The sequence below is a fragment of the Mustela erminea genome, chromosome 2 (assembly GCF_009829155.1).
Source record: "Mustela erminea isolate mMusErm1 chromosome 2, mMusErm1.Pri, whole genome shotgun sequence".
Lineage (NCBI taxonomy): Eukaryota > Metazoa > Chordata > Mammalia > Carnivora > Mustelidae > Mustela > Mustela erminea.
The window spans coordinates 140,382,692-140,526,870 of NC_045615.1; the positions used below are offsets into that span (position 1 = coordinate 140,382,692).

The window sequence follows — 144,179 nt, forward strand, 5'->3', positions numbered from 1 at the left end:
CAACCAATGCTATTGACCTCCTCTTTGGGCATTCCGTTTAGTCTCATGAGGCAACTTTTCTTGGCAACTCGCCAGGCGCCATCTTTTAATGGCGGAGGCCGCCCTGGCCAGGGGCCTGCCTCCGACACTCATCAGCCCAGAAGAAGGTGAAACACCTGGGACTCAGACTGCCTCCTCGAGCAGGTCACGGGAAGGCAATTCCACACCGGCCTCCGGCAAGGTGATTTCTAGTGCCCACGTCTTGGCTCTTCCTGGGTCTAACCCAGGTGGCAGAATGCTCGGTGGTGGGCCTGGAAACCAGACCCCCCCTCCCCAGAGAGGGACTTGAACCTTCGGAACCCCACACTGAAGACGGGGAGGGTGTAACACCAGCAGGACTTAGCTTCATGAGGAAGCTGCCAAGACGACAAGCTGAGGGTTGCAAAGCCAAGCAAAAGGTCAGGAAACTGGAAAATCAGGACAGGACCACGGAGAATTCTGAGGGCAGAGGTCAATCACAAGTCAGGGATGGAAGCCAAGAAGTCTAGCCCGAGGCGGAGGAGTCGACTGTTCCGGAAAGCTGCGGTCCAAGCCAGGCTGAAGAAGGCAGTCCGGCCTCACCAGTGAGGACAAAGGACTCAGGGTCCATGTTGTGAGCCGGGGTGGGGAGCAGCGGGGAGGCCCAGCCCCCCTTTCACTTGCTTGCACAGACCCAACTGAGCCAGCGCCCTGCGTGGTGGGGAAGCTCTGACTGACCTGAATTCGGGAAGACCTCAGGGGTCAGGGGGAGCACATGCTGTCTCCGAACAGACATTTCCAGGCCCAGTGATAAGCAGGAAGTGTTTTCATAAACGAGCAAACCAGCTGCATTTGGGGAGAATGCTTCTGGCTGACAGGAGACAAAACTAGGTGCAGTTGAATTCTGGCAAATTGTCACGGGGGTGGGGCGTGCTCTGGCCGTGGAAGGATGGGCTTCTAGGGTCTCCCGTCCTTCGGGGAGGGTGAACCCCACTCTCACATCAGGCCACGCTCCTTCACAGTTGCTCGGCGCATGCTCTAGGCTCTGACCCACCCCCTCTAACCCCATCAACTCCCTGAACACCGCCCTTTCAATTTGCTCTCAGGTCCTTCCCGGCAAGGAAGCTGACAAACAAATTCATAAGATACAAATGACTAAAATAACAATGTTTCCTTTCCCGGAGGCTGTCGCCTTTTTCTAGGCAAACTAGCCGACGATGAATTTAGAACATGAGGGGAAGACGGTGCGATGGGAACCAGGCTGATGAAATCTCAGCCTGAAGGACAGACAGCCAACCTGCGTTCTTCACCGGTTCTGTACTCATGAGTTTGTCCACCTGCTAAAATTCACTGGTGACCCCAAAACCAGGAATTTTGTGGTCACTCCCGGATGCACCGGGTGGAGAAAATCTTGAACCACTCAGCAAACACGTTCCTTTCAGCTGAGGTTGACTGACCCTCTCTGCCTTCCTGTTTCAGCTCTCAGACTGAAAACACCTGTCCTCGTCCTGGTCTCCGTAGTTCCCTGTTTCGTGGGCTTCCTGTTGGTGATTTCACTGTTGAATGGCCCCAAACGTGGTGTCAATGACGTGCTGCCTCGTGGCCCTACGTGCAAGTAGGCTGCCATGTGCTTTAGGGAGAAAACACGTGTGTTAGAGAAGCTTCCTTCAGGCATGAGTCTGGCGCTGTTGGCCATGGGTCCAAGGTGAGGGAATCAACACTGTGCTGAGTAAGGTGTCCTTAAATAGAAACACACCTGCTGCAAGGTTGTGTATTGATGGACGGATGAAGAAGTTGGGACCAGAAGCTTGGAGGAAGCTAACCCTGCATTTCCCCAGGAGCGACAGTAATTGCTAAGCATCGCTTGCGGTGATTTTATAAGGCATAACTACCCGGAATTAGAATGGGCTGCCCTTAGTACCGGGTCTCCCTCCAAACACTTCCTCACCTTAACACTATGTCTGGGAACTGCCCACAGAGGCCTCCTGCATGATTCTTGCAAAGACTTACAATGAAAGTGTGCGCAAACATTTTTCTAGATCTTTACACTTCCTAACCTTTGTATGGACATGGCCAAAAATTCTCATTGACAAGCCTTGAATTTGATAGCCCCTTTAGGGATATGATGTTCCAGAAACTAAGAGAAAAAAAAAAAGCAGATCTGTAGTAATTCTACCTGAAATTTTCTTCAACTGTCCTAAAGCTTAAGGGGATTTCTTCCCCCTGCACAGATACCTGATGAATATAAAACTCTGAAATGGGGCTCCTAAATAATGAATTATTTCACTAAAAAGCATTCATGCTGAGCTTCTCCATGGAGTCCTAAGCAGCAAGTTTGGTCTGGGGCAGAGCTGGGTGAACTGAGGGTTCACAGGGGAGTCCTTCCTCTGACTCTAGCAGATGGGAAAGGGTTTGGTTCAGCCGCCAACAGAGGGAAATGTTGCTTTGGCCCTTCCTTAGTCTGTGCTGTCTCTATCTACCCTTCCAGAATCTTCCTGACTAGAACTGGAACCTGATAACACCGGCGAGAATACATGCAGACTGCTGTTAACCCAGACGTCTGGCGAAGGTTCTCCATCCTTAGTGCTTACAGCCTAAGGCGGGGATCCTGTGTTTAATTTTAAGCAGTGATAGTAGGTAATTCACTTTCCAAGATCGTTTAAGTGTATTGTGAGGATTGGAGGAGCTCCAATGTTGGCAAAAGGTTTGCTTTCCTGGAGGGAAAGGCATTTCAGGGTGACACGGAGTCTCTTCTCACTCTATTTCTCTGTAAAGTTGTGGTGAATGTCTTGTCTTTGCATTTAAATTCATGAAATAAAAAAGGAGACTTCTTATCATCGTTCACTGCTCTTAAATGCCCCGTATTCTCAACACCACATCCTGGACACACAATTTCTCAGAGAAAAGCACTGGAAGGCCTCTCAGTGCAGCTTCCCCCGAGGCAGACGCCCTCTGGGCCTGGCTTCCCTCAGGCCTCCCTCGAGGGCCTCCTCCTCGCCGGGCCTCAGCCACTCCCGGCTGAGCAGCCTGTGTGGCTGAGTCCAGGGAGGAATTTGTAACTGGAGGCCCCGGGGGTCAGACGCCTTCCAGTTTTCTACTTAGTGACACGCTTTCTCACACAAAGGTCAAGAGTTGGGGCCTCAGCAAAGCATCCTTCGAGATGAGCTGCTAGGAATGTTTTCTTAACAAGAGTCCTTTTCTTTTCCCTGGAGACCCTGAGGGTTTGAACCTCAGACCTTTCAATCCCTCGACAGAAGCCGTAAACCACAAGTGCGCTGCTCGTTGAAAGAACGCGCCACTGACCGGCCCCCCGGCCTTCCCCTCCCTGACCACTTGGGCAGCCTGCCCGCACGGGTGGGGGAGGAGAGGGGACAGCTTCCTCGGCCACCAGGGAGCCCTCAGGACCTAGTAGCTCAGGCTCCTGTTCTCAGACCTCTGCCCACACGACGGCGCCCCACTCTCTGTTCGGGGACGGCCTGCTTGTGTGACGCGGCCTCGACCTCCCAGGGGCCTTTCTGAGGAGTGTCATGTGGCCGTTGCTGTGACACAAAGAGCCCAGCAGCCGCTCCTCGGGGAGGCAGCAGCGCCCGCACAGCCACGAAGGGCCTGGTCCACCAGGAGCGAGGCCACGCTCGGGCTCCCTCCCAAAGCCAGCAGGCGCAGGCTGAAGAGAAGTGACCGCCACGCACATTTCAGTCCTTCTTTCTTTTCTTTTTTAAATTGATTTGCAGCAATGTTTAGCAGATGTTAAAAAATCTGTGTGGGGAGGAGAAGGGTTGGGCTTTCTTCATTGTGGAAAGAGAGAAAAGCCCACAGAAAGGATAAGGGGCTAAGTGCAGGGGAGGGTGAGGGCAGGTGGTGCTCGGTTGAGCAGGTGAGGGCGGTTCCTGTCCTGCGGGGGGCTGCTCAGTGCCGAGGAGCCCCGGTCATGGAGGGATGACAAGGGTGGGGTGGCCAAGGGGCAGTGCAGGTCCTGACTGCAGGTCGCGGGGTCTGCTGGCTACGTCTGGAGCAGCACTGGGGCCTTTCCCCCACACCTCCCCTCTGCGTGCTCTGCTCCCAACATGGCTTTCATCCTCTCTGCTCCCGCACTTCCGAGGACAAGCTGGACGTCCTGTGACCGAGGGTGCTCTGGATGGTCACAGGGCTCCGAAGGTGCAGCTGGGTTCTAGAGAACAGGGCAGGGGGCCATGCACTGGGGTCCCAGGCGTGAGGAAGGGACTCCTGTTCTCTCCTGGGTTCTGCTCAGTCCCCAAACCTAATGTTCTCCCCTCATAGTCTCCATGTTTGGCTGTAGAATTTCTCTTCTCTCAAAAGGCGAATGTCCTCAGGGTGCGATGGCGCTTTCAAAATTGTGACCATGGAGACCCCATTGTCCCAACATCAAATCAGAATATTTTACAAAGCCCTTTCCTTCTCTTCTTTCTTCATTCAGTGAATTTTTTTCTAGAAATCTTTTCCATCATCAAAGCAAGTAATACACGTTGTAAAAAAAATTTTTTTTAAATAAAACTATAAAAGGGAATCTACCCCAACCTACCCACACATCATCCCCTCCTTACCTTGCAAGAAATATAACCACCATCCACAAAGTGTGGTGCGTCCTTCCCAGGTGTTTCTTTGTGTGTGTGTGTGTGTGTGTGTGTGTGTGCGCGCGCGCACACACACACACACACACATTTTAACAAAAACATATTCCAGTTTTTTCAATTTCTTTTTCACTTGAATTAGAATCGCTTTCCAAGAAGACATTTTTCTCAGTCTATGAGTATTACATGAAAAATCTTCAAAAGTTACATTTCACTTACTACACATTTAACAGATGACCTTTGCTTTTGCTATTGCCCTTGGTCTTTGTTAAGCAGAACAAAATTACAGAAAGTCAGGGATTTTTCTAGAGCAGCGCCTTCTATCAGCACTTTCGGCCATGATGGAAATGTCTGTGCTGTCCAACATGGCAACCACTCCAGTGGCTAGTGAGCTCTTGACATGTGACTAGTGCTACTGAGGAAATAAAAGTGTATTTAATTTTAATCAATTTAGATGCTAATTTAAATAGCTACTTGCGGCTAGTGGTTCCTGTATTGGACAGCACATTTCTAGAAGTTTTTGGATGATTCCATCATCTACTCCTAGAGGAGTTATAGAAAGAAACTTTGAAGCCAGACTTCCTCGATTTGAACCACGATTCCTTCCAGTCACCACTGGTGTGACCTTGGAAAGTCATTCAAGCCCTCTCGGCCTCAGTCTGCTCATCTGTATAACAAGGATAATAGTAGAAATACTTCCTTGTGTTGTTAAGAGGATTCTGTGAGTTAATACTTGTAAAGCAGTCGAACACATATGCGTGCAATAACTATCGGATATATAATTCCTTCCTAAGAATAGGAATGGAAGGGGAAAACACTGGGGGAGGAAAGGAGGCTAGAGAGAAGTACTTTCAAATGAATAAAAGGGTGCTTTTGTCTGTCAGGAATGGTGGGTCAGCCGTGCAGCAAATTTCAACAGGTTCTCCATCGCAGAGACCCTACCTTGACCACAGACTCTCAGACACAGGGCAGGGAACACAAAGTACCATCTGGGAACCAGCAGAACTCCTTCGGCCACCTGAGGAATTCCTCCCTTCCCCAGAGGGCGCCTCCCAGTGGAATCGGTTCACAACCAGGGCCCGTCCTGCCCCATTCCCCCATTCCCATTCCCCCAAGCCCCACAAGACAAAGCCTGCCCAGCAGCCACCCTCTGTTCCCAGCCGCTGGGCAGTCCCCACAAGGCAAATTCCAGTAAAGGGCAGCACAAGTAGAATCTAATTTTGTCCAAGAAGTAGGATCCTTCTCCCATGGGACAGAGTCTGTACACGTGGAATAAATTAACACGTATTGTTCTCCCGGGCTGTGTCCCAGGTGCTTACTACTGATTGATTCAGCCGTTGGCCCTCCCTCTGACGTGAACACACAACCCGCATCCAGGATGTCTGGGATGTGTCTCTCTGGCTATCACCACCCCCTGAAACACACCACCGTGGGTGGCAGATCAGCAAGGCCGGTCTGCCTCTCTCATCCCTACCCTGTGAGTGAGCCGTGAATGAATGCAAAAATGAATGAATGGGGGCACCTGGGTGGCTCAGTGGGTTAAAGCCTCTGCCTTCGGCTCAGGTCATGATCTTGGGGTCCTGGGATCGAGCCCCGCATCGGGAGCCTGCTTCCTCCTCTCTCTCTGCCTGCCTCTCTGCCTACTGTGATCTCTGTCTGTCTTTAAATAAAAAAGATTTTAGATAAAAAGATTTTAAATAAAAATCTTTTTAAAAAAATGAATGAATGAATGATGACGGAGCAAGACCCAGAAAACCCATGTCCTAAAATATACATTCTCTGAACATCAACTTTCTGCATTATTTTTTTTTCTTTTAAAGATTTTATTTATTTATTTATTTATTTGACAGACAGAGATCACAAGCAGGCAAGAAAGGTAGGCAGAGAGAGAGGAGGAAGCAGGCTCCCCGCTGAGCAGAGAGCCCGAAGAGGGGCTCGATCCCCGGACTCTGAGATCATGATCCAAGCCGAAGACAACGGCTTAACCCACTGAGCCACCCAGGCGCCCCAACTTTCTGCATTATTAATAGAATTTTCACTCTATCTCTGGTCAGCACAGATTGTCAAGAACGTCAAGAAACACTCCCTCATCTCAGGAAAAGGTACCCCTGCCACACGAGCTATCAGAAAGCCCGGGTTTGAGTTCCAGCTCTGCCCTCTGGGCTAGAGTCTCAACTTCCTTATTCTGTCAGACGTGGTCGGGGAGACACCTCCAGGACGCCTCAAAGCTCACACATGGGACACCGCCTGGGCTCCCCACGGTGAGCCGATCCTACCCATCCAGTTGCAATTTTCTGTGCCTGAAGGCCCCTGGGGAGCCTTTTTCGAGAGCAGTAGGACAGCTCTGCCTCTCACTGCCGCTTCTGAAAGGACCGGTTATCCCAGCGGTGCGACAGAAAGGTCCCTAGTGGTCATCTTCTTGAGGACCCAAGCCCGCACCTCCAGGCACTGGTACAGCTCCGATCACCTATGTTGGCTTCTGAGGCGGGATTTCCATCCACAGACCCTCATTCACAGGCTTTCTGGAAGCCTTCCCTCCCGGAGCAATGAAGCAGGCTGCCTCTTTTTCCACCCAGCGTCCCAGAGGGAAATGACATTCACCAAGAATTTGGACAAACTTTTTTAGAAGAAGAAACAGTGCGAAAACTGCAGAGGTCCTCGTTCCTTAAAGCGTCCGAGAAGCAAACTGCAGGAAGTGGTGGATCCGGGATATAACGAACATCATTCGCCTGCCTTATTATCTCATTTTTCAGCGGAGCTGACAGGACAGCTGCCTGTTATTACAGGGGCACACCAGGAAATGTTTAGCTGCCAAAGAGAAAACGAGTGAGGGATTAGCAGCGCCGTTCCTGCCACACAAACAGAATTCTTGCACCTGGCCGTCACGCAGCTAGATTTCTCCTCTTCGTGGGGTAGGTTCTTTAAATCCCACTTACCAAGAAACAAAAACAACCCGAAAAGGTGCCTTAATGTCATCGTAATTATGATAAGCATTAGTCACCATTTAGCAGTTTTTAGCCTAGATTAAATTAATTGGTGGCGGTTTTCATTTAATCATACTCATCTTTGATTTGGCTTCCGTCGTGTTGTAAATTTGCTGTTTTACGCTGCAAGTCAAAGCGTTCTGAAAAATGGAAGATCGATCATGGTTTAGTCCCCCCAGAAGGCCAGGGATCGTGAATGATGTTGTGTAACAAGAGCGATCTCTTTGCAAGGTGCAGATCATCTACAGGCTACAGGCATGACATTTCAAAGAAAGTCAGTAACTGGCTTCCCAGCTTCCCTTTCCAATGCCTGGGCGTGGGTGGGTGGGGGGCGGGGAGCGGTAGAGGAGCCAGCTCCTTGAGCCCTAGCACCGGAGAGATCCCGAGTCTGAAGAGGCTGCCGAAGGAGGGCGGGAGGCCCTAAATAGCCTCCTTGTTCCCACCAGGAGTGAACTCTCACTTCCTCATGCCACGCCCCGGGGAGGAATCTAGCAGGAGGAAAAAGTGAGTCTTAGATCCCATGAAACCTATCCTTGTGGGGGAATCTTGGAATGAATAGAAAAGCAAATGCGTCCTGGAGGCTTGTGGCTTGGAGGATTAGGGAAGAGACCTGGGAGTGTTAACTCTTGGTGCCTCTGCTGGCATTTCCTAGGGGCTCTCTGTGCCAACCCTTGATATAAACAAAAGTGTGCCCAACACGGACCCTGCTCCTCGCAGTCTGAGAGCACCCACTCTGCCTGGAGGCCTCGGGCATGTTTAGGTCCTCCTGAGGGACCAGGAGGTAGATAGAGACAACCATCAAAAGAACACACCAGGGGTGCCTGGGTGGCTCAGTGGGTTGAGCCTCTGCCTTCAACTCCAGTCGTGATCTCAGAGTTCTGAGATCCAGTCTCGCATTGGGCTCTCTGCTCAGCGGGGAGCCTGCTTTCTCTCTCTGCCTACCTCTCTGCCTACTTGTGATCTGTCAAATAAATTAATTAAAATCTTAAAAAAAAAAAAAAAGAAGAACATACAAGAGGGGGGCGCCTGGGTGGCTCAGTCGGTTAAGTGTCTGGCTTTGGCTCTGGGATCGAGTCTCACATCCCTCCTCAGCAGGAAGCCTGCTTCTCCTTCTCCTGCTCCCCCCGCTTGTGTTCCCTCTCTCACCATCTCTTTCTCCCTGTCAGATAAATAAAGTCTTAAAAATAAATAAATAAAAATTAAACAAAACCAAGGTAAAAGAATACCACTCATTATGGACTGAATGTTTGGTCTCCCCCCAACCTTGCCCCCAAATTCATAGACTGAAATGCCTATCTCCAATGTGATGTGTGGGGTTTTTTAAAGATTTTATTTATTTATTTGACAGAGAGAGATCACAAGTAGGTAGAGAGGCAGGCAGAGAGAAAGGGGGAAGCAGGCTCCCTGCCTAGCAGACAGCCCAATGCAGGGCTCCATCCCAGGACCCTGGAATTATGACCTGAGCCGAAAGCAGATGCTTTAACCCACTGAGCCACCCAGGCGCCCCTAGTGTGATGGTTTTATGAGGCGGAAGGAGGGGCCTTTGGGAGGTGATCAGGTCAGGAGAACCTTAGGGAAGAAAACACCCTCCACCCCCAAGGCCAAGCGCTCCCTCCCCATTTTTGCCATGCAAGGACGGGCCGACAGCCATCCATGCACCAAGAAGAAAGCCTTCACCAGGCTCTGAGTCCACCAGAATCTGGTGGAGGCTCAGTCTGGAGACTTCCCAGCCTCCAGAACTGCAAGAAAGAAACGTCTGTTGTTAAAACCGCCCGGTCTCTGGTGTTTCTTCTACGGCAGCTCTAATGGATTAAGCCGCCACTCTTTAAAGCCAGAAAGAAGAGACAGCAAAGAAGATCGATACTCCAGAAGCCGGTGGAGAGTCCATTTTTCAGGAAGGAATTAAAACAGTGCCACCTGCCAGACAGGCCTCACGTTCCTGGAGTGGACAATGTCAAGGCTGCATCCAACCTGGAGAGGAGCGGAGCCCGAGAACCTGCGGACTACAGAGAGCCTTTGTAGAGACTGGGGTAGGAAAGAGAGACCCACGCGGTGATGCAGGATGAAGGGAGGACTTTTGTCTCACCCTGAACCTGCGTATGAGCGAGAGGCAGGGCGGCAGGGAAGGGCGAGAGGAAAAAGAGGGTGGTAATGGGGAGCACAGGAGCGGCTGCTGGCTGGGCACTGGTACGAACACCACCACCACCACCACCATCCCCGACCCCGGGCTCTGGGAAGGGCCTCTGAAGGGCTCGAGGCCTGGTTTCATGCTTGCCACTGCTTGCGCTCTTCTGTCCACTGGAGGGCGCCCCTGTGTCCCTCCGCCCCCATCACCTCCAAACCAGAATCCACATCCTTCAAGGCTCCCTTATGTGCCCCTTTCTCCGAGGTCCCCGGATGCCTCCGGCCGCCAGTGATGTCTCCCTTCACGGCAACCTTGGCATTTCATCTGTTCTTTTCTCGTGGCTCAACCCGCTCACCCTGTATTGCTGCTGTTGGGAATCAGGATGTCCCCGCTATTGGCTACTTGGCTCTTTGAAAGGCAGAGTCATACGCTGAGTCACATTCGAGCTTCCCTCCTCTGTTCACGTAGCCAGAACAGTGTGCTGCCCTCAGTGATACTCTTTAAAAGATCGGATGCCTAACCTGAAGCTCTATTTACTCTCCTGCCGGCTTCAACTACTTCTGATCCACTTCTGGTCATCATCAATTTCTCTTTTCTAAAAATAGAAGATGATTTCCATTTTAGCTTGAACTCCTAAATAAAATGTATTGGAAAAATAAATGTGCTGTGATCAAAGTATTTGAATGATCTTTGCCACCCAGGGCAAGTTATGCAACCTCTAGGAAATGGTTCCTCAGTCAGTGAAGTGAGAACAGTAAAACCTCCTTTTAGTGCTGTTTCAATCATTAAATGAGACAATGCATATAAATACTTCATACACCATCTTGCATACAGTAACTGCTTAATAATAGATATTATTATTATTATTATTATTAGCCAACTACATAATCTGAGGCCTATTGTGGCTACATTCTATGATTCTTTCTCCCCCCGTGCAGATAATCAAAAGTAAACCATACCTATAAAACATGCCCACATTTAATAATGCTCTATCACCATGAAGTTAGGGTTAATCCTATACTTAAAATTTAAAGTAGGAAAAAAAAAAAAAAGCCAGAACTTTGAAACAAACTGAGAAAACAACTCTTCCATATTTCTCTCGGTAAACACTTCGAATGTAATTAGGGCCATATTATAGCTTATTCATTTGTTCGCTTACACAGTTTGCAAGCACTCTGAATGTGCAGATTGCTCTGGAAGGAGCCACAAGGGGAAATAAAACATAAACTTGGCTCTGAGGTGTTCTGGGGTGGGGGGAAAAGAAATAAGAACACAGCAAATACAGTATTCTGCCGCTTGAAAAGGTCCTGGAGGAGGCACTAGGACAGGGTCAGAAAGGAGGGCAGAGGGGATATAGCGATAACATTAAATAAAGACCTATTGTTACATAAAGTTACATAACTAAGTAACAAAGATTCTGCATCACCCATTTAGAACCGGAAGCTGAAGCCGCTGAAGCCGGAGAAGCTTGCCTTTGACCATTCTGTATTGAGGAAAAATACCTTGTTCCTCCGAGCTGCCTCCTCTCCTTTGCTTGAATTCTTCACAAAGGTGGGAAAAGGTGCAGGCTTGTCCACAGAAGCACCCAATGGGCTTGGGGAGACCCGTTTCAAGGGAACCCCATTGTTAGGGCAGCTCGATTCATGGAGCCCTCAGGGGTAAAGTCATTTCTATAGGAAAGGTTGATGCTATTTTTAATTTCCTTTTTTTCCCCCCAAGTCCTCAGAAGAGCCCACAGAGGAAAACAGTTTTCTAAACCATTTGCAATTTGGAATATATCCTTGAGCTCTGGGTGTTTTGAGAGGGCAAGTAAGCAAATTGTGTGACTCTAATTAATGTGCAAACCAGCAGAAGCCATGGAAGACTTTGGCTCATTGGGTGGCTTTCCTCTTCTGCCTGTCATGGGTTTCTGGGCGTGAAGCAGAAGGGGATTTGGGGAAATGCTTGGTGGTGCCAGGGACTGTGAAGGAACTGCCCTTGAGGCCACTTGTGTGGTCAGTTAGCCAGTTACCTACAGATGGCATGTGGAAGTATTTCCCCAGGGAACCAGAAGGTTCTACCTTTGAAAGTCTTGGTGCAAGAGGAGTGTTCCACACTGTCCAAAAAACAAACACAATAACAAACAAAAAACAAAACACACCCACAAAAAAATGCCCTTGGCTTTAAAAATGTCTAAATTCACCATGTCCTGGTGACAGTTTTGAATTATGTCAACATGAGCTTTTGTTGTTCTTAATAGCTTTAGAGCATAATGAAGACTATTTGCAGATACCTTGAGTTTGCAAATAATATGAAATTTATTAGAGGAACAAATTTTAACTAATTCTGAAACCTAGTTTTCCTTAGACCATAAAGTTCAGTGTAGAAACCTAATGATTCTATTTATAAATGGAGAAAAATTTAACCGTCAGTTTCAAGAGGATTTAAACTCTGTTAACTAAAGTTACAGAAACTGAATTCTCCTAAGGAGTCTCATTTATAAACTCGATTAATTAAATTCTATCAGAAATTCAAGCTCTACTATCTATTTAATATAGTGGATGATTTTTAGCACTCCAAATGCTTCTAACAAGCAAAATGTTCTCAAGGGCTTATATGACTCTAGCAAAATACAACCAAAGTGAATCTCGAGTTCTCTTAAGCATTCCAGAATGGTTTCTAAAGGTCTCTTTACACATTTCAACTAACAGTTAGAAATTACACTCTTTCAGTTGGGATTGCAATTCTCTAACAGGCCAAATCCTCCTTTGCAAATACTTGAAATACCAAACAACACACATCACACTTAAGATTATTAAACTCTCTGCAAAAACAAACAAACAACAAACAACAAAAAAAACCCTCTTTCTGAACTTCCACAAAAATCATAACTCTATAGACCTGATCAAGTTCACCATGTGTCTAGTTAACTCTAAACCTCAACAGCATTAAAAATTCCACCAAGGGGGGGCGCTGGTTGGCTCAGTCAGTTGGGCATCCGACTGTGGGTTTTGGCTCAGGTCATGATGTCAGCTCAGGAGACTGAGCCCTGTCAGCTCCGAGCTCAGCAAGGAGTGTGCTTGAGATCGCTCTCTTTCCCTCTCCCTCTGCTCTCTGGCCAAGGCCTGTGATTTTATTCTCCCAGTGCAATGACCAACAACATAGCGCACTCTTGTTATGATTACCGAAGCAAAAGCAACTCCCAAGTCCATGCCCTTTAGAGGGTGTTGGTCTCTCCCAATTTCAAGATGTAGCATCCATGATCTGAGGTTCCTGGGTAGCTGGGTTGATTAAGCGTCCGACTTTTGATTTCGACTCAGGTCATGACCTCAGGGTCGTGAGATCAAGCCCCACATTGGACCCTATGCTGGGCATGGAGCCTGCCTATGAGTCTCTCACTCTGTCTACCTCTGCCTCCCCACGCCACTGCTCGTGCACTCTCTCTCTCTAAAAAATAAAATGAAATAAATATTTTTTTTCAAAATAAATAAAGTAAAAAGAGATATTCCCTGGTATACCTGCACTCCAGATCCTGTCCATTTGTGTATCACTTTATTGCCTAGAGTAACTGATTCATGCCTGATTCTATTCTGAATGTTTCTCTTATTCTTCCAGTCTGACCAGGCCGTGACTCTTTTAATATCTAAATGACATTTCTATAAAATTCTCCCCATCTCCCTTGCCTTCGACTGGCTCTCCTGACAACTTGACCAAAGTGGTGGCCCCACACGGGAGTGTTTCCCCTCATGTGAGCCACCTCATCTCGCGAGATGCAGGAAGGTCAACGTGGGCTCTTCCTCTCTTCATTAGGCCCAGCTCAAGCCTCCAAGGTCAGCCACAGCAAACCAAGACAGGTGAAAAGTGGCTCTTGTTAAAGTGGCTCTTGTTAAAGCACTGCCTCTTAAACCTGAGCGTGTGGGTGATGATGACCCAGGACCCTGTTCACCTGCAGATTCTGAGGCAGGAGATCTGGGCTGAGGTCCACGACCCCTCATGTCTAACAACCACTGGTCGTCCTAGTGCTGTTTGGTCTTCAGACTACACCTTGCCCACGGAGTTTGGTAGTTGATGGCATTTCCGCAGAATAGTCCATCTAGCCCCCAATTTCTAGAAATTATGCACGGAAACATCCAGTTTCCCCTCACTAAATCCTTCTCTCTTGTCAGTCAGCAGTCCTCAGTTTATTCTGTTTCCTTTCACACACACATAGACACACACAGGCACACATAGACAACACACACATGCCCTATGTCTTTTCTCTACCCCTTTTCAAACCTGCCAGTAAAAATCTCATACTTTAGTCACCTTAAAAGTACTCTCTATGTGGAGTTGGAAAGAAGGCTTCATAGAGGGAGGACACAGACTTCAGCTATGTATTAATAACAACAGTCATCATTTACTGTGTGCTAATTACATCCAGTCACAAGAGCTCTTTCTCTCACACAATATCATCCTATGAAAAAGGTGTCGTTACGTACATTTTAAGGGATGAGGACTCTGAGGCTCAGAAGTTATAGTAACTTGCCCTGGGTCAGAGAGCTGGTGCAGGACCGTCTGGTAGCTCATCAGGACACTCTTTGAAGTTCATTCTACCAGGCAGCCTTGTGACTAACAAGATAGAATAATAGCAGAATGTATCATTCTACCTACTGATAGAATGTAGCAGAAGTGACTTCCAAGGGCACCTGGGTAGCTCTGTTGGTTAAGCGACTGCCTTTGGCTCAGGTCATGATCCTGGAGTCCTGGGATTGAGTCCCCCATTGGGTTCCCTGCTCGGTGGAGAGTCTGTTTCTCCCTCTGACTGTCCCTCTTCTCATACTCTTGCTCTCATTTTCTCTCTATCTCTCAAATACATAAATAAAATCGAAGAAGAAGAAGAAGAAGAAGAAGAAGAAGAAGTAGTAGAAGTAGAAGTGACTTCCAAGCATTGACCTCAGGATTCTTGAAGCTTCTGCTCCAGCCATTTTAGACCACAGCTTCCTGGTGAACAAAATCTACCTCCCCTCCTTGAGGGTGAGAGACTTCATGGAGAGGGAGGCCAGTTGTCCTGGTTGTTCCAGCAAATAGACCCAGGAGGCCAGCAAGGCCGACTGGGACACCCCCCAGGATCTGCCGGCTGTGAGTGAGCCCAGCCAGCACCTCGTGAGCCCGAGATGAGCCACCCCGACTGAGTCCAGCCTCAATGAGGAAATACAGAGCTGCTCTTTTAAGCCATGAAAACACACACGGTCGTTTGTTACATGACAGTAGGAAAGTGAGTCAAGATTTGAGTTCCAAGGATGTTGGAGTCTAAACCCCTTCCGGGCCCAAAGTCAGGACCCACCAAACCTTAACTTGGTGCGCCATGGCAGGTCTTGGTCCTGCTTATTCTGAGTCCCTCCTCGGGCCTAGTATAATCCACATGTCACTACCGGTTTTCGTGTCGTGGACGGACTGCCTTCCCTACCTTCTCTCTGGTTTCCAGTCCCCTTCAACACTGTGCCTTCCGCTCTTCTTTGAGCTCTCTTCCTGGTAATCTTCACATGAGGTTTGAGGTCGGGTCATCCTTTGACGTTCTAGGCCAGTGTTTCTTTTTTTTTTTTTTTTAAGATTTTATTTATTTATTTGGCAGACAGAGATCACAAGTAGGCAGAGAGGCAGGCAGAGAGAGAGGAGGAAGCAGGCTCCCTGCTGAGCAGAGAGCCCGATGTGGGGCTTGGTTCCAAGACCCTGGGATCATGACCTGAGCCGAAGGCAGAGGCTTTAACCCACTGAGCCACCCAGATGCCCCTAGGCCAATGCTTCTTAAATCTGTGTCAGCTTAAAAATCCTCTGAGGATTAGGCCCAGCACACAGAACACAGCAGAGATACTGTCCCAGGGATGCAACAGGACAAGACCCTGGCTAGGAGCCCCAGGAGTGGCAAGCAGAGGACAATGTATGAAACTCAGGTAACACTGTGTCAACTCTCCTCAAAGCAAAAAAAGAAAAAGCGTGAGGATTTTTTAAAATGCAGGCTCTGGTCTGGTGCCCTGGGGTAGGAGCTGAGATTCTGCTCCCTGGGCGATTGCTGACACTGTGGCCTGGGGATCACAGCTTGAGTAGCAAGGATCCGGGCTACTGGGGCCCAGCTCCACCATTCACAGGAATAAAGGCCACAGCTGCAGGGCGGTGGGAGCGGGTAGACTCTCCAGCCAAAGGGAGAGCCTCGGCTGGGCACTTGCCCACCGCCTGCAGTCCTCACACAGAGGAATGTGGAGTTAGGTGCTGCTATGAACTCATCCTGCCCGACCCAGGGAATAATGTAAAAGAGAGAATGGAAAAAAGAGATTCCATTTGCACAGCCTTCGTTCAGTAGTACAAGTATTAAGCGAGCACCTGTTGCACACAGGATGTGAAAGGCTCTAGGTGGGGTACCCCAGAACATCCTCTTCCGGGGACCCAGACCCCCTATGCAAACAACATTTTACAAGGACGCTGCTTTTCTCTAGTCACCAGACAGTCCTTGGAACTAGCTGAAGCCATGGGCTTTACAAAGAATGCTGTCTGATGCAATTTCATTGTGATCCAGCGGCAGGAGTCTAGGAGTAAACGGGACGTTGGCAAGGTCAGAGTGGAGATGGTGTTTAGCTACTCTATGTAGAGCAGTGATGTGTCTTTCAAAGTGTGTGCATCAGGGATACCTGAGGGCTCAGTTGCTTAAGCATCTACCTTCAGCTCAGGACATGATCACGCACACAGGGTCCTAGATTGAGCCCAGAGTGGGTCTCCCTGCTCAGCGGGGAGTCTGCTTCTCCCTCTCCCTCCGCCCCTGCCCCCTTGGTGCTCTGTCTCCCAGATGAATAAAGAAAAACTCTTAAAAACAAAACAATGTGTTCATGGGCAGATCAACCCCTTTCTTAATAAGAATCAAGGATGTACACCGGTGACCCCATAAATAAGGCCAGGTAGTTGTCTTATTTGATCTGAGTCCCTGAAGTCTTTGCTTTGGAAGTAAAGGCCCCCCAGAAGGGGATAGCTTGGGTCCCCTTAGTACTACTACTCGATGTTTGGCATCGAAAATATTTGGAAAATATTTGATATATTATTGAATGAATGCCTTAGAATTTGAATCTTTATCTTTTCCTCTTTTACCTGCTGAGGCCTCCTAGGACAAATGCTATCTCTCTGACCAGACGAAGGACCTCGTCTCCCTCGGGACTGATCAGTTGCAAGAACATCCCCATCTTCCTCCGATATCAACATTCATGCCCCTGCCGGGCACAGTATGTAATTTTTTTTTTTTAAGATTTTATTTATTTGACAGAGAGAGAGAGAGATCACAAGTAGGCAGAGAGGCAGCAGAGAGAGAGAGAGGGGAGGAAGCAGGCCCCCTGCAGAGCAAAGAGCCCAATACGGGGCTTGATCCCAGGACCCTGGGATCATGACCTGAGCCGAAGGCAGAGGCTTTAACCCACTGAGCCACCCCAGGCACCCCAGGAAACGTAATTCTTAACTTCTTTCTCCAGCCAGGGATCCAGTTCTTTTCTTTTCCTCTAGAAAAGCAGAATAGGATTAAAGCTTTTTTTTTTTTTTTTCAAGATTTATGTATTTACTTGGAGAAAGGGAGCATGGGGGTGGAAGTGCTAGGGACAGAGGGAGAGGGAGAAGGAGTGTTAAGCAGACTCCACACTGAGTACAGAGCCGGATGTCGGTCTCGATCTCACAACCTGAGCTGAAACCAAGAGTCGAGCCTGGAGAGAGACTGATACAGGCACCTGGGCATAAAGTAGATCCACACTAGGGGAAGGAACCTCTCCTGTTCCCACAGGAGCACTTAAGAAGGACACCCACCCTATTTCTCGGAGATGGGGCTGGTGGTGGGGGCAGGAAGGATGGCCCAAAGCAGTTATCACCCCAAGCCAAGTATTAGAGAACGAGCAGCAACTGAGCTAAACAAAAAGTAAGGAGAGGGTGGTACGAGCATCCTGAAGGAGGAAAGCCATTGTGTAGGAGAAGGTCACAGACACCGTTGATTCAAACTCAAGTCCAAGTCCAATGCAGTTGGATACACGGAGAGACTCGAAGCAGGATCTGGGCTGCAAACACACTTGAGCCGGTCCCTGGGGACTCTTCAGTTTAAAACAGGTATACATTATTGTTATTTATAGAAAAGAACTATTTACAGAAAGGAAAGAAATGCAGAACATTCTATTTCTTGGCATTTGGAGTGTTGCTCCATTCTTTGCGGTGCGTGCTTACTTCTAGAAAGCGAATTCCATCTTGGAATGCTTCCCCAGGGAGCGCCTGATAATTGGACAATGCGGTTCTGACATTTACCTTGGCTGCACCTACAAAGGAAGAATTTGCTAAGCTAATGAGTAGAGGCCCTGCAAGCAGAGAATGTACTTCATCTACTTCAAGGGCACATTTTTTTTTTCTTTCAGCATTTTGTGAAGTACACTATATGCAAATGATGCTATGCATTCAATTAAAAATCAGCCTCATCTAGTCATCAAAGCAAGCCATGGCTTAACATCTATGGGGAAATGCTTAGCTCTTATAAAATGAACTTGAATTTAATTATACAGTGCATCATTTCATAAGTACTCTTATTAAAACTTTGTATGAATTCAGCCTGACCTTCTCTAGTTTATCTGACTAATGAGGTTTCACCAAACTTGATAGATGCTGGATTGCCTGTTCCTGACTTACATTTTTCATAGCCTTGCATTATGGAAAGGAGAGTTTCCGAATTCTTCTGATAGGAACCGTATAAGCAGGACTATAGTAACCAACTGATATATATTTATTTATTAACATAAAACTTGCGCCCAGCCTCTTTATCTAATTGTCTTATGGACAATTTATTAGTAAGACAATTTTTTTAAATATCCGGCAAAGGGTATCAAAAAATCATAAAATGTCGAGCTAGAGAGTTGCTTAGAAATTTTTCAGACTCAAAGTCCTCTTTTCCCACTGAAAGAACTAATGTCTAGAGAAATGAAATGGTTTCCCCTAAATTCACAACTCTTAGTAACAACTCTTAGTAAAACAGCACTACAGGTTCACTTTCTCTTGTCTGAAATCTCAAAGGCCCTTAAAAACAAAAGCTTTTTTTTTTTAATTTTTAAATTTATTTATTTTCAGAAAAACAGTATTCATTATTTTTTCACCACACCCAGTGCTCCATGCAATCCATGCCCTCTATAATACCCACCACCTGGTACCCCAACCTCCCACCCCCGCGCCACTTCAAACCCCTCAGATTGTTTTTCAAAGTCCATAGTCTCTCATGATTCACCTCCCCTTCCAATTTACCCCAACTCCCTTTTCCTCTCTAACACTCCTTGTCCTCCATGCTATTTGTTATGCTCCACAAATAAGTGAAACCATATGATAATTGACTCTCTCTGCTTGATTTATTTCACTCAGCATAATCTCTTCCAGTCCCATCCATGTTGCTACAAAAGTTGGGTATTCATCCTTTCTGATGGAGGCATAATACTCCATAGTGTATATGGACCACATCTTCCTTATCCATTCGTCCGTTGAAGGGCATCTTGGTTCTTTCCATAGTTTGGCGACCGTGGCCATTGCTGCTATAAACATTGGGGTGCATATGGCCCTTCTTTTCACGACATCTGTATCTTTGGGGTAAATACCCAGGAGTGCAATTGCAGGGTCATAGGGAAGTTCTATTTTTATTTATTTATTTATTTTTTAAGCTTGAGGGAAGTTCTATTTTTAATTTCTTGAGGAATCTCCACACTGTTCTCCAAAGAGGCTGCACCAACTTGCATTCCCACCAACAGTGTAAGAGGCTTCCCCTTTCTCCACATCCTCTCCAACACATGTTGTTTCCTGTTTTGTTAATTTTGGCCATTCTAACTGGTGTAAGGCGATATCTCAATGTGGTTTTAATTTGAATCTCCCTGAGGGCTAACGATGATGAACATTTTTTCATGTGTCTGATAGCCATTTGTATGTCTTGATGGGAGACGTGTCTGTTCATATCTTCTTCCCATTTTTTGATATGTTTGCCTGTTTCGTGTGTGTTGAGTTTGAGGAGTTCATTATAGATCCTGGATATCAACCTTTTGTCTGTACTGTCATTTGCAAATATCTTCTCCCATTCCGTGGGTTGCCTCTGTTTTTTTGACTGTTTCCTTTGCTGTGCAGAAGCTTTTGATTTTGATGAAGTCCCAAAAGTTTATTTTCTAACAAAAACTTTTTAAAAAAAGATTTTCTTTATTTATTTAAGAAGTGGGGGCAGAGGGAGAAGGGGAGAACCATGCAGACTCCGTGCTGAGTGCAGAGCACAATGTCAGGCTCAATCTCACCACCCTGAGATAATGACATAAACTGAAACCGAGAACGGGTTGCTGAACAGACCCAGCCACCCAGGCGCCCCTTAGTGCCAAAACTTATTAAGTAGCAAAACCTGGCCTAAGCTAACATGAGGCTATTTATCCCACTGAATACAAATACTCAGATATTTCACTGAAGGAATACCAATGTGTTTGATTACAGAAAGCTTTCCAGTACTTCAGTGGAGATGTAAAATGCACAGCCTTGGGGCACCTGGGTGGCTCAGTGGGTTAAGGCCTCTGTCTTCGGCTCAGGTTGTGATCCCAAGGTTCTGGGATCGAGCCCTGAGTCGGGCTCTCTGCTCGGCGGGGAGTCTGCTTCCTCCTCTCTCTCTGCCTGCTTCTCTGCCTACTTGTGATCTCTGTCAAATAAATAAATGGAATCTTTTAAAAAAAAAAATGCACAGCCTTTCTACAATCTGGAGAATTCTGGATGATTAAACATATCTGGTCTCAAAGGTTTGGGATAAGTTATTATAAACTCTTGACAACAGCTATCAAGTTTTGGGCGTCTGCTTTGCAGCAGATAGAGTCCTAAGATTTTAGATGCATTTTCATCATTTTAATTTGACAGATTGTCCAAGCTTGACCCCACCTCCTGTCTTTTCAGCTCACTCTTTCTAGCACCCCAATTCCTCCAATCAATGGGGTGGATCCTTCTCCCCTTTTTACTGGCAGCCCTATCTTCTCTCCTCACCCAGCTTAAATTCTTCAACTATCATGCTGTAATGACTCACTTCAGAACCCCTGAAACCCCTTGCCCCTCTCGCCTTGTCACTCTTGCTTAGCAAAACCACAAGCCTCTGCCTGTATCAGAATGGTTGACTGTGTCTAGTGAAAACCTCAACTGTGCTGACTGGCCTCATTTTGAGTTCGTGATCATTAACCCTTACGTGGGCCCTTCATGTTGCCTGCCGTGTCACAGTATGTTCCCGAAGTCCACTCATTCTCCTGCTCTCCTCCGCGAGTTCATACTCTCTTTGCCCCACCGCCTCTCGGCCGCTCACCGGGCTTCCTAGTTCTCTAAGAAATTCGAGGGAACCAGCCCCAGATGTCCCTGGACTCCCGCCCCCATATCGACTCACTGCCGGCATCCGCACCCACCTCTCTGCCCTTCGCCTGTTGGCCCAGATCCCTGTGCACCCACCCAGAGCTGATCCCTCGCGCTACTCAAGCACATCCTTCTGGCAACGTTCTCTCCTCCTTCGGGCATCAGCAATGTTCACTCACCAGATCATCACACAGCTGGGGCGTCGGCGCACAAGCCTGTTTCCCTTCCTACAGCCGTGTCCCTCCCCCACCCGCTGTGGGCAAGCCTTCAAAAGAATGGTGAGACAGGCTCCCCACTTCGCTGTGGGTGCTGGGCGCTAGCCCAAAGGTCCTGCCTGCTCTGCAGTCACTTCTCCCCCTCCCGGCCACGCTAGCTCCTTTGCTCTTGGCTCTCCAACATGCCTGGCATACTCCTGCCCTCTGGCCTTTGTACTGGCCTTTGCGTCTGCCTGGAACATTTTGTCTCCTGATATCCGCATGGTTCACTTCCTCACTAACTTCAAAACTTTGCCCAAGCATCACCTTTTCAAGGAGGCTTACCCTGTCTGCCTCTGTCTACACTACATAGAACTGCAACTTATTCTCACCTCACAGATCCCCTTTGGGACTCTTACCCTGCCCTCCTGTTGGCACATAGAACGCCAACAGAGCATACATTGATTTGATTGTGTGGCTGGTGTTTTGTTCGCTCCCCTCCCCTCTATCCTTGCTAGACTACAAGCATCACAAAGCCAAGCAGCATTATTCCATTCCCCGATGTATCCCAATCACCTACAACAATGTCTGGCACACAGTAGGTGTTCAGTACATGTTGAATGAAAATGGCATTGTATTTAAACTTCACAATAACCTTAGGAGCAAGGTTTTATATTATCCTTATTTTAGAGATACAGGCTGAGAGAGGTTTTAGAAAGCTGCCCACGGTCACACCACAAGAAAGGGGAGAGAGCGAAGAACCCAGTCTTTCTGACTCCATAGTCTGACTCCCAAATGGCCCTACCATGTGGCCTTCCTACATTGTGCCTGCCTCGGAGCTTGGAATACGTGTTGAATTTACTTCTACCATAGATAAACCACCATCCAGAGCCACCATCTTATGTCCCCTTGGGACAAACGACAGTTGGTAGTTTTCAATCTAAGATCAAATGCTACTCAATTTCCTGCCATACTTGGAAGACAACAGGTCAAAAAGCCAACCAAAGGGACTGGTTTTCACTCATTTATGTATTCACTCATTCAGCGTGGATTTATTGAGCACCGACCTACTGAGGCTGTCCTGCTGAGCACTGGCGATGGGGAGGCAATCAGTAGACCAAATTTCTCTCTAACCCACCAGGAAGGAAGAAATGCCATTGTCCTTTTTTGGAACTCAATCCACAGATGAAAGATGATCTTTCCTTTAAATCTGTCAGAGCTAATGGCGCTCTCCTCAGCCCAGGAAGAGCCCCCCCCCCCCACCGGTCTCACCCCTGTCCTAAGGCCTCCATCAGCAGCAGAGTCAAGGAGGCAAATCTGCCGGGGTGGGGGGCGGGGGCAGGGCCCGATGGGTCTACAAAGTTACATGGTCCATCAGTTGCTCATTCTGAAGAGCCTTGTGCTGGAATTCGGAAGGAATCTGTGTAGAGCTCAAGATGAGGCTCAGTTTGGCTTCAGGGACTATGTTAATTAAATTAATTATCTCTAGAAGAAACACTTAGAGCTATTTAAGCCCAAACAATAGATACTTGTTCTCGCTTCTAATAGGATGCCTGGTGCAGAGTTCTCTTGGTGAGCTGAAGACAATGCCACGAGCAGATATTCAAGGAAGCCCCCCACCCCTTCCCCTTTGCTCTCTCTGTGCCCTCAGTGGAGGCTTTCAGAGAGGAGGGTCGCCGCGGACTGCCGGCAAGATGGAAGGGTCCAGAATCTACAGGATTGACCTCCGTGGCTTTCCTGACTTTCCAGGCTCCTCTGCGTCTTGCATGTCCGTCATGAGCCGTGGACCCCGAGTCACACAGCCTTGCCTGCATAGTCTGCATTTCCAGGAAAAGGGGGAATTGCCCTAAAGAAAAAGATGCCGCCCCCTTTCTCTTACGTTCTCCCTGCCTCATTTCCTCCTAATGTTTCCTTGTTTTCAAGAGCTCCAGGTTTTGTTGTTGTTGTTGTTTTTAATGTATACCTGCCTCATTGCAAAAACAGGAAAAAAAAGTTTGATCTGGCTCATTTGTTCCATCCTATCTGTTCCATTTAAAATTGCAGCGAAAGAAGTGAAGTGAGTCAACTTCTCCTCCAAGCCCCAACTCTTCCCCGGGTTCCTCACATCCAGCAAGGCCGCGCAACTTGTTACTTGAGAAAGAAGTACGGGGCTGGGGGTTCCCTTACCCCTCAAAATCCACTCTTCAGACTGGTGTATTATCATTCATTGTGCATCATTCCTTTGGGGGAAAGCTTTGATACCATGGGCTCTTTTTTTTTTTTTTTCCCCCATTACTGAAAGGGAGAATGGTTCAAGCTTTTCTATGCTGTGCTATGCCCTCCTCCCTGAGCCATTCCTCTGAATTCAATTTACCCTCAACAGAGCCATAAATGGCCTCTGTTCTTTGGTGGCTCTTGCAGTGCCCAGTGGACATAGCACATAGCAGACAGCCCTGAAGGCAGTCACTCTGATAGACTGATGGACAATGATGCTATTAAGTGTCCTAGGGGCTGTGTTTGCCAGACTGAGTGCAAAATAAGGACCAGAACTTGCCCAGTTAGCTTCCAATAATGATGATGTGCAACAGCTCAGCTGGCCACAGCTCGGGCACCAGGGAGAACAGGTCCCACGCAACTCGGACTGGAGGTATCATTTAGAGAGTAGGACTTGGTAAATTGTGCTAATTCCACTCATGAACTACAGTGATAGGTAATAATGACACTCAGGATTATTTTAAATCTCCCTTTGGTATATTCTAATCATTACTAATGGGCAACAGAGAAAAGAAGAAAAACAGATTTTATCTTAGGTAGTTATTTAAAGAAAAAAAGTTCCGTTTCAATTAAAATCTCATGACTAATTGTTAATATCTGTCCCTCTTTTTTTTTTTTTTATTCTGGCATGACCCTGACTTCTAAGCTATTTGGCAAAAACGTTCTTTGAACGCACAGTAAAATTCCTTTTCAACATCATTTGCATGCAGGTAACAATCAAGGGAGTAGACCAATTGCAAATGGCCAGTGTTTAAACTTTTTCTAACCTGCCTTGGTACCATTTGCTTCATATCCTAACAAGAATGACTAGAACACTATCCCCTTCTACAGGTAAGGAAGCAGAAATCTAGTAAAACTCGAATGTCAAAGTGAGGATGGTCACAGATTACACTGAGACAAACCTTAATTCTGAGCTGCGAAACTTTTTTTTTTTCAAGATTTTATTTATTTATTTATTTGACAGAGAGAAATCACAAGTAGATGGAGAGGCAGGCAGAGAGAGACAGAGGGAAGCAGGCTCCCCGCTGAGCAGAGAGCCTGATGCGGGACTCGATCCCAGGACCCTGAGACCATGACCTGAGCCGAAGGCAGCAGCTTAACCACTGAGCCACCCAGGCGCCCCTGAGCTGCGAAACTTTAATGTAGCCCGCATGCTCCCTATTTTCTAACATTAACTATCTTAGGATACAGATGAGTTTCCACATTTGAAAACAAGTTCTGCAGAAGAGAAAAGAGATGAGGTAAATATGTAATACTGGTCATCAGACTCCGCTTTCCACTTGTAAACGCCTAGTCAAGTTACTCAGCACACACACATTCTCACATTACGACATAACTTTGGATTAATGAAGACGAAGTTTCATTGTTACACTCACTTGAAAAATGAAAAAAACAAACAAACAAAAACAAGACAAAAACAAAACAAAAAAAACAACCAAACAAAAACCCTTCGATAATTCCAGGAAAGAATAGTCTGTGGTTGGAAAAGAGCATTGCACTCTCCGGACTACCTTCAAAACTCTATTTCCAGCAAACACAAAAAGGATAGAAATGTTGATGCTGTTTTTTTTCTTTCCTGTGTTTTTTTCTCTTAGGACGAACTGTGTGTGGTCTAAAGTCATGACCTGCCAGAGATTTACATATTTTTTTCAAAGTAGACTCTGGCCTTTGTCTATCTCTCTTCCCATCCCATAATACTATTACCTTTTATCAGCCCCATCCGGGAAGTACACTACTTTATTGAAATCAAGGGTCAAGTGCAATACTTGAGTGTGTGAGAGATTTTTATGACAGTGTCTCTATTTTTCGTTTTGGCCTACATTTATAATCTACTGAGGAGTTTCCTCACAGATGTCTGTTCAAAGGTCCCACTGCCCTTCTTTTCATTCTGAAGGGGTCTGGAGACTGTAATTCCTTTTCCTTTTTCTTTTCTTTTTTTTTTTTTTAACATTTTGTTTATTTATTTGACAGATGGAGATCACAAGTACGCAGAGAGACAGGCAGAGAGAGGCGGGGAGGCAGGCTCCCCGCTGAGCAGAGAGCCCGATGTGGGGCTCCATCCCAGGACCCTGGGATCATGACCTAAGCTAAAGGCAGAAGCTTTAACCCACTGAGCCACCCAAGCACCCCTGGAGACTGTAATTTCTTAACAGTGGCTGGTTAGGAGTGGCCAAGCTTCTCAGTGGACACACAGAACCCTGGGAGAAACGAGGGACATTTCCTAGGGTCAAAGTTGCCAGGTAATGCCAGCCATATATTAAAACAAATATGGCTACAAAATTTACTTATTCACTTGACAAATATTTCTCGAGGACTTATCATGGGTCAGGCAATATTCTTGGTGCTGGGAATGTAGTGCTGGGATTTAAATTGGCCAACATCCTCAATTTCATGGGGTTGAAAATCTAATGGAAGACATACCAAATGACAAAAATATAAATAAGATTGATGCAGACACTGCAGAGTATAATCTAGAAACTACAGCAGGGAACCGACTGGATAGCAGGGTTAATTCAGACTGAGTTGTTGGGAAAGGTTTCACTGATGGAGATGTTGGTGCTGAGGGCTGAATGACAAGAAAAGTTAGTCATTCCAGGCAAAGGCAACAGGAATAAAGGGCCCCTGAGGAGAACTAAAATTTGCAGTTTTGAATAACCAGAAAAGACCAGGTAGGGGCGCCTGGGTAGCTCAGTGGGTTAAATCCTCTGCCTTGGGCTCCGGTCATGATCTCAAGGTCCTGGGATGGAGCCCTGCATTGGGCTCTCCGCTCAGTGGGGAGCCTGCTTCCTCCTCTCTCCCTGCCTGCCTCTCTGACTACTTGTGATCTCTATCAAATAAAAATAAATAAAATCTTAAGAAAAAAAAAGAAAGACAGACAAGACAAGACCAGGTATTCAGACTGGAGTAGGTGAGACCAGGTGCTGGGAAGGAGGAAGTGAGGGTGAAATGTAGGCAAGGAACAGCTTACAGAGGAATTGGGGAAACAGGTTAAGGGCAGTGATTCCCCTAAGAACTGACAGAAGGTAATGGAGGCTTGGACAAAAGTGAAAACTATGATATGGAGAGAGATTCAAGTAGGGAGGATGTATTTCCAAGGGGGTGTATGGGGAGTAGGGGAACTGAGGGGGAAAACCGCTCCTGCATTCTTGTCTCAGACATCGGAGTGAAAGGAGAAGCCACATACCGACTGTGGAAGACGACTGAGAAAGGATAGTTCCACAGGGAGAAGACCAAGAGTCCTGCGGTGGTCATTTCACGTGTGAAATGCCTGTTTTGTTATTCAAGCAGAGACGTGTGAAACTGGCATGTGGCTGTCTCCACTTCCAGCTCAGTGGCCAGGTCAGAGCTGGCCATGTGAACTTGCATCGAAACCACGGATTAGAGGAGAGCGGACGTGAAAAAAGAAGGGCACGAGCCAAGTCCTGGACCTGAAGCCTCCTCGAAGCCTTCCAGCGTCTGGGGAGTAAGGGCAGGAGCCGGAGCCGAAGGATCAAGTTTAGATCCAGTTAACTGGAAGAGCGCGAGGTCAGGAGGCAGGAAAGGACAACGCAGAGAGGATGGAATGGTCGGCTGAGTCCCTGCCCCAGAGTAACAGAACCAACCGCTGATGGGGCACAGTGGGGTGGGTAACCTAGGAGCGGGGAGAGCTCCAAAACCTTATTAGGGTCTGCGGCCGTCAGCTGCGATGGGAGCAAGCTTCTGAGAGGCATTTTGTGACAGATGAGCGACGCGCCAGAAAGGGGTATGAGGTCCGGGGAGGATTTCGTTTTGTTTCAACGTGGGAGGAGGATGCGAATGCGTGTACACTGATGAAAAGATCTGGTCGTGGGCGCCTGGGTGGCTCAGTGGGTTAAGCCGCTGCCTTCGGCTCAGGTCACGATCTCAGGGTCCTGGGATCGAGTCCCGCATCGGGCTCTCTCTGCTCAGCAGGGAGCCTGCTTCCTCCTCTCTCTCTTTCTGCCTGCCTCTCTGCCTACTTGTGATCTCTCTGTGTCAAATGAATAAATAAAATCTTTAAAAAAAAAAAAAAAAAAAAAGAAAAGATCTGGTCGTGAGAGGCGGCCAGTGCCGGACACTTCAGAGGGACGTGAAGGTATGGCAACGAAATTTTGGACAGCAAGAGAACACAGGTTACGATTGAAGCAGAGTCACAACTCCCGGTGGTTGACGATTTGGCATTTGTGGGAATGAGCTAAAAATGCAATTAGCACGGGTTGTAGGTTCTTCTCCAGCCGCATTCAGCTGCTAGGTGTCGGCAGTCAGGGACAGCTATGTTTAAAACACACTGAGAGGGGCACCTGGGTGGCTCAGTGGGTTAAAGCCTCTGCCCTCAGCTCAGGTCATGATCCCAGGGTCTTGGGATCGAGCCTCGCATCGGGCTCTCTTCTTAGCGAGGAGCCTGCTTCCCTTCTCTCTCTGCCTGCCTCTCTGCCTACTTGTGATCTTTGTCAAGTAAATAACTGAAATCTTTAAAAAATAATAAAAATAATAAAAAAAAAAACCACACTGAGACTCCAGGGTGACTAAGACAGAGAGAGAGCAGATGAAGGAGCTGCTGTAATTACAAAGCAGCAGATGCTAATGACGGGCTCTGATAAGTTGAATCCCCTATGCAATACGGGTGTTTATTAAATGTTTGATGAATAACACAGATCTGAAATCGAGCTTAATCATTTCCTAGAAGAGCAAGTTTCTTCAGCGTCCTTGGCAGAAACAGAGAAATGATCCTTTATGTCCAGGTTTTCATTATAACTTTTGTCAAGTGTGTAAAATCGCACCTGGCGATGAATAACCACTCAATGCATGTTAGTTTCAGTTCCACTTTCCAAGCACAGTTTCTTTTCCTCCTCCAGTGACTCAACGACCATTTCTTCGACACTCAGTCTGTGCCAGGCACTGTACCAAGTGCTAGAGAAAAAATAACAAGGCAAACAGGGGGATGCTCTGAAGGCATATCTGGGAACACAGAAATCATACAAATAACTACACTTAATATTTAAGTTCAGTCATAATAAACACTATAAAGTGTTATATTTATACAAAATAGAGATGTTGGAATTCGATTTCTTAAACTTTCAGTTAAACTTCTGTGAAAATGTTCAAAGAATCAGAAGTTTAACATTCTGATTTATTCTTCCTGAGTATGAAAAAATACTAACTCAAAATAAAAATCTAAAACACAAGAAAAGTCTATTCACATAAAAGAGGTCAACAGAGTTGGAAAACAGTTATATTAATTCCAAAAATAGACCACACTGTCTACTCTGCTAGATTCAGAATGCATTTTTTTGAGAGTTGGGCTCAATGTTACAGTTCCTTGAGAAATATTTTTTAAGCTTGAACTTTAGGCCAGGCATCGTGCTAAGTGATGAAAAAGGCAAAAACAGCCCCTGGCATGTGGGGGCTGGCTTGTTACTATCGGCGAGGCCTTGGTGTTCTCCTGCTGAACATAAACTGAATCTCACAGAACACCACTATTAGGCATCCGTGACCCTGATGAAATTAGACAACAGATAAGCGCTCTTCATAATTTTGTCTAAGGATGGACAAAAAGCCACAGTGCAAAGCACAAATTCCAAACACTCCCCTCTCTCCCCTACTACTAGTCACTGCTGCTTTTTAACCTGTTCCAGCTTTAACTTTGCTTCATTCTTCCCTCCTTCTAAACAAGATCCAATCATAATATCACCCCACTTCCTGAGGGAATCTAAATCCAGAGCAAACTGTTGCTTCCTTGACCTCTTCCAAATTACCTGAGTCCAAATCCTATTTAAGTCCTTTCAGTGCTGTCTGATTGAAATACCCTCACTGATTCCCCATTGTGTGTGCTCTGGTTTCAACAGGCAACAACCCCCATTTTGTTCAACTCCTACTCATCCTGGTGGTTTTGGGTTGGGTGGCATTGCCAGGGGAACACATGTATTATGTTCTTTAATCCTCAGAGCTCTTTCTTGATACAGGTGGTCTCAAAAATCCATTTTACACGAGACACAGAGCTGTTAGGTAACATCCTCAAGGTCACACAGCTAGAAGGTGATGTCAGAGTTAGATTCCAGGTTTGATTGAAGAAATTCTTTGATCCAAAATTGTTAGAATGCTAGTCTTTCCGTTAAAGGGCAAAACCATTTCTCTACACCTCCATTCCTTCTCTCTTACCTATTATTTGGTCTTACTGCTAGAATAATGAGTTACTAAACTAAGGAATAACAACAGAGCTTATTTGGGATGATTTCAGGGTCAGAAGGAGCATTATCAATGACAGATTGCTCAGGTCCATTCCTTTTCCAAAAACCCTTCAGTAGCTTCCGATTGTAGTTTAAATTTCAGCATGATACACGTCTCTTCTTCCTTTCCTAGCCTTCTCTTGATGCTTCCTCATAATCTATTAATTTCACATCTAATTACTATATACCAGACCATTTCCCCCTATTTTCCATCATGGAGAACCCATTTTTGTGGTTGGCAGTGTGTGCGTGTGTTTGTATGTCTGTAGTTGACACAATGTTGCATTAGTTCCAACTGTACAGCGTAGTGATCTCACAACTCTGTGATGCTATGAACATAGCAGCAAGGAGCAAGCGCAGCTCCCGTCTGTCACCCTGCAGTGCTACTACAATACCACCGACTTTATTTTCTGTGCTGGACCTCCCATCCCAGTGACTTGTTTCTTGACTGGAAGCCTGGACCTCCCACTTCCCTTCACGGATTGTGCCCATCCCCCCACCTCTGACCTCTATGTCAACTATTTGTTCCCTTATTTCTCATAACCTCTTGGTTTTTTAATGCACCGTATTCATAACCGTCTCTGCGCATGTCCGTTAAGTTTCAACTGATCCTTCAAAATCACCTTTACTCTCTCTGCTGCGGACCTCACTTAACTTCCCACTCAAGACGAGATGTATTGCTCTTTTGCAGCCCGGCCAGGCCATGTAATTCCCCTGGCTGTTACCGCATCACGTGACATGGCTTTCTTCGCTGGACTCAACTCTTCAGAAGCAGAGATGGTATTTCCTTTAATACCCTTTGCCCTTGGCACAATATCTGGGAATGGGCCAGCTTCTTACATTGTTTGAACCCTTTCTTCACCAAACCATTTTTTTTTTTTAAGATTTTATTTGAGAGAGAGAGATCACAAGCAGATAGAGCGGTAGGCAGAGAGAGGAGGGGGAAGCAGAGCAGAGAGCCTGATGATGTGGACTCAATCCCAGGACCCTGAGATCATGACCTGAGCCAAAGGCAGAGGCTTAACCCTCTGAGCCACCCAGGTGTATTAAGAAGAATAACTCAGTTTCATTAGTAACATATTTCTAGCTCTCTTACCTGCAAATCTACATTAATCATTTAGTAAACTGTGCATTAGCCCAATGAGGGGCAACTGGTTTTCAGACTACTCTCCTAAGATCTACTGTTGGATTGGAAGATAACTCAGCTGGATTTTTTTGTCTCACTCAGAAAGGGAAGCTTAACAGGTCTTTAGGTTACATCAGTGTCATCTCTTAGAAGTACCCTTTAATACACTTTTTTAATGGATTTAAAAAAAAAAAAAACCCAAGATTTTATTTGAGAGAGTGAGTGAGCACACAAGTGGAAGGAAGGGACGGGGGAGAGGGAGCAGCAGACTCCCAGCTGAGAAGGGAGTAGGACTCAGGGCTCAATCCCAGGACCCTGGGATCATGACCTGACATGAAGCCAGATGCTTAACCAACTGAGCCACTCAGGTGCCCCTCAATACTTTTTTTTTTTTTTTTTTTTTTTAAGGAAGCCTTCGTCTGCTATTCCAGGCCACAGCTTACATGATTTGGGGACACTGTAATAACAAATCTCTTCAGTAACTAGCAGGAAAGGAAATACTAATAACAAAAACAAAAGAAGTTTCACAATACAAGGATTACTCTATGGAAGCAAACTGAAGAGAATGAAAAATAGCAACTTCTTTCATGCCTTCTGAACTTTGAACTGATGCCAAAAAAAAAAAAAAAAAGAGGAGGAGGTATCTCTTAAAGCTGAATTTATAGTTGTTGGAAGTAACAAAGTCATATAGATAGTATGAAATAACTGAAACAACTTATTTCACCTGCGTAAGTGTAATAGACAATCCTATGAAGAAAAGTCTACTACCAGGGCTGCATTTAATAGTAGATTTAACATACTGAGCTGGACTCCTTTGCTTTAAGAAAACAGATTCAGTTATCATCTATTTTAAACTGTTAAAATTGGAATCAAAGAAAACACAGTTGACCTGGCATTAGAATGGCAATAATAAACTTGTAAAATGTTTCCCTCTTTTGTTTTTGAGAAAAAGATACCTTTGAAAGGCAATTTTGTGAGTAGATGGATTTGCTGTGATAGTAAATTCTACCTTACTTGAATTATTTTTGACATTCCCTTGGATTTGCTTTTAAGACTTCAACAATTAGATCTGGCAGTTTCAAAAAGTTCAAAGGCTTAAGCCTTTTCATGTTGAAGAAAACAAAATAAGCATTTTGTCAAAACAAACATGAAAATAAAACTCAAATTCTGTAATCTAAATTGTTATTCCAAGGCAAAACTACTACCATCTCTGGTCAACACTCTGAATTATTTAAAAGCAAGAATCATTTTTTATTCCTTCTATTTTAAACTATTTCAATATTCCCCCAATCAATTTTAGACTTCACCCAAAGGCATACTTGGAATACATTCTAACATACTATTTAAACTTCTGGATTTCAACATTGGCAGCTCCTGTACTTCATCTTCTTAATGAAAAACATTCTCCAGATGATTTTGAATGATTTAATGAATTTCATTTGTGGTGTTAATACAAATTCATCCCAAGAATGCAACTGTGATACGTAAATCTGAGTAGTTTAATGGAGGAACCACAGAGATAATCAAGAAATTCTTCGTGTTCACCCATTCATGTCTGGAAATATGGCATTCAATTATAACACATTCGAAGCACAGGGATAGGGGCTACACACTGCTGGGAGAACAGAGTTAACACAACTGTCAGAGTTAGTAATCCTACAACGTCAAAATGCTTTATCTTCACTGATGGCCGCTTATTCAAGAAGAGAACTCCAAACTAAGTTAAGTTTCTGACAGTGCTCCAGGCATTCGAAGGAAAAGCACATTCATAAAAGTATTTAAAATTCTGTGATTTTTAAAGTTTATAGTCTTATCAAAGATATATCTAAAGCTGATACTTTAAAGTGTTAAATTTTCAAACTATGCAAGAACAAGTTCTTAAATGAGAGATTCTGGTTAAAGGGCTTTCAATCAGTAAAAACCATTTTAGACCCTCTAACTTCCTGCAATTGAATGGTGAACATTGAAATTCATATGATACACAATTTTCTTCTGCAATCACAGTCTAGAGCCATAATGCCATTATTACTGATGCCAATAACTAAACTTCGGGTCTTTCCTGTCATTTCTCAGGCACCTGCCTGTCAATTACCCTCAACTGGCAGCCTGCTGGGCGGCCAGCTCCTTGAGCGTAGAGTTTTTAGTTCCAACATTTCCATTCATTACATCAGCCAGCCACTATTTCCTCCACGACCCTTTCAAATTCCTTGTAACTTCACAGAACTTCCCAAAGTATAACATGTTTAAAAGAATGACAAACTGAAGTTGAATAATTCTGATCTCTAGTGAATATTAACTGTCAAACATTCCATTTTTATATTGTCATTCATTATCAAGACTTGCTATCAATGCGGAGGCAGAACTAGAGTGGCAAGTCTATGGAGAATTGGTTTGCCACATAGCTGAGCAATGGTGTGCAGACTACACTTCATTATCCCCAAGCATTTGTTACATAAGGGGACATTACGTGCAGTTTATGCGCACAGATCTATAGAAAATGTAAAGTCGGGTTCGCTGAAATTAATGTTGCTACACATTACAGTTAGCTCATGCTTTTAAATAAAAAGGGAAATTAATGGTAAGGAAACAGGATATAGTTAAGTTAGCCTTACATTATTCACTGTTTGCTTGGAAAATGCAATGAGAACACACACATACAAATCGGTATTTGTAGACCTGCCTTTGTAATTTAAAATGTTAATGAAATGTAAATTTTTTCAATACAAAATTCATGAATGTTCATCTCTAAGCTACATTGTGTCCAACCTTGTTGGAGTCCTTTTTTTATTTTATTAGTACCGAAAGTCCCTCATTGTCCATTTCTCTTCCATCTCACCACCACCAAAGAAAATACACTTGACAATCACAATCAGAGTGGTGACAGTAAAACATAAAATAATTTTAATTTAGAAAACAACACACCCCTAGCATTTTTTTGTAACAAAATCAAGTTTTTGGGTTCCAAGCTATTTATCATGAAGAGAATGTGTTTAATTTGATGTGAAGTTGGCTACCCAGCAGTCTAGTCAGGCTGTAGAATGTTTAACTCAGGGCCTGGTAGGCTGCCAGCCATTCTGAATGTTTTCACACGGACCAGCAATAAATAATTAAACGTTTAAGTCACAGTTCTCAGGTTAGGCAGTAGACAGAGCTATTTCCTCACTCCTGGAGATAAGAAATTTGGGGGATTTTTTTGGCCCAAAAATTCGCTTTGGGTGATAGTCTTTCAGTTACACAAAACCAACCTTGATAATGCTTTCTGGATTTCAAATAATTACTTTTAGGACTTTTTTTTTTTAATCGCTAAGTTTGCAAAAAAGCTCTATTTATAGCATTTTTTGCAGGAAAGACCCCACCCACATTTGTGAACTAGAGATCATATAACTGGGGTTTTAGTCCTGCTACTGTCACTAACCATCTAGGCGTGTATAAGAGGTTAGAATGGGAAGGGAAGGTATCTTACCATAATTGAGAACGTTTTTCAAAACACATGTTCTTTCCTCTCCTCCCAATTCTAACGGATGAGGGTGGGAGGGTGGGGAGGTGGGCGTATAGTCATGTATATCTGAAAAAACAGAAACACTCCCCAGTTGATTCTAATGCATATTCCCATAGGACACCATTAGGGTTTCTTCCAGCTCTGAAATCCCACATTTTTAAACAATGGATGTGCGGTATGGCTAAAGAGCAAGACCCATTACTGACAGAACTGGAAAAGAAGATAGTGCTTTTCTATATACAGCCTTTCTTAAAGCTCTTTCTAGCCTCAATGCTGACGATTTTGATAGTATTTACAAGCATGCCAAGCATTTATAAATAAGCTATCTCATCTTTGCCCTAAGCAGTATACAGAACAAATACTAGTCAATCAAGGCAGAGGGGTTGATCTCTTACACTTACATTCTGTTACAAAACTACCTTCCAGCAGGTAGTAATGTATTTTACACAGAAGATGAACTTTGAATGAGAGCTGGCTTATCAGTTTATAAAACTTAGAATACTTTTGTTAAATTTTAGTTATATAATAATTTCACAAAAGTTTTTAGTCCATTCTGGATGCTCAAAGTAAAACTACACTACTTATTTTTTGCTTACATGAACAGAGCAGGTTTGCCTACCTCTTTAGGTCAGGGTGTCCAAGTGTATGAATCCTAAAGTTTAAAGTAATGTAAAAGTCACTTTGAATGGATTAATACCACTTTGGGGGGAAAAAGAAAAGCTCTCAGTATATAACACAAAAATAATTATGTTTCTCACTGCTCGCTAACTTTTACCTATAATTAATTCTTATCTATTTTCCTCATTCTTACAAATTCTCAATTTTAGTATTATGGCATGAAAAAATCATAGCATTTATAGAGAAACCATTGCAAAAAACAGATATGCCAGGCTGAAGATACAAATTCATTCTGGGGCACCTGGGTGGCTCAGCGGGTTAAGCCCTTGCCTTCAGCTCAGGTCATGATCCCAGGGTCCTGGGATCGAGTTCCGCATCGGGCTCTCTGCTCAGCAGGGGGCCTGCATCCCCCCCCACCCCCCCACCCCCAGTCTGCCTGCCTCTCTGCCTACTTGTGATCTCTCTCTGTCAAATAAATAAAATCTTTAAAAAAAAAAAAGATACAAATTCATTCCTATACTTTTTGACTTTAGTCTTTAAGCTATAGATAATTAATTTTAAAAGCTTTAAAAATATTACAGGGGGAAAAAAAACCACCCAGAAATATGGGTTTACCAAGACTTTGGAATGTAAGACAAAAATTCTTACCAGATGTGGTCTGGAAATTGAGATTTTATCTATGGAGCACAGTAGTTGACAAGCATCTTTTGGGAAAACCATCTAATGAAAAGGTACCATAAATACAGAAATTAAGGATTTCCTTTTCTGATGTTCTTTATAAATTTCATATTTCCCACTGGTAGCAGAATGCCTTTGGGATTTATGCTTCTTGTCCAGATCATTCAACATTAAAGAACTATTAGAGTTTTTACTGATGTAATTAATTAACTGTTTTGAGAGAAACAGTCATTCCTTGTCTCCAAATAATGCAGGCTTGTCCTTTTAACACTTGAGATACCTCTCTAGTGATCAATTTTAAATCTGCTCAGACTTGGATAGCAATTTTTCTTCAGAGGTTCCATATTATTTTTGACATTTCTTATTTAGAATGTCTAAAATTTCTTCCAGTTATATCAGTGCAGTATTCGTGCTGATTAAAAAACAAAACAGAGCGAAGCCATACACATTAATTGCAGACTGTCAGAATACTGCAGACTGCTGAAAGCATATGTATGGTTGGGCCACAAAGGTACTCCTTAGTACCTTCGAGGTACCGCCACTAAGCAAATCCCTTCACTGGTTCAAGACATGTCAAATTCCTTCTGCTCAGACAGGATATTTGAACTTTATAGTAAAGGGAGTCTTCAAAGTCTAGAATGGGATACCAAGTAAGGAGCATAGAACTAAAACCTTCAACTTGACACTCCAGTTAACATCCTTAGCACCCAGTGACACACCAGCAAGGAAATTTGAGTGCACTAATCCTCACCACCAAAGAACTGGTTCATCCACAGGGCCTCCTTTAAGGGACAACGCAAGGTCGTAAGGTATAAAAAGTACAGTGCTAGAAGAATTCCAAAAGAGATCGGGGGGGGGGGGGGTGTAAGACAGAACCATGTCTTTGCCAGTTGAGAAAGAGTTTTTCACTTTTTTAAGGGCCCTGTATTAGTCAATGAGGTAATCTATGGTATGCAGCCTGAGCTCCAAAAAGTGGGTGGTCTTTGCAGAGGGAGGTGCTCACTCACTCTACCTCTGGCCAGAGCCAGTTCCTGCAGCTGGACCGAAGGCAGCCCACAGACTACACTGGGCACATTTCTTCATTTCTCACTTGAGTGCCCTTCTTTAGTTCCCTTTCAACTGCCCACTTTATATCGGCTTCATTACACCACCGCTCCATTTGTAATGTAAATTGGGAAACTCGGGGAAGTTTTTCTTTTGGCCTTGTCTACGGAAGAATACGGAGAGGTATTCAAAACGTATTAACACAAATCAATGGCACCAATAAAAGCAAAATCTCCTTAGCAACATAATCTTGATTGCAAAAGGAGAACTGAGAGCATTTAGCAGAACAGTGGCCCACATGGAATACGCATTTGTCTGGAAGAATCCAGCACAAAGCCTAAAAGAGAGATTTTGAAAAAATCCAAAATTAACTCACAGGGAACAGTTACTCTTTTTTTCAAAAGTACACAATTGGCTACATTAAATCTATCGTGTGCTTTTGGCTCAGCAACATTGTATCACACCACTTTGCAAACTGAAATTACAACACCCTGCATGCTTCACATGAGTTACAGGGTGTTTTTTGTTTGTTTTGTTTTTTGAGGTTTTTTTTTTCTTCCTTGATTTCTTTAGTAAAGCAAACAAAAAAGTCTCAAGAAATATTCATCTCACACACAATGCAAAGAAAATTGAATGGCTATCTAACAATATCTGAGACTGTAGGTACAAAAGGTTGGGCTATCTTTTTAAGGCTTTCTGTGCTGGGTTCTAAGATAGTAATGCCTGACAGCAGTAATGGTATTTTTGCTTAGGTCTCCATTTGTGAAAAAGGAAACTGAATACACTTCTGAGAACTCTCATATTTTTCTCGTCAGAATGAAAAAAAGAAGTGAATGAAAGAACAGGAATTCAGAAAATAAGGAATCAATTCTTTTAAAACTACAATATTGAGATGATTCAAGGAAAAAATTCATTCACAAACACAAAAATTTCCCTCAGTTTTTAAATGTTTCAAATAGGATTGTCCTTTTGTATTTTAACTAAAGCACTCCAGGTGATGGGGATGAAAGTATCTTTACTGCCTAACAAAAACTGAGTTACAATTTATCTTAGAATGAAGTGTGTGTGCATGTGTCTGTGTTGCACATACATGTATTTCCCCCCATATATGTGGAATTATTTCTTAAAAGTTTTGCACTAGAATCTGAGTCAATCAAGTAAAACTTTTTTTGAAAAAGTCAAAGTATGTATGACAAAGTTACTTGAAAGAATATAAAAGATAAACTTTAAATACTGCTAAATAATGTGTATTTATAGGAGTAATGCTTAGAATTATTTCTGCCTCCCCCTGAAAGTTTAAAAACCAATGCTAAACCTAAAGAAGATAATTGAGAACCCTATTTTCAAAGCTGTATTGGCTTTTAAAACTTAGGGACAACTTAAATAAGATCTTTGGAGGAAAAAAAGTAAGTTGTACCATTTTTCTATTTTTTCTAACTATGTGCAAGTTTATGAATACACAAATACAAAAATTTATTATTCATGGTTCCTAAACTTATATTCATAATGTCAATTATTTTATTCCCAGATATTTGTAGAGATCCTCCCTACAGAAGAAGTATCTCTGTGTGTATTCATTCATATGGTCATTTCAACAGACATCATTATTTTGGCCAATTTCTTTAAAAGTGATTTGTTCTCTAAGTACCAGGCTCTCTTTTCCAACTTCAACTAAATTGGCTTAACATTTTATTTAATACAGTCTTTAAAGACCAAATGCTGCAAATTAGCCCTCATTTTAGTTTCAAACACAGAACCATGTACTGAAGTCACACACTACAACCAACTCACTTAACAACAAAAACTCAACTAGCCAAAGTCATCAAGCAAAGTAAAAAAGATTCTCCTAGTTCAAATTAGAAACCCATTTGTTTATAGAAAAACCTTGTCAATTAAGAATTGATTTTATAAGACTAAACATACTGCAACATACCTGAGACCAAAAACCAAACCACCTTAAACATAACCCATCTACACATTTCTTCACAATTATGAAGGCCAAGAAATTCTTAGCTACCCCCCAAAATCTTAACACAGATGTTTGACAATGGTGTTAATTTCTTAATAATGAAAGAAAACATGATACATATCTTTAAAATTCAACTGTATATTTTACTTTTTTTTTTAATTTTCATTTTTAAAAATGTTACTAGACTTACCTTTATGTAACTAGAATTACCTGAAAACATAATAGCGACCCTGACTTGGGTCTGCATAACTGCTCACCCACGATAAGTTTCTGATTATTTTATTCAAGAACTATTCCATGGTTACTAAGGATTTTAGGAATAAATTCCTAAAATCCTTTACTTCTTAGTGTTTTTTTAAAAAAACTGTCACACTTACATTATAAAAGATAAAAGAATACTTTATTCAAGGTAGCCTCCCGTTATCTTCTCAAAGGACATGATAGTAGAGAAAAACTCTATCTAGAACAATACTTTTTCTTTAAAAAAAAAAAAAGTTCCATTATATTACATAAAGAATATATAAAAGGAAGCATAAAGCTCTGTGCATTTCCCCACCATTGCATAATTTTGCCTCTTGTAAACCAAAGTGTAAGATAACAATGTAGTTATTTCTCTCAGCCAGAAGATTCTGCATACCGCTTTCCAATGTCTACCTTGCTTCTACCCCAGCTTCACAATGCTTAACTCTTCTGAGGGGACAAAATGTCATTCATTAGCTCCAACAGATGTAAAAAGAAATAGAGACTTTAAAAGAGCTTTGATAACTTCAAACTCCTGTTTATGAAGACTTCATAGCAATGCCATGAGATTATTGTAATTACCTAATTAAATAAGCTGCTACTAGAAGAGAAAGGAGGAGGTGGTCTTTTATTAGTGCAAAAGGTTTCTTCAGGGAATAGAATGCTCATTCGTTCCTCTAGAACATTTTAAATCCATACAGTATTTATGTCAAGAAAGAACTAGAACCAGTTATACTAAATAACGAACCAGCAGGAGAGATAACAGGAAATCTGCAGTTTGAGAATGTATTACGTATGGTTATATAAGGTCTAACAGAGTAGCCAAAAGACTGATCTGTTACTTGGATTCTCTTAAAGGCTGGATGATTTTCTTTAAAAATAAATACATACAATTTTTACCTATCTGACAAAATCAAGGATGCCTGGTATGGTTAGAGCACTGAAATATTTCTGAGATAAAGCTGAGAAAGCGATATACTATCTATCTATCTTTCATAAAGAGAAAAAAGCAGTCAACTCTTAAATCCAGAGCACCATGTTTATGAAGTAGAGATGTTACTTAAAGGGTGGGGGCATGATTTTGCTTAAGTATCTGAAAGGTAACTATATCTTAAAGAGTCTTACTAGAAAGAAACTCTTCTCAAGTATTATATTTAATGTCTGTGATTTTTAAACATGCAAGTCATTACTATAAATATATATAGGGAGTACTCTCTTTAATTTTAAATGCAAAATTTAATAGTAACTCACGTTTCTGCTGATTCTGTAAATAAGTCAAAAAAGGTACTCATTCATTTCTACTTTTATACAGGTCTTAGTAAATAACAGCAAAAAAATGATTAAAAAATATGAGGTAGTCACAGTATCTTCCTTTTGTGGAAAAAGATAAATGCAAAGAAGCCATGTAATTTGATAATTTTGCAGAACAGCAGACATAACTTCAAAATCAGGATTAGCATTCTGAACTTCTATTTTCAGTATTGTCTATTAAGGCTACAAACAACCTCTGTTGTTTCAACTTGACACTGTGGGAGGAAGGGGAATATTGCTCCCTAGTACACAGAATTATGACTAATAATTTAAACAATACTTAGGCTTCTCTTACATTACTACCTAATGAACAGAACAAGATAATAACTCAAGTTTTAAAGACAAATCACCTTCACACCTCAACTTATATAAAAGGCAATTTCCTAAAAATAACATAAAGCTGACTATTATATCTAAAAGTATACTTAACACAACTATACAACTATTATAGGATAATTAATAGTTTGGTTTAGGATTGGTCTTGAGCCTATTCTTTCTGCCATCATATGAGATACAGATCAGTTTTCTTCAGAAATGGTGGTTTGAGAAGCCCCACATGCAAGCATCCTATTATTCTTTCCCTGCAAAGTCTGTGCGGATAAGGTCTGTTGAAAAGGAAAATACTGATTGTTCCATGGCTCCCACGGCAAATTTAAGTTAAGAAATTTTTGAAATCCAAGTACCGCCTTAGCAGAATTGAGAGTGTCACCCATTAATTATTTACTATGACTAACGCACTTTCATTGGCCTTCTAAACACCTAGCTAAGAATACAAAAGAATGGACCATTTGTACTGCGAGCTCTAGGGAAGGAAAACAAAAAAGGCAGTGGTGAACTATGCCCGCATATAGATGAAGACTCTCTACGTATGTCAGGAGGGCAGCAAAAGCACCCACACTGCTTCAGCAGGATAAGGGAAAGAAAGAGAGTCCAGGACTAGATGTTGGCATTCAGTCAAAGACAGTTTTGAACAGATTGTACTTCTGATTTAGTACTACTAACCGATACTTGAGCCAAAGCAAGTATTTACAGTGAAAATCAGGCATGCAGCTAAACATTGTAACTGTGAAGCAAAATGCCGTAAGAGTTAAAACAGTCTATGTACATAACGTTATGTAAGACTACTGTGGTCTGGACGCATGCGACTGTGGACCCAGCGGTACGTGTTACTATGACTATCATTCTTTCATAACCCAAGATTGGTACGGAATGTTGTCCAAGTTTTATACAGTTTGCTTGTGTCTACTAATACAAAGATGCAATCAGAGGCTGTCTACGAAGAACCCTGAAAACACAGCCATGGAGAAAATTGTAGTTCTTCCCGATTTAAAATTATTCAATTATAAAAGTAGTTTTTCTAGTACAAAAAGGAAATTATTGCTTACTATTAAAGGTTTGAACACTTCTTGATTTTAGGCCAAAATTACATGTTTGTATTTCAAACGAATGGAACCTAGTCATTAAAGAGTCTTAATAAAGCATCTGAGGACCATTTTATGTACGGTAAGGTGACCCCCCTGTGAGCAGGGCCTTAGAAGCTAAATGTGTCATTTGAATTTTACTTATAGTCTTTAGGTAGAGTATGTATGTATTTTAACTCAGATATATAACAACAGTGTGTTAAAATATAGTAAGCTTTGAAAAGTAAATGTTTCTACATAAGAATGATGGACTACCTATAAAAAGCCCGTAATATATAAACAAAGACCGTAAGCCTATGTAAAATCTATACACTAGATTTTCTGCTAATAGTATCTTTTCTTGGCCAGTTTTAAAAGTACCTATGGTTCATGTCTCACAAATTTTAAGTCAAAAAATAGGAACTGGTGCTCGCTTCGGCAGCACATATACTAAAAAAACAGGAACTGAAGAACAATTATCATTTTAAATATTTCCTTTGGAAATGTTTCCTAATGTTCACACAACATAGGCATCTCTGACATTTCTAATTTCCAGTAACAGGGGCACTTAGATTCATGAATCAAGAAAGGATAAGCCAGAGGGCTTACTGGGGGCCACTAATAAAAGCCCAAACATGGAACTCTAACTGCTCAAGGCGTAACTGGCTAATCGTAATGTTACATATTAGGCATTCCTGGTTCTTTTCTACGTACACATCAGAAATGTAAGAGCGCACATTTCTAAGGAAACTTAAAGTAACTGACATACCTCTCAAAATCAGAAAAGCTTTGAAAGGATTCCTATACCTAAATACTATCAATTGTGAAAATTATCTTATGTTAAATTAGTCTTATGGGAATAATTTTTAAATTAAAATTTTCAGAAGACTAGTAACAGGAGAAAATAAATTGTCTAAATAAGTAAAGTTATTCCTATAAAAGCTGATCAATACGGTACTCTACAAATTTATAGAATTGTAGATATAGAACGCTGTGTTGCAGAGTTTACACAGTTCTATTTTCCTGGTCTCTCTAAATCCTGAGGCAGATTTAGCCTTCTCCAGACAGTAATTTTTCACACTGAAACCATATAGGAATACTAGTTTTTTTAATAGCATTACCTTTAAGTTCCACTACTTTAAGGTGGTAGGACACACCCTGGACACCAGGTCAATAAAGTGAGAAAAGGTTTGAATTTCAGCTCTTCCGAGGAAAAGCGGTCTATAAATTCAAATTGTTAAGTGTTTTGGGGGGTAATGGAAATAATTCTCAGGCGGAAAAAAAAAAAAAAAAACACCAAAACTCTAGTTTTTAAGATAGTTCCTCAAGTCCAAAATAGAATGTAGGATTTAAGATACTAGAATCCAACTAATCGAATTGATATAGAATTACAGTACTTTGGAGAAGTACAGAGTAATACTTTTAAAAAATACAGGTATATAAATTAATGAAACTGGTATTTAAAAGATTTAATACAAGGAGAAAAGATATTGTATAGTGGTACCAATTCTCAATACAAATTAGTAAGCATAGTTTATATAATTTCAAAAGTTATTCACATTATTGCTAGATACCACAGTTGTATGGAACAAGTTCTTGACACACATTAAAACTTGTATAATTTCACGTTTATAAAAACAAAAATTTACACATAGGCCATTCAGAAATTTAGAAGGTTTTAAAATGCATGGAGATATGTACAACAAAAGGAAGGAAAAAATATGTATGTTTGTATATGTTTAAAAGAAACTAGCTAATCTGATTCATACTTATATGTCACATTCTTAATCAAAAAGTATACATAACTGGACTGAAAGCAAACTAGTGGATAAAAACAGTACTAGATCTCTCCTCCATTTCTTAGTAATAATCTGTTCTAAATATCAATGGGGTATTAAACACCAGCTCACTTTTAATTCAAGAACTTTTGCTTTCTTTCAAAAACCTTTCAGAAACATATATCCATTCTGCAATTATGTTAGATTGGGAGAAATAATTTCCTTAGAAAGCTTTAAAAGGAGTATTTCCATACTTTTCTATATAAGATTTGATAAACAATAAAAAATAACACAAGTAAGGCCATTATTATCTTGATCAAAAATATACACAGATTGTAATGCTACTATATTTTGTGATCCTGAGCTCTAGAAACCATTAGGTGCATGCATACCATTTGTTATTTGTCTATTCTAATAAAAATAATTTAATCCTGCCTTACTACCTCTGAAGACAGAAATACTTTCAAAAATCTGATAGGTCTTCATAATGTTACAGATATTTCTGCTGTAAACAGAGCGTTAGGAATTGTATGGGAAAGGATATATTAGGTTCCAAAAAGCTAGTAAAGAAAACTTACTATTTTAAAATAATAACTATTTTAAATTTTAAAAGAAAGAAAAATAATACAAAGAGTGTGCTTGCTAGAATAGGTAAGTAGAGCCTTACAAAAGTGTTCTTCTATATTATGGCATTAATAAATAAAAGACTGTGTGTACCTTGGTGATAAAATAAAAAAGGCTGGCCACTTTTTATGCTAATTTCAAATGTATTTTTTCGATAATACAAAAAAGTAATCCTTGAAAATCAGAATACATAACAGAAAAGAGCACAATAACTTAAGTATTAAACATTTGTATGAAATAACTTGCAAAGTTTGACAAAAATGCACACTTAGAACATGCGGTTATTTTAAAAACAAAACAAAACGAAACGAAACAAACAAAAAAAAAAAACACAGAAAAAAACACCACACGATTCTGTAGAACCAATGTTATGTCACCACCAGGAGAGCACCAAGCAAGGCACCATTGGAAAGACAACATACTTGGAAAGTCTCTATAAATAAAGTAAATGCTAATCTGGTCGAAAAATCGGTGTCTTTGGTAAAAATTCTATGAGGATGACCTGCAGAAGGAGAAAAAAAAAGTTTTAAAAAGATATAAATAAATTTTTATCTTAAAAAAAAATTCAGTTCTATTCCATCACGTATGGCAATTTGACAGTGCCCCTGAAGGAGAACGCATGCAGGGATGAATGAGGAAGGGAGTCAGAGCTAGCATTTCTTGAGAAATGACTACATACCAAGTGTCTCATACACTGTGGATCTATTTAACCCTAACAACTTCTCCATGAGGCAAGTATTATAACCCTCATTTCACAGATCAAGACACTCATTATCCAAGTAATTATAACACCACAGCACTGTGGAGTCAGTACTGGAACAAAGGACTGACTACCTTAACTCCAAAGCTTTGCCCTTCCTACTACACTTCTGGTTACAATCAACCCAATGTTTACTTCTTCCGCCTTCCTCCTTTTTGTATCACCCAATTCCATGGGTCTTTAGGTTCTAGATCTGCTCTCACTTTACCCTACCATGATACAAAATCTCTTGATAATGGGTTCTTTATCTCTTTAATTTTTTTTAAAAAGCTCTTTTCATCTTAAGTCAGCAATAATAAAGATTAAATTTGTTCCAAAGGACCTTTTACTATGAAACTAAAGGAAAACCAAAATTCATTAATACAGAAAAACACAAGTTGACCAGAGCTAATTTCTATTCCAAATTTGAGTCGTCTTAAATAACAATCAATTCTTTCCCTTGTTCCAGGCTCTGTATGAAACCGATGCTAAACAAAATATTATTTGAAAAGCTTCCAAGTTTGATGAGCTCCTCATTTTTCTTTCAGAAACTTGCCCTGATATAACCTCCAGGCTTGGACACTCTTCCACATTTAGGCAACTGGGCCAGAAACTTCCATTTTCACTCTTCAATTCTCCTGACTTTTGATCTGCCTCAATAAAGCAAGCTTTTCTGCACACAACTCAAAAATATTTCTCTCCTTCTTGAGTTATAACCCTGTACTAAGTCTTCGGCGGCACCCTCTGCCACTCTTCTGACCTGGTATTTGCTGACAAAATGTTCCCTAACTTCCTACAGTTTTTTATTTGAGCTGGATTCCCCTGTTTCTCAGTTACCTCATATAATAAATAAAGGGATTCGAGCAGATGACAAAATTCATTGCGGCTCTAAAATCTGATTATTAAACTAACTGATTTGATGTTTAAACTACTCATGAGTCAACATTCAATAAACACTTCCATATTTCAAATTTGTCCTCATTAGACAGTTTTTATAAATTTCAGGTCTTAGGTATATGCATTACATTTTACAGTGTTTACTACCTAATGCAAAATAAAGGTTACCTTGACTATATTTGAATTATCGTTAGTTTTTAAAGAATATATCCTACAACTTCTTTTCCTTCAGAAGGAAACTGGCCACTTGTCTTATTTCTTTGAAATCACACTATCTTACTGTATCTGAATAAAAGAAAAGTTGGTATCAAATTGGTATTTTTTCTAAATTGTCCCCAATATTCAAAGTATAATCGGGAGAATAATTTTCCTTTAACTAACAAATGAAATTTCTATAAGTCAAAGACAAGATGAGGTCAAAGAGAGGTGTGGTAAAAAAGGCCCCAATTCATTAGAAAAATGGAGCACAATTCTTCCTACTATTTTGCTATCTTAACTTCTGAAAATTATTTCGTAGGGAGTTTTTGAAATTATGTTATTCTCCCATGCAGCTATCACAAATATAAATACTCTGAGAAAATTTAGAAAAAATACATTTTTGTAGCAATTTTTATATATTTTTTTCTTTAAAAAATTTGTATTTTAAAGTAATCTTTATCTCCAAAGTGGGGCTTGAACCCACAACCCCAGGATCAATAGTCACATGCTCCATGGACTGAGCCAGCTAGGCACCCCAATATTTTTCCTTTTGACATCTCTTCTGGATATCTCCCATAATGGTATGTGAAATAATATGGCTTTAGGAAAAGTGTTTATCTAAAAATTCATAATAAATTAAACTATTTTACAAAGTACAAAGTTCAGAATGTTTTGAATGGTTAAATTACTTTTAGTTAATAAAAGAACATCATAAAAATAAACATGAATATTTGAGTGCATTTTATGAATGAATAACATTCTTAAAATTCTATCTGAAAATAACAGCACTGGAAATGACTTTCATGTTTTCCTTCCCAAAGTAAATTTAGAAATGTATTAGTATTTTGGTTCATAAATATAGCTAGTATCTTTTCCCCAAATCCTTTAAATCATCCCTCCCCCCAAAATATATAAACTCTTACCATCTATGATGAAAGCCAAGACTAGCATTTTCATAGGTCAATCTCAAAACAAGTTCTTTGAATATGCTTTTTAATAAAAAAAAGTATCAAGTATCTTTCTCATCATCATAAATTAACATGTTTGATATAATAGATAATGATAAAATCTACATTCTTTGATTCACTGAATAGAGCTGTTCTATGAAAAAAAGACATTTTTAAGATGTCTTTTATGTTCAAGGCTAGAAATGGGATTTGACTGTATGATAATGAAAGAAAGGGAAAATGCTACAGAGAAAAATGACTTTATGATAATTTTCAACTATTTAAGCACTGTTTTAATCAATGTCTTGGTCACACACACTCTCACACACATGCACACACATACATATACTATCTATGATGACTATATTGTTTCAGAGAATAGACAAAATCTGCCAGAAATGTGCCTGGTTACTTCACAAAGACTATGACTTTCTTTTTCAACAAATAAGTCTTCCACAGAGCTTTTTAATAAAGCAATCTTTCCATATTTAAAATAAAACACCCAAATTCAGGGAAGAATAAACAAAAATTCATGATTTTCTACAGTATTCTGAACTTTTCAAAAGGAGAAAAATTGTTCAAGTAAATCAAGGATTTAGTAAATTATATCCCATACTGAATAAACTCTAAAATTCATTGTACACATGTGCCAATTAGGTCTCTTTTAAAGAATACAGAATGAGCAACATCTCATCTCCTGCTTTAAAGATAATTTTTACAAAACAATATTCTAATAACATTTCAAAAGATTTTAAAGGCCACTGAGGTATGGGCAGTTAAAATCTATAAAGGCTAAAGGTTTCTTAAGCTCCAACGGCTTGGCTGAAAGGTTTTCTTCCATACTTGGAAACTTGATTAGCATTATATAAAAAAGCCATATCTGACTTGCTGCGTAACCAAAGTTGTGGTTATTCTTTATACAGCATCTAAAATTTCACACTCCATCAACACATGTTCAGGCTATTTTATCTTGGCAATTAATTTATTATTTTTCAGAACACAGTGAAGCCTTGTTTTCAAGTCATTCATAACTTTATAAATCAGTCTTGCACATGAAACCATGCATCTGTGAACCGTAGAAAATCCCTGCGCTCAGGAGATTAAGCTCCTGACACCTTTGCTGATTAATAATCATGGAAAGAATAAGATCAGAAGCAAAATAAATGATCATTTAATAGAGAAACTCACAAAACAGCCCTTTAACTTACATATTCCATCATGTTATTCGTTTCACATTTCCTTTTGCTCAGTCTCCAGTGCAAGCACAGCTAGACAAGTAGGAGAGTAAAAGAAGAAAAATGAGCCCTATTTTATTGCAGCACACAGACTAACCCATTTGTCCACCTTTCATATTTTTAGTTCAACAAAAGCATCTGTTTCCATACTGTGCAATTCAGACCCCAACAGTACGAAGCTGCTCCCTGTGGTACTCACCTTGTGGTATAACCTATTGTTTTCCCATTCTAATAACTTCTCAATCGATCTTCGTGTCTGGAAGACAAATGAGAAAAAAGTTTACTCTTGACTGGTTTTAGAAAAACTTTGTTTTGCAGCTGTTTTTTGTGTGAAAGGGAGAGAGGTAGAAGACAGTGACTGAGTGAGCACATGGTGGTCTATAACACTTTCAACATTTGTGTACTAAGTAGTACCCTGAACAGAAATGGTACTATTATAATAAAGATATGGTTTTATTCTTCAACACTGTATCTTTTTTTAACTGTTTCAAATTTACTAGCCTCTGATATGAAATTATTGAAGTCTTTTAAAAAGCTAATATCAAAAATATAAATAAGAATGAAAAAATAAAAAGTTAACATCATCTACCAAATGATATCGATTTTAATGCCCATTTCTTTCAAAAATATTTCTGTAGTACTTAGTGATAAAAGTTCCTTCACTCATATTTTAAAACAAGTTATTTAAATATTAGTTAACAAAATGCAAATGACTTCAGGGTAAAATCAAAAAGAAAATAATTAAACATTCACAAATTTTTTAAAAATCCACTAGCTATCAAAACAAATTTTCACATCACACCTAATACCCATATTTAAAAGCCTGTTTATTAATTATTCCACAGATAAAGATTTTCAGAGGCAAAATATATATAGCCCACAAAAATGATACTAAAATCAAATACTAAAATCAAATGCCTAAGTCAATACTACTGTTAAAGCAATCAACTGAGAAATGTAAGTTCACTTGATTTCTGCAATATCTACTGTGCAGCAGGAAATGTGTCTTGCCTGGAAGTATGAATAAAGGAGAGGGTAATTCATGATGCCAGGTGTTAGGATGAGACCGACACAGCTGCAGGTGCAAAAGGGACAGTGTTGCTGCAAGAATCAACTGCAACTTGGCGCAGCTGCAGCTTCCTTGCAAGGGAAGGAGAAAAGCATCTAGTGCTATTAATGTGTACAACTGAGTACTAACAAATATGAAAATCTGCATGTCAAGCAAGGATGAGAGAGGTAAAAAATTGTTAGGATCAAGCTGGTTTTAAATAGTTTAATGTTACATAACAAATGGTTAATATTTCTTTAAAGTATCCACTGTCATCTAAGTTACCATATTACCTTTTAGCATGTTGCACGTACAAAAGATATACTGGTCACAGAGGTGCCAATTATAATTCATAACTACCAATGAATTACCCACTATTACCATTTTCCAAGCTTATGTCATAAAAATCAGAAAATCACCTAACTCTGAGCAATAACACGCCAATGACTAATTTATTACATTACTTTTTTTGAACGGTTTTTTTTTTTTTTTTGGCAAGAATTTTAAGGGAGAAAAAGTGCCCTTGTTAACAATGATCAGCAGACCTCACTTGTTTCTTTGTAAAGATAGCCTTTTAGAGGCAGCTCTCCTTTTAAATGAAAATAGGGCAGCAGTTATGGTCACACTTTTTGTTAATTTAGTTGCCAGTCAGCCCCAAATCAAAAGAAAATAAGGCTGCAGAGTGTAATTAACATTCAGTTCAGTCGTTTTGTCCCTTGTCTAGCCCCCAAGCTTTGTTAAAATTGCCATCTGAATGCTGAAGGCTGTAGGGAAATCGATTTGATTCTAATCGCACCATGAAAAGAACATGATCTAACTGCTTTCAGCCCTCCGTAAATCTGTACTAGGTCTTTAGCACAATGCAACTTCCAATTTAAAAAGCACTGAATGTCTCGTCAATGACTTTGTGAAGAAAAAAGAACAAGGAGCAGACATAAAAATTCCAATAGTTGTTTAAGCATTAAAGTTCATTTGCATCACAGCGAACCTGAAAAGGGCTGACCTCTCAAACCGCCTCTCAGGTCTATGAAGTTGTAGCCTTGACAAGCTCACATTGACAGAGCTCATTGACTCTGAAAGGCTACTCTATCAATGGTGAAAAATGGCAATAGGTTCTACTCTGAGCAGGCATCTGCCTGCCCACCCGCTGCTAAACCAATGGCAAAACCGATTCAAAACCTGAATCTACCTTGTAATCTTCCTTTCTAGGACTTTTTAATAATAGATTAAGATTACTATACAATTTGAGGTTTTACTTTTACTGATGTTTAAAAAGGGGGGTGGAGGATGAAATAACTAGGGTGGGGAGAAAAAGCCATCCAAGTCCAAGGTTTTTTATCAATGTAAAACAGTAAAAGCTTAACCGTACACTCAGTAAATATTCATTACTCAAAGAAAAAAGTGTAGCTAACCATCATCATATTTCATCACAAATTTAAATCTAGGCTATATTATAATAAGAATGGATCTCAGTAGGAATGGATCTCATGGTGTATAGGATACATACAAAATCAATTTAGAACTTGAAAATAGTTACTTTAAATAACTTAAGTCAACTAGCAGTTTTTGGATAAAAGGTAATTACGAAGTATAAACCTAAAATTCCGAAATATTTATGTAGGAAATCTGAATTTACTCTTTGCCTCTAATTAGGAGTTTAAAGATAGGGTTTGGTACGATAATTGTATCTTACAATATTTAAGAACTCAAAACAAAACGAACCCTGATATGCAATATTCTGAGTAAGCATCTAAATATAAAATATTTCTACATACTTGACAGTCTGGAGAAAAAGCAGTGAATTAGCAGCATCTAATCTTGCGATAAGACTTCTTTCCTGCTTGACAGGTGAAAAAAAAGCACTTGCACGTGCAGCTTAATTAATCATTGCACTTGACATCTCAATGATTTACAGTGAGGAGCAGGTGAGAACATACAAAACCAGAAAGGAACCCTTGATCTAAGTGGAACATTTCTAGGACACTAAGGTGACAAGTATATAGATTCTAGCAGTCATTTAAAAAAGGAAAGAGAAAGAAAAAAAGAAAGAAAGAAAGAAAGACTGTGCCACAAATTATTTGTTAGTAACAACAAAAGCTCAAATTAAATGGAAGAAAAAAAAGCTTTAACTACCAAGAATGTTTAATACTCTGCAATTATTTTAGCTAAAAAAAAACCCAAAATATATTTTTAAGCTTAAATACAATACCAATTTAGCAAATACTGAAAAAAATATATGACACCTCAGCATTTATAAAAGCTATTTAAAAGCCTTTCAACATGAAAAGAAAGCATCTTATAATTGCAGTCATCTAGAAATAACAGTGAAGAGTTTAGGTCCACAGGTTTGTTAGACAGCTATCTCTAAAGAAATTTAAGACTCAACACTTCCAAACTCTATTAATTACTACTAGTCAAGCAAATCTAACCATACAAAAATCTGTTCTTGATTTTTAAAAGTTTGTATCAATCATCAAATTCAATATAAATTAAAGTAAACTAATATGCATCAGAAAAAAAATAGTACGTACAGGGCCTGTCAACACAAAATACCAAAAAAATTATCTTTCAGTATTCTAGGCCAGTGGATTTCTAAAAATAAATCATCTTAATTTTCTTAAAAGAATTTGGTCCTTGTGAAAAGCACCAGACTGATAGTCATGGGAACTAAAAATCTTCTATTTAACTGAAAAGAACAGGGGAAAGGGCAGTGCAGGCTTCAGTGCTAGCTTCCCTACAGTGGGCCTTAATCCTTTTCAGTGTTCACACCCTGGGGTGAGAGGACAGGTTAGTGGTTCTTTACCAATGAATCCTCAGACCCGCAGCATAAGATGATCAACAAGAAATCTAATTTTATCATGGATTCTTAATTAAAAGGACCAAGACCACCAACTCACACCATGCAAGCAAAACAAGTTTTTAAGAGAATAATGTCGTGCCATTAACCTGGTCTGGAAGAGGACAGCCCCAATAACTGGACTGCCACCTATCTTCCTTATCACAGAGCTCACTTTTTTTCCCCCACATATTTCTTCATTTCAACACCTTGCTAATTACATTTTTCTCACATGTGAAGTAACTATGATATAGCCATTTGGCAATGTTAAAGTAAAAAATAATAGAGATTCAAAAACATTTCAATTTCTAAATAAACTTACTACACAGACTGCTGAGTAACTAATAGTAATAGAAGGATAGAAACTTTGGCTTCTATTTCTATTGCCTTTGATTCCTTTTAATTTTTTGATAGAATTGTGGAAATAAGTGAAAACAGGAAAACCGTAATAGATGTAAAATGGCCTGGATAATTCACAAAATGGCTAATTAAATAATGATTAATTAAAAATTTACATTAGATATACTGCATTATCAACTTTCAAAGAGGCATCTAAAGTACACTTACAATAGTAAAATACCTATAAAGGAACTAGAAAAAGATAAGTTAGCACAACTAAAAATTAGGGTTTCTTGAAAATTCAAATTTGACTTATTATGAAGCATTTTTGCCATTTTTTCTAAATATTGTTACTTTCTAAGGAATAAATTACTATTCCTTATAAGCAAATTACATGCCATTAGGTATATAAGTATTTCGGGGCAGCAAGGACTCAGTGTATTTAGAAACCCTGAGTGTATTATTCCTCTACTTTGTTACCACTATTACTTAATACTATACTCATTACCAATGATTCACTTATCACAATCGTTTGAAAAGTGGTTTTTCAAAAAGTGGTTTTCTAGAAGTTTAAAAACGAAAATCAATGGAAATGTCATGAATTTTAAAGTACTTGTTCAAAGCCAAAGGAAAAAATGTTAAATGTGGAAGCTGTAACAAAAATTTCTCTGAATTTTTCCCAAGGAAACAGCCTTCTTATCAGTCTTGAAAACATAAAGATGCTAAAATATGTTAACAAGATGTATAAATAGAATATCTCACTAATAACTATAGAAGTTCAGCTATTTAAACTTAAAATACCCAACTCAATAAACTCAAACTTTATTTGAATGGGATTTATCCACAATATCACAATGTCAAAGAACAATTTCAAATGCTCAATTTCTTCTTTAAAACATTTTAATTTTAAACTCCTAAATTTATAATACATTAAGCTTTAACTAGAACAATGCTTCAAATATATGCATAATCTCATTTTCTAAAGTATTTTAAAGTATTTTCAAGTAAGAATTATACTTTCTTTTGACATCTGTACAAATTGAAATTGCTAAAATAAGTGATACAACAATGTTTCTAGTTATGAGTCATTAGAAGGAAACCATATGACATTTTAAATGAATTATTTTAACAAGAGAAAATTACTTGAGTCACCTGTTTCTTCTGGATTAAAGTAAGTCTTACACTGCAGTGAATTGCAGAAAATTAAATGGCACACCTCGGTATTGTGACACATGAAAAATCTGGATTCAGCAAAAAGACAAACTAGAATATGATCAGATTCCTCAAAAGGATGTTTAAACAAATTCCCTTCCTGTATTTAAAGGCTCCTTTTAAAAACTGCATGTGAACATTAACTTTTAAATAACCCAGATAAACTAAAACATCCACCAAAATATCATCAGAACAACACATTTAGTACTATTTGTAAAAAGTAGTATTTTGAGATGAAGATAAGCTAGGCAAGGGCGCCTGGGTGGCTCAGTGGGTTAAGCCGCTGCCTTCGGCTCAGGTCATGATCTCAGGTCCTGGGATCGAGTCCCACATCGGGCTCTCTGCTCAGCAGGGTCGAGTCCCACATCGGGCTCTCTGCTCAGCAGGGAGCCTGCTTCCTCCTCTCTCTCTGCCTGCCTCTCTGCCTACTTGTGATCCCTCTCTCTGTCAAATAAATAAATAAAATCTTTAAAAAAAAAAAAAAAAAGATAAGCTAGGCAACTACAGATATTTGTGTACCAAGACTGTAACTACGGTATGCTTAAATTCAATTTCATCAAGAGTTTATGACGTAGGCTAGTGGTTCATACCTTTTTTAGGTTACTCTACTTGGTGAATGATGAAAAAGGTATATATACATAAATACACAAAATGCTGCACATGATATTAAGGGAGTTATCCCCTACCTCTGATAATATTTCAGTAAATATGGGTAACATCTCAAAAAACGAAAACTGCATTCACTGTGGGTCCACTATACTCAAATAAATGTTTTTAAAAGCTAAAACTGAATTTTAACTGACATCAGATTAGAAAAACTGTTCATAAAGACAAGTGAATTTCACTAAGCTAATATGACCCAAGTATTACTATCAGGGATTTTTAAAAACTATGTAATTACACAAGAATGAAACACTGGTTAGGACCAACAGGTGAGAGGAAAAGTCACTTGCTAAGTGATTATAATGGACAACCAGAGAAACAAAAAGGGATAAAGAATAGTACCTACTGATCTTCACATCCAACTAGGTATCTTCCCTTTGTTACCATATGTAATATTCACAAAGCATCCATAAGGCATCTTGATTTACCTTCATTTTACATATGAAAACTACAGCTTAAAGGGGTTAAGAAACTTAAAGCTACACTAGAAAGAGGCCAGGATATGAAACCAGGATTATCTGGCTTTCAATATAATGCTCTTTTCATTATACACCAGCGCTATGAATTTGTAAAGAATCTGTCTAACACATCTATGACATGCAAAAAGTATCTAAACCACTAACGAGGCTATTGGCCTTGATCATCCAACTTACTCTAAAACTAAATTCTTTCCACCTCTAATATTCTGTGATTCTAAGGTCTGAAAAATACCCATTCAATTACTCTATTCTCATTCTCAGTGAGATTCATCCAAAATGTGTTTTATTTTTTATACCTTGCCTCCTGCAATAAAACACGACCTGAGGCATATTTCTATTTTATACATTAAGTACACAGCCTTACAGAATTTAAATGGTTTGCCCAAGGTCACACATACCATTCAGGGGAATGACAGGATTCAAGCTCAGATCTCCAAACTTTAAGGCCAATGGTTTTTGTTTGTTTGTTTTTAGATTTTATTTGTTTGTCAGAGAGAGAGAGAGAAAGAGAGAGCGTGCACACCAGCAGGGGGAGGGGCAGTCAGAGGGAGAAGCAGGCTCCCCACTAAGCAAGGAGCCTGATGCAGGACTCCAGGATCATGACCTGAGCAACAGACAGATGCTTAACCAACTGAACCACCCAAGCATCCCTAAAGTCAATGTTCTTTCCACTTTGGATAACTATTTCTACTTGCATCTGAATTTTTTAAAATTTCAAATAAAATGTAGAAACAAGATAAAAACAATCGTCTAATTCTTTTCTTTCAATCATGCAAAAAACATCATTCCTTACACCAAGTAAAAGTAGCTGGAGAATTCTACACTCCACTGCCAACAGAAATGAATAAAGTGAAGAAGAAAAAAAAAAAGCACCATTATTTTTAAAACATCAGAAAATTCTGAAAACAACACAAAACACATGAAATAAAATCCACGGACGAAAAGAGCCGTTCTTAAATCATCTGATGATTACTGGCCATTTTCTCTGTTTGTTGATTCTTGGGGTGGGCTGAGGATCCGATTTGGGCAACAACCAGTGGGACTCAATAGGGGGAAAGGGAAATCAACAAAGCTTCTGCAGGTTGTGCATGCTGGCTCAATAGATTGGAAATCAGATGTGCCCTAAAATGCAAAGCCAGTTCTCCCTAGAAACATTACTGAGTTCCTGGCAGAATGGAAGGGTCAGGGACCAAGCCAGAAAGACAGAGAAAAATTACTCACAGTCTCCCAGGGCTTAGGACACAAAAATGCTGCTGGACGGAGAAGGCTCTGCAGCAATCCAACATTTGATTGGTCTCTCCCTCAAGACATGTGAACCTGCAGGAGACTAAATGCTAAAAAGCCAAACTCAAAATATCCTAAGGGTACAACTTTTAGGAGAAAAAGGAAGAGAAAAAGAGAAGACCTGCCAAACCTCATCGAAAGTCTAAGAAGGGCCAGACCCAAGAAAAAGGGAAAAATCCAAAGGTGAACTGATTCCTACTAAACTTGCAACCGGTGCCAACCCAGCTCAGTCCCTGATTAGACCAAAGTGATCACTCTCCTCACCCTACCTGCCGATGAGAAAGGAGGAGACCCTTGACTGTGAAAGACTTCATCTGGAGCTTCTCATTTTGTGTATGGTATCTAGCATAAAGTAAGAAATTATAAAAGGCAGGAAAATGTGAATAATCATCATAAAGAAAAATACCACAGTTTAAACAGAACCGTGAATAATCCAGGTATTGGTGTTAGCTGACAGAACTTTAAGTATGGTTAATATGTTTGATGAAGTAAAAGGAAAAGATGGACGAATACATGTAAAAAAATTTCAAAGAGAACTGGACTCGCTAAAAACATCAAATGGACATTCTAAAATTTAAAAGTCCAATGTCTGAAAGAACTCACTGGATGGCTAACAGCAGACTGGACACTGAAGAAGGCAGGCAAAGCAAACTTTTTTTTACAAACCACACCAATACTATGTTCTAAATACTCAAAGGGGGTGCCTGGGTGGCTCAGTCATTGGGTGTCTGCCTTCAGCTTGGGTCAGGATCCCAGGGTCCTGGGATTGAGCCTGCCATCAGGCTCCCTGCTCAGCACTGAGCCCACTTCTCCCTCTCCCTGTCACTCCCCCTGCTTGTGTTCCCTCTCTCACTGTCAAATAAATAAATAAAATCTTAAAAAAATGAGTGAGTGAATGAATGAATAAATGAATATTCAAAGAGAACCGAATGTCAGCCAGCTTTTGGCAAAAATACATTTTCTAAGTTGTTTAACATCTTTCTCTGAAGACCCAGTGCCACCTCTGTACACTTAAGGCTTAAAATTGATACTTTTTTTAGTATCTTCTTTTATGATGAAAATTTAGTAACATGCTTTTATTCTAGTTAAAAACTACTTATCAGCACTACTCACACCAGGGCCATAGTTTGTTTCATTTATGCAGGAATCAGTTTTCTAAGTTTCAAGCCTATTCCTCATAATGTGAAATCTTTTACATCCTTTTCCAAAGCTACTGAGCTAACGTTCCAAAGAGATGACACCTATTTCTTTATCCTGCACTTTAACATATGAGAGATACTGAGGAAGGGGCAACAACCCAAACACCCAATACCTAGGGCTGGACAGAGAAAACACAACTCTGAGAGTCCTTGTCCTGCCTACATTGCATTAACTCATTATACCGTATCCCCAAATCTCTCTAAAATATGTAAGTTTCAAGGAAGGATGTAATATCGGGGGGAAAAAAAACCTTTACCAGAAAACATGTATACCTATTTGTTAGTAAGTGAGAACTTCATAAGTAATTTTTCAAAGACAGGTATATTGATTTTTATTTGTTCTTATAAAAGTAATATAGAACCAGAAGCACTGTATCAACTCTTAATTGTCCAACTGGAAGGCTGTATAAATTTAATTAAAATAGGGGCACCTGGGTGACTCAGTGGGTTAAGTTTCTGCCTTTGGCTCAGTCATGATCTCAGGGTCCTGGGATCGAGCCCCGCATCGGGCTCTCTGCTCAGCAGGGCCTGCTTCCCCCATACCATCCCCTGCCCCCGCCACCGCCTGCCTCTCTGCCTACTTGTGACCTCTCTCTGTCAAATAAATAAATAAAATCTTAAAAAAAAAGTCAATCAAAATGTACTTCTCTCCTGTGTTCACTTTATCTGCTTTACAGCCTCCTTCCTTAACCGAGACTCTATCTTCAAGATATAAGAAATTCATTTAAATATTAGAAAAAAAATTAATTGGAAAAATAAATTTGCTGGAAAACTATAGTATTATAAATGCTGATATAAATGCTTGAACATTATTACCATATATAAATCAACCAGATAAACTTAGGTAAATTCTTTTTGCCAGATAAATTAGGTAAATTATACATTCTATGGGTCTTAATTTCCTAACTTGTGAAATAATGATCTTCTAAGTTCCTTTCGAACCTCTAAAATCTCCCTGCTTCTAGGTATAAAATCAAATTATAATAAGTACTTTTTAAAAGCTTGATTTTTTTTTCTTATTGAAGAATTGAAAAAAAAAAAGAAAAAATATGAGGTTTGGAGCTGTAAGCCCGGGATTCTAGCTGTGGCTTAGCTTTAGGACTGTGGGGCTTCCAACAGATCACTTAACTTCTGAGCCTCAGTTTTCTCATCCTTAAAGAAGGAATAATAGGAGCATCTACTCTTGGAACTTGGGGAAGATTAAATGGCACGGTGCAAGTAAACTGATTAAGCCAATCCCTGGCATACAGTGAGCATTCAATAATTACTAGATGTTATAATATTTGCCATATAGGACTGTGGTAAAGATTAAAAGAGGATAAATGGATTTTGCAACATAAGTATACATCAGATCATCATGCTGTATACTTTATATTTACACATGTCAACTGTATCTCAAAGCTGGATTAGAAAGAATGTATGAACTAGATCTTATGTTAAATGTTCTTATCATATACACAAATACATACAAAAGAGGGTGGGAAGGTGGAAGTTATTAGAGGTGATGGTCAGTTCATGGTACTGTTTATAGTGACAATATCACAGGTGTATACTTAGCTCCAATTTATCAAGTTGTATACATGAATACATACAGCTGCTCTGTGTGTCAATCATACTTCAATAAAGAAGGAGACAAAAAGCATCCAAAGAGAATCATGCATATAAAATGCTTTGCTAACAGCAAATGTACAATACGGGTTTCCCCAGCTACCCAAGAGTGGTTTTTGTTTTTTGTTTGTTTGTTTGTTTGTTTTTTGAGAGAGAGAGAGAGATTGAGAACACGCAGGAGCAGGAAGGGAGTGGGGCAGGGGGAGAGAAACTTAAGTAGCCCCCACACCTGGCACGGAGCCCAATGCAGGGCTTGATTTCATGACCCTGACGATCATGATCTGAGCCAAAATCAAGAGTCAGACACTTAACCAAACAAGCCACCAGTGACCCCTATCCAAGAGCGTTCTTAACAAAACCTTTCATAAACTGAATCAGCATGAAGAAGCAATTACAATTAATTTATACAGAATTTTTTTTTAGCTTTCCCAGACCCAAAAAATAACCTCTTAGGCTTTTCTGATATTCAGGACACATCTTGCTAACAAGTGTACAAAATAAATAAAAGATAAAACACAGATGTTCACAGACACAGTTCAAAGCTATGGGGGCTTGATGCTGAGATGCTGAGTGTGTAGTTCCTAGGGAAGAAGTATGGTGGGACCATTCTTGCTGCTCAAGGTGCATGCTGCCTCTTTAGCAGCTGGCTGCAAAACAAACACTAAATGCTATTTTTGCTTTTTGCCTTTCTTCCTAAAAGCGAAAATCCTCTTCAGACTTCCTTCAGTTAACAAAAACAAGTAATAATATAGATCTTTTATAAAATTGGAGTGGTCACAATGTGAACTTTCAAGAAGCAGGGGATACATACAATTATTTTTCTTTTTATTTGTTCCTTGGGGTCTATTAATTCCATTATGTATCACTACAGATTTTATATTTTAGCAAAACATTTTCAGTTATACATGTATTAGGAATTTAGCAAACAAAACGTTTGCTAGGGGCACCTGGGTGGCTCAGTGGGTTAAGCCTCTGCCTTCGGCTCAGGGTCATGATCTCAGGGTCCTGGGATCGAGTCCCACTTCGGGCTTTCTGCATGGCAGGGAGCCTGCTTCCTCCTCTCTCTCTCTCTCTCTGCGTGCCTCTCTGCCTACCTGTGATCTTTCTCTGTCAAATAAATAAATAAATAATCTAATACACACACACACACACACACACACACACACACACACACACAAATGTATAATTCAAGTTTGTTTCTCCTGTTTTACAGGACAGAAATTGCTATAAATCATATTTTATATTGCTAAGTCTATCACTGTACAGTAGAACAATATTAAATCTTCCTTCACAACAAAGATCAGCTTCCTGAAAAACTTCTGTAATAAGGCCATATAAAGTCAAGTAAAAAGGATACTGAAGACTAAGAACATTCTGACTGTATGAAAGCCCTTATGAATATTTATTATATTTACAGAAACAAAGCAAACTGGATAGCATTCTATTAAAAAAAAAAAAAATTTGCATTGATTTTTCTGCATCTTCAATTAATAATAATGGCTGTCATAAGAACACATTTTATTCATCATCCCTTGTTCACTAGAAACTTTTCAGGGTTCCCCTTTAATAAAATTTAATTAAGATGCTTTTAAGTTTGGGGGGTGCCAGTCTGGCTCAGAAGAGCATGCAACTCTTGAACTCAGGGTCCTAAATTCAAGCCCCACATTGGGTGTGGAGATTACCAAAAAAAAATAAACTTTAAAAAGACAGGCTTTTAAGCTTATTTTGCTTTGTTTCATTATCTACAATATGTTAAAGGCATTTCTGTTTATCTAACTCTTCATCCAAATGTTCAATGCCACTCTCATTTTATGATCTGGTTACCAACTACACACACTCAAATTACAGAGTAAATGAGAAATCTAAAAGTTGTGGGTAACTTCCAATACTGTCTGTGTAATTGAGTAAGTATATTTCAAGTTCCTCCCATATATAAATATTTATAGGTTCCTAATTATGATTTCCCCAGGTTGATTTTCCCTTGAACTTCTTTAAATCTGAATGGTACATTCTCACTCAAGAACTCTACTCCTGACCTCTCCCATTTGGATTTTCAACTCTTATAACATCCCAAGTAAAGTAACTCACAATTATTAGATAACTAAACCGGGGTTGAGAGAAAAGATATCCAAAAGTGCATCTAAGCATTATACTAAATTTAAAGTAAGAGAAATGCAGTTAGACTGGCTTTGTATCCTTTTCATCAAAGTTTCAAGAACTAAATAGCAATTTTCTTTAAAAAACAAAACAAAACTTGGAGTGCCTGGCTGGCTCAGTCAGTGGAGCATGCAACTCTTGATCTTGGGGTTTTGAGTCTGAGCCCCACGTTGGGTATAGAGATTACTTAAAAATAAAATCTACCGGGCGCCTGGGTGGCTCAGTGGGTTAAAGCCTCTGCCTTTGGCTCAGGTCATGATCCCCGGGTCCTGGGATTGAGCCCCACATCGGGCTCTCTGCTCAGCAGGGAATCTGCTTTCTCCTCTCTCTCTCTCTGCCTGCCTCTCTGCCTACTTGTGATCGATCTGTCAAGTAAATAAATAAAATCTTTTTAAAAAAAAATAAAATCTACAAAAAAAGAAACTCAGAGAAGCAAAACAAAACAAAAAACTAAAAAACAAACAAAAAAACTGAAAATTTTAACTAAAATGTTAGTTCTTTAGATTTGAAATAAAAATCAACATTGAAAACTTCTTTACTTAAAGCTTAGAAATACAAATGTTTTTACAGACCAATACAACTCTCAATATTCAAAGGATTACAGACTTTTCAGAGCTATAAAGGACCTGAGAGGTCAGTTAGTCTCTCTTTTTTTCAGATTAAAAGAAAGAGAAGAGTAGGAGGCAGAAAAACTCCAGGCTCAGAGAGGTTTTTCAGTGACTCGCTCAAGTTCACCCAGCTTCAAACAGTGATTTACTACCTATTACACTCTCTCACATTGTCCCTGCAGAAGAAAAATGTCTGTTATTTACTCTAAGAAAGAAAATGCTTTTATCTTCTCAGGAATCTTGTTTTAAACAGCAAGGACTATTATCTTCTGAAATCTTATAACCTTACTACTCAAGGATTTCAAAAGCCAAAGAGTACATTCATTTAGCAAATATTTATTGAACACAAAGTAGATGTGAGGTACTGTGAGAGACACTGGGGATAGAAAGACAAAAACTAGGAAGAATAGTAATAAATGATAATAATAGCAACTGCCATTAATTAAGCCCCCACTACAGGCAAAATACTATAGTAAGTATTTTATATGCACTTGCTCTAATTCTTAAAGTAACACTGTAAGAGATTAATAGCATTTCGGACAGGTGAAAACTGAAGTTTACTCAGAGTAAGTTCCACTTTCCAAACGCCAAAGTGCAAGTCCTAGGTACCCCATGATGTAGCCTACTTCCCTATTCCTAAGCAAATGATCCCCTGATATAAGACTAAATACAAACAAAAGAATATAAAGGGAATGGAAATATACACTATATACAACAAATCCATATAGAGAGCACTTTTAGAAACCCACATAATTCTGGTCATCAAACGTAAGAGAGATGAAATACTAAAAAGAAGGAGGTAAGACACAAACAAGGTTAAGAAGTTGATGTATTGAACAGTCAACAATCTAAAGTTTTCAGTCAAAAAAGGATAATGGCTGAGAGCATATACAACGTCTATAAAGTCACTGAAGTTGGGATAGGATATATATACATACAAAATCTCAGAAAACTAAAACTAATAGTTACTTCAATACGAAAGACAAAGCAAAACAAATATACTGTAACACAACATACAGTAAAATTATGAAACTTGTTTCCTCAAAAAAATCAGCTAAGCTAAAAGCACATACAAGTCATAAAGAGTTCACTTACTTGGACATTAATTTTCTAAACTCTAATACTAAAATTATAATATAATCAAGAAGCAGAGTATAAACAAATGTACAAACAAAAATAAGCTTTTGCAAAGGAAATGCCATAAAATCTATTTAATAAAACTGAAGCACTTTATTCACTCGGAAGCTCCTCAGGCTGAGGTTTCCTGTTTTATTGTCTTCCAAGTACTTACCACTATCTGTAATCACCTCATGCTTTTTTTTTTCCTTTTAAGTCCACAAGAGGAACCACATAACCTCTAAATAGTATCTAAACAGCATCTAAAACAGTATTGAGCCCATAGTATGGTTTCAGAAATATTAGTTGAATTGAGTAATAATTATCAGAGAATGGCACAAGAGCAGCATCAAGAAATGGCAGCTGGGGCACCTGGGTGGCTCAGTGGGTTGGGTTGCTACCTTTGGCTCGGGTCGTGATCTCAGGATCCTGGGATAGAGTCCCGCATCAGGCTCTCTGCTCGGCGCCTCTCTCTCTCTATGCCTGCCTCTCTGTCTACTGTAATCTCTCTCTGCCAAATAAATAAATAAAATCTTTAAAAAAAAGAAAAAAGAAATGGCAGCTGAAATGCATTTTTGTAAAACAGATATGTCGGGGACTGCCTCTGGCCGGGAAAGTCCCCGCCATTACAAGAAGGTGCTTGGCTCACTGCTAGCAAAATATGCTGCAAGTATACAATGAACTTTCTGGTGAAGCCCGCTTAAAGGAGGACATAGTTATTGGCTGTATCAAATTTAATCAGCATAGTAACAGGACTCTCATTGGCTCTCCCCATTGCTTGAACCCCTATTGGTCACCCTGCTGTATATAAGCTAAGGAAGTTGATTAAATAAACGGAAATGAAGCATTAACACCATACCAGGCTCATTGTCGTCCTTGCTGGCCAAGGGCGACACAGATACACTTCTTTTCCAACAGTACTGACTTAGTAAGTAATTTTAGACATTTTCCATTAAAACAAATAAATGTTGTATAACAGAACGAAAAGTTCAAATGAGGGGCACCTGGATGGCTCAGTGGGTTAAGCCTCTGCCTTCAGCTCAGGTCATGATCTCAGGATCCTGGGATTGAGCCCTCATCACGCTCTCTGTTCAGCAGAGAGCCTGCTTCCCCCTTCTCTCTCTGCCTGCTGCTCTGCCTACTTGTGATCTCTCTCTCTGTCAAATAAATAAATAAAATCTTTAAAAAAAAAAAAGTTAAAATGAGTATCTGAGATGTAAGACAAGACTTCAAATATGTTTTGTGATTATGTGGCCATTTCGTATTTCTAGGCCCAAAAGACATATACTTATTGTCTTTATTATTAGGTACTTCATGAAAAATATGACAAGTACTTACAAACTTAAATTACCTCTGCCCTCAGCCAACTGTCCAAACAGACTACAGGCCATCTGAGTAGAGCATTAATATACATCTTTCTATCTCCAGCCTCTACTGCAGTACTTTCATGTCAAGAATGCATGTCTATGCAGCAATGTCCACAACAGCCAAACTAAGGAAAGAAGCCAGATGTCCATCAACAGATGAATGGATAAAGAAGATGTGGTGTATATATACAATGGAATATATGCAGCCATCAAAAACACCCAAATCCTGCCATTTGCAATGACATGGATGGAACTAGAGTGTATTATGCTAAGTGAAATAAGTCATTCAGAGAAAGACAATTATCATATGATCTCTCTGATAAGAGGAATTTGAGAGGCAGGGCAGGGGGTCGTGGTGGGCAGGGAGGGAAAAAAATCAAAGAAGATGGGACTGGGGAGGAAGACAAACTGTAAGAGATTCTTTTTTTTTTTTTCTTTTTTAAAAGATTTTATTTATTTGACAGACAGAGATCACAGGTAGGCAGAGAGGCAGGGAAGCAGGCTCCCTGCTGAGCAGAGAGCCCGATGCGGGGCTCGATCCCAGGACCCTGGGATCATGACCTGAGCTGAAAGCAGAGGCTTTAACCCACTGAACCACCCAGGCGCCCCAAGAGATTCTTAATCTTAGGAAACAAACTGAGGGTTGTTGGGGGGTGTGGGGGGAGGGAAGAGTGGCTGGATTATGGACATTGGGGAGGGTATGTACTACGGTGAGTGTTGTGAATTGTGAAAGGCTGATGACTCATAGACCTGTACCCCTGAAGCAAATAATACATTACATGTTAATAAAATAAAATTTTAAAAATGCTTCTATAAAAAGAGAACATTCAGACTTTCATTTTCTGCAAAAATACTGCAACAGGTACCAGATTTACCCTCTGGCCTGACACGATAAAAAAGGGTGGGGCGGCTCTTTCAAAGACAATGGGCAACAGACAACAAAAAACACTGATTCCTGAGAGATCAGGAAAAAACGAGATCGGACCCATGATTTCCCAAGCTTATTGATATAAGAGAGCTTCCAGGCCACATCAAATGCAGCCCAAAACCTGGGGACTCCCTAAGTTAAGGAAACAAAGCTGAGAGTCTGAGGAGACCAGGGCAGCTAGAAGCCACAGAAGAGTACCAGAGAAGAGAGTGATACACAGAGAAAGAACTCCAAAGATATGCAGGTAGTCCCAAGGAGTATTAAGGTGAGTACTGAGCAATGCATGCAGGTAAAGACACTACCAAAGAAGGAACAAAAAGAACTATGAGAAAGGACTAGAGGTAACAATCTCCAAAGCTTACCAAGATGCAGCAAAATTGTCTCACATATCAGTCACACTAGGAAATGTCACAATCCATAGACAATTAAGATGACTATCTAGGATAGGGGCGCCTGCGTGGCTCAGTCATTGGAGTAGACTCTTCATTTCACCTCAGGACGTGGTCTCAGGGTCCTGAGATTGGCCTGACATTGAGCCTGGTATTGGGCTTCATGCTCAGTAGGGAGTCTGCTCATCCCCTCCCCACCCACCACCCGTTTGCACTCTCTCTCTAAAATAAATAAATAATATCTTCTAAAAATTAAAAAAAAAGAAGAAGAAGAAAAGTATCCACGATAGTCTTGCCTCCCTGGTAGGGAATAATTAGCCCTAGATTAAACCCTCCTTTGGTTACCCCAAGAAGTTAAACATAAAGGGGAGCCTGGGTGACACAGTTGCTAAGTGTTTGACTCTTGATTTCAGCTCAGGTCATCATCTCAGGGTCTTGAGACTGACTTCTGTCTGGGGCTCCACACTGGGCATGGAGCCTACTTAAGATTTTCCCTCTCACTCTCCCTCTATCCTTCCCCACCCCTCTCTAAAAAAAATAAGATAAAATAATGGGGCACCTGGGTGGCTCAGCTAGTTAAGAGTATGCCTTCGCTTCAGGTCATGGTCTCAGGGTCCTGGGATTGAGCCCCATGTCGGGCTCCCCACTCAGCAGAGAATCTGCTTCTCTCTGTCCTCCCTACTGGTGCTCTATCTCACTGTCTCTCTCAAATAAATAATCTTTAAAACAACTTTATAAAATATACATATAGAATAAAAAGAAGTTAAACATACAAGTACCTTATGATCCCACACTTCTTGGTATATACCCAAAAGAACTGGAAACAGATATCAAATACATGTTCACCCATGTTAATAGAAGCACTAATCACTTTTGGGTGAAAATAGTCTAAATGTCCATTAATGGATGAATGGATAAACTAATCACCGTATATACATAAAATGGAATATTATTTAGCCATAAAAAAGAAGAAAGTATTGACACATGGATGAACCTCAAAAACATTATCCTAAGTAAAAGAACACAGACACAAAACGTCACACTTTCCCATTTATATGAAATATCCAGAACGGATAAATCCAAAGAGACAAAACACAAAATGATGGTTGCCAGGGCTGGAGGGAGAAGGCAATGAAGAGAAATTGCTTAAAAGGTAAGGAGTTCTACTTTGGAGTGATGGAAATGCTTTGGAACTAGGTAGAAATGATAATTATACAATACTGTGAATGTACTAAATGCTACTAAGTCATCCACTTTATAATGGTTAATTTATGTTATGTGAATTTCACCTCAATAACTTATTACTTGGAAAAATGTAAAGGCAGAAAATGAGAATGGAAACTAAAAAATTGATGTAGAAAAAAAATAGTAAAATGAAATTTTAAATTGGCCTTATCACTAGTCACAACAAATGTGAATGGTCCAAAATCCCTAAAAGGCAGAGACTGACAGATTGAATTTTTGAAAAAGCAAGAATCAACACTGCCCATAAGAAATTAACTTACTTTATTTATTTATTTTTAAGTTGGCTCCATGGTCAGTGTAGAGTCCAAAACCAGGCTTGAAGTCACGACCCTGAGATCAAGACCTGAGCTGATGCTTAACCCACTCAGCCACCCAAGCATCCCAAGAAATGAACTTCATTTGTTTTTTAAAAGATTTTATTTATTTATTTATTTGAGAGAGAGCACAAAGGGAAAGGGAGAGGGAGAAGCAGACTCCCCCCTGAGCAGAGAGCCTGGTGTGGGACTCAATCCCAAAACCCTGAGATCATGACCTGAGCTGAAGGCAGATGCTTAACCAACTGAGCCACCCAGGCACACAAGAAATGAACTTTAAATAGGGGGGCACAAATAAGTTAAAGGCAAAAAAATTGAAAAAATATATGCCACACGAATATTTTTTTTTTTTAAAGATTTTATTTATTTATTTGACAGAGAGAGATCACAAGTAGGCAGAGAGGCCGGTAGAGAGAGAGAGATGAGGAAGCAGGCTCCCTGCTGAGCAGAGAGCCCGATGTGGGACTCGATCCCAGGACCCTGAGATCATGACCCGAGCCGAAGGCAGCAGCTTAACCCACTGAGCCACCCAGGTGCCCCTGCCACACGAATATTAATAAAACGAAAGTAGAAATGGCTAAATTAATATCAACGTAGTTTTTTTAAAAAAATAGTGAAGATAAATAAGGTCAATTTCACGATGATAAAGAGGTCAACCCACAAAGTAGATACAAAACCTGAAAGTTTATGTACCTAATTACAGTGTCACAGTACATAAAACAAAAACTATAATAGATAAATCCACAATCACATATAGTCAGAGATTGTAATACTACTCTCTTGTTAACTGATAGAACAGTCAGAAAATCAGTAAGAATACAGATGATCTAAACATATCAACAAACTTAACTGACATTTATAAAATATTCCCTCCAGTAATAGATAAACACATATTCTTTTCAAGTGCACAATAATCAATTAATTTATCAAGATAGCTCATATTTTGGAATAAAACAATCCTTAATAAATTTATAGGGATTCAAAATAAAGTGTTATCTAACCAAACTGTTAGTTTTTTATTACAAATTAAATTAAAAATCAGTAAAAAAAAAAGGTCTCTATGAAGTCCCCAAAATATCTAAAGCCTAAATAAAATATTTCTAAATAATGCAATGGTCAAAGAAGAAATCAAAAGAGACATATAAAAGTAAAATGAACTCAATGAAAATTAAAACACAACATATGAAAATTTGGGCAATACAATGAATGCATAAATTAGGAAGGAAATTTGTAATACTAAACACCAGAAGAAAGTCTCAAACTAATGACCTTTGTTCCCACCTTAAGAAACTAGAAAAAAAAAAAAAAAACTAAGCTCAAAGAAAGAAATAATAAAAGTCAAACTAAAAACCAACTAAATATAAGACAGAATCAAAAGAATAGATAATGAAACCAAAAACTGGTCTCTGAGTCAATTAATAAAATTGATAAACCTCTAGCCAAACTGGCCAGGAAAAAAAAAAGGAAGACAAGGGATAAATTAAAAATTTTAGGAATAAGAAAAGTAATTATCACTAGAGATTTTACAAAAGGTTAAAAAGGTAATTAGTAAATATTATGCCTATTATAAACAACTATGATATAGTGGACAATTCCCTTAAGAAACAGAAACTATGAAGCTTAACCCAGATAAAAAAGATGTCCTGAAAAGTCCCGTATCTATTTAAGAAATTGAATTTGTAGCTTAAACTCTTCTAACAAAAAAACTTCCAGGCCCAAATGGTTTCATCGGTGAATTCTTCCAAAATTTAAAGATGAAACCATGCATATTCTGCACAAACTCTTCCAGGAAAATGAAGAGGAAAGAACACTTCCCAACTCATTTTATGAGGCTATCATTACCCTGATGCTGAAATCAGATACTACAAGAAAAGACTATAGGAAAGTACCCTTCATGATCATAGATGTAAAAATTTTTTAAACTAATTTATTTATTTAAAGTAGGCTCCACACCAATGTGAGGCTTGAACTCATGACCCTGAGATCAAGAGTTATATACTCCACCAACTGAGCCAGCCAGGAGCCCCTAGATGTAAAACTTCTAAACAAAGTTGTATTCTGTCAAATCCAGAAGAAATATAAAAAGAGAAATAGATATAACCAGCCAATTGGGTTCATCCCAGGAATATAAGGTTGGTTTAACATCAATAAATGTAATTCAACATATTCCTAATTTTAAAATCTTCCTAAAGAGGAAAAAGGCATTTGACAAAATCCAACATGTGTTCCAAATAAAAACTTTCTGCAAATTAGTGCAATAAAACTTCCTCAAGCTGATAAGAAAAAACATTTACAAAAGCCCTACAATTGGGGCACCTAGGTGGCTCAGTTAATTAAGCATCTGCCTTGGGCTCAGGTCATGATCCCAGAGTCCTGAGATCGAGTCCCACCTAGGGCTCCCTGCTCAGTGGGGTCTGCTTCTCCTTCTCCATCTGCCCCTTCCCCCACTTGTGTGCACTCTTTCTCAAATAAATTAATAAAATCATTAAATTTTTAAAAACCTTACAATTGGGGCACCTGGGTGGCTCAGTGGGTTAAAGCCTCTGCTTTCGGCTCAGGTCATGATCCCAGGATCCTGGGATCGAGCCCCACATTGGGCGCTCTGCTCCACGGGGACCCTGCTTCATCCTCTCTCTCTGCCTGCCTCTCTGCCTACTTGTGATCTCTGTCTGTCAAGTAAATAAATAAAATCTTTAAAACAAACAAACAAAAAAACCCAAAACCCTGCAATTAATATCTGAAATGAAGAAAGTGTAAATTCATTTCTTCTAGATCAGGAGCAAAGTAAGAATATCTATCCTTACTACTTCTAATCAATGTTTTTCTGGAGATTCTAGTCACTCCAATAAAGAAAAGCAACAAAAACATCTCTATTACAAAGAAAAGCAATACTGTCTTCATTGCAGATGATATGATTGTCTATAAAGAAATTCAATACTCCACAAATAAGTTAATGGAAAAGGTGCGTTTAGCAAAACTAAACACTTGGCAAGAAAAAAATAACTGAAATTTTAAAAATATACACTACACAATTTCAGACTTCAAGTCTACAAAGCTGTAGTGATCAAGACAGTGTGGTACTGGCTCAAAACTACACACAGATCAACAGAAGAGAAGAGAATATCCAGAAATAAACCTACTATTATATGATTAATTAATCTTCAACAAAGAAGAAAAGGATATACAATAGAAAAAAGACAGTCTTTTCAATAAATGATGTTGGAAAACTGGATGGCTACATGCAGAAGAATAAAACTACTACTTTCTTCCACCATACACAAAAATATAAACTTGAAATGGATTAAAGACCTAAATATAAGACCTGAAACCATAAAAATCCTAGAAGAGAGCACAGAAGTAATTTCTCTGGCTATAGCAACATTTTTCTATCTACATCTTCTGAGGCAAGGGAAATAAAAGCAAAAATAAACTAGGACTACATTAACATAAAAAGCTTCTGTGCAGTGAAGGAAACAACCAACAAAACTAATAGGCAACATACTAACATACTAAGTGGGAGAAGATATTTGCACATGACATAGTCAATTAAGGGGATAATACCCAACATATATCAAAAACATAAACAGTTCAATACTCAAAAAACAAATATTCCAATTAGAAAATGGGCAGAAGACATGAACAGACATTTCTCTAAAGAATACATACATAGAGATGGCCAACAGACACATGAAAAGATACTCATCACCACTGAAACTAATAAATACGATATATTAACTACACTGGAATTAAAACTTAATTTAAAAATTTAAAAATAGGGTTGCCTGGGTGGCTCAGTCGGTTAAGCGTCCGACTTCAGCTAAAAAGGTCATGATCCCAGGGTTCCAGGGCTGAGCCCCACATCAGGCTCCCTGCTCAACTGGGAACCTGCTTCTCCCTTTCCCTCTCCTCTGCCTGCCACTCCCTCTGCTTGTGCTCTCTCCCACTCTCTGTCAAGATAAATAAGTAAAATCTTTTTTTTTAATTTAAAAATAAATAAAAAATAAAAATACATACCATTTGAAAGAGCATAAAAAATAATACTTGAGTAAATCTATACAAGATATGCAAGACATGTCCACTCAAACTTAAAACATTGCTCAGAAAAGAATGTTAAAGACTTAAGTAAATTGAGTGAGACACTGTTTCCTGGTCAAAAGACTAAATATTTTTAAGTTATCAGTATCTCAAAATTGATGCATGATTCAATGCAATCCAAACTAAAACTCCAACAGGATTTCCTTTGTAGAAACTGACAAACTGATTGTAAAATCCATATGGAATACAATGTAAAAAGCAAAACTGGGAAGGTAGGACAAAGTTGGGGAACTAACACTACCCAATTATAAGATGTAATTACAAAGCTACAACTCAAGAGACAGTGTGGTGCGGGCATCAAAATAAATAAACACATCAAAAGAACAGAACAGAGCTAAGAAATATATGTGTGTGTGTGTGTGTATCTGTTTTGCAACAGAAGTACAAAGGCAAGTCAGTGAAGAAAGAACAGCCTTTATAACAAATGTGAATGAACAACTGGATTTCTATACATGCATACACACACAACTTTTTAACTTCAGTCCTTCCATTGATAACACTGTACCATACAAAAATTTTAACTCAAAATGAATCTTGGGCCGAAAAGCAAAACCTGAAACTATAAAAATTATGGCGGAAACACAGGAAAAAAATCTCTGTAGTTAGGCAGAGGAAGAGCTATTAGGTATAACATTAACAGCACAATCCATAAAAGAGCAAATGGACCAATAGGATTTTATTAAAATTAGAAATTTCTGCTTTTGAAAAGACTGTTAGGGGATAAAAAGTCAAACCACTAATTGGAATAAATCTTTTAAAGTATACACTTGTACTCATAATATATAGACAAGTCTCAAAATTCAACAATAAAGAAACAACTCAGTAACAAAAAAAGCAAAAAAGTTGGAACACTTCAACAAAGAACATTCACAAATGTTACATAAACATGAAAAGATGTGCAACGTCATTTATTATTAAGGAAATACAAACTAAAACCATAATGATAACACTACACTCCTATTAGGATGACTAAAATTAAAAAGGCTATCCATACTAAATGTGGACAAGAATACAGCAGGGGCGCCTGGGTGGCTCAGTGGGTCAATCCTCTGCCTTCGGCTCAGGTCATGATCTCAGGGTCCTGGGATGGAGCCATGAATCAGGCTCTCCGCTCAGCAGGGAGTCTGTTTCCCCCCTCCCTCTCTCTGCCTGCCTCTCTGCCTACTTGTCATCTCTTGTCTATCAAATAAATAAATAAATAATCTTTAAAAAAAAGAAAAGAATACAGCAGAAGAGACTCTATCATATGCTGCTGGTAGAAATGTAAAGTAATACCACTTTGGCAAATAGTTTCTCAGTTCCTTAAAAAGTTAAACACATATACACTACAGGATCAAGCTACTCTATTCCTAGAAATTTTTACTCAAGAGGAAAGTATATGTTTACAAAAAGACCTGAACAAGAATTGTCACAGCAGCTTTATTTATAAAGATGAAAAATGGAAACACATATGGCAATCCAGGAAATAAATGTGGTATATCCACACAATAAAACATTACTCAGCATTAAAGGGAAGGAAATATCATGGATTTAACAACACAGATGAATCTCAAGATAATTATGAGTGAAAGAAACAAAAAAGAATACATACTGAACAGTTGCATTTATATAAAACTCTAGAAAATGTATACATTGATGTATACATGTATATGGGTGTTAATTATAAGACAAAACTCATCAAATGGTACACTTTAGATATGTGCAGTATACTGTATGTGAATTACATCTCAATAAAGCTGCAGAAATAAAAACAAAAACTGTAAAGACATCATTAACAAAATACACTATATTTGAGGCCATAAAATGAAACAACACATTTTTTTTTTTTAAAGATTTTTTATTTACTTATTTGACAGAGAGAAATCACAAGTAGATGGAGAGGCAGGCAGAGAGAGAGAGAGGGAAGCAGGCTCCCTGCTGAGCAGAGAGCCCGATGCGGGACTCGATCCCAGGACCCTGAGATCATGACCTGAGCCGAAGGCAGCGGCTTAAACCACTGAGCCACCCAGGCGCCCCGAAACAACACATTTTAAAAAATGATATCACACAAAGTATACTCACTCCCTGACAATAGAATTAAACTAGAAATCAGTAACACAAAGGTGTCTGGAAAATTCCTAAATATTTGGAGGTTAAATAACACACTTCTTAATAACACATAATCAAGAGGAAGTCTCAGGGAAAATCACAACATGTTTTGAACTGAATGAAAATAAAATATAGAATGTAGTCAAAGCAGTGCTTTAGAGAAAAATTTTAGCTTTCTATGCTTATACCAGCATATAAAAAAGAAAACTCTCACATCAATATCCTCTTCAATGAGTTTAAGAAACTAAGAAACAGTAAATGAAATCCAAAACAAGAAGAAATAATAAAAATAAGAGCAAAAAAGTCAATTAAGTTTTTCAAAACAGAAAACAACAGAGAAAATCAGGAATGAAGCAGAGTCCACTCTCACCACTCCTATTCAGTATTTTACTGGAAGTCTTGCCCAGTGGAAAAAAAAAAAAAGAAAAATAAATAAAAGGTATGCAGATTAGAAACTAAGAAATAGAACTATCACTATTCTCAGGCAACATGGTTATTATTTACATAGAAGATCCTGTGGCATCTACAAAAGCATTCTGGAATTTAATTAGTGAATTTGGAAAGGTCACGGAACACAAAGTTAATATGTAAAAATCAATTGTACTTGTTATGTACAAGCAATGAACTGGAAATCAAAATTTTAAAAATACCATTACCATTAACAAAAGCCCTATGCACAAAGAAATACATACATATAAAGCTAATAAAATATGTGCATTATCTGTATCCTACATGAAATACTACAAAACACTGATGAAAAAAATCAAAGAAACCTAAATAACTGAAGAGATATGCCATGTGGAAGACTTAAGATGTCAATTTTCCCAAAAACTGGTCTGTAGATTCAATCCTAATCAAAAAAAAATTTTTAGACATAGTACTGGCGTGCTGATTCTAAAATTTACATGGAAAGGCAAACAAATTAGAATAGACAAAACAATCCTGAAAAATAAGAACAGGTTTGGAATACACGCTTCGTGATTTCAAGACATACTATATAGCTACAGTAAAGACGACCATATGGTATTAAAATCAAGAGACACACATGGAGATCAATAGAACAGAGTTCAGAAACAGATCTATATAAATATGGTTGACTGACTTTTGTCAACATCCAATGGCAATTTAATGAGGGAAGAAAACAGTCTTTTCAACACATGGTGCTAAATAACCCACAGTCATCTACAGAAAAAATGAACTTTAACTTGTGCCTCTCAAGTATACAAAAAACTGACTCAAAATGGGTCACAGAGCTGAAAGAAAAATGCAGAAGAGATCATAGGAGAAAAAGTCTGTGACCTTGGTTTAGACAAAGAATCCTTAGATATAACACCAAACACAGAATCTATTTTTTAAAAACTGATAGATCACACCTCATCAAAATCAAACTGTGCTCTGCCAATGACATTATGAGAATAAAAAGACAAGCTACAGACTGGAAAAGTATACTTGGCTATATACCTGACAACAGATTTATATTCAGAACACGAAAAGGCCTCTAAAACTCAACAGTAAGAAATAACTATTTTAAATGGGCAAAATAGGGGCGCCTGGGTGGCTCAGTCGGTTGGGCATCTGCCTTCAGCCCAGATCATGTTCTTGGGGTGTTGGGATCGAGCCCCGCCTCAGGCTCTGCTTGGCAGAGAGCCTGCTTTTCCCTCTCCCTCTGCTTGCCACTCCCCTGCTTGTGCTCTCTCTCTCTCTGTCAAATAAATAAAATCTTAAAAAAAAAAAGGGGGGAATATATTTGAATAAACACTTTAACAAAGAGGTTTTACAAATGGCAAAGTGCTCAATACCATTAGTCATGAGGGTAATGTAAATTAAAACCAGAATGAGATGCCACCAAATCTATCAGAATGACTAAAATTTCTTAAACTAACAATACCAAGTCCTGGCAAAGGTGCTGAACAACTGTCACTCTCAGACACTGTTGGCTGGAATGTAAAATGGGAAAACCACTTGGGAAAATAATTTGGTAATTTCTTAGAAAATTAACCATACAGTTACTATAGGATCCAACAACCTGACTCCTAAAAGCAAAAAACTTATGTTCACAGAAAAACATACATGTGAACATTTATAGCACCTTTTTTTTTTTAAGATTTTATTTATGTATTTATTTGACACAGAGAGCAAGTACAAGTAGGGGGAGCAGCAGGCAGAGAGGGAAACGCAGGCCCCCCAGCTGAGCAGGGAGTCCGACGGGGGGCTCGGTCCCAGGACACTGGGACCACAACCCAAGCCAAAAGCAGATCCCTAACAACTGAGCCATACAGGTGCCCCCTTTATAGCATCTTTATTCAAAGATTATTATTATAGCCCCATTTATACCATCTTTATTCAAAATCACCAAAATTGGGAACCAATGTCCTTCAGTTGGTGAGTGGATAAATAAGTTATAACACATCCATACAATGGAATACTATTCAGACAAAAAAAAAAGAGAGAGAGAATAAACTATTGATACATGCAACAAAATAGATGAATCTCAAATGCACTAGCTAGATTAAAAAAAAAAAAAGCTAGACTCAAAAGGCTATATATACTATATAATTCCATCTATATAACAAACTGGAAAAGGCAAAACTGTAGGGAAAGCAAATAGATCAGTGGTTGTCAGGGTTTAAGAGCTGAAAAGGGTATGACTACAAAGGGACAGTACAAGGCAGGTTTTTTTGGAGAGATTAGTAATACATCTTGGTTGTGGTTTTACACAACTATATGCATTTGTCAAAAAGCATAAAATTATATACCAAGAAGAATGGATTTTGCTTTATGGTAAATAATTTTTAAAAATAGTTTATGGCAATTTTTTAAAAAAGGAAAGGTAATTTGGAAGGAACAATAATAATAATACAGATTTAAAAACAATGTCTCCAGAACAGGATCAGTTCATAAAAAGGGACACTCAGTTGGGAGATGGATTTCAAAATTAAGGCAGAAATTTAGTCACCCAAATTCCTGAATAATGTCATGAAGCTGAAAATGCTGATCTGCATATAAAGTATGCTTTCGGTCCTGATTTGTCTTAAGACTCTGAGACAATTCTAACCATACTCCACATCACAAATGAGGAAAAAGGAACAGTTCAGAGGCTAATGATCAGGCAGGGTTTTAGCCTTTATTTATACTAGTACCTCTCAGTCAAGGGTTCCTACTCTTAACATGCAATACCTAGATAAAATTCTAGGAATCTATGAAAGTGGATGAAACAAAAATTCATCTTCATTTTTACTAACCTCTAACTGGAATGTGGTATAGTTTCCTTAGGTTATGAATGTATGCAGCTAACTGTGGTAGAATAAACTGGACCTCTATCTCTATCACTTCCTATCACATCATATTACCATAGATTCTCTGCTATCTTATTTTGTATGCATTAATAAACATTTATAAATAATGTATTTGAGGGGGTCTTATTTTTAAGATTTTATTTGAGAGAAAGCAAGAAAGGGAGAGAGCACAGAGGGAAAGGAGAAGCAAACTCCTTGCTAAGCAGGGAGCTGCAGGTGGGGCTCGATCCCAGGACCCTAAGATCATGACCCAAGCTGAAGGCAGATACTTAACCAACTGAGCCACCCAGGCGCCCCTAACTGAGGGGTTTTAGTACTTTGATTAACTTTATTTCATAAAACTGGCTTCTTTTGTAACCTTGTGGATTTCATTTAACACATTTAAAATACATTAAACATTTTGGGGCACCTGGATGGCTCAGCAAGTTAAGCCTCGGCCTGCAGCTCAGGTCATGGTCTCAGAGTCCTGGGATCAAGCCCCGCATCGGGCTCTCCGCTCAGCTCAGTGGTGAGCCTGCTTCCTCCTCTCTCTCTGCCTGCCTCTGCCTACTTGTAATCTCTCTGCCAAATAAATAAATTAAATCTTAAAAAATAAATAAATAAAATACATTAAACCTTTTAAAATACAAATAAAACATTATTTAAGAGAGGGTTCATAGGCATCCCTCGAACACCAGAAGGACTCACGACAAAAAGAAAGTTAAAAATTCCTGCTCTAAATTATCCTGCTCCCACTGTACACAGCACTACTTTTTTCAGGGTAACTAACACCTTTATACATGCATGAGATGTCACTCTCTCCATGGGTATATAATAGTTTACACCCAAGACACGGAAATGCACAGCTTTTTATTTAACAATAATCATTATTTGTTTGCATTCACTAGATAGTAAAGTCCACATAAATTTTAATTATATACATACAAAGAGAGACCATAGACTGAATACTACTCTGTTAAATGAAATGTGCTTTCCGAAACTATAGAGAATAGCCTAAAAAAATCAATCTAACCTACGATTCAAATAAAAAGGAATTTAATGAAATCATCTGAAAAGTGATCTTATGTTGCTAAAAATGCTTACAGAGGAATAGAAAGTTAAGTTTTGTTTTCTAAATCCTATGTTGTGCACATATTGCAATATCTTGCTTTCTCATTTAGAAAGTAAAAAACAGGAGCGTCTGGCTGGCTCAGTCAGTTAAGCATCAGACTCTTGATTTCGACCCAGGTGGTGATCTCAGGGTTGTGGAATCGAGCCCCATGCTGGGATTTGCCCTTAGCAGGGAGTCTGCTTGAGATTCTCTCTCTCTCTACCCTTCCCCCTGCTAGCTCTCTAAATAAACAAATACATAAATCTTCAAACAAACAAAAAAAGGATCTCAAAACCTCAAAAAAAACTAGATCACACAGATTTCTAAAATAAGATTCTTATGATTCCTCAGGTTAAGTAATAACCAGGATACAGAAGTCACTTTTTTTTTTTTTTTAAGATTTTATCTATCTTCTTGAAAGAGAGAGAGAGCACAAGTAGAGGGGAGAGGCACAAGGAGAGGGAGAAGCAGGCTCCCCGCTGAGCAGGGAGCGCAACTTAGGGCTCGATCCCAGGACCCCAAGACCATGACCTGAGCCAAAGGCAGATGTTTTACCAACTGAGCCACCCATGTGCCCCTATTTTGCCCATTTAAAATAGTCATTTCTTACTGTTGAGTTTTTAGAGTCCTTCTCATGTTCTGAATATAAATCGTTGTCAGGTATATAACCAAGTATATTTCTCCAGTCTAGGCACCCTAAGACAGCAGTCATTTAAACGATGAAAACGCCCTACCAATAGGAGGGAGTGAGAGGATCTATAACTCCAAGAGCGGCAAATTTCAAGGGAAAACTGAAAATTTAAAAAAAAAAAAAATTTTGTGGTCTGAAGATGATATGGTCAGAAATATGGAGGAAAAAAGAAGAAATATTTTTGGAGAAAAAATAAATATGAATATTAAAGTAAATATTACAAAATTAATCCTACTACAAAGGCATTATCTCCTTATCTATAAAATGTATTAGTGAAATTTTTTTCAGTAGAAATATACTACTTACAGAAATCAAGAGACAAACAGAATTTGCTTTTCCATATTTCCTATCATTATTTGATGATAAAATGAAATGGAGCCACACAAATCATTCATAGTATTTCATTTTTATATATATCGTTACCACAATTTTTTAAAACCTGAACAAAAATGTAATGTGTTCCATCTATAACAACTTGCCATATCTTTACCCATATCTTGGAAATTTTTCATTATAAGCAATCAAAATTATGAATCTTTAAATCATTTTTTCTGATTACAGAGTCATTATGCACTCATCTCAGAAAATTTGTAAAATACAAAAGAAAAAATTTCTTAAAAAGAAACCAGAATTCCCCATAATCTTACCAACTAGAAATAAACACTGTAACCATGTTATTTCTTCTAGGGGTACTACCATAAATATTAGTAATAATGCTATTAGTCAATATCTATTAGATACTTTGAGCTATTTTGGTAATAGCTTTACATATACTATTTCATTTTATACTTACAACAATCCTATTCAAGCAGGTGGGTGAATACTGCCATTTTACAGATAATTAACTAGAGATTAAAGAGGTTAGGAAACCTGCTTAGAGTCACAGAGATAACTGATAGATCTGAACCCAGCATTCTCAAACACTATGCTATACCACCATGAACGTATACAGAGAGAGAGAATGTTGTATTCTCTTCTACTCTTACATAACTTCCTAGGTCATAAAAATTATGAATGAAATTTATAATTAAATTTAATGTAACAGCATGTGGACATACCATAATTTACTTTATCACTCCTCTACTAGATCAGACCATTTTTTATAGTATTTAGCATGGTATGACTCGTTCAATACAAAAAAATAAAAACTAGATGAATGCAAGACTTGCTTGTCGACTTCTAAATTTAAATTAAAATATATTAATTCAACTTACTCTTTTACTGAGGCAAATAACTGGCCACATACTGCAACCTAATGTGCAGCAGCAACAAAGGCAGCCACAAAGTAGCCAACGTACATTAACAGGAAGGTTCTTCTTAAGACAACTGTTAACTCTGTTGATGCTGGCTTTAAATTCTTCGGGAGCTACCTAAAGAAAAATTTTAAGAAATAACAACACTGCAATATTAATGTCAATAAGCATGTCTCATTAAAATAATTGTTTTTATAATTTGTTATGAAAAGACTTTACTTTTGAAGTATATAAATAGTACCTAAGTAAATGACAGACACTCACTTTTCCAGTTAATGACGAAGGGAATTCTGATTCAAATTTGTTGCTCAGTCCAAATCTATTTTTAAAAAAAGAAGAAAAATATGTCATTACACACACACATGTTGAAAAAAAGCCATCTAACTTAATCAAAGGTCAAGTAAACAGATGCAACTCGATATACAGAGTAACAATGGAAGTTTGAAACACAAAAACACTGTAATCTGCAATGTATGAAATGTAACAAGCAATTTTAGCAGCTGAATAAAAACTTTTGTATAAGAGGCTGAAAATACAGAAAGATATTACTTCTTTGGGACTCTGTTTATAAACAAAATATTAATGTAATGGAAAATAATACAATTATTCAACTTTGTAAAAATTACTGAGATTCTTCCAACTAAGTACCAGAAAGCTACGATCTCTGCCACCGATTATTCTTTAGGTCAAGACCCCGTGTTAACACTCAATAAAGCTGTAACATATCTAAGAATGCAAGTTCATCGGCTGGCATTTTCTGAGACCAGCATATTGTTGTTGCAGCCAGAAAATGCTAAAAAACATCTGGAACAAGGTGATAGCTGCCTGCCTACTTTAACTTAGAAGTACAACACTTGTTGTATACAAAACCCCAAAGAAATGGAACTGACGTAGTACATTTTAGTATCTTTAAGCTTTTAAATGTCTGTAAAAATCACGAGGATGGATTGGGCACTTGACTATTTCTTTGTGTAAGTTATTAGGAAAGAACAAAATACTCAAGGACACATTGGTAATAGCTCATTGCACCTAGAAATAAAAATTGAGTTACTTCAATATAACTTTTGTTGGATCAAAAAAAAAAAATATCCAAACTTTTTTTCAGTTTTAATGACATATACTTGACATACAACACTGTATTAGTTTAAGGTATACAACATAATGATTTGATACATGTATGTATTGAGATGATTACCACAGTAAGTTTAGTTAACATCCATCTCCTCACATTCACTGTCTTAATAACACTTACCAGTACATAGTACTGGACTTTAGGTAGCTTGCAATAGCAAGAGGTATCTCCTGAGATATTCTGCATGAAACAGCTGGCCAGGTCAGGAGTCTCTTTACTCAACCATCAGTACAGCTAAACAGGGAAATCGAGTAATATGGGCTATATGAAAGCAGTAAGGAATGGTGGAGGCTGGCCAAGTGGAGTGTATACAGAATGGGCGGAGGGGGGGGTGAGTCATGGGTCAGATCCGGCTGATTACTATCATATTAGAATACAGGCCCATATCTCAGAAGTGATATGACTTTTTTTCTCTAAGAGGAACTGGGAAACCAGATTTCTATATAAAAATTTCCCATCTTTAAAATACTGTGCAAGGCAAACAGAACACTTCAGAGGTCAGGCTGTGGTCTGCATCATTATCTAGATTTTTCTACCTGTGGATGGTGGCACTGGAGACCATTTTATCTTCATCTTAAGTGATTTATACATTATTTTATTGCAGCATTGAATGATGTTAATCTGACATTGAATGATATTATCTGTCTTTAGAAAGAATGGATACTATTTATCAAAAAGATTAAAATGCAACTACCTAAGTCCAATGCAAAGTTCTTTTCACACTAAACACACACTGGCAACTATTACTGTTCTATGTAATTCAGGCATTAATGCCTTTCTAAGACTGACAGACTCACTTAAACCCATTTTCTGTCTATATGCCTCAGTGCAACATGGTTCTACTTGCCCCAAGAGATAACTCATTTCCAATCTTAAAACTCCTGAAATGGGGAAGAGGTGTGACATGCTAGAATGACAGCTCTCAGTGAGGTCTCTAGATAATGTACTTCCTTTTCATCTATTTCCCTTAGGGAAGAGGACAATCAGCAAATGTTTATGGAGTATAAATTTTAAATTCTATCTCTTCAAGTATTATGTCCATTAGTCTGAAGATTTTCTCTTTCAATTAATAGTTTCCATTTCAACCATTTTTTTAAAGAATATATTTGTTTCAGAAAAAGAGAAAGAGAGCATGACTGGGGGTGGGGGGGATGAAGAAAAGGCAGAGGGAGAGCCCAATGTGGGACTCAATCCCAGGACCCTGGGATCACGACCTGAGCGGAAGGCAGACGCTTAACCAACTGAGCCACCCAGGTGCTCCTCAACCATGTTTATTATTCCAATTAACCATCTCCTTCCAACTGGTCTTTGAAATTTTTTAGAAAACAACCAGATATCTCCAAGTCTCCTTTCTATTTATTGTTGTTGTTGTTGTTAGAGAAAAAGAGCGCACACACATGCCAAGCAGGGGAAAGGCAGAGGGAGAGAATCTTAAGCAGGCTCCATGACCAGTACAAAGTCCATCTTATGACTGTGAGATCATGAATTAGACCAAAAAGAAGAGCCAGACACTTAACCAACGAAGCCACCCAGGAGCCCCCACCAAGTTTCCTAACTAGAAAAGTCTTTCCCTTTCATTCCAGCCATTAAGACACTTAACACAGGTTAAATTATTTTGTTTGCCACCATATAATATGCTGAGGGAGCAGTCCAGGATGAGCTTAAACCCTAAATTCCTTTCTTTCTAGAGCCTCAATATTTCCTTATTGGCCATGTGACTGAGTTTTAACTCCTTACCCAGGGAGCACAATCAGCTAATTAATTGCCCTGTTAGTCCTGCGGGTCAGGATTCCTTTTAAGTCAGGTTCCAAGGACATTCATTCAACTCCTCTTCAGTTACACTTTTTTGTTAAGTTGTATCTTAGGAACAGATAGTAAACCTTCCACTTTGTTCATGTCGCCCCCCAAAAAAATGTCTCAAGAAAGATTATCCAGTGACAAGATTATCACGATATGAAAGTGCTTAGCTTTCCACCAGCCATTAACTTGGTGCTAATGATTTTTCCATTCCCCTTACTTGCACTTCTCCACCCACCGAACAAGAATTACCCGAAACAAGTGTCAAGATAATGCTGCACTTAAAGTCCTTAAGGTCTCCCCAGCCCACAGGAGCGAACCCCAACTGTACTCCGCTTCCTCTTCTAAATCTCCAAACAGGGTGCCTGGATGGCTCAGTACGTTAAGCCTCTGCCTTTGACTCAGGTCATGATCCCGGGGTCCTGGGATTGAGGCCAGCATTGGGCTCTCTGCTCGGCAGGGGGTCTGCTTCTCCCACCTCACCCCACGCCCGCCTGCCTCTCTGCCTACTTATAATCTGTCAGATAAATAAATAAAATGTTAAAAAAAAAAATCCAAACAACAGGGCACCAGGGTGGCTCAGCCAGTTAAGTGTCTGCCTTCAGCTCAGGTCACAATCCCAGGGTCCCCATGACAGGCTTTCTACTCAGTGGGGAGCCTGCTTCTCCCTCTCTTGCTGCTTGTACTGACAAATAAATAATTAAAATCTCTAAACAAGACATTTAATATTCAAATCAAGTACTCATGATTACTGACAGAGTGAGCCATGATAATCAGGCACTCTTTCTTCACCTCCATTTGGAATACAATTTGGCCCTAAAGGGGGATTCCAAGGTTTGGCATAAGGACCTTTTTGCTCTCTTAAATCCTTAAGGACCTCGATAAGGTTAATGTGGTTTATATTTATCAATATTTTGGATTAGACGTTAGAACTGAGACACCTAAAATACTTTGTAAACTTATTCATAGCAGGGGGGGGCACCTGGGTGACTCAGGGGGTTACAGCCTCTGCCTTCGGCTCAGGTCATGATCCCAAGCCCTGAATCCGGCTCTCTCCTCAGCAGGGAGCCTGCTTCCTCCTCTCTCTCTGCCTGCCTCTCTGCCTACTTGTGATCTCTGTCAAATAAATAAAATCTTTAAAAGAAAAAAAAAAAACTTATTCATGGGGTGCCTGCATGGCACAGTCAGTTAAACAACCGACTCTTAATTTTGACTCAGGTTGTTATGCCAGGGTCGTGACCCCATGTGGAGCTCCATGCTCAACGTGGGGTCTGCTTGGGATTCTCTTCTTCTACTGCCCCTTCTCTCTCGCCCTCCATGAGCTTACTCTCTCTCCCCCTAAAAAAAAAAAAAAAAAAAAAAACTTATTCATAAATGAGCCTGGTATATGCTAACAAATATCAGTTTTATGAGAAATAACTTTTTCAAACAAAAAAATTTTAGAGAAAAATACTGTTTTCCATTTCCACACCTCCTTAATGTCTGACAATGGAAGACAGCTGGGTTCTCAAATCTCTTTGCGCATTCCATCTGCTGTGATATGCTCTTTGGTTGATTTTATAAAGAAAATTAGGCCTCACTAGGTATGTAGTTAGAAATTCATGTATATCACTCTTGATAATATAATAAAACTTGACAAGGGATAGTGTCTTAACTGTTTATTACAAGGAAGGAAACTGAAACTACATCAATGAACTTTAATACTCTGTTAAATTAAATTTCATTGGTATATCTTGCATTTTGAATGGTTTTACCTATACCTGATTTTTAACTTCATACATCTGTCCCTTGAAAATATGAGTAAATTGAGTTATTCAGATTTTCAAAAATGTTGACACACTTCACTGGATGATATTAGAATCAGCACATTCATTAACATGAAACTGATCTCATCGGAAAGGTCTTTTACCTATGGGAAGCTGTCAAGTTCATGGTGACAAATACAACTTTTCCAAAATTCTAATTTTTATCTGAAAGTTAGAATTTCATTATAGACAACAAATGCTATCAGCTGTTTTCCTTGAAATGACAGTCTTGCTTTATTTATATAAAAAAAAAAGGTTCAGGGGGCCTGGGTGGCTCAGTTGGCTAAGAGTGTACTTTCAGCTCAGGTCATGATCCCAGGGTCCAGGGATCGAGTCCCACATCAGGCTCCCTGCCCAGCGGGGAGTCTGCTTCTCTCTCTCCCTCTAGCCCTTCTGCTCATGCATGCCCTCTCAAATAAAATCTTTTTTAAAATTTAAAAATAAATAAATAATGAATAAATAATAAGAGGTAGAAAGTTAGCCAGCACTAAAGAAAAAAATGATTCATTTAAAAATATTTGAGTCACCACCTATGCCTTAAAAACTAACTTCAAAATATACTATTTTAATATTTTTTTTTCCTAGCTTTGAATGATACTAGTGGAAATGAGCAATGGTTTTTAATTTTAAGAGGTCTCCTAGGTACACACAGGCAATAAAAGCAGAAGGAAAACCGTAGGGAGAAGTAGGGAGGGAGAAATAGAAGGAGAGAGGGAGAGAAGAAATAAAGAAGAAAGTAAGCACTGACAAAGTGCTACCAACAGTTGTCTTTTACCATTCAATACCTACTGTCAATCCATTAGATGGTATAAAAGAAAATGAAGACATGTAGATGTGTGTTATATCTATATTTACGCCTATTACCTAAAAGACCCTTTCCTCAATTATGGTTAAAACACTAATGGCTTCAGAAATGATAAAAGATTTAAATTTTTTTCAAAGAATGGCAAATATGACAAGATAAAATATATTAAGCTAAACATATTTTACTCTTACCTATTACAAGCTTTCAAATATACTAGTACTTAAAGAGAATTCATTCAAATCACAACTGCTGAACACCTTCTACATAGTACTTCAGGATAACAAGATCCTACAACAGAAGACTTACATCACAGTCCTTATCATAATTATGTTTACAAGCCTACCTTCCTACTGATAAATGAGTTGTTTATGGGTAGGTATGGTATATTAATTATCTTTATACCCCAAACACCTGGCCCAATGCCTGATACTCAATAAATATTTGCTGAATAAATTAATCAATTTCCAAAACATAAAATATGTCTACATTCCACTAACAGTTCACTGCAAATTTCCACACCATTGTTCTCTCTTCCTCTGATGCCCATGATTTCTAACACATTGTTTCAAATCTCAACCATCATTTTCAGCCTTCCACGTCACTCCTTCTGTGCCAGAGATCCACAAAACTACCCTCAGGTTTGATGATTCACTAGGAGAACTCACATGACTCAGTCTATAGTTGTATCCACAGTTAAAAGGATACAAAGCAAAATCAGCAAAAGGAAAAGGCACATAGGGCAAAGTCCAGAGGAAACCAAGAGCAAGCTTATGAGAGTGTCTTCTCAGTGAAGACACAAGAAGGTGCTTAATCCTTACAGCAACTAGTTTTGACAATATGTACAATATGTACAATACAACAACATGTACAATATGTACAATGCAATACAACAATCCTTACAGCAACTAGTTTTGACAACATGTACAATACTGTCTACCAGGAAAGCTCATTAGAGACTCAGTGCCCAAGGCTTTTAACAGGAACTGGTTAACATGCACCCTCTACTTAACTTATACCAAAATTCCAGATTCCCAGAAGGAAGACAGATGTTCAGTATAAGTCACATGGTTTGTTCAAACAGTTTAGGCTCAGGGAACCGTTCTTACCAATTTGGGGAATACTGGAGACTCTCCTAAAGTCTAAGTTCCCAGATTTCAGCCAAGAGCCAACACTGCAAACAAGTACTTCTAAGCGCAGCAGTCTGGAGCCTGCTATGTTAACTTTTTCCTACACCTTCCTACTCTCTAAGGACAGTTTAGACTCTTGTCTTCACCCCAGTTAGAATTACCTGTGTCTTCGGTATATTTACCATCTTTCTCAATGGAGGCAAGCTTTCTAAAAGCTAACCATTTGCTTCTGGTTGCATCCCCTCCAGTCTCCTCTGCAATCCACTATCTTGATCTCTCTCTTTTGGCTCCTTACAAACCAAGTCTACCCAGCTTGAGAATATGAAGCTCTATTTTTTTTCCCTTAATGGATGAGGGCATCTACCTCTTCTCCTCATCCAGTATCTTGAAAGAGTCCTCACATTTACTATCTTTATCTCACCTTTCATTCATTATTCAAACTACCACAATCCAGACTTTAATCTACATTTCTTTACTCATGAGACCACTCAACAGGGTAGTTGAAAACAACTCCTTTCAGCAGGTCCCCCTTCTTAGAGCACGCCTTCTCCCAGCAAAGAGCTTGAGTATTGAGAGTGGGGAATGTCTTATTTGGCACAGGATACAGCAAATACCTCCCTTGCAGTGCCTTTGATTTCTGCCAGGTTTTTTGTATATTATATGTATCTCCTATGTTATTAGTTTGCAAACTTCATTTTTTTAAAGATTTATTTTATTGAGAGAGCTTTTATTTGTTTAACTCTAGGCCAATGAAAGCAATACTGACAGATAAAGTTTTAAGAAGTTCATCTTATTTTATTAAATGTATAAGGAAAGGCATACTTCATATTGGTTAACGTAACTCCAATATCACCTTAAATGGTTTTGATGCCACAGAGGTTACTTAGCTTTGATACTACCTTAGTCCCAGTTTGGGGAGTGCTTTTTTTTGTTTTTTTTGTTTGTTTGTTTGTTTTGTTTTGTTTTAAGTTTGGCAGGAAGTAGGGTCTGTTAGCAGTAAAAATGAGATGTACGATTTACCTTAATTTGACAGCATTATAAACTACTCTTATCTATTATGCTCTCCAAGTTTAAAGTTTTTAAATATGGCAAAGAATAACTTCCTTTATTCTAAATCAAAGTACAATTATCCCTGCACAGGACCAAAAAAACCAAATTTTATCATATAAAATGATAATTTGGTATGGTTGAAAGAAGAGTAATGGGTAGGAAGCCAAACTCTCTTCAAACTTAATAATCTAACATTGCATTAATCCAAAAAGAGCCAAGTAGCCCTTAGTAATTTCAAAAGAGAAGATTCAAGGTGGGTAGAATCTTAATTCAGTTATCTACAAAGAATAATCTGTAAATAAAACTAAAAAATATTTGGCAGGAGGTCTTACGATGGAAAATATCATGCATCGTGAATGGAACTTTTAATTATTACAAACATTCCAGAAATCAATTTGGCATTACAGATATTTAGACCTTTGTCACAGTAATTTTCCTCTCAGGAATCCAGCCTAGAAAATAATCTCTCAAATAAACAAATAAATTGTTTAAAAAAATGAAGTTTGCAAACTAGTAACAAAGAGTATACATACACTATAGTATTAAGTAAAAAAGAAAACACAAAATTGCACATACAGTGGGATCTCAACTGTAAAAAAAGAAAACTTACAAAATAACAGATATTTTCAGAATACAATTTGATAATATATAAAAGTCAAAACAAATTCATACCTTTTGACCCCGGGTACTAGTGGGTCAATTCTACTTCTAGGAATGTATCAGAAAAAAATAGTTACAGTTGGCACAGATATGTTAATGAATAATGAAGTCTTCTACAGTGTTATTTTGGTAAGGGAGTATTATACATTTTATTTGTTATTCTTTAAATTAAGATTTAATTTTCACATGTATAACTGTTGCTAAATAAATATTTTTAAAGCATTTTATAATATACAATGCCATTATCATAATCTCTTCTAGATGAATCTATTATTTGGTATTAACTAGGTAATTTATCATAAACAAACAGGGAGTTTGGTTTCACTAATCAATAGTTCCCCTAAATGTATTTCAACCTTTTCTACAATTCAAGACCATACAATCTCTAGTCCTCTTTACTTCATTTTTAATTCTTCCATGTTCCATGTATCTCCTCATATTAATGCCTCTTATAATTCACTAATGCACTGTTATTTTGAGCAGAATTATGTTGCACTCTCATGATGAATTTTACCTTTTAAATACAGAACTTCAAGAATTTGATTTCAACTTGTTTTGCTTTGTGCTTATTTTCTCTTGCTTCTCAGTTACAGTGCAATTTTTAACAGTGAAAGTTCTAAAACAATAAAAATGTCAATTATACTAATTATAATACATCAATTTGAAAAGACACTGTACAACTCAAAACCAAGTATACTAGAGAGTAGCCTGTCATTCTGAGTGCCTGACTGGGAGCTCCCAGGTGCTGTGGTGAATCTGACCACAAATGGGAATCTCATCTAAGAACAGCTAATACCTGGGCTGGTTAGCAGCATATGAGATGGCAAGGCCCAACAACGGCATCCAACCTGGACAACATTAACTAACTCAATCTGATAGCAGAAGTAAAGAATAAGCTGAAACCAATAGTAAGCAGACACTATGAGACAGAGGGGAAAAGCAGTCTGCCATGCCAGTTCATACTGCAACAGCAAAAGCTGGAATGGAAAGTTAGTAAGTCACTGTGACAGACATTAGATCAGGGAGCAATGGATACATGCTGTTGAGAAAAGTGAACAGAAGAACTTCATAACCAGACTGCACTACGTCCATAAACAATAATATTCGGCTCCTTGAAGCCTGGCTGTACAATGGCAAAGCTTCCTGTCTTCCTTAGTATCCATGCATTCTTATAATAAACTTCTACTGCTTAAGGTCCCCTGAGTGGTTCTGTTCTTTGAAATCTAATAGAGCCTTATATTTCATACTTTAAGAACTCATAATGATACCGGCATCTGTTCCCAATATGTTAAATGAAAAATGTAGAATACAAAATAAGTACAGTCTCAATTTTTTTTAAGACTTTATTTATTTGACAGACAGAGATCACAAGCAGACAGAGAGGCAAGCATCTAGAGAGAGGAGGAAGCAGGCTCCCCACCAAGCAGAGAGCGCGATGCCGGCCTCGATCCCAGGACCCTGAGATCATGACCTGAGCCGAAGGCAGAGGTTTTATCCCACCGAGCCACCCAGGTGCCCCTGGTCTCAATTTTTTAACAAAAAACAATTTAAAAAGTTAATCCATCAAAATATTAATCATGGTTAATCATAGGCAATAAGCTTAATGGGTGATATTTCATTTTATTTCCTGGTTTTCCAAAATTTCTGTAACATACATTGCTATTTTAAACTAAACAGGGGCTCCTGGGTGGCTCAGCTGGTTAAGTGTCCAACTCTTGATTTTGGATCAGGTGGTGATCTCAGGGATGTGAGAACGAGCCCCGCTTTCACCAAGGAATCTGCTTATCCCTCTCCCTCTGCTCCTCCCCCCCAGCCCCCACTCTCGCTCCCTCTCACTTGCGCTCTCTCTCTCTCTCTCAAATAAATAAAATCTTTTTAAAAAATCCCTAGAAAGAAAAAACTACATAAGGATAAGAAACAATACACCAAAATATTAAAATGACCTTAGTCTCTTGGTGATTATAGACAGTTTATTTTCTGCTTCACTGAGAGTACTACTTCCCAGTTTTAAAATAATCTTTGTTTTGATAATAATCTTTGTTTTTCATTATAATTAGAAAAAGCATTTTTTTTTTTTTAAAGATTTTATTTATTTGCGAGAGAGCATAAGCCTGGTAAGGAGCAGAGGGAGAAGCAGACTAGAGCAGGGTGAGGGGCAGAGAAAAAGAGAAGCGGACTCTCTGCTGAGCAGGGAGCCCAAGCAGGACTTGATCCCATGACTACGGGATCATGACCTGAGCTGAAGGCAACATTTAACCAACTGTGCGACCCAGATGCCCCGAAAAAGGATTTTTTCTAAAAAAAGAAAAATGAGGGATGCCTGGGTGGCTCAGTCAGTTAAGCATCAGACTTTAGTTCAGGTCATGATCTCAGGGTCCTGGGATCGAGTCCTCCATCCGGCCCCTTGCTTCGCGGGGAGCTTGCTTCTCCCTCTGCCTGCCGCTCCTACTTGTGCTCTCTCTTGCTCTGACAAATAAATACAATCTTTAAAAAAAGAAAGAAAAAGAAAAAGGATTAAACCTAAAGTAAAAAACAGATGATTAAAAAACTTTGTTTTGTTTTTAAAGATTTTATTTTTAAGTCATCACTACACCCAACATGGGGCTTGAACTCACGGCTCCAAGATTAAGAGTCACATGCTCCAATGACTGAGCCAGTAAGCCAGGCACCCCAAAAGGGGTTTTGTTTTTAAATCAGACTAAAGAAATACATGTACAACTGGCATGCCTAGATTTCAAAATAAGTCTACTTTTAAAGTATATTGTAGCGTACATTCTTTAGGATTTTTAAAGTAAGTTTAAATATATAATAGGTATATCATAAAGAATTTAGAAATTAAAGAGAAAAAAATAATTTCTAATTCACAGCAGTAGAATCTCGGAATCTGAGAGCTAGAAAAAAAGAGTTATCATAGTCCAAATATTTCATTTTACAGATGAAAAAACTAATGCGTAAGAGAAGGAACTTAACATGTAGGACCTAGTCTAGAGCCTTACTTTCTTGAACCCAAGCTTGGGACAATTTCTACTACAGGACAATGGCTCTAGTTAAGAAACTTCTAGATTGAGAAAATATTTGAGAATTGGAGGGGGGAAAAGTTCTTTTTCCATCAAACAAGTTATAAAATTACAATTAGCACAAAATAAATGTTAACATTCTTATATGGATCTAGAAAAATAAAAATAAAATGTTTTTCAGCTTTTCACAGGAAAATCATAGGATTTTTTTGTACCTAAAATCCCAAGATATATAGGATTTATAAATGTTTGTGTTGATGAATAATACAGAGAATGCATTTGTTGCTTTGGTTCAATAAAATAAAAGATGTAATTAAGCAAACAGACTCTGGAACTAGGCAGACTGCCTGGAATGAAATCTTGACATTGCCATTTACTAGAAGTGCCACTTTGAGCAGGTTGAGTTATCTTTTCTGAGCCCAGTTTCCTTATCCATATATCAGGGATAATAATAGTGCCTGACTCATTAAATAATATAATAAAGCACCATCAGTGAACGGCATAAACGCTGTATGCAGCAACTGCTTTTATTATTATAAAACAACATAAATGTCTGGTGTGTTTTTATCATGGTTATCATTCTTCTAGTAAAGTGGGCAATATCATTTCACAGGCACTATGGAAAACTTGATATATGAGAGAATGCCCTAATACCAATGACTTCACAAATATCTCCTTCAAACAGCTTAGCAAATAGAATAGCCAATGATTAAATTGGCTAATGTTAACTGTGAAAGATTTTCCAACTTTTTGCCAACCTCTTAAGGTCAGGGGGTGGTATGAAGTAAACAGGGTACCCAGGGAGGTGCTATGTTAAGGAAAGCCAGGCAAAACTAAAGAGTTACAAACCCTGCAAGCTAATACGGGCAAGCATGGGGCCACAAATCCAGGCAGGTGAGACAAAGGCTGAAAAGCACAAAGAAGTTACTATGGTACAGATGGAAGAAAAATACAATGGAGAGACATATGCCCAAGTTCTAATCCTGGTTCAAAAAGCAGCAGGGTACATTGTCTTAGGAAAATAAATCTCCCATCTGACTTAATTTGCTGCAAGTAAGACAAACTGGCCTCTCAGAGTCATATATAGCCCAAAGGTCAAATGTTTTTAAAGAAAACAAATTAGCAAGGCTTTCTGAATTCACATTTTACAGGTGGGACAGATGCTGTAAACTAGGAAGAAAGTTTAAAACATTATTCTTGTCAAAAAGTTTCTGTTTTTCTCCTTTCAAGAGAAGATTGTACTCTTTATCAAGTATGCCTCATCTCACCTTTCTGAGAAAGCAATTATGAAAAAAGAAGAGTGGGCGCCTGGGTAGCTCAGTGGGTTAAGCCTCTGCCTTCAGCTCAGGTCATGATCTCAGGGTACTGGGGTCGAGCCCCGTATCAGGCTCCCTGATCAGCAGGGAGCCTGCTTCCCCCTCTCTCTTTGCCTGCTTCTCTGCCTACTTGTGATTTCTCTCTCTCTCTCTGTCAAATAAATAAATAAAATCTTTAAAAAAAAAAAAAAAGAAGAGTAAGGGGGACATGAATGAGTTTTAATTTTAAAAAACGTGGGGGGGTTACTAAGAAGACAATTCTGAAAAGAAAAAAGAAAATAACTGTGAAAGATCTGAAAGTGAATGAACTGGCCAGTTGGCTATCTGGAGGGAATATTCCAGGAAGTGGAACCAGCCAGTACAAAAGTCCTAAGCCAGAGGTGTGCCTGGAGAATAGAAAGGAGGGTGGTGTGACTGGAGTGGGGTAAACAAATCAGAGAATAGTAGAGGGGACCCTTCGGTGGCTCAGTCAGTTGAGCATCTGACTTGATTTCCACTCACGTCATGATCTCAGGGTCTGGGATCCAGCCCCACCTCGGGCGGGATCCCTGCTCAGTGTAGAGTCTGCTTGAATTTCTCTCTCCCTCTCCCTTTGCCCCTCTCCACTCCCCACTCATGCTCTCTCGTGCTCTCTCTCACACTCTCTCTCTCTCGAAAATAAATAAATAAAACTGTTTAAGAAAAAAATAGTAGAAAAGAAGTCAGAAAAGTAACAATGGGTCAAGATAACATAAGGTCGTGTAGGCCACTAAAAAGGATGAGGATGGGAAGCTTTGGGGGGGCTTGATACAAAAAGAGACAGGATCTGATTTATGTTTTAAAAAGGATCACTATGGGAGATGTACTAAGAAGACTGTAAAAGTTGAGAGGCCAAAGAAAGAGAGAAGAAGAATATTAAGGATACAGCAGAAGAGAGATGGTAACAACTCACACCAGTAACAGACATGATAAAAAGTAGCCAAATCTTGAAAACATTTTGAAGCAAAATCAATGGATGTTTTCTTCTTCTTCTTCTTCTTCAAGATTTTATGTATTTATTTGGTAGAGAGAGCGAGCACAAATAGGAGGAGCAGCAGGCAGAGGGAGAGGGAGAAGCAGGCTCCCTCAAAGCAGGGAGCCCAGTGCAAGGCTGGATCCCAGGACCCTGAACCCTGGGATCATGACCTGAGCCCATGGCAGATACTTAACCAACTGAGCCACCCAGGCATCATGAACGGGTGATTTCTTGACAGCTCGCATGCAGTGAAAGAGAAAGAGAGACCTTATGTGTCAAAATGTTTTTAGTGTAAGCAAATAGGATGCCAGATCTGCCATCAACTGAGAATTAGAAGGCTGCAGTTGAAATTGATTTGGGGAAAAGATTATTAAATCAGTTTTGGGTATTTTGGATCCTGAGATACTCAACCTATACAAATCTAGACTCATACGATTTTATCTTCCTACAGATATGACAAGACTTATAAACATGAACTAGAAATTTCAGATTCAAAATAAAAACATCAGCTGTGCAGATGACAAGTGAAGACAGCACTTATTTCCTAATGTTGAACTCTGAGCTCAATGGAATCAGCTTTTTAGCTATTTTGGTTGATGAAGTCATGACTATAGAAGAAATTAAGATATCAATTCATAAAAGCCACACTTTAAATTCAACTGGCTGCCTCAATATACATCTGAGTATCAATGTGGCTAACGGAAGAAAGGCTAGAACTGAAAGTGTTTACCTGTGTTTACCCCGAAGATACAGAAACCCTAAAGTTGGAGACATATATATTAAATCTCAGAACACATCTAAAAATTTTAACTGTGTGATCAAATTCTGAAATTATGGGTTCATCCAGCTCTGTGAAAATACAATCTTATTAATAAACTAGTGAAATCAAAGGCTTAATTATTTAAATCATTTATTAATTCACTCTATCATAAACCCCATCACTATACAGTTCTATAATATTCTAGCATTAGAATTTTACTTATTTTCAATTATTAAGATTTTATTTTCAAGTATTTACAGATGATTACATATGTTGTTAAACAATGGAAGTTATGTAAATATATACTGATTAAAGTTCATGGTATTAACCTCTGATGACATACAAATTCAACTAATCTAACTCAACTATCTAATTTATATGCATATTAGAATATTCTTCACACTTACATTAATCTTATGAGGAACACAATAATGATTACTTATGTTCATTTAAGAAATAATAAATGGTTGAACTGGATTATAAACTATCAAAAATACCAATTTCAAGAGACATCTACAATAGTTTAGAAAGGGCAGAAAAAGAAGGCTGAGTACACAGTAATTCCTTTATTACACTAACCAAGGACTCCACTACAACTACAACACAAGATCAAAGAGAAAAAAAAAGGAGCTCTAGCAGGAAGCATACATATAAACACAATTAAAAAAAAAAAACAAAGATAGGTTACCCCAAGTCAAACCAACTCCAACCTAAATAAGTTTAGGTTTATTTAGATGGTAGGATTTTACGTAGATGGCAGGATGGAGAAGAGCTTAAGGAAAAAAATCATTTGTCTAGGACTTTGTGAGAAAATCTCAGCCCTTGTGTATTCGCTTTAGTTTTAAAGTGTAAAGACTTAAAAAGCACAGCCCCTCCCTCAAATCTAATAAACAGATCATTGTTAAACAGCACACATCTTGTAACTAAAGGGTAAGACTTTACAAAGTTCCTCACTTCAAATGTCTGATCTTGGGGGAAAGACCCTTTCCACTTCCGGCACACGCTGTTCCTTTGCGTGCTAACTGCCCTATGGTAGCAGAACAGGAAATGCAGGTATGTCATGGAGACAGTCTCCAGTCAACAGTAAGGGCAGCCACAGTTCTTAGACCTGACTCCTTACAATGCCAAAGCAAAAAACACAAAACAAAACATGAGATGGGAATGAGAATGAGATGGAAACGGGAAAGGGATGGCACAAGCAGCCACTGCTGTCTTTCCAGACCTCACAGGAAAGCTGTGAAATTTGATGACTTACAGACAGAACTAGAACATCTTCTTTATCTAAAGACCAACACCGCGATCACGTCTTCTCTAGACCATTCAACGGCCTCCTAACTCCTCTCCCCAGTTTCACTCTATCCTCTCGACAATCCTTTCTGCCCTACTGAGCTCATGAACCTCATGTCAAGGCACCATTCCCTTTACTCACTATAGTCTGGCCACAACACGCAAGCAGACTTTCAGTTCCTCGGGCCAGCCAGACTTATTTTGCTGTTCCCCATACCTGGGATGCTCTTCACAGAACCCTTTCATCATTCCTAAATGTTACTCCTCAGAGAGCTTCTATCTAATCACATTATTTTCAGTCACAGAACTCTAACAGGCTCCTTCGAAGCAATTTGCTCAAACATAATTTGTCTCTTAACTATAAGCTCTATGAGGGCAGAATAACCATGTTTGTTTTATTCATAACTATGTGTATCTTGTGTCTCAAATAATACTTAACATAAAATTTAGTAAATGCTTGTTATAATACTTACCAGGAAACCTCAGTAAGACAGCTGATAAGGAAGGATTAAGCAAAAAAAAAAAAAAAAAATTCTCTGAGGAACCAAGTATCTTAAAACCCAAGTATTAAAATTCAAGCATCTAAATTCAGTACTCAGAACCAACTTCTCTCACTTTATTGCAGTTCTAATAATGCCGGCTGCCTCATTCCCAACCTATGGTTCATCCATTAGATAGGAAGAAGGTAAAACAAAGGAAAAGCCCACACATGTGAAAGTTAAAAGGAAGTGACATTTAGAGGAGATCTTCAAACCCCAAAATACCTCAATGATCCCTAAGAATATCACTGTATACCAACCTGGTAATACTGGTTTCTCATTAAATGTTTCAACTCAATCGAATAATTCTGACTTATGCTCAGGGTCTTATTTAAAAGCAGGAAGCATATGTTACCTTTTAGATGGATTTCCAAGAAACTGGTCAAGACTAGCCAAAAACTGTGCATGAAGGAATAAACAACAAAATATGTAATAAGTAATAATTTGCTTAATGTCTACTGTGGGTCCATGACATTAGATAAATTATTCTTTACTCCCTCACCTAATCTCTGAGGTAGACATTATCCCTTTTGCAGATGAGAAAACTAAAGCTCAGAAGGTTAATGGTTACAGTTAGGTTACAGTTGGGAAGTACCTGAGAATTAAAACTAATCTGCTTAACATTAAAGACCATGCTCTTTCCAAATACCATCAATTGCTTCTAAATGTGTCCGGTATGATATGAGAATTGCCTAAGCTCTTATTAAAAATAAAAATTCCTAAATTCTTCTTAAAAATTCTGATTGGGGATGTCAGAGCTAAGAATCTAAAATGTGTATCTTTTAAAATGCTCTTACTGAGTCTAGTAATCAGGCAAGTTTAAGAAATTAATTGCATTGGGATTAAGCTAGACTGCCTGAATACTGAAAGTCTGGTTTAAGATCTCATTTTATAAATGGATTCTGAAACAAATAATGAAAAGTCACAAAAAAATCTTACACAAAAGATACTAAAGGGTACTTACAAGTATCTACTGCTACAAGTTATATTTAAAGCATAATTTTATTCAGAATAAAATCTTAAATAGCTTTAGTTTAGAAAACAAAATCACAGATTTTATAGACTTAGAAGATTCCCTTCCGAGTATACACTTGGTCTAATATCCTGAGCCTTTTACCTATTAGGAATATAAACTCAAATTTGAGTTCAAGAGCAGATCTCGAAGTAAAAATACTACTCTTTAGGGGCGCCTGGGTGGCTCATTGTTAAGTGTCTGCCTTTGGCTCAGGTCATGATCCCAGGGTCCTGGGATCAAGCCCCACATCAGGCTCCCTGCTCCGCAGGAAGCCTGCTTCTTTCTCTCCCACTCCCCCTGCTTGTGTTCCCTCTCTTGCTTTGTCTCTCTGTCAAATAAATAAACAAAATCTTTAAAAAAAAATACTATTCTTTAGAGAAATATTATTATTCAGAGCAGTGTTACTTGGAATAATAGTATTTGAGTAATTACCATCATAAATAATTTCATATAACTTTTCACCATTTAGTCTCTGTATTCCACTTAGCTAGTCACACAAAATTTTAAGTACTAGTCAGTTTTACATCTGTTAATGGGCAGAAATCCAACACTGAACTGTTTGGACTGAAATACCATGTAAATTTCAAACTCAAATACTGTAAAAGTTTGAAACTTCAGTTTATTACCACATTCCTCATTTCTTCAAGAAAGTTTACCCACTGAGAAATTTTAGTAGTTGATCCAATTATTAATCATTTTTTTCTTTGTATTATCAAAAGTATGTTCAATGCTATATTCTAAATCAAACCAATTTCCTTCCAAATGATAAAAAGGAAGAAAAATTTCTGGGGGGAAAAGTCTTAATTTTACAATTTCCCCGTATTTATCAAGTTTTGCTTAAAAAAAAAGAGAACTCATTTATCTTCTGAATATGATTTTATAAGAGTTCTACTGTAAAATATTGTTTACCTTCAGTAGGAGGTGCAGGAAGGGAGGAAAACGGTTGCTCGTTTGGCAATTCTGACAAGATCCAAAGATGTATGCAACTACCTCACTTATTTAGAGAACATTTTAGGACTTACAATATTCCAGACACGGTATTTAACAGCGGAGAAATAAGACCAATAAACACAATTCCGGCCCTCAAAGAACTTTACAGCTTTCTGGAGAAACATCAAAGGTCTTCAAAAATCTCAAACCATGGGGTGCCTGTGTGGCTCAGTCAGTTAAGCATCTGCCTTGAGCTCAGGTCATGATCCCAGGACTCTAGGATCAAGCCCCAAATCTGGGCTCCCTGCTCAGCAGGAGCCTGCTTCTCCCTCTCCCTCTGCCTATTGCTCCCCCTGTTTCTGCTCTCTCTCTGTCAAATAAATAAATAAAATTTTTTAAAATTCCTTAAAACAAAAACTTTAATCTTTAAAAATGGAATATGTCTTATCTATCATGCTGAGGGGGGTAAAAATTGTAAAGTTAAAAAAACTGTTTAATCAAAGCGATTCATGTTCAGATCTCCTGTTGCTAAGTACAGCATCTGATAGCCATCTTGAAATACTGATACATTTCAAGATAGACCATTTTTTATTAAATCTACCATTTGAAAGGTCAAGGTGTTCTTGTGATATCTCCTATGTAAAGATCTTATTGTACCCCAAAGCAGTATCCTAGTTTTTCATTTTAAGCCACATTTCTAAATCTTTCAATTTTCCACAGCATACCTGAGATGAAGACAAGCAAAGAGAGTGAGTTCCACAGTCATTGGTAAAAACTTGTGCTGAAGGATGAGGAATTATTTGTGGAGATGGTAGGAAGATTATACCTCAGAAGAGAGTACATGAAGATACAATAATTTAGTGAAATTAAAAGAGAATAACATTATTAGAAACAAACCCTAGCAAAGTAACATGGCTCTATGACAGGGCTTAAGTTAGAAGTCAAAGGAAAGCCCCAAGAGTGACCGTGATATGGGAGAGCATGAAGTGATACAGAAATAAATAATGTCAGTTATAGTGATCGATCAGAGAGGGAATACTGGCCTAAAAACCAGATTTAAATTCTAATATTTTGATTAACATCCTTTAGCACTATCACCATTGTGAAAACTCAGTCTTCAATAATGATCACTATATGTTGTACAAATTTACTGAGAGGTTAAAAAAAATTCACAATTATAAAATATTAACCAATCTGGCCTACACCACCTAATAAGTTAATCACTTTTCCCCTCCTCATTACATAGTAAGACTCTCTCTCTCAAACACACACACACACACACACACACACACACACAGAGAGAGAAAATCTTTTAACTGAAGTGTGAACTGAAGTCTTTTAAATTACATGTACATAAATATTAAGGAATAAAGGAACTTATTTTCTTCTTCCTTCAAATACTACTTTTTCTCAAAATATGCTTCTGTTTATCTCCCTGCTGGAATCGCCACATTGCTCCATACTGCTACATGTAAATCTAACAAAGAAAATTAATAAACTCACCCAGAAGGGATGTCAAAAAAGAATACTGATCATGATGGAAGTACAAAGTATAAGTCTCATTTGCAGGGTGCCTGAGTGGCTCAGTGGGTTAAGCCACTGCCTTCGGCTCAGGTCATGATCTCAGGGTCCCGCATCGGGCTCTCTGCTCAGCAGGGAGCCTGCTTCCCTCTATCTCTCTCTCTCTGCCTGCCTCTCTGCCTACTTGTGATCTCTCTCTGTCAAATAAATAAATAAAATCTTTAAAAAAAAAAAAAAGTCTCATTTGCAGCCAATATAAAAATATTTGCAAGACACCTGAGTGGCTCGTCGGTTAAGCATCCCACTCTTAGCTCAGGTCTTGATCTTAGGATCATAAATTCACACCCCACATTGGGCTCCACACTAAGCATGGAGCCTGCTTTAAAAATAAATAACTAAAATGAAAATATCTGTATTAAAAACCACATTAAATGGGGCACCCGAGTGGCTTAGTCGATAAGCGTCTGTATGCCTTCAGCTAATGTCATGATCCCAGGGTCCTGTGATGGAGCCCAGCATTGGGCTCCCTGCTCAGTGGGAAGCCTGCTTCTCTCTCTCCCACTTCCCCTGTTTGTGTTCCCTCTCTCACTATGTCTCTCTCTCTCAAATAAATAAATAAAATCTTAAATAAAACAAAACAAAACAAAACCCACACACATTAAAGCAGACTTTGTTTAGACAAATTATTATTTTATATCTTCATATCTACAAAATCTGGTTATGCCCCCAAACTGACCTGCTTGTGTAGTAGAAAATGGAAAGAAACTTCCTTTCCCACAACACTATAATGACATGCCAAATCATGTCATATGAGAATACAGTGATTTCTAAAATAAAATAATACTATAATAGGATACATTGAAGTAGGAAGGGAAAATAGAGCAAAAATATTCAACTATAAAGGTCCACTCAAAAGTAGAAATCTATGAAAAACATAAGTGGTTGAATCTGTATCTTTTCACATTGATCTGGATTACAGATGATTCAGTTGGCACTATCATTTACTTCCAGACCAATAAAGGACAACTATGTTAAAGAGCACCTTAGTTAAAAAACAAAAACCAAAAAAACAGGTGGGGTAGTAGCAGTTTTACCGTAACTGTTTTACTCGTTCTTCCCATTTATATTTAGAGGCAAGAAAAAGTGACCATGCTCAAGAGTTATAGTAACCCATAAACACCAATTTCAAAAACCTTTTTAGGCACTAACTGGGCTACCAATTGGCATAGCATGCCTGTGAATTATACATGACAGAGTCATGTAAAAAAAAGTTTGTATTACTATTACTCTACTTATCTATATCACCACAAAACAGGGTTAGGTTTTCAATAAAGATTCTTACTAATTTTCACCAAAATACTCCACCTACCAATTTAAATATATAAGCTGTTTAGAGATGGAAAAACAGGACTAAAGTCCATCACTGTTAGGTCTGAAAATGGTAGTTCTGATTTTTTATTTCTATGCCTTTTTTTTATTTCACTTTTCTCAAAGTGAAAAACTAAGTGTGGAGGATAATTAATGAAGGTTGATATTTATTGAGCACAGTATCACATAATGTGATGATGAATTCTTGGCACAAACTGTCTAATTTAACCCTTAATAATCTTAAAAGTTAAGGACTATAATCTCTGTCTTAACTGAGACTTATAAATAATCCACCCAAGTAGCAGAGGATAGATTTGAACCCAGAGCCTCAAATCAACGTAATGGTGAAGAGAGGTAGTGATTGAGAGATCACAGAATTAACTTCCAATATAGAAAGGCATACTGCTTACTGATGGCACATAATTCCTCCTCATACTCTGGAATAGTGCTTTTCATCCCTGGCTACACAGGAGAGTCACCTGTGGGACTTGTCTTGGGGGGCGAGGGTTGGGGGGATGGGTATCCTTGCCTGGGGCCCTCACTTAGATAACTGGCATTCAACTGGCCTGGCCTGGGGAGAACATTTTTTGCTCTTCTGTTTTTTTCATCTCTCCAGGTAATTCTAAAGGGCAGTAAGACTGAAAACTACTAATAATTCTTCCCCACCCTGTTAAACTAAGTACTCAACTACAATCAAATTTACTAATCACCTATTTTGTTCTGAGCACTTCATCTATTATATATTCTATTTGCCCAGCCAAGTGCTTAGTTTTTCTTTTCCTTAAACAGAGGAAACATTAGAACTATACCTGCACCTTTTAAATAACAAAATTTTGCCAGCTGTTCTTTGACAAGAGGAATGCAGGAGGAAAGGCAGCGAGACAGCATGAAAGAGTTTGAAAAACCCCTTCTTTAAGCATCCTTATACTCCTCAGGTAAAAAGGTCCTAAGAGTCAAACTTAAAAATTACATGGCAGGCTATGAGACTAAAAAAATTCCATGATATATGTTAAAAAGAGATTTAATATCCATGATCTCTCTGAATTCTGCTGGAGGTGACAGTTAAAACACTAAGTAACTGCTACTGTGGTGATAAATCCCACAGTCCTCCCATGGCGTTGTGATTATGCAGTGCGGTTTTTACCCTGTAAGTCACCTGAACATAAACTTAACAGGTGCTAAAGAAATCAAAGCATTACATAAGCATATCCAAACAACAATACGGCTGGTCATAACACGTAGTGAGAAATGCAAGGATTTTGCTGACAATCTCATATGAGAGTCTTAGACCGTTTCACTGAAAGTTACTCACTGCACATCCCACTCACCCTACACCAAAAGTATAATGAAAACTGTTCCAGACAGTCTCAGACTTGCTGGCCTTGTTTTGTTTTTTTGTTTTGTTTTGTTTTGTTTTACTAAAAAGAAGTGTGGAGATACCTGACAAGCATGGAAGTTTGATCTAGGATTTGAACAGGAGATCTAAAATGAAGAATATAAACACTTCAAGTTGCACAAAACTCTGGACTTCTCACAGAAACATTACAAAACTTCCTGCTTCCGGACAGCTCATTATTTGGTTCAAGTCTTCACATTCCTCTATTAGTCATGACCTTTTACAAAGCTCTCATTCCTTATTGTCTGAATAATGCTGGACTTTTAAATGTTGCAAATCAGACTTACAGGAACCCTTATCGAATGAAGAAACCATCCCAGAGTTCATGCCCAGAGGAGACTTAGATTACAGAGAGCCCTCGGTAACCTGAGCAGTGCGTGTCCATCACATAGATTTCTTTTTAAAAACTGGCTGTAAACACACATCGCTCTGCATATCTCAAACAGACGTTCATCTATCCATTCTTATCATACACGATCACAGGAACCTGCATTACTTCCGCAGAAATTGCCTCTGCAAGAAACTGGGAAGACCTGTGAATGTGCTGAAAAGGCACAGGCACAACGACAGTCAACCACTCATTACCAGTTGTCACTGGGGTCTCATATGGCCCAGATCTGGCCACAGCCCGATGTCAATAGGCTCAAAGGCACAGACGAGGAGAGAGAACCACAGGGTAAGTGGATGAGACATCAAGGGGGAGGCACCTCATAAATACGTGTACTTCCACTCCGCAGCTGAAGGGGTGGCCCAAAGGGCAGACCCTAAAGAAAAAGCATCCCTCCTGGGATCCGTGACATCGCCCGGGCCTAAAAGGGCCGCTAAAGGGGGCTGGGGGGTTGGGGAGAAAGGGCAGTGTCTGTCCCCACTTCGGAGACCGAAACAAATAAAATTAAAGCAAGTTCTCACTTCCTGGTAGCCTACTCTTCCCGAAGGCCCCGACACAAGACGGACACCGCGGATAGAGGGCTCCCCAGGACCATGGGGGACGGGTGGGGGGACCCACCCCGGCCCTGCACCTCCCCGTCCTCGCCCTCCCCTCCTCCGGGCCTTACACGGTGACGTGACCGGAGCCGCGGACCACCACTGGGTCCGGCGAGTACTTGAGCAGCTGCTCCTCCAGGGCCCGCTCCTCGTCCTCCTCCTCCTCATAGATCTCGTCGAAATCCGCCATCCTGAGCCTCCAAGACCCCCTACTCAAAGGGGCCTGACTCCAAGGGCTGGGGCCGGGGGTACGGGCTGGCGAGGCGGCGGAGGCTGAGGGGAGTCGCTGCCGCGGGCTCAGAGGCCGCGGAAATCGGTCTTGGCTGCCTCGGCTCCGGCTACAGAGGAGATGGGGTCCCGGCCGTCGCCGCCGCCGCCATTATCATCAGCGATAACAACAACACAATGTCAACATCCGCCCAAAGGCCGACACCTCCACCAGCACCGCAGCTAACGCCGCCACTGCCGCCGCCGCCGTCGCCGCCGCCGCAGCAGCAGCAACTCAGGCAACCACAGCAACAGTCAGAGCCAGCCGCAGCGGGAGCAGCCGGCTACGGCATCGCGAGACTTCCCGGGAGAGCGGGCGGGCGCGTGGGCGCCGGTGTGCGCAGGCTGGCGGGCGGGAGCGCGCACGTGAGGCCTCGCGCGCTCCCAGGGCGCCTTGCTTCCTTCCTCCGCTCCCCACGCCGCCGCCGCCGACGCCTCGGGAGCGCGCTCCCGCGGGCGACGTCCCGCCCACCACCAAGTGGGTCGAGGTCCCTCCAGGGAGGGCTGGAAGGCTCGGAGGCGTTGACCCCGACTCAAAGGACGGAGCTCTGAGTGTCCAATGGAGCGCTTAGTCACCTCAAGTAATCTCTAATCAAAACAACTAAAAATAAAAACACTGGTTGGAATAGAGAATTTATAGTGTGTGTCTGCCTATTTATCTAATAATTGAATCTCGCTTTTTGTCAGTTTCCTTAGTCTTGATGAGAACCAGAGTCTGTACTTTCCCAGTTTGAGGAGCCCAACAGAAACACGGCAAATATGTTTGTTCACTTTAATACAGGAATTTTCAAAACAAGTCCAAACTCAAACCTTGTGTCTTATCATCCCCTTAAATATAGTCCAATATATTAAGCCAGTGATGCTATGGTTTTTAGAAGAAAACGCACTATAGTCATGACACGAAACAAAATTGACACATTCTCTGGATTCCAGATTAAAAGATGCAGTTTTCTGCCCCAACTCCCTCATCAACCATCACCTGTTTGCTTCTGTTAGAGCTTTAGGGAATCCCTTTTCCTTCCTTACAGCTCCTCCCACCAAAGGGAAGAGAAGGGAGGGGAGGGGAGAACAGGGGAAGGGAAGAAAGGAAGAATGTAACAGATTTTACTTACCTGCTTAGACCACTAGTAAAGGCCTAGGGGTCACTTTGGATACTAAGTTTCATAGTCAAGAAACTGTCCAGACATACAAAAACTTCAGGAGCGGGAGTGAGCTCCTAAGAGTCCTGGATAATGATTATACACTATGGAGGCCAGAGAGGATAGCCACCCTGGATCCAGTGCTGGTCAGACCATTCTCCAAGTACAGTGTTCACATTCTAACTTTTCCCTTTAGATGGGTCAGTATTGACCTTGAGAAAATGCAAAAGAGGACAATGAAGATAGCAAGAAATACCATTTTCTTACTGGAAATACTTGAAGGAAATGAGGGTAGCTAGCCAAGAAAAGACAAAGCGAAAGCACAAAAGTTGTATCAGACTTGCTCTATGCCTCCCCAGAGGACATTTATTCATTCATTCATTCATTCATTCAACAAATATTTAGTGAGTTCTAACTATGTGTCAGGTACTGTGTGTGTGAATGAGATACAGTCCCTCTACTCTAGTAGCTTATTTATCACTGAGGTGAGCAATTATAATTCCGTCGAGTGGTCCCAGAGGAGTTCACAGAGGGTACTAACAAAGCACACAGAAGGCAATTTAGTTTGGTGGTTAGCAATGGGCTCCAAAGCGTGTCTGCCTGCTTTTGAATCTCAACTCTGCCCCTTACTATGTGACCCTGAACAGGTCACTTAACCTCTCTGTTCCTCATGTGTAAAATGAGGATAAAAGTACCTAACCCCACTGGTCTGCTCTGCAAATACATAAAATGCTTAGAGAGGGCCTGGCACACAGCAGCTATGGGGTAGCAATAAACGATGTCTAGGGTCCCTAATTAGCTCTATGAGGATGAGCCCAGTTGTTTGCATTGTTTAATGCTCTACGGTTTATGCTTTACGGTTAATGCTTTATGGTAAAGCACATACCTAACAAATCATATAATAATCCCCAAGAACCCAGTGAGGTAACCAAGGAGGATGTAATTTCTTCCTTCACTTCAGAGACGCTATGTGACTTTCTCATGGCCAAATGGCTATCTAAAAGTCAAACTTAGGGCTTCGACTTCAATGCACTGGTAAGCCAAGCTCCTGAATTTCCTTCTCTGCAGGACACAAGAGGCCAGTGGCCCCATTCTCTTAAAGGAGAGCATGCAAATGGGAGGTAAGAAAAGGGAACAAGAGGAAGGAAAATCAGTATGTTCCAGGCCTGGCCTACATCCAACGTGGTGCGGTAACTGGAACTCACCTTTCTGTGGAAGCAGTGGCCAAGATAAGGGACTGGTGCCCCAAAGTATTTAAATCATCACATAGCTGACAACTTCCCAAGGGCAGAGGAAATTACCCACAGCTCCTTCCACCTCAGCATTTTCCCAAGTTCCTGCTTCAGAAAAGGAGCCCAATCCATGTTCTCTGAATTGAGGTGTGTTGTTACTAGCGCTAGCTCCAGAACGTCGCGAGTTAGTTAGGCTTCTGAAGACTGTGAGAATGTCACCTTTTATCTTAACACTGGTTCTGTGTGGGAGAAATGTTCTTATTCTAAGATCTGTTCAACAGAGTGGTCTTTGTATCTCCCGCTGCCTCAGTGTAAGGTGGGGGCTGTCTTATTTTTGCTCTTCCTCTTTCGCTCTTCTTTTTCCTGCTCTCAAAAACCTGTCAGAGCTAGCAAAAGGGTGTGGGACCTGGGAATGAGGGGGAGACCATAAGAGAAGATGAGTCGAATATTTCCCTGATGATGGTTGACATCATAATCCCAAACTCCACCCCAAACCCTCCAGGGTCCAGTTTCCTGTCAAACTCCCGCTCTAGTCTCTTCCTGGGAACAAACTCCCATTTCTCAGTTGATTTTCCCTCAGTGTCCAGCCGTTCCCCTGCTCTCTACCGTATAGACTCTTCTCCACTTGCCATCCCCTCTTCATTCCTGCTTCACACACTTACCACATTTCCCTTCAGACAAAAGCAAACAATAATTATGCGTCAGGAGCCTCAGGAGGCAACAGATCTTCAGTTGATTTTTAAGGCAGATATTCCTAGATTTGAAAACTTCCAAGTTCTGTCACTACCTAACTAAGTGGCTTTGGGCAGATTCAACTTTCTTTCTTTCTTTCTTTCTTTCTTTCTTTCTTTCTTTCTTTCTTTCTTTCTTCCTTTCCTTTTTTTTAATACGGAATACTTCACAAATTTGCGTGTCATTCTTGCGCAGGGGCCATGCTAATCTTCTCTGTATCGTTCTAATTTTTGTATATGTGCTGCCGAAGCAAGCACCAGATTCAACTTTCTAAGCCTCCTTCTCTTCATCCTGAAATCGAATCTATGTCGTGAAGTTATCAAAGGTCAAATGAGGTAATGCTACGGACTGAACTGTGTCCCCAACAAATTTATATGTGGAGGTACTAACCTCCATTGTGATGGCAGTATTGGGAGGTACAGCCTTTGGAGGTAAATAGGTTTGGATGAGGTCATGAGGGTAGGTCCTCAGGATGGAATTAGTGCCTTTATAAGAAGAGACCAAAGAGCTTGCTCTCCCCACCTCTCCCTCCTTGATGTGAGGATACAGAGAAAAGATTACCACCTGCATAACAGGAAGCTATCTCTCACCAGGAGCCAAATAAGCCAGGGCTTTGATCTTGGACTTACAGTCTCCAGAGTGGTGAGAAATCAACTTCTGTTGTTCAAGCCACCCACTCTATGGTATTTTGTCATGACAGCCCAAGCTGACTCTGACAGCATGTAAACCCTCACTTTTCCACACATTCCTTCATTAAGTAAATATGCTCTGAATGACTCCCATGTGCTATATTCTCTGCCAGGAACTACGGCTTAGCAATAAGATATTAAACAAAACACAATTCCTGCCTTCGTGTAGCATAAAGCCCATTGTGGAGGGCTGACCAGTAATTACAAAAATGATTAACTGTTAGAATTGTAGTCAGTCCTGTGCAGAAGTACAGGGGACCATGACAATAGTTAATGGTCCTAACTCACTCTGAGAAACCAGGAACTCTTCTCTAGAGAAATGACATTTAACCTGATGATTCATTCAAAAGTATGAGGATGAGGAAATAGAGGAGAAAAGAAAGCTCCAGGAAGTGGGACCAGCATGTTGGTAGCAACAGTCTGGGACACTGTAAGAGAATATCATAGACTTATAAGCAACAGAAATTTATTTCTGCACCCTCATGACCTAATCATCTACCAAAGTCCCCACTTCCCAATACCATCACACTAAAGTTAAGATTTCAACCTATGAATTTTGGAGAAACACAAACATTCAGTCTATAGCAATGTTTAAAGACTCTAAGGCAGAAAATAGAATGACCTAAATCAGGTTCAAACTAAAGCCAGCATGGTTGGACCATCGTAAGGAAGGCAGAGCCAAACTGAGATGGGGTCAAGGAGGTTGAGAGAGACTTGAAGGCCTTGGTAAAGAGTCTCAAGTTCATATGTGAAGGGAGGCAGTGTGCCTAAGAAAGCCAGTGCATTTTAAAATTCCCAAATGGGACGCCAGTAGTCCAACCTACCCAGAATACATCCCCTACTTCTTTTGAAAACAGCACGTCCCCAAGATGACTTGTGGTAAATCATACCTCCCTCCCCCACTCTCAGTACATGTGACTGGGTTAAGCTGACCATATCCCCAATCATAAGAGTGAGCTCATGGCCTAAAGCTAGCAAATCAGAGAGCATAGGATAACCTTGGGTCACAGTGATTGGTTTGGACACATAATTCAGAAGACCCAGGGAGATTCAGTACCAGGACTTTTAATACAACTATGGGGAAGGGGGAAAAACTCTTTTTCTATGGATCTACCAGGATCTGTGCTGTTCTTGCAATGGTAGAAAATGGTTGGGAATGATGCCAACCCTGAGGAAAGCAGAGCCAAGGAATGAAGCAAACATGACTTTGTCTTGATGATCATGTTTAAGTACCCTGAGTTCAGCCACACCTAAAGATCTCCTGGGTTTGTAGAAGAGGATAATGGATTCAGTTTGTGGAATGTGAGACACCCAATGGAGATGACTGATAGAACATAGATAAAGATACTAGAAAGATAGATGGATAGAAGTGTGCATGCATGAATGGTGAGACAGATAATATAGAGAACAGAAAAGGGGAGCAAGAGGCTCAAATCAGAAGTCTTGGCAGGAAATAAATACATTGGGATCCATCAGCCAATAGACGATAAAAGTACCATAGCAATGACTGAGACGGCAGGACATCTGTGTGGCTCAGTCAGTTGAACAACTGACTCTTGGTTTTGGCTCAGGTTCTGATCTCATGGGTCATGGGATTGAACCCCATGCTGGGCTCAGCGCTCAGTGGTGACTCTGCCTGAGATTCTCTCCTCTCCATTTGCCCCTCCCTCCACCCCCCTCTCTCTAAAATCAATCAGTCAATCAATCAATCAATCGATCTTAAAAAGGAAGTAAGAAAGAAATGACTGAGATGGTTCAAAAGCCAAGAGGTGAGATGGCCTAGGGAGAGGGTGAGAAGGTACGAGGATCTAGAATGAAGGAATTTCGGTTGACTCCAGATAGGGAGAGGAGGAGGGACTGACAAGAGAAAATGAAAGGAAATAGCAAAGTGGCAAAAGGCAAACTGAGACAGTATGGTGTTACAAGTGCAACAAAAGGGGGGAAAAAAGGAGGTAGTAATCATCCATGTGAGATGCTGCAGAAATGATGCAAGATAGGAACCAAAGAGTAGAGTGTCACTGGATCATAGAGAAGGACTCAATCAATGTCTATAACCAGCAATTTGACAGAGCCAACCCAGAACCCCTCGACTCTGCAAACATACAGAAATCCTACATCAAATAGGGGCGGCTGGGTGGATCTCTCGAGACTGACTCTCGGTTTGGGCTCAGATTGTGATCTCAAGGTTTTCGGATCAAGCCCCTTAAGAGCTCTGTGCTCAGCGGGGAGTCTGCTTCAGGATTCTCTCTCTCTCCCTTTGCTCCTTCCACCCTCACACGTACGTACTCTCTCTCTGAAATAAATAAATAAAATCTTTCTAAAAAATCCTAAATCAAATATAGCCATTAAAAAGCAGTAATAAAGGGGAGCATAACTCCCCACTCTTTAGGTGAGGGTTATACATAAGACTTCCTTCCAAAGATTTCGGTATGGAAATTAAGGAAGACTAACCACTGTGGTGACTTCGACAAACACGATGGCAGCCAGGTGATCAAGGTCAAAACAGCTGTCAGTCATGTTGATAATAGGTACCTTTGTTATGATACGGTGAAAATGGCACCTAACCTCTCTGATCTAACCCCCAAACACCCATAACCCCACTCTACTCATGAGAAAAACATTAGACAAATTCCAATAGTGAGACATCCTGCAAAATACCTGAACAGTCCTCCTGACAACTGTCAAGGTCATCAAAAACAAGGAAAGTCTGAGAAACTGTGAGAGCCAAGAGGAGCCACAGAAGATATGATGACTAAATGTAACGTGGTATCCTGAACAGGATGCTGGAACAGAAAGAGGAAATTAGGTAAAAACTTAGGAAATCAGAAATAAACTATGGGGGCACCTGAGTGGCTCAGTGGGTTAAAGCCTCTGCCTTCCGCTCAGGTCATGGTCCCAGGGTCCTGGGATCGAGCCCCACATCGGGCTCTCTGCTCGGCAGGGAGCCTGCTTCCTCCTCTCTCTCTCTCTGCCTGCCTCTCTGCCTACTTGTGTTCTCTGTCTGTCAAATAAATAAATAAAATCTTAAAAAAAAAAGAAATAAACTATGGACTTTAGTTAATAATAATCTGTCAATATTGGTTCATTAAATTGAGCAAACATACCTGAAGATGTGAATAACAGAGAAAATAGAGAGTATAGGGAACTGCCTGGACTATTTTCTCATTTTTCCTTAAAGTCTAAAACTGCTCTAAAAAATAGTCTATTGTAAAAAATAGTAATATAGTAAATATTAAATTCAAAAGAGAGGAGAAATGTTTTACTGCCAGAAAAAAAGATGAAGCCTAAAGCTTGACTGACAGATTCATAACCTATACCATGGAGCTGGGAGAGAGAAGTGGGTAGGGAGGGAGTTATTGGACCAGAGGTTAATTCCTAAGAGCTGAAGGCAAGAGTTCTAACACTCATGTGATAAGAGACTTGGCCATGGGTAGATTTAAGGCAAGAGCACAGCATCCAACCAGGAGGAGCTGCAAAACAGAAACCAGAAAAACTCTGCCATGGGCCCATAGAAGCAATGTGGAAAATTTTTCTCCTGGAATTCTGTACTTATCAACCCACTTAGCCTCACAGACATCCTTATAACATAGATACCATCTTCATCCCTATTTTACATATATGCGAACTGAGGGCAAAGGAAATTAGGTAACTTGGGCCAAGGGAACATAGCTAGAAAATGGTAGAACCAGGATTTGAGCCTAAACAGTATGTTTCTTCATCTCATGAGCTTATCACTTTGCTCTACAGTTTTAAACACCAGCAGAGAAATATTCACATTATTTCCCTCTATTTTTGCAATACCTACAACAGTGCCTTATAAATATAGTTAGTGCCTTATAAACATTAAATAGATGGCTACATGTATGAAATCATCCTGTTTCCATTTTTCCTTGATGATTTCACACTATATATACATATTTACTGTGTCTGTCCCCAAATATTTTTATAATAAACTAAAATCCATATGGATTCTCAGATTACCCTAGAATAATATTTATGGCTGCTCATCTGATTTAAAGCCATGTTGTAGGGGTGCCTAGGTGGCTCAGTGTCTTAAGCCTCTGCCTTCCGCTCAGGTCATGATTTCAGGGTCCTGGGATCCAGACATGCATCGGGCTCTCTGCTCAGCAGAGCCTGCTTCCCCCTCTCTCTCTGCCTGCTGCTCTGCCTGCTTGTGATATCTCTCTCTGTCAAATAAATAAAATCTTTAAAAAAAAAAAAAAAGCCATGCTGTAAACATGACATACAAGTTCTAATGGGTTTTCTTCATTGCCATCTTTTAAATTCACAAGTGTCCGGAGACTTCTCCTAAAATTATAGGCTCACAGAATCAGAATGCAGCCCAGAAGTCATCTTGTCCACATTGGCTCCAAAACTTGCTTCAGGCTAAATCATGTGGTGTTTCCTTCTTTATTGAACATCTCAATAATTACATTAAATAGCTATAATATATTGAGCATATGTAAAAATATGTTCTTCCACAGTTTTTAAAGATTGAATTCTTTAAAGTCTAAGACCATGTCTTGGATTTTTTTTGTTTTTTTCCTTCCAATCCCTTGAATATTGCCTGGAATCCAAGAGTCATTCAATACCTCTTCATCTGTTAATTCTCATTCCAATCTCTAGGAAGACAAGTTTACTCTTTCTTCTAGGTGATAGTCCTGCAAATAAGTGAAAATGTCCCCACCTGAAATCTTTTTTACTTGAGCCAAACATGCCTATTTATTTCAACCATTTTTCTTTCAAGAAGGTAGTTTCAAGTTCGTGACTGTTTGCAAAGACTGTATCTGACTCCTACCAGCCTTGTTTGGCGAATAGCCTTTTTATTATCTAGGGTTCAAAAGCAGTGATTTGACCAGTGTGACCGCCAACCTCCAAGATGATCCCTACTGAGCCTCATCATCTAGTATCCCCCTAGTGTAGCTCCCTCCCACTCCAAATAGAGCTGATTGGTGTGACCAATAGGATTTGTAAACATGAGAGTATGTGACTTCTTAGTCTACATTATAAAAGGTATCCATATTATTCTCTTTTTTAAAAAGATTTTATTTATTTATTTGATAGACAGAGATCGCAAGTGGGCAGAGAGGCAGGCAGAGACAGAGAAGAAAGCAGGCTCACCGCTGAGCAGAGAGCCTGATGCAGGGCTCGATCCCAGGACCCTGGGATCATGACCTGAGCCAAAGGCAGAGGCTCTAACCCACTGAGCCACCCAGGCACCCCCATATTATTCCCTTAAATTCACTCCCACTGGAGAGAAGTCATCTATGTCATGCGGATACTCAAATATCTGGGAGGCTCACAGGGAGAGAAACTGAGGCCTCTTGACACTCCTGTGAATTAAGCCATCCTAAAAGCAGATTCGCCAACCCTAATCAAGCCTTCAGTCCCAACTGCAACCCCAAATAACATGCTGACTACAATATTATGAGAGACCCTGTGCCGGACACCCAGCTAAGCCACTTACCGATCCCTAACCCACAGAAACTGCCAGAAATAACCAGCATTTATTTACTCTTCTTTCAGCCACAAAGTTTTGAGGTACTCAGTTATGTAGTAAGAGATGATTATTATAGCCACCTCAGAAGAAACAGGAACTCGCTCTTCCTTCTGGATTCCTTCTGGATATCATAAGAAATGGTAGGAAGACAAAGAAAAATAGATTGAATAGATTGATCAAAATATTGATTTTGAAGGTTTGGGGGGAGATGTGCATGTGTGTGTGTGTCCATGTGCCAAAGTTTCTTTGGTAACTTTTTTAGTTAAGTTGTTTTATTTTATGCCTCTGTAGCGATGCCATAATTCCATACTTATATAGACACTCAGTCCATAACTTTTGAAATATTGTGCTTCTCCTTTAAGGCTTGAGGGGCGCAACCAATTTTTGCTCCTGAATGGGTGTGATGATAACCTGTTCTCCATCATTTTGGAACTCTTACTGGGAGCCAATGGCCTTCTTACTCACCCATGTTAAGAGCTGTCTACACTTCTTCGAACATGGTACGATGAAGAGCTGGATTTAGTAGTTAGAGTTAGGCTGGACTTCTCACATGATCGGAGTTAGCCAGCACCCAGCTTCATGTGGGAATGGGGGTCTATGGGGCGTATCACCCTGAACGCGCTGACCCCGGCTGGTTTTGGAAGCGAAGCAGGGTCAGGCCTGGTTCGTACTTGGATGGGGACACTGGGGAACGTGGGGGACAGCCTGCCTCTGTGTTCTCTCTCACTGCTCACCCCACCCCAACACATATACACCAGCCTTGCTATGGTGTGTTTTCAGTCACATTCTAATTTTTTTCCTATAATATTTTCTCATACCATTTTCTTTCTGAACGTCTGATTTTTACACTCACACTTCTGAAGTTTCTTTCTTTCTTTTTCTTTATGAGATTTTATTTATTTATTTGACAGAGAGCGAGAGAGAACACAAGCAGAGGGAGCAGCAGATAGAGGGAGAGGGAGAAACAGGCTCTCTGCTGAGCAGGGAGCCCGATGAGGGGCTCAATCCCAGGACCCTAGAATCATGACCTGAGGGGAAAGCACCTGTTTAACCGACTAAGCCACCCGGGAGCTCCTCAGAGTTTCTTTCTTTTCTAGTCATTGGCTACTGTGTTTCAACCTCTTCTTAAAATGTGAGTTACTGGGGCGCCTGGGTGGTGCAGTGGGTTAAAGCCTCTGCCTTCAGCTCAGGTCATGATCCCAGAGTCCTGGGATCGAACACCGCATCAGGCTCTCTGCTTAGCAAGGAGCCTGCTTCCTCCTCTTTCTCTCTGCCTGCCTCTCTGCCTCCTTGTGATCTCTGTCAAATGAATAAATAAAATCTTAAAAAAAAAAAACTATGTTTGTAAAAAAAAAAAAAGTGTGAGTTACTTTTACATGGAACTAAAATTTGGAGGTAGAATCCTCTCAAATTAACTTTAGGGTTTCAATATTCAAGGTATTGTGTTGCGCCTAGTGACATTAAGCACTTAAGAAGATGCATGAACAATTTTAGGCTTTGGGAGATTAACTAATAACTCTGGGCATGGTGTATTTAAAGATACCAGTGTGAGGGGCACCTGTGTGGCTCAGTGGGTTAAATAAAGCCTCTGCCTTCGGCTTGGGTCATGATCCCAGAGACTTGGAATTGGGCCCTGCATTGGGCTCTCTGCTTGGCAGGGAGCCTGCAGCGAGCCTGCTTCCTCCTCTCTCTCTGCCTGCCTCTCTGCCTACTTGTGATCTCTCTGTCAAATAAATAAATAAATAAATAAAAGATACCAGTGTGTCCTTAGAAGATGTAATGAGCTGTAAGTTATTGTGGAGGTTCAGAAAATGAAATACACCTTACTCCCATGAGACTGACTTATACTTAGAGGTACAAAATAGTTGTAAGTGAATTTCCTCAGAAATCTTGCTATTATCTTTATTGTTGTAGTTAATTGCACCACGGGAAGACATTCGGATACGAACATGTAAAAAGGATGCAATCTCTATTCATAGAAATAAGGGGAAAAGTGAGGCAAAGAGAAAAGACCATCTACACAGAAAAATAGTATCTATATCAGTGTTTACATGGTGCTAAACAATTTACAAAACATTTTCATCTGTGTCTCCTCTCACCCTCATAACACCTCAATGAAATAAACAGTGGGATATTATTTCTATTCTATAAATTTCAGAGGAAACAGGTTAAATGACTTACTCGAGCTCAAGTGGCTCTTGAAAGGCTGAGATACAGTGAAGATCAAAGAAAGACTCCTTTTATTTCTGTGGGTACGTTTCCACTACCAGGAAGGGAAGATAAATAAGAAGGAAAAAATATAAACTAATGAGAAAATGAGGCTAACTGTTTTTACACAGTATAATGAGGAACTGCTGAGTGGTTATAAAAAAGCTCATTTACCTCCCCAAACACTTAACATTCCCAGGATGATACTTAAGAAACAGGAAATTGGGTTGACTCAATACTTGTTATCCTCCTCTGTGCGGGGGAGCTAATTATAGCCCTTATTGCATAGAGTTGTTGGGAGGATTAAATGAGATAATACACCTAAAGAATGGTGAGTATTCAATAAGTGTTAGTTGTTATTATTGAAGACAGTGCTACTTCAATCAGGGTGGATGGAATGCTAGAATAGAGAGTGGTAGATATGCATTTTCAGGCTGCATTGTAATCAGCCTATGCTAAATTATCTTCCTTCAATTCTCTTATCTAGAAAATGAAGACGGTGTTCCTGTCTAGCTGCCTCACTCACAGGAACAATTCATCATGCCGGGTCATGTTCTGAGCATTTATAAATCCACATAGAAAGACAAGAAAATACGGCAACCATTTCTCTCCTGGGTTTTTGTTTGTTTGTTTGTTTGTTTTTCTCTTTGCCCTTCTGAGCAAAGTCATATGGGAAGGAGGTGGAAAGGGTTTATGAGTAGTCATTCATTCAGACCTACACAGGTGCTGGGCGACTTAAAAATTCAATGGCCAAGGGGCGCCTGGGTGGCTCCGTCGGTTAAGCATCTGCCTTTGGCTCAGGTCATGATCCCAGGTGCTGGGATGGAGCCCAACATTGGGCTCCCTGCTCAGCAGGAAGCCTGCATCCCCCTCTCTCACTCTCCCTGCTGGTATTTCCTCTCTCGCTGTCTCTCTCTCTGTATGTCAGATAAATAAATAAAATCTTAAAAAAAAAATTTAATGGCCAAGCTGGAAAGAACAGTCAATTTGACTTATTGTTCTCTGAGATTCAAAGGAACATTACATATCATCGATAAGAGGTTCACTGCGGGGGCAATACATGTATCATCTAAGGAAAAGACAGATGATTTTGCCGTGGATTAGCATAGTGATTAGCCTGCGAGAGGTTTGTCCACAAGGAGATACTTCCTCCAAATGTCCTTGCAAGGCTGGTGTGCCAAGTGATCCCACTTGGGCTGGGAGATCTCATTCTGCCTGTGGTCTGTTAGATCTCTGTGATTTCATTCCCACAGCATCCTTCCTGCCACCCCACTGCCAACCATGAAGAACTGATGTTTAAGGCCATGTCACATGAGCAGGGGTACCTTCTTGTTGGTATCACAGAGCAGCTGATCATTCATGATTAGAGCATGACTGTAGACTAAACCAGGGCCATCGGGATCCGTCTACACCCTGCGGCATCAGCATGCGAGTCTACCCTGTCCTGCCCAATTTGAGATGCTTCAAGAATGATGTAACTTGGCAAATGAACCCAAAATCAAAAGCTCTTTAGATGATAATCTTAGCTCAACCACAAGCGGTGCCAATCAACCCAGGAATGTAACATTTCTCACATGTTGATTTTATAATTAGTGCTCACTAATGGAGGGGTTTTTCAGCTTATTGAAATGAGCTTATAAATGTTAGATAGCTCAGGACCCTAACATCCCACACGCGTCAAATACCATTCTGATAAATGCCATTGCCAAAGGCTCAGATTACTTTCTGTTCTCATTCCTAAAATGATCAAAAACAACATTTTGACGGTCATGCTGATCAGAGCAATTCAGTCAGATTTAATGGAGCCAGATTAGGCTCATACCATTAGGGAATAGTCCTTCAATCCGTTTTAATCCCCCTTTTGTTTCTGGATCATAATTAAAATAACATAGAAACAACTTCATTAATATAGTTTGGACTATATTCGTCTGTACTGAGCCTGTCTTTCAGTTTTCTGTCCACTTAAACTTAAGAAATCTCCTTGTGGGGGCACCTGGGTGGCTCAGTGGGTTGAGCCTCTGCCTTTGGCTCAGGTCATGATCTCAGGGTCCTGGGATCGAGCCCCACATCAGGTTCTCTGCTCGGCTCCCTTTCCAGACCATTGATTTTAACCTTCTCTTTTGATTTCTTCCATCTTTTCTTTTTCCTGAGATACATAATTTCTATCAACTGTAATCATAATGACCTCTTTTTTTCCTCTCTTCTTTTCCTTAACTATCTGAAAGGTGTTTTAAACGACTGAACAACCATATTAAAAAATTTAACCACATGCCATTTTTTAAAAGATTTTATTTATTAGAGAGAGAGCACAAGTAGGCTGAGCAGCAGGCAGAGGAAGAGAGAGAATCAGATGCCCTACTAAGCAAAGAGCCCGTTGTGGGGCTCGATGCCAGGACCCTAGGATCATAACCTGAGCCAAAGACAGGTGCTTAACCTACTGTGCCACCCAGGCACCTCTACCACATGCCATTTTTGAAGATTAGCAGTGAAGAAGATTTCTTTGCACTTCGACTACATAATAGTAGATACAATTATTTCGCAAACACATTTGGTCAAGGGGCACCTGGGTGGTTCCACTGGTAAAACATCTGACTCTGGATTTCGGCTCAGGTCCTGATCCCAGGGTCCTGGAATAGAGCCCCTTGTTGGGCTCCCCCTCAACAGGGAGTTTATTTGTGTCCATCTCCCTCTGCCCACTCCACCTCTTGCACCCTCTCTCTCTTTCAAATAAACAAATGAATCTTAAAAAGAAAAAACTTAGTCAAAGGGATGCATTATTTTACATCTAATGTATTATTTGTCCCAGGGGTACAGGTCTGTGAATCCTCAGGCTTACACATTTCACAGCCCTCAGCATAGCACATAATGTCCATAACCCTATCCCCACCCTCCTCACCCCACAGCAACCCTCAGTTTGTTTTGTGAGATTAAGAGTGTCTTGTGGTTTGTCTCCCTCCCGATCCCATCTTGTTTCATTTATTCCATTCATACCCCCCAAGCCCCCCACCCTGCCTCTCAAATTTCTCATATCAGTGAGATCATATGATAATTATCTTTGTCTAGTTGACTTCCTTTGCTCAGCATAATACCCTCCAGTTCCATCCACATCATTGCAAAGGGCAAGATTTCATTTCTTTTGATGGCTGCATAGTATTCCATTGTAGATATAAACCATGTCCTCTTTATCCATTCAGCTGTGGACATCTGGGCTCTTTCCATATTTTGGCTGTTGTGGACATTGCTGCTATAAACATTGGGCTTCAGGGACCCCTTTGGATCACAGTGTTTGTATCTTTGGGGTAAATACCCAGTAATGCAATTGCTGAGTCATAGGGTAGCTCTATTTTCAACTTTTTGAGGAGCTTCCATGCTGTTTTCCAGAGTGGCTGCACCAGCTTGCATTCCCACCAACAGCGTAGGAGGGTTAAAGGGATGCATATTTTATCCTCTCTAGGACATTGGCTAATAGCTATCAACTGTCAAAATCTGCATTTCCCAATGTGATTTTATTCTGAGAAAACCTAGTCTTATAAAATGTTTCTAGAAAATAAAATAGGGAAAGGTAAGTGTTTTTTTCATTTTCCATTCTTTTTTCTCTTGTTTTAGTATAAACAGCTATACTGTAAGTTGCAATTAGCGAAAGGGAATTCAAACTGTTTCAAAAAATGAAGATGTTTATTGGCTTCACTGATGGCTAAAGTCTAGAGCCCTCCAGCTCCATTTCTGGACTCTGCTTACATCTGTGTAACTGATTCTTCCCTCTTCTCTGCAAAATGACTGCAGAAGATCCAGTCCTTATATGTACACATCACACTCTCCTGAGCATTAGAAAGAAACAGTATTCTTTAAAATTTCTGAGATTTGCTCTTATTGGACCTTCTCAGGTCACATGCTATTCACTAAGCTGATCATTGTGGAAGGGATAACATATTGATTGGCTTAACCTGGATCATACGTTCCTTCATGGAGCCATAGATAGTGTCAGCTTCCCCAGAATTCCAAGGCTGAAACCATACACTATTCATGCTGTAGAAGCAACTAACAGGGGGTGCTTGGGTGGCTCAGTCAGTTAACCAACTGCCTTTGGCACAGGTCATGATGGGATGGAGCCCCATATTGGGCTCCCTGCTCAGTGGGGAGCCTGCTTCTTCCTCTCCCTCTGCTGTTCCCCCTGCTGTGCTCCATTTCAAATGAATAAATAAAATCTTAAGAAGAAGAAGAAGAAGAAGAAGAAGAGGAGGAGGAGGAAGAGGAGGAGGAGGAGGAGGAGGAGGAGGAGGAGGAGGAGGAGGAGGAGGAGGAGAAAGCAGCAGCAGCAATAACAGGTGTCCACCATAAATAAATTTGGAAAATACTGGCTTATACCCACTTCTAGTTCAAGCACAATCCTGAAAATGAGGAAGTCTTCAAACCAGGGAATAAGCATCAGGAAGAAAACATCCTCATGAGAATTACTCTCACTAAAACTTAATATAAGACTGTTGGAACAGAAGCCCTCTTAAGACAAAATTTATCTGTTACGCTCACCACTTCTCTCTGGTGCCTCAAAGAGTGCTTGACATATTGTAAGCTCTCAAATATTTGTTGAATTAATGAAAGAACTGGTTTCTAATAAAGGGCCTTTTATCTGAGAGCTTTGCTCTCACAGGGAAAGAGGAGCCATAAAACTCTAAGTAAGGCTGTTCTGAGGAAATGGGCATGAAGAGCAGTGATTTTTTTCAATTCTCCATGAGATCTGGCTTAACAGTTGTTGAAGCAGATCCTACTTTCCTTTACTTCCCCATCTGTGCTTACCAAAACTCTCATCCACTGAAGGAAATTAGCAGCCATGTGTTCCTGCAACCTCAGATTTAATTACAGCATTCGGTACACAGCCCTGTACAAGGAGGAATGGAGAGAGATGAAGAAAATACCAGAAACTGTTTTTGTCCTTTAAAAAACAGACACTGAAAACATGGCAAGATTATGAACTGTAGAGTCTCAAAGACTGGGGTTTGAATCCAGTTATGCTCTTGACTAATCATGTGACTTCAAGCAAATGCTTAACCTCTTTCAACCTCAATTTTCTCATCTGTAAAATGACGATGATCTCCTCCTCACTCTTTATTGTGACAATCAAATGTAATAACATGGCAAAATGCTTACTATGGTGTCTGCCACACCACTCAGTGAATGAATCATCGTCATTATTACTCCCATCATCCAAAAAACTTCAAATTGACTTTGTTGAACAGTCCACTCAACTCAACAATCTATCCAGGTGATTCTGAGGGCTAGTCTATAAAATATTGCTCCGGAGCCTAGATGTCCATCAACAGATGAATGGATAAAGAAGATGTGGTACATATATATACAATGGAATACTATGCAGCCATCAAAACAACCCAAACCTTGCCATTTGCAATGACGTGGATGGAACTAGAAGGTATTATGCTAAGCAAAATAAGTCAATCAGAGAAAGACAATTATCATATAATCTCACTGATATGAGGAATTTGAGAAACAAGACAGAGGATCATAAGAGAAGGGAGGGAAAAATGAAACAAGATGAAACCAGAGAGGGAGACAAACCATAAGAGACTTTTAATCTCAGGAAACAAACCGAGGGTTGGTGGAGGTGAAGGGATTGGGAGGATAGGGTGGCTGGGTGATGGACATTGGGGAGGGTATGTGCTATGGTGAGTGCTGTGAATTGTGTAAGACTGATGAATCACACACCTGTATCCCTCAAATAAATAATACATTATATGTTAATTTAAAAAATTGCTTTGGAAAAATTAAGGGTATTCATAAGTCCTAAAGAAATAGGATATACTATGTAGAGATAAAACTTATAGTTAGGATATGTGTAAACATTGAGGAATTTTGGATAATTTGAGTTGTTACCATTAGGAAGAAGTCATATGAAGAAGCTACCATTCTGAGGAACCGTTCTTTTTTTTTTTTTTTTTAAGATTTTATTAATTTATTTGCCAGAGAGAGAGCACAAGCAGGGGGAGGGGCAGGCAGAGGGAGAAGCAGGGTCCCCACTGACCAAGGAGTCTGATGCAGGACTCGATCCCAGGAACCTGAGATCGTGACGTGAGCTGAAAGTTGACTCTTAACTGACTGAGCCACCCAGGAGTCTCTTGAGGAGCATTTTAAAGATTAAAACTGGGTGAGTGAGAAAAAGATAGAAGCACTTAAAGTGGGGAAAGGTGTGGGTAAGAAGCCCCATGTAAGGGGATGTGTGTGCTATGACCACAAACAGGTCTGCCTGGTGGAAGCAGAGAGTTGATCTAGAATGTCACAGGATGAGGGCAGTTAGGTGATGTGGTAACTGATAAGAAAATTAATAGAACCAATACCAAATTCTAGCTGATGATAAATGGTGACACTGTATATGATTTTGTGCATCGATTTGCCATTTCTCCCTCATTTTCCCATCTTCATAGGATCTCAAAGATGAGCAGTCTTCCTTCTGGAGGTTGATATATGACAGGCTATTTTGCAAGCATTTAAATCCTTCAGGAAACACAAACATCTTGTGACCTGGCACAGTCACTTAGGATTCTGACTCAGACTGGGAATCTGAACAATGCTGTGCTAATAAGCCAGAACCAGGCCATAAACATCTGGCTGCCCTACTTGATAGATCCTTGCTGTCAGCCCTACTTCATGGCATGTTGTCAGCAGGCCCTGTGAAGATAAGGTTGAATCTATCAGAAAATATCTCAGGTCTGCGTAGGAAAAGAAGTCTTTTGGAATGAAAACAAGGCAGGATACCTGAAGATGACATCAAGATTTCCCTACTTCACTCTGTTTCTATTTGATCAGATGGGGACTGAGTGCTCAGGCCAACTTTCTAAGGCAACTGGTTGGCTAATGGAGGCTATTTTAAAAATTTTTTAAAGATATTCATTTGACAGAGAGAGACACAGCAAGAGAAGGGAACACAAGCAGGGGAAGTGGGAGAGGGAGAAACAGGCTTCCTGCTGAGCAGGGAGCCCAATGTGGGGCTTGATCCCAGGACCCTGGGATCATGACCTGAGCCAAAGGCAGATGCTTAACCGACTGAGCCACCAAGATGCCCCAAAATGTTTTTAAAGATTTTTTTTTATTAGAGAGAGCATACGTGCACAAGTGGGGGAGGGGCAGAGGGAAAAGCAGGCTCCCTGTTCAGCACATGTGGGGGCTCATTCCCTGAGATTATGACCTGAGCAACACACTACACTTAACCAACTGAGCCAGCCAGGCGCCCCTAAATGAGGCTATTTTTAACTCTAATCTTGTATTCACCCCAAGCTGCCTTCCAACCTGGGTTTGCCTTCCAAACCCACTAGATTCCAGAACCATTGTCAAGTGGTAGGTACTCGATTGATTACCTCTGGATAGACTGACCAAGAGATTAGATAATTCCCGAGAGCAGGGAAGTGAGACCTGGAACAGAGTCCGCATGTAACAAATACATTAACTACTATGTGCCAATTACTCAGAAAGTTACTATGACAAGACAATGAGCTTGGCCGTCCTAACCATCACCTCAACCCTCAGTAATGTCATCTCACCTTGAGGTTCCAACAATTATATATAGCTTAAATACTATATAGGCTGATGTCATGTTTATTTCCCACCCCAGTTTCTGCGAAGTTCAGCTCTATATTTCCAACTGCTATTACACAATCAAAAATTTCCAACTGCTGTTACACACTAAAAATGGTGTTAAGCACCAAAAACCTCACCTCCTTTCTCTTTCACCCACTCTACCCACCAGCCCATCTGAAACAATGAAACGTGCTTATCTTCTGTAACCGCTCTATTTGTTAACAGTACCCTCACTAACACAGATACCTGAGCCAGAAATCCAGCTCCCCACTGAATCGTTACTCTTTCTATACCCGCGTCCCATCTAAAGAACAACCGAGGACCGTTGGCCGTCTTGAATGTATCCTTTCCTCTCCTCTCCTTTCCCACCATTAGTGATTTGTGTGACCCTCATCATTTTGAGACTGACTCTTAGACTTTTTTTTTTAAGATTTTATTTATTTATTTGACAGAGAGAGAGCACAAGTAGGCAGAAAGGCAGGCAGGCAGAGAGAGAGAGAGAAGGCAGTGAGGGGGGAAGCGGGCTCCCTGCTGAGCAGAGAGCCCGACGCGGGACTCGATTCCAGGACCGTGAGATCATGACCTGAGCCGAGGGCGGAGGCTTAACCTACTGAGCCACCCAGGTGCCCGAGACTGACTCCTAGACTTTAACTGCCTCTGAGGTTTCTCTCTTCCAGTCCCTCCTGTAGAATGATTTCAATCTAATCTTTTCCATTTCCTACTTAGCATCCCTCAAAGACTATCCATCTACTCCCATCTCCTGCTCCTTCACCAACCGCCCCAACCCTCTGCTTCTGTTGCTAGGCAGCCCTTGCTTGTTTTCCCAGCTTCAGGCAGCCATTGCATCGCCAAAGAATGTACCTTCCAGGTCTGTGCTCGTTCATGGACCCTGGGCCTAGAAGTCTCATCTCTCACTGCTGTGCTATTGCTGTTGTTGTGTTGTTTTTAATCTGAATGTACCCTACACACAGCTCCAAGGCCCAATCCTGGAGTTCCTGATGCCAGCTGGAGGACAGAATGGCTCTCTCCTCCATGAGTCCATAGGTTATTGCATTCCATTATCACACACCTATTAGCATTCATTAAGGGCTGTGCTGAGGCTTGAGTCATCTTTGGACCCTAACACCTAGCTCATGCAGGCGCTTGATAAAGAATGGTAAATTTCAATAGCACCTGTAGCCCCATGAGCTCTATGATGAGCTTTCCAGAAGTTCATCCAACGGTATGATTTAGGCCATATCTTTAAAAGTAGCCATTCATCTGATATGCTTTGCCTTTTTTTGGCAACTAAATACACAAATACTTCTCTGGCTAGGGGTCATTCTCTGGAAATATAAACGGTATTATGATCATCCCTAGGTACATTGTTTGGAACTCCAGTAACTTGCTTAGTCTCAAACAACCACCACCACCACCACCACCACCCAATGTTAAAAAAAAAAAAAAAAGGCCCCTGGAGAACAGCAATGATGCAGTAAACTTGGCTGCCATTGCTCCTCTCTGAGCCATGCCTTCTGCATTTGTAATAAACATCTCTGGTGCTTTAGAGCACCTGGAACAGAAAAACAGTGTAAAACCCAGACATGTATTACATTCTAAGTGGAGATGGCATGGGTTAATCCACGAATAACCAAACACCAAATTAATATTTCAATAAACAAATTGTTCTATTCCTTTTCTTATCTTAAAATGTTTAAATTTTCCTTATTCACATAAAAAGGTAATAATTCATGGTAGGTATTTGAAAGATAATAGAGAAGAAACGCATATATTTTGCTACATGTGAACATACTTGAGGAAATGGTGTTATCTTTTTTTTTTAAGTTTATTTTTAGTAATCTCTACACTCATGACCCCAAGATCGAGACTCAAATGCTCTTCCAACTGAGCAAGCCAGATGCCCTGAAAATATGTTATCTTAAAAACTTGTTCAGAGGGTCACCTGGGTGGCTCAGTGAGTTAAGCCTCTGCCTTTGGCTCAGGTCATGATCTCAGGGTCCTGGGATCCAGCCCCGCATGGAGCTCTCTGCTCAGTGGGGAGCCTGCTTTGCCCTCTCTCTCTCCTTCTCTGACTACTTGTGATCTCTGTCAAATAAATAAATTAAATATTTTTTTAAGAACTTGTTCAGAATTGGTAGTTACATATTTATATCTATTTTCTGAATCATATAACCTCTTTCTGCTACCTTTGTAGTTCAATATGATAAATTCTTGCTCTAACAGCAGTCATTGATGAATGACTCTTGAGATATTAATGTCCTCATAAGAGGATGTCAATTATTACTAGTATCTGGGGAAGACAATGGTGCTGTGTGTGCCTAGAGAATGAGGGATATTGTCTTGCTCAATCAGTTTTTAGTCAATGAGCTCATCAGCTAAATCTGATGGACTGACAGAGAACACAAACATGACGAAGGATCTGTAATGCACTGACTAAGACAGTATGTTGGTTCGCCCAGAGCAGTCAGATGAGGGAGGGCATCCAGCCAAGTCAAGAGATTCAGGCCAGACTCCAAATGAGCTTGAGCTAACAGCAAGACAATATCTCTTGTTTTCAACCCTGTGCAAATTATAAAAACAAGAGGATGAGGCCATTGTGGAATGTTCCCCCAAACATCACTTATTTAGCTGGGGATTGAACATAATCCCAAAGGCAAGCAGCAGAAGAAGGACCCAGCCCTCATCCCAGGGCAAGAATTTAGGATTCGAGTAAATCCAGTAACCTATATTTTCCTCATTTAGCCAAGAGGTTTAGAATAGAGAACTTGTCTTCTATCAAAAATGGCAATCTGATTTAAATCCCAGTCCTAGATCTGATTTAGACAAGTCCTTTAACCTTTGAATATCTCATTATGGAAATAACAGTAATAAGAAAGTCCTATCCGGTTTATATAACTATGCACATCCAATGACATAACAGATTTAAAAGTCTTTGTAAACACCAAAGTGCTACGTAGAGCTAAGATAGAATTGTGTTCAGGCATCTACCAAGAACACTGGCTTTCTTCTTTTGAATCTTCATCAAATATTGACTGAGCAACTATTATGCCAGGCACTGTTCTTTGTGACCCCATGGACATAAATATCCTCCAGGAGTTTTCATTCTCAAAGGCAGATTCGGACAATAAACACATAAACTCCATACATTATATAATATGTTGGAAAGTGGTAAACGCTATGGAGAACAAAAAAAAAGCCTGGTAAGGAGGTTGGGAGTGCAGAGGGCATAGTAGGGGCTTCGATATATATATTTTTTAAGATTTTATTTATTTATTTGACAGACAGATCACAAGTAGGCAGAGAGAGAAGGGAGGGGAGAAGCAGGCTCCCCACTGAGCAGAGAGCCCAATGTGGGGCTCCATCCCAGGACACCCTGGGATCATGACCTGAGCCAAAGGCAGAGGCTTTAACCCACTGAGCCACCCAGGCACCTGGGGCTTCAATATTTTAAAAAGAGTGAGCAAGTGACATTTGAGGGAAGACCTGAATGTAAGCAAGGGGACTTGTAGGGAAGTGTTCTCAGCAGAGGGGAAGGCCAGTGCAGGAGAGGGTCAGACAAGAAAGGAAAGCAGGGCAAGGGAGTGGGTCAATGGGAGAGGAGTTTGGAGAGATAGCCACTGTTAAGACCAGGGAGGGCCTTTTTGGCCATTGTGAGGTCTTTGGTTCTTACCCTGACCCAATCTAACTTCGGTTTTTTTTTTTAAATTTTTTTTAAAGATTTTATTTATTTATTTGATAGACAGAGATCACAAGCAGGCAGAGAGGCAGGCAGAGAGAGAGAGAGAGGAGGAAGCAGGTTCCCCGCTGAGCAGAGAGCCCGATGCGGGGCTTGATCCCAGGACCCCGGGACCATGACCTGAGCTGAAGGCAGAGGCCTTAACCCACTGAGCCACCCAGGCGCCCCTCTAACTTCGGTTTTTAAAGGCTTCCTCCGGATGCTAAATTGAGAAACAGATTGTACAGGCAAGGATGGATGGAAGGACCCAGTCAAAAGGCTCTGCAGGAGACCAGAGTGTGGTTTGGGCCAGTGTGATAGTTGTGGGGATGTTGGAAGTGGTCAGTTTCTGCATGTGTTTAAAGGCAGAACCATTGGGGCACCTGGGTGGCTCGGTGGGTTAAAGCCTCTGCTTTCGGCTCAGGTCATGGTCTCAGGGTCCTGGGATGGAGCCCCGCATCGGGCTCTCTGCTCAGCAGGGAGCCTGCTTCCTCCTCTCTCTCTGCCTGCCTCTCTGCCTACTTGTGATCTCTCTCTCTGTCAAATAAATAAATTAAAAAAAAAAAAAATAAAGGCAGAAGCATCAAGCCTTCCCCACAAATTAAATGTACAGAGAAAAAGAGAGGATTTGAGGGAGATTCCAAGGGTTTGGGACTGAGACACCACAATAGGGATGTGCCAGTCTGGAAGGGAGCTGGTAATCCTCTCCCTTTTCTCTTCCTAATGGCCAGGACATCTTCCTACAAATGTGTAAGTGCGGATAGTGTGGACAGAACAAAACTGAGATGGGTCCTACTAGGTGACTGCTGGAAGGGATTGACCACTGGTAACACTACTTCTCTTTCGACCTCAATTCCTCTGATTCTAACACAAGATGGATGGGTCAGCCAGATAATGGCAAAATTCATTTTCAGCTGCCGAGTTTGAGAGCCTCAATGCTGCAGCCAATTCTCATATTTCTCAAGACTTTTTTTTCTCAACACTTATAAAAAATATATTTATTTCTTTAAAAAGTCTCAAGAAGGAAATTCAGTCGTTAAAGAGACTCCTTTTGGGTTTAAAACAAGATTAACTTGTGGTCTTAGTTTGAACGCCAAACAAAACAAAACAAAACAAAACAAAACTTAGTGAGACATTATGACATTAAAAACAAAACAAAAGTACCATGTCCCGTAATTGTTTATATATTACCTTGTTCCAGGGTGGCACATAGCTAATCAGGAAACATACTTCCTATGTCATACTTAATTGGAAGTTTCGTTTACAAGGTTTAACTACAGCATGGATTTTGTCACTGTGAAAATATTCCCTTTCACTGTAATGGCACATGGGTGGACTAAAAATGCTTCTAAGGCTGCCTGAAAGAACATTTGGCTCTGACAGTTTCTTGCCATCTCCTCCCAACACTTTTTCCTTTCCCCTTAACAACAGCACTGAGTAATAACATTGGTTCAGGAGGGTAAGAAGTTAGTAGAGAAGAATAAAGACCAAGCATCTGGGCGCCTGGGTGGCTCAGTGGGGTAAGCCTCTGCCTTCCACCCAGGTCATGATCTCAGGGACCGAGCCCCACATCAGGCTCTCTGCTGCCTGCCTCTCTGCCTGCTTGTGATCTCTGTCTGTCAAATAAATAAATAAAATCTTAAAAAAAAAAAAAAGACCAAGCATCTGATATTCACAGCCCGATATAACATAAATATGGACAAATTAATTTGAATCTGTAGGTAATCTCTCAAACTGTGTAACCTGCATCACATGGGGGCACCTGGGTGGTTCAGTTGGCTAAGCACGGGACTCTTGATTTGCTCTCAGGTCATGATCTCAGAGTAGGGAGATGGAGGCCCCTCTCCCTCTCTCGCTTTCTTTCTGCCCCTCCCCCCTCAAACAAATAAATAAATGTTTAACAACAACAACAAACCTACAGCACATCTTCCCTTCTCCACAGCATTCCATCAGGCCAACAGAACATCAGCGTGGGCATCGCTGAAGTTTGTACGTATTGAGTCTTAACCCTGTGCCAGGCACTGTGCCAAGGGTTGTCATGACAACTCCTTCACCACACGGAGCTACCTGATAAGAAGAGTGCCTTTATAATTTCCATTGTCAAGGAGGAGCATTCACACCCAGGACTGCCTAGCCTCCAGCCCAAGCTCAAGAGCGCAGTGGAAGGGCTGTGGTTTGGACGGAGATGGAATGTCTCTGCACTTTTTTGAACATACTGTCTCACTGCTATCATATTCTCTCTTCCAAGCTCTCCGTGTCCCCTCTGCTTGTTTACAACACCAGCATTCTGCAAAGAAGTTACACAGAAACAGAAAGCCCCGTGTTAGCTCCGTGATGAGTGAGACCTAAGCTGTCTGGTTCTTCTGGTGTCCCCGGCGTGGAAAGCAGAGCCTGGTTTAACGTAGATACTCCATGAATACTTGTTGGGTTAAATGGCCAGAAAGAGGATCCAGAGGGTGAACGAAGAAAACTGGAGGACAGGTGAAAAGGGGGCTCCCCAAATGATGCCCCCAAAGCCCCTCCCACTTATTCGCAGGTTTCCCCCGGGAGGGGCCACCCCTGCCCCCCCCCCCCGTCTTTCCCTCCATCTCTCGGTGGCATCGCTGCACCGCTGAGAGAGGTGCGGGGCTGCTGTGGCCGCCCACTGGGAGGGTGGGCGTGAGCGGGAGGAGGTCCGGCTCCCGGAGCCCCGCCCCACGCCCGTGGCCCACGCACGCACACTCACAGGCAAGCTTCATGCGCGCGGTCTCCCACACCCCCGCTCTTACTCTTTACACACACCGTGGTGCGCGCACGTCCTTACACATACGCCTATGCACAGATTCACAGGAGCACACGCTTTCTCACACTCACCCTCTCTCACACACTCAGCCTCTCTTCTCCGCCCCTTCATATATCCACAGTCATGCTGACAATCCCCACTCGCGCTCTGAAACACCTACACGCTTCACTTACACGAGTGCACACCTACACGCACACACTACTACTCATATTCGCACTCTTCACGCACTTGCCGACACACGCATTCGCTTCCACACATCCCGTATCCCACTGCCACTTACGCACTCATTCTCACGCTCACGCACACTTCCCACGCGCTTGCGCACACAGATTCACGCTAAATCCCCCCTCGGTGCACACACGCTCGCGCATGCGCGCCTGTCGCGGCGAGGACGCAGCGCAGGGCGTGGATGCCAGGTGTCTGCCTGGGGGCCGCGGCTGGTCGCGGTGTTCTCCGGCTGTGGGTTCAGTAGGATGCCTTAGAGTCGCTTCGTTTTCCAATGAGAAATAAATCAGGGAGAAGGAGAGACTGGGACCCAGGAGGTCAAGACACCAGGAAGGGGTACGACGTGGGTCTCCAGCTCCCGCAGCGAAAGCGCCCGGAGTGGCAGAAGCGCTGGGAACGCCTCGAGCGCTCTCGGAGTCTATTTATGTCAATCTAGGTAGCGATCTCCCTCGGCTTCACCCACGTTTGGAGTTCGGGGTTGACTGAGGACCGACTTCAGACCGGCCCCCGGACGCGCAGCCCGGGTTCCCCCGCTCAGTCCTTGTGGTCCAGGGGGCACAGCACAGGGCGCTGTGGGCTGGGGTAGAAAGAAGAGCAGGGTCTTCGTATGAGAAAGACGTCAGTTTGAATCCTTCCTCTGCCACCTGGAAGCTCTGCGCCTTGGACAATTTGTGTAGCCTCTCTGAGCCTGTTTCCTTATCTGTAAAATGAGAAATCACTCGACAAATATTTATTTCCTGATATATGCCAGCTCTAGGCTGGGTGTTTGACACAGACGGTGAATAAACAAAACAGACCAAGTTTCTCTCCAGGGGCAGCTTGCAGGCATTTGCAGAGGGGCACGTACCCAATCAATCAGTGGACCTATGTATTGATTACAGTCAAAGCGTTTCAAGTAAAGGAATAAGCTGTTTCATTTACCCACTTTAAATGTCTTTCAGCACTTTCTATGTTCAGGTTGTAGGGGAATAAAAACAATCCCATTCCCTGTCCTCACCCCACTACCAGTTTGTGCCCCGTCATATGGGCCACATTAAACTGGCCTTTGTGATCTTTACTATATAGGAAAACCACACTAACCAAGAAGTGGACAAAAACCAAATGAGTAAATAATAAAAGTACCTACCTCACAAGGTCATTGTGAATATTTAAAGATACATTAAAAAGCTTAATTGATACCCTGGCACATAATAGGTGCTCAATAAATGCTAGGTATCATTAGGAGACAGTATTACCTAGTGCCCCAAACTCCACACCCCTGCATTAGATAGACAGCATCTGAATCCTGGCTCTACCATCTTTAGTTATCTGGCCTTGTCAGTCTTTGAACCTCATTAAGACTGAGGATTCTCATACAAGAAACAGCCATCATAATAGCATTTTACCTGTCAGATCAAATGAGATCATGCAGGCAAGGCTCCTCATTCAGAGCCAGGCACACCGTGGAGCTCAGGAAATGGTGGCTATGAAGACTGGCATACTGAAATGGCACAGACGACAAAGGGGCTACCTGCCTGGCTCTGTTGGAGGAGCACAAGACTCCTGATCTCCAGGCCCTGAGTTCCAGCCCCACGTTGGGTTTAGAGATTACTAAATAAATAGACGTTAAAAACAAACAAACAAACAAACAAACAAACAGACCAGCAATGCCAGAAGGTTTCTCCAGGCCAGAGGAGTGTTGAAATTTAGGGCAAGGTCCCAAGTAGGTGCTTCCAGTACACCAGGCCTTCAAAGGGGTTGGAGAGTGGGACGTGGGAAAATTCCCTTCACAGGCCCAGGTTGATGGGGCTGCTGAAGGAGACAGGTTCGCCCAGAAATTGAAGGCTAGAAGAACCCCGAGTTGGGCACCTTCCGGGTGCAGGCTCCAGGCTGTAAAGGAGCCTTGGAAGTAGAAACTCAGCTCAGAAAAGGTGCGCCATCTCAGAGAGATGCTGGGTCGCTTACTCCAGCCTCCTGGTTTCCCTCTGCAAAGCCCAGCGTTCTGATACTTCATTCCCGGGCCTCAAGGGCACATGGACCTGCAGATCCCAGATAATAATAAAAACCAGAGCCACTGACAGCTCTTACCAGGCACCAGGCCCGGCGCCAAGCAGTCCTCAAGTCCTCACAAGGACTAGAAAGTGGCGGGCATTTTCCCATCTCACAGGCTCAGAAACTGAGATTCTTCCAATCTCCCTGGCTTCCTTTCAGTTCTTGCAATTAACCAAGAGAAAGTCTTCCCAGCTTTTGTGTGTGCCCTTCGGTGGCCCGGAACACATTTCCCAACCCTCTTTCCCAGGCCAACTGCCACTCATTCTGCCAGTCACCTTCAGGCTTCAGTTCTACCCAGTCCTAGAGCCAAATGGTAGTTTCTCTCCTTTTCACGCGACCTTTTGCCATTGACCGCCACTGAGTTGAGTTGTTGAAATTCCCAAGGGAGCTGTCTCATGCAACAGCATTCCCTGTCTGCCAAGAGCCTGCGTACAGTAGGTGCACCATACACACTTTCCAAAGACCAACTGCTGAACCAGCCTAGAAGAGGGTTAAGTTCTTCTCTTCAGGTTCCAGGATTAGCGGGGGTAGGATTTATCATTTATTTCTGAACCCTCACCTGCATCAGAATCATAGCAAGCATTTTTGTTTAATTCTTCAGCTTGGGGCCCCTACCATTAAATCAAAATCTCGAAAGCATCCCTATTTTTATAGCACTGTCTGGGTGATTTTTGTAGATGACCAAGGTTGAACACCAAAAAGGCTAGATGGCTAAAAATTGCAAAGGTTCACTCTCTTTTTCGTAGCATTTAAAACAAAAACAAAACCCAAGACTGTCTTGAATTCCATTACTAAGCAGCTATTTCAGGACATGGCTTTCAACAAACTTTAGACGGAGGGAAGTGGGGAATTCATCTGCGTGTGAACGATTGAGCCCTCCCCTTATGCTCCCAGCAACACCCTCCCCAACATAACAAAAACCACCAACTTTGAAGAAGGTAGTTAAAAAAAAAAAAAAAAAAGGCCAGCGCCCAGGGAACTGGAGAGGGAGGGAGGGAGGTGGAGCATTTGCTTCAATTATCCGGATAATTGTTCCGCACCTCAGGCCATTGTTACTGAAATGAAACAATATTCTATTGGATACAGTCTCGGCCTTTTCAGGCGTGCTCCCCGCAGGGCCTAGCACACGCTGGGCACTGAGTAGGCTCTCAATAAATTTTATTCTGATGACAGAGGAGCGCTTTAAGGGTGGGGGGAGGGATGCCCTGTTAGGCTGAAGGATTTGGGAGTGGGCGAATATGAATTAAGGGGAAGTGGGGAGCACAGGGGCTGTGTGGCTGGGACTCGGTGTCATCAAAACCGTTCAGGCTGTTCCCGAAATTCTGAGCCAGACTCCTCACTCCTTTCCCAGAAGCCTCCTCCCAACCCCCTCTTCCGAGGGCCGTATTGAACTCTGGCGCTTGTCGTGAGCACAAAGGCGAATTGAGGTTTCTCAAAGGCCCATCCGCTCTGAATAAACACTAGGGAGAAGCAAGACCATTTTTTTGGTGGCGGGTGAGCACGGGGCCCGCCGGCTGCCCTCTCGGCGGAACGGGCTCGCCTGCGCTGCGCTCACAGTAGTATTCGGGCAGCACACGGGAGAGCCGGGCGCCAGAGCCCCTCTTCCCTCTGCCAGCGCCGGAATGTGGGGACCGACTCGGAACGGACTCAAGGCTTTTGAAGAGGGGCTTGGGTTCTCGAAGAGTGTGTATTTGCTAACGGCAACCTCGGATTTAATGAGATTCTTTTAGTTCCCCCACCCCCAGTCCGGTTTGCAGGTTACAGCCTTATCTGGGGATCCTGGTTTTCCACCCTGGCTACACATCCCGTGAACAATCGCCTCTCCGGCCCTTGCAAAGAGAGCGAGCGCCCCATTTCTGCGGAATGCACGTCTCAGTTCATCCGAGGCTGGCGGGCTTTTGATGGCCACAATGCGAGTTATGCCCAAAGAGTGTCTCTTTGGTCAGATCGACAACGCTTGGCTTCACGTTTGCAAGTTAAACGGGCAGAAACCCGGCTGAAACTCCCACGCCAGACGCCGGGGACGTTTCCCTCCGCCCTGCTCAGAGCAGAACTGGGGAACGGGTCTGGGCAGGGGTGGCGGGGGAGGGGGGGCAAGGGCGGGAGGGAGAGTTGTCAGGAAGCGGCGCGGGAAAGGAGACCCGATTCTAAGCCGCCATCGAGAAGAAAGGGGGGAGGACCATTTTCTCTAGTATATCCCTCTTGTTTTTATTTTTAATTTTTTTTCATTTTGCTTTGTTGGCAGCTTTACCCAAACAAAAATGAATAAATAAATAAATAAAACGAGAGCGTTTTCTCCTTGTCTTCACCTAGGTAGCTGCTTTCCTCCAGCCCCTGAAAATGTGACTCCTTCATAAAATCAAAATTTATGATTATTCAAATGTTGGGGACTGTGAAAAGAGAGGAAGAAAGAGAGAAAATTAATATTGCAGCTGTTCTTCTGATTAATGAGAGATAATTGCTCATGAAAAGTCACCCCTGTGGCATTTTGTTGTCTCCTGGATCTTTGTTCTTTTCCACTATTATTGAGGACTTTCTTGAAGACTAAGCGGTTCTTTTCAATTTTTGGGTATTCAGAAAGGGTTGCCTGGTTACAGAGAATGGGGAAATCTCGGGCTATATCGGGTAAGATGTGCCACAGACAGCAATATCACAATGCCACTCGGAGAAAAGGATGGATACAAGTTAACGATGCGCTTTCAATAAAACATTCATAGACTTGTTCACGCTTTGATAATGACCTCATTAAAGGGAGCTGGGGGCAAGTAAGTCCTGTCTCCTGTTTGTGTTCGGCTAACAAAACCCAGCTTTGAGATCATTCATCGCTTTGGAAACTAATATGAAATCAATGTAAGAGGAGCAAATAAATCCGAGGCCGCCCCGCCAACTCCTGGGCTGTCCCGCCCTGCTCGCCGCCTCCGTTTGGGGCAGGAGAACCGTGTGGGCAAACGCTAAAAACAAGAGAAAAAGGACTAGGGATGGGGGGGGGGTGCTGTTCCATGGGCTGGGGTGTGCGCAGAGGAAAGGGCAATGTGGGAGTTACAGCTCGTAAAACAGCTAAGCACATCAATAGGTCAGAACTCTAGGGACTGCGGAATAAGCTACACTAAGTCCACATCCTTTGCTTTCCCTGACTTTGCCCATGAAAGGAAATAGAGTGAGAAGCAAGCGGGGAATGTGGGGTCCAGGTCAGGTGTGATCCCGGGTGGGGGAAATATTGGAAGACCTCTTGAAAGCTACAACCAAGATTCAAATCTCAAGACTGAGTAGGAGGAAACTGCTCATCCAGGCTCAAGTGGGAGAGTCCAGGGGCAAGAAAGTGGCACCTCTGAAATGCTTTGATTTTTTTTTTTCTCTTTGGAGGGTAAGGGTGGGGTACCCCATGGGCATGTGTTCAGGGGGATGGGGGGGACAATTTTGTTACCTTCATATTTGTGACATTGTCTTGCACTCAAGGAAGACAAAGCCATCTTCTGTCATCCCAGCAAGAAGGAGGAAATCAAAGGATCCCCCTGCCCCCTTAAAAGAACTAATTTTCTCCTTGAATTATGAAAGTAATGGCTTAGGTAACAGCCTGTACTCTGTACCCGACTGCTTAATACCGAATAAATCCTTCCACGTGGCTCCCCGAGTCGTGGCAATTAGAGCTCATTATAGGCTCATAAGAGCTCTCATTTCAGGGATTACTTAATGGACGATGAAATTTTATCGGACAGAATCACTGAGAAATAAAATTGCGTGGCAGAGGGGGCACTGTGGGGGCACACTGACAGACTGCTCAGGGGTCCCCTTTGGCTTTGAGCAGGTTCAAGGAGCTGCTGTCCTAGGGAAGGGTCTGACTGGGCAGGGCAGCCACATAGCTGCTCAGGGGCACGGAGGGTAGGCTTCCTTTGGGAACAGGGGTGGCAAGGCACAGTGGGGCCAACTTCTGAAGATGGGGCTGGAGTGGAGAAAAGAAAGAAAGCGATCCAAAGAGAATTAATGAGGAGACTCTAAGGAGAGCCTCCAATATAGAATGTTACCCCCAGATTTTTGCTCTTGGTGGGCTCAAGCAATTTATTCTTTAAATTTTTTAAAGTTTGTATTTTAATTCCACTTGGTTAACATGCAATGTTATGTTAGTTTCAGGTGTGTAATATAGTGACTTCACACTTCCATATGTCATCCTGTGCTCATCACCATGGCTCAAGCAATGTACCAAGTCCTCTCACACCGGCGAGTTTCTCAGGCAGGGTCTGCTTTCCGCCTCAAGTCTGGCCCCAAGCCACTGCTCCCCCTGCAGCCCTAAGTCACCCCGTGGGCCTCTCACGTTTCTCAAAATTCCTTAGCATTCCAGTCGGACGTTTCCATACTTAGACATAAATTAGTTGCTCACGCTTCATAATTAGGATTCTCTAAAACCAAATGGTCCTTGCATAAGCACAAATTCCAGCAATTAGCATAGGAGCTCTTCCCGTGAGCATACCCAGAACCACTGGGAACACAGTGACCCAAACTGTAAGCCGAAAACAGACCTCTGATGACCTTCAACCCAATCCAGAAGGGGAAAAAGGAAAGGGGAAAGCTATTACTTCCTTTGAGCACTTGCAAAGTGAATAAATACACATAAGCATAAAGTATATAAATTACACACACATATACACACGCATCTGCAAAGTGAGTGGGGAAATCATGTCACCTGTTTGCACAATTTAGGCCTGTTAAAAAACACCCAGCCTTTAAGCATCTCTTAGTAGTTGAGCTCCCATTCTTGTTGGGGCTTGAGTGATTCTGGGACTACGGGCGTTCTCCTGACACGAGTGAGGATGGGTGGGCAGGCCGGGTTGAGGCTGAGTGTCTGGGATGGCTGCTTCGGCAAACCTTGTGGTACAAAAGTAGTTACAGCTGAGCTGCCCTGAGTTAAGCCCTGAGACTCCTTAATTGTTGTCACAAGATGTTGGATTAGCACATTTCTGGAATAGTTGTCTGTTTACACTCTGGAGACCCACCGTCCACTAACCGCTTTCTAATTGAATTCTAATCACATTCAAATAGCTCAATAACCAGCCTCAGCTGCAATTCATAAAACTTTAATTGCCATCCATAAATCCTGGGCTCCCCAGAGCGGGGCGTCCCTACAACCCAATTACATTTCTCTAGCAGGCAAAAGAAATGGTCCCAGAGATGAAAAAGGGGAAGGGAGAGACAGACAGAGGACAGAGAGAGAGCCTATGCCTCGCACTGAAAAGTTGATGCTCCCCTAGGATTTGGGCACTGGGTTCTCAGAGGTGGAGGGAGTCCTGTCCCCAAGTTTCTTAACACCATTGTGAACGAAGGCCTGAAGTCAGCTGTTTTGGAAAAAGGATCAGATTTGTATGGAGCGTTTGCTCACCCTCCCTGCTCCAACCGGACTTTCCTACAGGGGCAAAAAAGAGAAAGCTCTCACCTCTGCCCTCTCACCTTCTCCCAAAATCAATAGCCTCTATCTCGGCAGCCACCAAGGTGCAAGTCTTCTGCTGGAGCCTGTGCCCCTCGGATTTCCTTTACCAAACCACCTCTCCTATCCTGAGGCAGGATTCCTTGAGTGGCTCAAATTCCTTCAGCCTCTTTCAGCTTTTAAAGGGGTGCGGGGTGGGGTGGGGGGGAGTGTTTCCCGGTTAGCCTGCCAGTTGCTCAAGGTCTGTAAAACAGAAAGGCGCAGAAAATCACAGGACCCAGAGCAAAGCCTTCCCCAAGACTGCTCGGTCTCTAGGAGGGCTGGGGTTTGGGTCCTCTCTCCAAAGTCATTGGGATGGAGTTTCCAGGGTTGTCCTGGAATTGCACTGGCTTGGAGAAAGGAGAGTGACTCCTGGACGGGTCTCTCCGCCGAAGGCTACATCGACGATTACAAAGGAGCACAAGGAAGTGTCCTTGATCTAAGCAGCTCCAGGAAGGCCCCAAGTGCAAAGGCATTTTAGAGCGTCTCAAGCATTAGAATGAAAAGCTCTCTGAAGCTTCTTAGGTAGGAGGCTTCACTCTTGCGCCCCGGATCGGATGGGTCACGAACTAACCACCTGAATGACTCTGGCCAAGTCCAAATGCTGGCGGGGCGGGGGGGGGGGCACTGTGTGTGTGTGTGTCCGTGGTCCAAGCCGCGGTGCGGGACTGGGCTGGAGCCAGTCCACCGCCCACACAATCGTGCTGGGAACAGCAGGCCTCACAGTCTCCCGGCCTCAGCCGCGGCTGGTATAGAGGAGCAGGGAGCACTGGGCATCCCTATTAAAAAGGCCTCAAGGTCCCCACCTGGTACCCTTTTCGGCCGGGAGTGGGTAAGAGTTGGCTGGGGCCCAGGCCGGGGAAAGGGGTAGGATGGAGGATGCAGCTCTGATTTCTCGAGAAAGCGTGGAGAAAGAGGGGGAGGAGGCCGGCCTCCCCGCGAAATTAACAAAACCTACACTTTGCAAAGTCTCCCCCATCCCCCTCCTTCGAGTTCTTCCCTGCCGCGCGCCCGCCCCTCCTCGCCGCCTCTGTTGTGACTCGGGCAGCCTATCCCGAGGGTGGGGAGCTGCTGAGGAGCCTGAGCCGAGCGGTACTCCGCAGCATCACGTGCCGGGGTGGGGGCTATAAAATCCCGGAGCCGGGGCGCCGGGCGGGGGACGTGAGGACCAGCCCTCTCCAGGGACCCCTTTGTTCGCAGCCCAGACGCCGAACACCTCCGCGTCCCCGAGGGCTTGACCGCCTGCGTCCGCGCCGCGCCCGGGGCAGAGCTCAGAACAGGAGAGGAGGGGAGGGGGCGCCACCGCCGGCCCGGCCCTCCAGCCACCCCCCCTCCCGACATGTCGCGCTCCTTCTATGTCGACTCGCTCATCATCAAGGACTCCTCGCGTCCCGCGCCCTCGCTGCCAGAGCCGCACCCGGGGCCAGATTTCTTCATCCCGCTGGGCATGCCGTCCCCGCTGGTGATGTCTGTGTCTGGGCCCGGCTGCCCGTCCCGCAAGAGTGGCGCGTTCTGCGTCTGCCCACTCTGCGTCACTTCGCACCTGCACTCCTCTCGCGGGCCCGCGGGCTCCGGCGGCGGGGGCGCAGGCGCCGGGAGCACAGGGGCCGCCGGTGGAGGGGCGCCGGGGGGCGCAGGGGCCCTGCCCCTGCTCAAGGGTCAGTTCTCTTCCGGTCCCGGGGACGCGCAGTTTTGTCCTCGCGTGAGTCACGCGCACCATCATCACCACCCGCCGCAGCACCACCATCACCACCATCAGCCCCAGCAGCCAGGCTCCGCCGCCGCCGCAGCGGCCGCGGCGGCTGCGGCGGCAGCCGCGGCAGCCTTGGGGCACCCTCAGCACCACGCACCTGTCTGCGCCGCCACCACCTACAACGTGGGGGACCCGCGGAGATTCCACTGCCTCACCATGGGTAGGGCGGGGGCTCTGGGCACCTACGCGCCGCGCCTTCCCGGCTCCCAGGAGCAAACTTTCCGCCTCCAGTGGAGGAAGTGGCAGCCTGGGGCGGGGGGTGAGTGGGAGGAGGGGCTTTTCGTGTAACTGTGGAGTCGTCCCCAGAAGTTCCACCAAGGTGGAAGTTAGCTTTCCAACCTCTCCAAGCAGCCTCGTCCGTGCACTCCGGGGACCTGGTGTCTCAGTCTTGCGTAATATCGGGGCCTTTGGGACCTCAAACTTGAGGGTTGAGAAACCGAAGGCTAAACTGGCTGAGGTTCTGGGTGGGTATGTTTGAACTTAAGTGTGGCATTCCGTCGTCGGGGCTAGCTAAAGCATGTCCATGCTTTTGGCCAAGCCAGCCTTCCTCTCTGCTAGGCTTGAAGGGAGACGACCGGACAATGCCCCCCACCCCTCTTTAAGCTTCTGACTTCACATCACATCAAAGGCCTTCACTTGCTGTGGGGGTCTCTGTCCTTCCCCGCTGAGTAACGAAGTGCCATGAAATGGGAAAGGGAGAGGGATGGGGACAGGTGCTTGAGCTTCGCGGGTGGGTCCTGGAGAGGCGTCCTGTCCAAGGGCTGGCACGTGGGGTGGGATCGCCTCACCCGAGAATTACGTCTCTGCCTCTCTTGGCCGGTCTGCAGGGGGCTCGGACGCCAGCCAGGTACCCAATGGCAAGAGAATGAGGACGGCGTTCACCAGCACGCAGCTTCTGGAACTGGAGCGCGAGTTCTCTTCCAACATGTACCTGTCTCGACTCCGGAGGATCGAAATCGCGACATACCTGAACCTGTCGGAGAAGCAGGTGAAAATCTGGTTTCAGAACCGTCGGGTGAAGCATAAGAAAGAAGGGAAGGGCACCCAGAGGAACAGTCACGCGGGCTGCAAGTGCGTAGGCAGCCAGGCGCACTACGCGCGCTCCGAGGATGAAGACTCCTTGTCTCCGGCCTCGGCCAACGATGACAAGGAGATTTCTCCCTTATGAGGAAGGCCCGCCTCCCTCTCACCACACGCTCCTGGCCACCCCCACAACACCAAGGTGACCGGTACCCAGGGGCCCAAATCCTCACCCATGCTGTGGTCCCATCTGCAGAAGGACGGAGTTGAGCATTCTCCCCGCGCACATGCCCGGCCTGACCCTTCAGGTCTCATCCTTGACCTGTTTGTTTGAAGTTCCACTCAAAGTTATAGGTCTTTGTTTTTTTAATGTAAATAATCTAGATTCAACTCTGCTTTGTCAAGTAACAGGGAAAAAAAACCACGGTTGGTTTAAGTTTAACACTGTATGTGGGTTTTTAAAAGCGCATGTCCTTTCCCCTTCCCCACTGTCTTTCAGAACCTAAGAAGAGAACGGGGGTTTCTTGATTATTTTCTGTTGTTGTTTTTTAAATGAAAGTATTCAATTGCAAATAATTTAGAGAATTGAACCTTGTAGGTCTCACCTCCTGAAAATTTGCCTGGGGAGAGATTGGAATTCAAGTTGCCGAAGTCCCTTTGTATGTGAATAGTTTTATATAAAATTTATATTTATATTTATTTAAATAAATGAAACAAAATCAAGGTTTTCAATTTGTGGTGTTTGCTCTCACCATCTTTCCCCGTCTCCCCCTTGCCAATACCTAGAGAAAGCACGGATGGGGGGAGGGAAGGTGTCTGAGAATATAGAGGGAAGTGTTGACTAAAAACTAGTAATGTGGGGCTTGGGTTGAGGGAGCTCATGGCACCCCCTCAGTGATGATGTTGCCTACGGAATACTAACTCCCCATCCTCAAAAGAGCTAAGCTGCTCACAGTTGAAAGGACAAGTCATTCCATTTAAAGTGACACTGACAATTAATGACAGACAAACTTGTTGATTTATTTAGCAGGGAAATGTCAATATTCCTTACCTAGTATCTATTTTCTGTGGCAGTTCTCCTTTTCTCCCCTTTCCCCTACAGCTCTTTTAGTACTAAAACCGGAATTATGTGATGGAATTCGAACAGTTTTAGGAAGAGCAACAATCTATCAAACAGGTTGGGAGCAATCCACAAGGAAACTTACAAATGATGCTGCAAGTGACTGGAAACATTAGTTCCCGGTTGTTCCTCTACTGAAGAAATCAGCTGATACCATCAGTGCTGAGAAAACATGAGGGCAGGGACAGGGGATTATTCTGCCCAAAGATTTATATTCTCAGTTTTCCAAAATAGCTCAGAGGTGCCTTCAGACTCTTGCAGTTTTCCTTGGTCTCCCTGACTTTAACCTAAATCTGTTCCCTCCTGATCCTTTTCTTCCCCTCATCTTGCAGAGTTAATTGCTGCAAACCTGTTCCTGGAGATTTACTCTGCCCTCAGCAGGGCAACCTGGCTCTTTGCTCTGTGCAGCCAGGGCCTGTCACCTAAGGAAGACAAGTGAAGCTGGAAATGTGGAAACTGGGTCTCGTTCCCGGCAAGCTGAGCCCTCTAACCCTCACTGGTATTATTTCTGATTATTTTCTGTAAAGATGCCACCCAAGAGGTTCAAGCTAATAGGAACTGTTTACAACACACAGGTTTCTCTAGATCTGATTTACTTTTGGTAGGTAGGAACTGAAATCTTACCAGGTGAGATGGGGCTCTACAACTGAGGTCAGGAAGCTAGTTTGGGCAAAGGGGAAAGTTGGGTGGGGGTGGGGTGGAGGATGTGATTATGGTTTTTCCCTGCCCAGAGTTCATTAGTTCTTTTCTCTTTCTCTTTTCTTCTTTTTCTTTTCTTTTTTCTTCTCTTTTCCTTTCCTTTCCTTTTCTTTCCTCTCTCTGTCTCTGTTTCCCTCTCTCTCTCTCTCTCTCTCACACACACACACACACACACACACACACACACACACACGGGAGGCTCAGAGAAGGACTTTGGTCTTCAGCTCCTATTCGGGTACCGGCCAGGGCAGGCGGGAGGGACTGAATAGGGAGCTGTCGCCGCTTTGTGCACCGGTCTGGGCCTGGTCCTACGCAGCGGTCACAGGCATCCAGCTCGCTCCTACCCCGGCCTGGGAGGCTGAGCCTCCCGGACTCTCTCACGCGCGGAGCCTTGGGCCCGTCGCGCTTCCCGCCGCAAAGGGGAGGAGGTAACCCGCCCGCTGCCTTTCCTGCCTTTCCCGCTGCTTTTCTCCCCCCTTCCCAATAAACAGGACTCTCCGCCCACAAATATAAGGGTGGGAGGAAAGGAGTTTTGAGGCGCAAAGAACGAGAGCGTTTACAGAGAATTCATTTTCGGGAAATCACGCGAAGGACAAAGAGCCCCGGCTGCAGCTCTCAGCGCTCCTGCCCAAAGCGAATCCTCAGCTGGGCGGTGGGCCGACACCTCCGTTCCCTGGTCCCCCTCCCAGCCACAGCCGGCTGGGGCGGGGGGCACCTCTACGTCGCCCAGCGCTGGGCCCTGGCCCTCCCCGAGTCCCAGCCCAATCGGAACCCGAGCTTCTGTGTCTCTGTGCCTCGCCTGGCTCGCGCACCCCAGGCCCTGCGCCCGGAGCGCGGAACCACCCACCTGCCACACCCGACCCAGCTCGGCGTCCAGCCCCACCGCCCCCACGGGAGAAGGACACGCGGCACCAGCCCTTCTTGCCAGGTTTTGGGCTGCTTGGATGGTGTCAGTCCCCCTCCTTTCTGTCTCCGGGGGGTAGGGGGGAAGTTCCTTAGGGGAGAGACAATTAACAATTCGTCTCCGACCAGAGGCAAAAAGTTTCAGACAGAGATACATAGCTAGACGTTGGACATTCTCCTGAGAAAAACTTCTTAGGGGGTTTCAGGGAGGTTCTAGGATATTCGGCGCCCAGTGGACCTTCGTCTCACTTTCACGGTGAACCATGTGGTCTCCCGTCTACTAGGGTAGGTTTTACACCCTTCCGTCCACCCAAGGTAATCATTTGCTGTTTTTGAAGTTTGCAAATCCTAAGGAGTCCTTGGGAATCTCTGATTTTAAAGCTCTACAGTCTGACCTCACTTTAAGAGTTCCTAGGGCAACATATAGGACATAGTCTGCTAAGCAATCTTGATATCAATCAAACACTTTAAGTGAAATACCCACAGATTTATTTAAAGAGATGTGTGGGGTCATTCTTGACAATTTCTCTACTAGGAAAGCACCAGATGCTAGCTTTTCAGTAGTTTTTCCCAAAACATGGCCTCTTAGGGGCCTATAAACACATCATGGAAAGACAGAGAGAGAGAGAGAGAGAGAGAGAGAGAGAATGAAAATGAGAATTAGAAATTAGGATCTTGGTACAGAGAAAAGAAGTCAGCAGCAGGGGCCATTAGTGTGCTGGAATCCAACTCTTGGCAAGCAGTTCTCGTGATGGTTTCAAATGGGAAGAGGTTCTGGGTGGGAAGGGTGACCTGCCCTTGTGCCCTAAGCCCAGTGCTGACATTCTGAGAGAAAAGGAGGAACAGAGACCTTTCCCCTTCACCCTCCCACTCAGTGACCAACACAAGTCCAAGGCCAAGGACTTAGCATTGATTGTAGCACTTGGCAAGCCTTTTGTTTTTCCTTTTTTTTTTTTTTTAAGATTTATTTATTTATTTGACAGAAAGAGATCACAAGTAGGCAGAGAGGCAGGCGGCGCGGGAGTGGGGGGGAAGCAGGCTCCCTGCTGAGCAGAGAGCCGGATTCGGGGCTCATCCCAGGACCCTGAGATCATGACCTGAGCCGAAGGCAGAAGCTTCACCCACTGACCCAGGCACCCCTTGGCAAGGCTTCTTGAGTGCAAACCATGCTCAGGGCAGAAGGGACCCAGCATCCTATCCCTGGGGTATCCACAGACCCAGATGATAGAAATGCAGGTAATGATAGACTTCCTTTATTCAGAAGTATTCTAAGTTGATCATCTTAGCTTGGTTCTCCTCCCCTTACACCACATCTCCCCTACTCCCCCTAAGGATATCTGAAGGTATTTTAAGAGAAAGAAAAAGTTGAGGATGTGAAGTCTTTGATTTTTGGCTCCCTCTTCTCTTTTCTTACCTCCACTGTCTACCAGTTCTGATCAGTATTAGAAATGCAGCTCGCTGGGTTTGCTCTGACTGGTCAGAGAATTGCCAGGAAGATGATTGTTCTAAGTGAAAGTGGTCACAGAAAGCAAGAGGGTGTGTGTGTGTGTGTGTGTGTGTGTGTGTGTGTGTAAGAGAGAGAGAGAGAGAGAGAGAGAGAGAATGAATTCCACTGGGAGGTGGTCATATACATGGAAAGGAAAGAGCTATTTGCACCAGATTTTATTTTATTTTGTTTCGTTTTGCCTCCCATCTCTACCTTTCCTGCAGGTTCTACTCACTTTTCATGGCACTCCTTGGGAGATTTCTTTGAGGGAGGTGGAAAGGTATTTAGAGCTGTTGGGGGGGGGGAGGAGAAAAAGGAGAGGGACCCGGGAGAGAGATCTTAAGGGTATGGGAGAGAGAAGAATGACACTCCCAATAGAACCTATTTGCTAGAGGAAATTGGGTTTAAAGGAGCAATCACTGCTTTAAAAGGAACTCCTCCCACCCTCTCCAAACACAGCCTAAAGCTGTCCTAGACGATGAATACAGCTCAGTGCATCAAAGCAATTGTTCCTATTTTCATTATTCACAGGGAATCTTTGAATGTACCTGTTAAGGTGACAGACCTCTTAAAAGGGAACATTTTTCCATGCAATTAAACGGTGCATTTACTAGGCTTCTATTAACATAATTTAATATAAATCTATTTTATAAATCTTTAGGCTCACATTACTGAAAATTAAGCTTCTCCGAAAAAAAAAAAATGCCCACATCTCTCCCCTAAATTAGATGTAATAGAATCCAAAAACTTGCTATTCTAAGCTAGCTGGAAATATCAAAAGTAGAAGAATCTTTTGTACTGTCT

At 41.3% G+C, this 144,179-nt stretch overlaps 2 protein-coding genes and 1 non-coding gene across 3 annotated transcripts; 1 reads left to right on the plus strand and 2 right to left on the minus strand.

The window, feature by feature from the left end:
* Positions 1–44,134: 44,134 nt before the first annotated feature.
* Positions 44,135–103,047, minus strand: CHIC2 (cysteine rich hydrophobic domain 2). Its single transcript, XM_032334333.1, has 6 exons — positions 102,907–103,047; positions 79,597–79,651; positions 79,294–79,449; positions 48,227–48,283; positions 48,001–48,060; positions 44,135–44,513 (listed from the first exon to the last, which is right to left on the minus strand). Exons 1-6 carry the CDS (start codon positions 103,023–103,025, stop codon positions 44,463–44,465), a joined length of 498 nt encoding a protein of 165 aa, XP_032190224.1. The 5' UTR covers positions 103,026–103,047; the 3' UTR covers positions 44,135–44,462.
* A 3,308-nt stretch (positions 103,048–106,355) lies between these two features.
* LOC116585383 lies at positions 106,356–106,462 on the minus strand. The gene has a single exon (XR_004283584.1). It is a non-coding gene; the product is annotated as a U6 spliceosomal RNA (small nuclear RNA).
* Positions 106,463–137,431: 30,969 nt separating this feature from the next.
* On the plus strand, positions 137,432–139,872 carry GSX2 (GS homeobox 2). Its single transcript, XM_032334332.1, has 2 exons — positions 137,432–138,307; positions 138,975–139,872. Exons 1-2 carry the CDS (start codon positions 137,734–137,736, stop codon positions 139,313–139,315), a joined length of 915 nt encoding a protein of 304 aa, XP_032190223.1. The 5' UTR covers positions 137,432–137,733; the 3' UTR covers positions 139,316–139,872.
* The last annotated feature ends 4,307 nt before the right edge of the window (positions 139,873–144,179 follow it).

Bases quoted from the DNA above. Each gene is read 5' to 3' on its own strand.
- CHIC2 (XM_032334333.1), bottom strand. From the start codon at position 103,025: ATGGCGGATTTCGACGAGATCTATGAGGAGGAGGAGGACGAGGAGCGG. The intron at 79,652-102,906 runs GTAAGGCCCGGA...TTTTAAAAATAG, and splicing joins GGCTCCGGTCACGTCACCGT to ATTTGGACTGAGCAACAAAT. The intron at 44,514-48,000 runs GTAAGTTAAAGG...CTCCTTCTGCAG, and splicing joins CGAATAACATGATGGAATAT to GTCATCCTCATAGAATTTTT.
- GSX2 (XM_032334332.1), top strand. From the start codon at position 137,734: ATGTCGCGCTCCTTCTATGTCGACTCGCTCATCATCAAGGACTCCTCG. The intron at 138,308-138,974 runs GTAGGGCGGGGG...GCCGGTCTGCAG, and splicing joins ATTCCACTGCCTCACCATGG to GGGGCTCGGACGCCAGCCAG.